At 39.9% G+C, this 110,353-nt stretch overlaps 5 protein-coding genes across 28 annotated transcripts; 3 read left to right on the top strand and 2 right to left on the bottom strand.

Annotated features, from left to right (window-relative positions):
- Positions 1-1,012: 1,012 nt before the first annotated feature.
- AGFG1 (ArfGAP with FG repeats 1) lies at positions 1,013-36,379 on the top strand. 12 transcript variants are annotated; one of them, XM_064666458.1, is made up of 15 exons: positions 1,014-1,489; positions 10,376-10,469; positions 20,871-20,986; positions 21,430-21,592; positions 22,599-22,755; positions 28,005-28,124; positions 28,741-28,812; positions 29,763-29,972; positions 30,793-30,976; positions 31,658-31,737; positions 32,025-32,117; positions 33,481-33,528; positions 34,901-35,059; positions 35,667-35,752; positions 36,127-36,379. In XM_064666458.1, the coding sequence occupies exons 1-15, from the start codon at positions 1,323-1,325 to the stop codon at positions 36,184-36,186; spliced, it is 1,809 nt and encodes a 602-aa protein (XP_064522528.1). In that variant the 5' UTR covers positions 1,014-1,322; the 3' UTR covers positions 36,187-36,379. The 12 variants fall into 12 exon arrangements, with proteins under 12 accessions (XP_064522529.1, XP_064522528.1, XP_064522527.1 ...); XM_064666457.1 differs by having other exon boundaries at positions 35,661-35,752; XM_064666468.1 differs by lacking the exon at positions 1,014-1,489 and adding an exon at positions 6,534-6,638 and having other exon boundaries at positions 35,661-35,752.
- On the bottom strand, positions 36,126-51,856 carry LOC135419725 (thiamine transporter 2-like). Of its 9 annotated transcripts, none has more exons than XR_010433126.1 (9): positions 49,628-51,856; positions 48,915-49,215; positions 47,713-47,986; positions 46,981-47,137; positions 44,361-45,177; positions 41,749-41,941; positions 41,117-41,258; positions 38,237-40,349; positions 36,126-37,775 (listed from the first exon to the last, which is right to left on the bottom strand). XR_010433126.1 is itself a non-coding variant. In XM_064666471.1 (9 exons), the coding sequence occupies exons 5-9, from the start codon at positions 47,128-47,130 to the stop codon at positions 40,227-40,229; spliced, it is 1,425 nt and encodes a 474-aa protein (XP_064522541.1). In that variant the 5' UTR covers positions 47,131-47,137; positions 47,713-47,986; positions 48,915-49,009; positions 49,110-49,215; positions 49,628-51,856; the 3' UTR covers positions 36,126-40,226. The 9 variants fall into 9 exon arrangements, 8 of the variants coding, with proteins under 8 accessions (XP_064522541.1, XP_064522546.1, XP_064522544.1 ...); XM_064666471.1 differs by having other exon boundaries at positions 36,126-40,349; positions 48,915-49,009; positions 49,110-49,215; XM_064666476.1 differs by having other exon boundaries at positions 36,126-40,349; positions 48,924-49,009; positions 49,110-49,215.
- Positions 51,857-51,864: 8 nt separating this feature from the next.
- On the bottom strand, positions 51,865-61,415 carry LOC135419724 (thiamine transporter 2-like). The gene is made up of 6 exons (XM_064666470.1): positions 61,285-61,415; positions 58,537-58,691; positions 57,387-58,203; positions 55,750-55,942; positions 54,041-54,182; positions 51,865-52,819 (listed from the first exon to the last, which is right to left on the bottom strand). The coding sequence occupies exons 2-6, from the start codon at positions 58,684-58,686 to the stop codon at positions 52,640-52,642; spliced, it is 1,482 nt and encodes a 493-aa protein (XP_064522540.1). The 5' UTR covers positions 58,687-58,691; positions 61,285-61,415; the 3' UTR covers positions 51,865-52,639.
- Positions 61,416-71,492: 10,077 nt separating this feature from the next.
- Positions 71,493-77,596, top strand: CCL20 (C-C motif chemokine ligand 20). Its single transcript, XM_064666486.1, has 5 exons — positions 71,493-74,010; positions 74,527-75,653; positions 75,879-75,993; positions 76,745-76,822; positions 77,090-77,596. The coding sequence occupies exons 2-5, from the start codon at positions 75,572-75,574 to the stop codon at positions 77,115-77,117; spliced, it is 303 nt and encodes a 100-aa protein (XP_064522556.1). The 5' UTR covers positions 71,493-74,010; positions 74,527-75,571; the 3' UTR covers positions 77,118-77,596.
- A 10,024-nt stretch (positions 77,597-87,620) lies between these two features.
- Positions 87,621-107,151, top strand: DAW1 (dynein assembly factor with WD repeats 1). Of its 5 annotated transcripts, none has more exons than XM_064666480.1 (13): positions 87,624-87,710; positions 89,193-89,265; positions 90,487-90,631; positions 93,815-93,873; positions 94,537-94,659; positions 96,256-96,355; positions 98,822-98,929; positions 99,616-99,722; positions 102,039-102,141; positions 102,493-102,607; positions 103,664-103,740; positions 105,693-105,855; positions 106,505-107,151. In XM_064666480.1, exons 1-13 carry the CDS (start codon positions 87,671-87,673, stop codon positions 106,537-106,539), a joined length of 1,248 nt encoding a protein of 415 aa, XP_064522550.1. In that variant the 5' UTR covers positions 87,624-87,670; the 3' UTR covers positions 106,540-107,151. The 5 variants fall into 5 exon arrangements, with proteins under 5 accessions (XP_064522554.1, XP_064522550.1, XP_064522553.1 ...); XM_064666483.1 differs by lacking the exon at positions 87,624-87,710 and adding an exon at positions 88,018-88,768; XM_064666481.1 differs by lacking the exon at positions 87,624-87,710 and adding an exon at positions 88,018-88,768 and having other exon boundaries at positions 88,858-89,265.
- The last annotated feature ends 3,202 nt before the right edge of the window (positions 107,152-110,353 follow it).

The following is a 110,353-nucleotide window of genomic DNA, read 5'->3' as shown; positions in this document are numbered from 1 at the left end:
TTAAAACTTAGAACTGGTTGATCAGCTCATGTAAATCAGCATATCCAGAGGAATCAGAAGAGAAATGCCAAATTACTGATGCTGAACCTAGATTTTTTAACTTAAACTATGAGGAAAATACAGTGGATCAGATCTTGCTCCTATGTGTACTGACGTCAGAGGCACAAAACCTGACCCTAAATACATTGAATGGGGAATCATTAAACCTTAAAAGACTTTAAACACACATAGCATTGCCAAGCAGTTTTGAAAATTGAATCACCAAATTATAAAGTCCATTAACTTTTTTTTTTACATTAATTTTGTGTACTGTTGAAAAAACAGACAGACGTGACTGCTGGCCCTGCTCTCCCTGAGGAAGGAGCGGCTAGCCGGGCACCCACAGCCAAATTCCCAGGAGGGAACTGTGCACTTCTCATCCCCGTCACAAAAATCAGAGACAGACCCGTGAGAGTGGCGTTCTCACAAATCCTGATGGTGCAAACCGCACCGGAGACTCTCACGGAACCAGGGTCACCCCCCCGCCGGGACCCCCGGGCAGCCCTCCCTGGGGAGTCCCCGGCAGGGGGGCTCCGTGGCTGAATTTCCAGACTTTTGGGAGACAGGGGGACACCCAGAAGGTTGGGGCGGTGGTCGCTCTCTCATGGAGCAGCCCCCGCTGACCGCGCGGGGCTGAGGGGCGGCGGGGCCCGCCCGGCGCTCACCCCGTGGTGTGAGGGGGGCGCGCCTGGAGCAACCCCGCTGGGCAGCGGGGCGATCCCCTCCTCCTCGAGAAAAGGCGAACAGCACAGTTTATTGTTATTTTATTGATATTTCTCCACATCCCTCTCTCCCCTCGCCCCGCCGGGTCACACCGGGTGACTCGGCCCCGCCGGAGGCACCGCCCCGGGCGGGGGTCGCGGCGGGAGGGCGGGGCTGCAGCGCGTCCTCCCGCGCGGGCGGGGGCGCTGCGGGCGGCGGGCGCGCCGGGCTCCGCCGCCGCCGCCATCTCCGCCGCTGAGCTCATAAAGGTGTCGCGCAGGTTCCGCCCGGGCTCGTCATTCCGCCGCCCCGGGCCCGGTGCCGGCGCCGCCGCTTCCCCCGCGTCGCAGCCCCCGCCCGCTCGCTCCCTTCCTTCCTCACGGGGCCTCCGCGTCAGCGACCACCGCGCTCCCGCCCCGGCCCGTCGGCGGGCGCCGGTTGTGCCCTCCCCGCCCCTTCCTCCCCTGTCCGCCCCCCCCCGCCCGGCCCCTCTCCCGCCGGCCGGGCCCCGGAGTGCCGCCGCCGCCGGGCTGTGAGCGGGGCCCGGCGCCGTGCCGGGCCGTCCCCTCGCCGGCGGGGCCATGGCCGCGAGCGCCAAGCGGAAGCAGGAGGAGAAGCACCTGAAGCTGCTGCGGGAGATGAGCAGCCTCCCGCCCAACCGCAAGTGCTTCGACTGCGACCAGCGCGGCCCCACCTACACCGACATGACCGTGGGCAGCTTCGTGTGCACCTCCTGCTCCGGCATCCTGTGAGTGAGTGAGCGCGCGGGCGCCGCCGGCTCCGTCCCCCCGGCAGGGTCGCGGCCGCGGGCGGAGGCGGCGGGCGGGCGGTGCAGCCCCGCCGGGTCCCGGCGCTGCCCTTCCTGCCGCCGGCCCGGCCACGTCGGAGCGCGGCGGGCGGCGGGTCTCCCGGGGAAGGGGGGAGGCCGTCGGGAGGCTTTCCCGGGCGCTTTCGCTGGAAATGCCCGTCGGAGCCCCCGGTGCGGGGGTGGCGGTGGCTGGCGGGGTGTGCGGGGCTGGGGCGCACGGCCCGGAGCTCATCGCGAAGCTCGTCCGGGGATGTTTCTCCGGCACGTAGCAACCACCTCCCCCCCCGGACGTGTCGGAGGGGTGGTTAATTAAACAAGTGTGCGGAGAATACTTGTGGGAAGGGAAGAGGCACGTGGCTGAGCAGTTCACTGTCATGACAGTCTTGAAGACACCAACCCTGTCTGAATACGGAGTTCCGCGTTTACAGTTTTTACTTTAAGTTAAACCACCAGCCTACCTTTTTGCGTATTAAGTTATTGTACTTGGTAGTAGTTTCTAAGACAACTTTTTAAGCTCCTGCTTAGTGGATAAATACTAGCCTTAATGGTTTAAGAGACTTGATCAGAAAAGTAGTAGAAGGTTGGTGGTTTTTTTCCCCAAACATCGATAACTTCCTACAAACTCCATATCTAAACCTTGGAAAGGGATTGGCTCTGATAAACTAATTGCATTTTTCCTGTTCCTCATTCCTGCATGGGCCTCCCCACTACTCCTCCCTTTTCCACCCATCCTCCTCTGAGATAGTGTATATGAAACTAAGAGTTGAAATCAGTCAGTTCTGAATTTCAGTCACACAGACATAGCTTAGGGGAAAACCCTTCTGTCCTCAGTGCTACTAGCTTTAGCTAGATATATTTGCATTTTTTATGATTCTGTACCATTGTGCTTATGGGATGGAGCAGAATCAAAGAGTAGCCAAAGAAGTAATAAATGGTATGTCAAAGGATAGATTGGTGTTTGTAGGGGTTTTGAGTTCATAAAAGGCACTCAGGAGCCTGAACTAATTCCTGCCCCCTTAATAACCCAAACAGGCCTTCCGAGTAAGGTCTGGTGTTTTAGAAGTCAGTTGGTAGTTACACTGAGCTTCAAAACAAAGCAAACATGTTAGTTCTGTGCTGAATTTACATGGAAAGAACTGCCTTTTATACTACTAGACAGGTCATTAGACTTGGGGTGTTTTAACTTCTACTTTGTGTAGACTTTTGAACAGTCTTGACACAAATACAGAAAATACATTTAGCTTGTGAAACTGAAAAGAGACTTTGGTTTTTCACACATACATGCTACTCAATCAGCCAGCTCTGGCTATTGTTTGCTCTCTTAGCAAACTGTTATTTGTGCTGGCATGTGAAACTATTTTAAGCTACTGCACTGAGCTTATTTAATGGTTGCACATGTTCTTACTGGTTAGACTGACAGCGTGATAAAGCTGCACCATGAGAGTATTTGTCTTTATTTTTCAGGCTTCTCGACCTTAATAGACAGCTATATTGTGAATGCTGCTGAGATGCTTAGCGTGGGTTCAGAAGGATCTGTTCCCTTTATTTGTTGTCTGGGAGGTATGGACTAGTAAAGTGTGTTGTCCAATTTACAGAAACCAAAAGGATGCATAGGCAGTGAAACAGCTTGCAAGCAAGGGACAGCTGCCACTTGATGTTAAGTTGACCATCATTTGGATGTTACCATGATTAAAGGAGGAAGTCTTTCTGCAAAAAAGTGGTTAATGTATTGGCATTCAAATAAAATGCAGATAGTTCTTTCATTTTAAATATGCAGTGTTTTTGTGTTGCTATAAAAAAGCAACCACGAACAACATGTTTGGTTCTTACAGCTAGTAACACCTACTCTTAAAACTGGAGTAAAGGATTGTTAGGGGGACTTAAAGCTTTCTTCTGAAATACATTTGGGCTCCCTCTTTCATGTTGACTTGGAAAAGCTTTCACAAATTGTGTGTTCAGGATCATATACATTGGTTACCACCTTAGAACCTAGGCAGTGGGATATTTTTGGTAGTGATGAGACTCAGTATAGGTCATGTCTGTTATGTAGCTCGGAACTGTTATTTTCAACACTTCTGTCAGAACAATCCTTCATACAACTTATTTCCAAATGCTTTTCACTGTAGAATTCCACAGTGGAGGGAAATTACTTGAGAACAAACCACATAATGGCAAATAAGCACAAAAGTGCTGTTGCTTCTGTAGTTCTTAATGGCTGCTTGCATTCTGCCTCATAATACTGGTTATACTGTAAGGCTTTAATAATCTTAGTACTTTATCTGTTTGTATGCTATGTGAATGACTCGCATTGCTTCTTGTTTTAATTATTTTTTTCTAATCTGGTACAGGAAGTGTTCTTGGAGTCATGTAGACTAGTTTTTTCAAGTATGAAATGCCCAATGCAAGATTAAAATATTAGTGTATTAACAAGCCTCCTTCAGAAAGGTTTCTCGATTAACTAAAAGTGGTTGCTAACATCAGTATCATCTTAAACGGGCATGTTGTTCTAGATACAGTTAACTCTAAACTTTTTAAAACTGTAGTATAACTTTTTTACATGTTTTTTGAAGTATTCATTCCTTGTCCTGGTGAGGACTGTATTCAAATCCAAAACTGTAACTCTGGATCCATCCTAAATTTCCATTAAGTATTTTAAGTGTATAAAGACAGCAATGCTATTTATTACTCGTTTTAGTTTAAAAAACCTACTATTTCTTTAACTATTTCCAAAAATAGTATGTCTAGCTTGCTCAAGTACTTATAAAAATGATTAGAGAACTAGTGACTTTGCTAAAAAGATGTGTTTCTGACTTTAATGTTGAAGGTGAGTCACATCAAGTTAGAAGTATGAATGACACAGAGGAGGTTCTTTTTCGTAATATCTGGGTTTAAGTTGCCTTATCAGATCGGGTTTAGCAGAGCAGAAGTTTTGCTGTGCAAAATGGTGCATGCAGGAGAAAGTTCATGAATAGTGGCCTGAATGTGCTTCCTCTTAAAATACTTCCGCTTGTCCTCTGTGTTTAAATGTTTCATGTGGGGAAAAAAGGCACAATAACATCACACAAGGTAATTCAGCTTTTTGGTGTTGGACAAGAGTATAGGATATGTAGAGATATACACACCATCATTTCTTCCCTGAGAGCGGGAGGAGATGCCCTAGAGGAGCAGCCTGCTCAGGTCAAGGATTACAGTCCTACAACACAGGAAGATTTCTCTTTATTATGGCAAAACAACATCTCGGGAAGTGTTGGCAGACAGATTCTTTTGGTTTTACAGAAATCCTTTGATTCAAAGGATTTTGTTGGTAGCTGTGACTATTGTTTTTTGGGATGCTCCCATGTGACCAACAGTGACATCCTTCCCTTTGTCTTATCAAATACCTCTTTGCCTTGGATCTCAGCTGTCTGTGTGCAGCTCTGCTTTCAAGCACTTCTGTACAACTCCTAGTCAGCCCACTCTGAACTTTCATAAGAAGAATGTTTTTAAATTCACCAATGGAAAATATTCCTGTTTGATTAAGAGTACACTTGCACAAGTTTTGTATTATATAATTTTTTTTGTTTAGTCTTGACTCTTTTTTTATATCTGCCGATGTGATAGTTAAGGCACTCCTATCCTTTCTCTCACTGCTGCCCTCTTAACTCCCTCCCTCCCAACTTACTGAGGAAGTCTCTTGTTCAGATGTTTTCACTTCTGTCTTGTGTTAGGAAGGAGCAACAATGAATGTTTAGAACACAGAGGTACTGTGAGGAATCCTAAAGGCCTTTTATGCTATTTCTTACAGTTATCGGATCATGTGGCCTTCTGGCTGCTTCTAATATAGGAATAGGAAATTTTAAATTTAAAATTTTATGGGTAAGGGACATCTGTATCAGCCAGGTGAGGTATTTGATGGCAGATACGCTAGTAAAATACTTAAAATTTTTGTGCAATAGTGCTGATGATTGTCCCTTTCCCTAGAAGAAGTTTTGCAGAAATTAAAATGGTTTAAATAAACAGTGTTAGAGTGAAGGTGATTCAGATAGTGTGAGCATGACTTTTCAGTCCTTTTTTTTTTCCTTTGGAGCATGTTTGGAAAATGTGTTTGTATATTTAAGGATATTTCCTATATTACTATATTTCTTGTTTTCAGTTTCAGGGCTGGAGAGCAAAGGAAATGTCTGTGTACCGCAGTGAACACTGTGCAGTTCACAAAGAATGTTTGTTTGTTTGTTTGTTTAAGAAAAAAATTAACCTTGACTGTGCTTCAAAATGTGTGTGTGAGCCTTCTGCTGTTAAAAATAAATGAGCTTGTGAGATGGTGGAGGGTCTCCAGGGAGGTCTACAAGTATCAGGAATGGCCACTGCTGCTTATATTCTCTTCTGCTAATTACAATAGCATAGAAATAATAACAACTGCCGTGACATTGGGTTTTCTAAAGCTTGTTTTTTGGACATGTGGGGATGTAGGGTGTTTTATGATGGCTTGGCATTTGACTTGTCTCATTAACTTCCTGCTTTTTAGGGGATCAGATTTTGCTGGCTTAGATTCGAGATCTTAAATCTGATACAGGGGACACTGGCAGTGTTGAGTAGCATCTGCCCCCTGTTCCTCCCACGGAGGGGACCCTCTGTTTCTGCAGAGCCCACTCTTGAAATTTTTTTCTCTTCCCAGCCCTGGCCTTTGCAGACAACTTTGCTGACACTTGTTTGAGGTGAATTCAGGAATGGCTGCTCTGCCAAAAATCACAAGTCAACTATAATTTGCCACTAAATTATGTTAGTAACAAATATCCACTGCTTGTTGACAGTGTTTTTGAATGTTTAATGTTTCAATTGCTAGACTGTAGAATCCTGTGTCAGCAGCCTTAAAGCTTCCTTTGTTTGCGAGAGCCCCAGTTTAACAAAGCTCTCTGGAGAACAGAGGTCTCATGTTCTCTGTGGCTGCCCCTACAGTGGCTGGGACTCAGTGGAGGGTCAGTGGAGGAATCTCATGGTTGGATGCTCTGGTCACAGTGCTATTCCACAGAAATAACCGTTGCTGAGCGTGAAGAAGTTGGCAGTGATGAGTGGGATCTCTGTGTGGGATGTTCTAGCTGTGGTGTGCTGGGTAAGTGCAGATGGCAGAATTGTCTTACTCTGTCATCTTTCCTCAGGGCCTCTTAGGAGATCACTGCCTTCTGGATTAGTGCTGAGGTGGTGTTTGGTTGCTGCCTTCCTCAGGAGCTCTGTTGTAGAGAAAGGAGTAACTGGTACCACTGCACAAGTGCAGGTTGCAAATATTTGTTTAGGCTCAATTTAAATTTAGGCATGATTCATTTGGAGTAAGGGACTATAATCCATTCTGTCCCCTGTTAAATAGGGAATACTGTAAAGCATTAGAACTGGGCAAGGCACTTGTCAAATACATGGAAAGAATTTTTCCTATGAAAAAGAAGGTTTGTTAATTCCTCCTAAGGGATAATTGTACTTGGCTGTCTACCAGTAACCTTCCCCCGTATGTAGGTGAGCTGTTTGTGAATCATTTGGTTCAAGTATTCTTTGTAGGTAAGGAAGGGTTGGTCCTTGAATTCTGCTTCAAAAGTCCCACAACTGCTCTGTTTTAGGGAGATTTTAGGCAGTTCATGGGTGTTACGTTAGTTAGAAACCATAAAAAAATAGGGTGTTTCTTGTTCTATCGGTAGAATCAAAGTAATTTCTCTAAGGAAGATAACACATATGCTTGGGCTGTGTTTGTGTGCAGCTTCTTGTCTTGAATTCCTTGTTCCAGGCAGACTTCTTATGCTGCTTTAGCATAAGAGGAAGCTTTTCATAGGTTCTCCCCCCACCCCTTGCCATATTAAATAAATGTAAGTATGTGGATGTGTAAGTACTGCAGCTTGATATTTCTCAGCATTTATGGCTGTTGAAGTTCTGTTCAGGATTTCCAGTCCTCCTGGACCACTGATGTTCTCTTTCATCATGCCAGACATCTGACACTTCTGTGTTGTGAGCTGACCTTTAGAAGTGGGGTGTGTCTTCCTCCTTTAGCAGGATGGTGTAAAAGAAATGAGAATTCATCTTATCCCATGTAGATATGATGTATGTATCAGGGAACTTTATAACCTGAACCTCAAAACTGTAGAGCATTCTTCACTGGAGAAGGGAGGCAGGGAGGAAGTCTCTTGTTAGACTAAACAAAATCTTACCTGGACCTCAAGTACACTTAATATTGCTGCTTAATAGAGCTGAAGATACATATTTGCTGATTTAAATGCTATGAAGAGCCTTAGTAGATCAGTAAAGAGTAAGTACTGCTTAAATAACTTGTTCAGTGCCTTTAAATTGTAAACACAGATACAATAGAGCACTTAAGCTATACTTATTGCAAAAACCAATTTCCAGCAGGAGCTGGTGGGAAAGTTTATATTTACAGCCTGTGCTGAAAAACATGTGAATGTGCTCGTGAATGGCTCTGGCTTTTAAATAGTTATTAAATAGTTCACAACTATTTAACTGCATCTCTGTAATTAATAGGAGGAGGGTAAATTGAACAGACTAAGGTAGACAGAACTGCTTTTATTGTAAAAGCAAGGGACAGTGGTTGTCATATAATATTTGATGGAGCATATTTCTCTGAAATGCCAGGTGGATGCCAACTTCGTTTCTGTGCTGTCAGTCAGTATGTGATTCTGCAATGTTGCTTAGTGAAATGTAATTACTCACATGCACAGAACAGACCAAGGTGTGTTTTTAAAACCCAAAAATAAACAAACCCCAACCAACCAAACCTAGTACTAGCACCAGCTCTGAAACAATGAACTTGAACTGCATAAAACTCCTACAGATTTTTTTAAGTTGCATCATCTTAAAATGAGTACTTTGAAGAAAATCTTCGATCATGGTACAGTATTTTCATAAGTGTTGTGTATTTGTGATGTAGATGTGGATTTGATTTATGGCTAATTGAAAGATGTGACATTTTTAATTTTAATTTACCAGGGAATTTGAGAGAAGTGAATTTCCTGATAGTTGATTTAACTATCTTGAAACCTCTCTCACTAACCTTAGTAAAACTTCTACCTTCTTGTCAAGGTGCTGAATTGTGGAGTTTAATTCAGCTGCTCTGATTTCAAAAGTTTGCCTAAGCAAATAATGTTCTGTAAAATTAGTTCTCATTTGCCTGTAGGTTTCTATGACTTCTGCTTTTCAGGTACTCAAATTTATTGCATTTCTTAGCAAAACACAATTGTTTATCCAAGTGCTTCAAAGAATGATTCTCTCAAATTTGTTTTCTAATGCAACTTAGGCTAAAATGTTACTGCTTCGTGTTCTAACCAGTATTGAACTTTTAACTAAAAATGTGGAGATTCTTTTAACACAGTATCAGGATTGTTTTCTTACAGGTATATTGTGAATTTAGGTGTCAGGGTGAATTTGCAAGCTAAATGCACAACAATATTTTTCTCATTAGACTTACTGAGAGAACTTGAAGTGCTGTAAATTTTGTCTAAAAGTTGAGTATAATGTGATAATATTTGGAATATCAGATTTTTGTCATAGGGTGTTTTGATGGATAACAATTTAATTTCTAGTCAGTGTTCTTGGAATAATCACAGAGTTTAAAGAAAACCACTGGTCATCCTAAATTAGATGTCAGTGATTTTTTTTTTTTTGACCAAATTTAGAATTAAAGCGTAGGAGCAAATATAAGCAGTAAAGCTATCAGTGATTTTCTTAGCAATTTGCTAGCCCTGTATTACATCCCTGGAAAGTTTTTTGTGTGCTATCACATCTCACAGTTAATGTATATTAATTGGTTTTTAAGCTGGTATTTCAGAAATCCAGGCCTGATTAACTTGAGTGTTAAAATAGCCTCCTTGTATTGCCTGAGTGTCTCCACTGTTTGGCATATGTGGGAAGTAAATGTTCTCGCATCCATTGAGCAAAGCACGGCTTGCTTTTAATTGTAAGCGTTTGTGGGCAAAAGCAGTAGTTAGCATGTATTTAAAGAAAGAGCTTGAAAAGAAAGCAAGCTTTTCTTACCCTGGTGCTGTTGCTCAGCAGGTTTTCTCTCTGTGCTTGCAGGTTTTGACTGAACTGGGTTTGACAACGTCGGGCTGTGGCAGCACAAGAGCCTGGCATTTGTTGGCCCTGCTGCAGCAGCCTGGCATGGAGGGAGAGTGGTGCCAATCCTGGCTTAAGGCTGAAGTTTTGAGCTGTGGCATTAGTAATGGTATCTCTCATTTGAGAGCACACTAAAAACGTTGTCTTTTTGCTTTTGTTGTGCTCATTTGTGTAGTGCTCAGGAAGAGGAAGAAGCCCCTGTGGATGCGGGGGCAAAAAGTAACTAGAAAATGGTGCTGGGAGGAAATGGGAAATGTAGGTTAAAGCAAGAGAAATAAGACTGAGCTGGGGAGTTTAGTGTGAAGAAATCTAGTGATTGGGTAGAAGTTGTAGTAAGAAGAGATTGAAGTGAGGGAGAAATTGGAGGGAAAGAAGACTACAACAGGGGGGCCCAAGGTGGAGAGATGAATGACAGAGACAAAAGTCAAAAAGTTTGGGGAAGCAGATTAGTATTTTAAGAAAAGTCTAGCTATATTTTCATAAATTTGCATAGAAAGTGTCAGAGCTTGCATGTGCAGTTGTGAGTATTGGTCTCTCCTGAAGTTCAGTCATCTGACTTTGCATGCTTAATGTTACTTTGAGAAGAGCTTACACAGCCTTAAGTTGCACTGCAGTACCAAAAATGAGTGTTTTACAGGAATGGCTCCTGATTTTTAAGACTGACCAACCTGCAGCTGTTTAAAGTGATTGTGTGATGACAAACTTCCTGAATACTGAACGAACACTTCTTGCTTCTTTCAGGCGGGGCTTGAATCCACCCCATAGAGTGAAGTCGATTTCAATGACTACGTTCACACAACAGGAAATAGAATTTCTGCAGAAACATGGAAATGAAGTAAGTATTATTTGGAGAATAAAGTGGTTTTCTCACTTTGATATTAAAGTTTAAAACACTACTTAAAGAAAATTTGGTTTGGTTTTTTTTTTCTTAGCAAAAACTAGACACAAATCATCCTAATGTTGCATGTTATTACCCAACACAGACAATCCAGATTCACATGATTCGTGTTTCTGAACTGGGTTTTCTTTTGCTTTTGCATAAGGCAATAAGCAGCTGTCTTTTTTTTCTGCATCTCAGACCTTGAGACTGAGTGCAGCAGTGTTTCCTGAGTGTACCATGACAAAAATAAATACCAAAATACAGCTTGTAGTTGTATTTGTTCAGAGTAGATGTCAAAAAGTCTTCTAGAAGTTTTAATAGCCTCCTTACTTAATAAAAGTATATCCATGTTGAAGCATCTTGAAGAGAGAAAGGAAATTGAGAAAGAAGTTCTAGTGTACTGAATTTTTGTTCTTTTTAATAGAAGAAAAAAATTGGAGGTAAATGTTGGATCCAGCTAAACCCTGGATGTAGCTATTATGTCTTCAATTTGAGGATGAAGTTTGTGTTTCAATACCATACTGTAGTGTTGAGGATTCTAGAGGTAGACTGTGCCTCTGTTCAAACTAGATAAAGTTCTATTTCACACTGATTGCATCTGTATTCAATTTTAGTAGAACTATTGCTTGTAGGCCACAGAGTGTCTCACCAGCGTGTTCTTGTGAAGCTTTGTGAGGATATATCCCATCATTCGTTAAAATGCTGATACTTGACTTTCCTAACTTGGCCCCTTCTTAAGTGTCAGGTTGAAGAATGAAAATAGAAGTAGCAATTTCTTTTCCCGTCCTGGTAAATACACTTTAGTTGTTGAAATGACTCTTAGTGGATGATTCCTCTAGACAGAGCTGGATCAAGGTCTAAACTCTTCTGGACATTTTAAAATACTCCTGATGGCTTAGGCTGGTTGGGTTTTTTAAAGCTGTAGAGCGTTGCATATATATATATTTGTATATAAGTATATTATATTGCTGACTTTCTGCATAGGGAAAATAATAAAGAATTCTTTGTGTTCGTATAGACTATTTTGGATTCTCTTTCATTAGATTGTAAACTCCAGCTTTGTTTTAAGCTTCACAAGTGTGAAGGAAAATGTGTGTGTTTGTACTTCCCTCCCTGCATTGGTTTTAATTTCAGCTTTTCACTGAATCTGCTGTGTCTACAGAGTGGTACAAGTTTGTTTTCGCTGATCTGGAACCTTAAGTGATCCCTACTCAGCTGATTAGTGTAATTGTCCTTGTTATAGACCTGACTACTCTGCCAATCATAATGATGTAGTTGATACATAATTTATTATTGACATACAAAATGTTCACAGATCTCTGCAGTGCTGTGCTCTGTTTCAAAAGCAGGGGTCTTTGCACTTGTAGTACTCTTAATAGAAGTATTGAAATGACTTAAATGAGCTGCCTCATAAATGAAGATGTCCTCCTGAGTTTAGTTTTGGGTTGTTTGATTATTGCCTTAATTCTAAAGTAAAACTGAGTAGATACTTGTAACTGCAGATGGTAGATTGAACTGAACAGAACTGATTGTTGTCTTGAACATTATTAGAAATTTAAATCCTAATTAAACATGTTTTCACTTTGTTGTGCTTTGTATTGCAGTAGTTAAATACTTGTTTTGCTTTCTCTTGTTAGTATTGGACTTTGGAATACTTACCTGCAGATAAGATAAAAGTATTGGACAGATGAAATTCATCTGACCTCACAAAAATCTTTGCTTAGGTTCTGTTCAGCGTAGGAAGTTCTTGTGTCTGTATGAAGAAATGAAATTTCTTAGAATAAGACTTCAAACATGGAATTGTCCAACATATTGGAACACATACATGTGAAACAAAATAGTCATTGAACAGCTTAGATGTTGTAACATTGTTTCGTTCTGCATCTACATATATATAAAACTCAACTTTTTACAATCTATTATGTTTAACTTCAATTTTTCTGTAACTTTTAAAATACTTTCATTCCCACTTGTTTCTTCTGGTCTTTGTCCAACATGGCCAAGGCCTCTGTGGTAAACTTTCTTGCCTCCAGATGAGTAGATCATGGTTTACAATAGGGATCTTGTTCTGAATAGAAAGGAAAACAGCAAGCAAGCTTCCATGAGATAAAGTAATTAATAAGGTGGTGAGTTGTTCTTAGAGGAAGTAGTTTTCCACTCTCCTTCAAAGAGTTTAAGGTCAGTGTATTGAATGACGTTGAAGTTCTCTAAAAAAAAAAAAAAAGAAACACCCAAACCAAACAAATCAACAAAACCAAAACACTTCCTAATATCTGCAATCCGAACTTTTTGTGAGTTGTTATAAATTATCCTCTTTGTGGCACACATGGGTAAAACGTTCGCTTACTGAAAAGCTTCTACAAGGGAACTGCTTTGGTAAGAGATTATCAGAGCAGCTTCTCTTGAGGTGAGACACCATATTCCCTGTATATACACTTCTAAGGTAACTTGATCTTTATTTTGGATGAGTTGTTACTGCTTCAAATACAGTTTTAAATCCTTTTACTGGGTTAGAAAACTTCTGTATTTTGGTGTTGTTTACTCATCTGTAGGTATAAACAGATGTCCAGACTCTGGTTTTGCTAATGTTGGGGTTTATCTCACTTTTGCAGCAAGAATAGAGGCATCTTCCAGCTGATATTCCTCAAGTGCCTTCTGCAGTCCTTTTGAAGGATAAAGGCAATTGGGACTCACTGGGTAGGGTTTTTCCCCTCCTCCTTCTCTTCATGAAGAGCTGGGTGAGGTATTTCCACATTTTCATGTTAGGAATAATGAGGAGAGTGTGGTATGGACATGCTTGTGTGTGAGTACTCACACTCAAATGACACCATGGTGGATTAGGCCTCTGAATCAATTGTGCAATGGTGGTAGGAAGTGAACTTGCTGTTTGCAGAAAGTGGATGTGGTGCTAATCTCATGTTGCTATTACAGCTGTAAATATTTATTCAGAAACTTTTCCCTGAAGCTGAAAAATATTATTATGAGGAAGACCAGTTGCATAGTTAATTTTTCTCCTACCCTTTTGAAAAATGACAGATGTTTTATAGCCTTTCCAAGTGACCCATTCTAATATGCACATGCTCAAAGAAAAAAGATTTTGTTGGTCTAGTATTTAGAAAATCTGTGTTCCTCTGGGGGAAAGGACCATGTTTACCCGAGTTAATGAGTAGAATAAGATGCAGGTATGCTCAACTGCTTGGGGTTATCTTAATAGTGCTTAATTTTGTTTTGGGGCCAATCTTCCTGACTCTCAGTAGCACCTGAGATTGCAAGGTGCAAGTACCAGTTTGCTGCATTCTTGTAGCAGTAGTAGCAGCACGAGGCTGGTTCAGAGCTGGTGTTAGGCCTGACCAGAATTTTTTCCTAAAATCTCCTTACTATGGAATATGGCCTAAAAACCCAGGAGTGGAAAAAGCAGCATTAATCTGGAGCTGATGAGTCCTGACAGCATGAGCTGTGCAGTCAGGTGTCCCTGTAGTACGTTCCTGGTTCTGCTAATACGATATAGAGATACGTGAGCTGATTGTGTGTAGAACAATGTCTTTGTTAGCAGGATTTACTGGCTTGACTCTGCTTATGAAACAGCTATAACTTCTGTTCCTTTGAAATCAGTATGATGGCAGTATAAAATTCTTTTAACCTACAGAGATTAATGAATAATATTGGCATCAGAAGTGCAGAATTACTAAACAAAGCTATAACTTGCTTACATAAGGAAACTGTTTCCAAATCTTTCTTCCTGTGGGGTGAGTGTTATGTTTTGGAACATAGTTTTGTTGTGTGGTAATCTGCAGTTCTTTGCACTGTCAGCATTGCATTTGGTGCATAACTGAGAATATTTTATTGGCAGCAGGGGGAGAAGAAGAAATCTAATTTGGCATTTACCAGCCTCCTGAAAGGTAATATCTCATTAGAGCTTTTTAAACTAGACTGATGTGTAATCTTCCTGTGCAGTGGTGTGTCTGGGTCTCAAGAAGTGTTGTAGGTCAAGGAGTGTGCTTTTCCTAGTTGAAGTGCAGCTTCTACCAGCAGAAGTACGTGTCCTGTTGGAGCTTGCCTTGCAGCCTTCACTGCATACAAGAGAAGGAGGCTTCATGAGCAAGAACTTTCATTTTGCTGGCCTAACTGAATTTTTGTTATTCCTAACTAGCACAACTGTGCTAGCAGGAGTTTCTAAAGTGTGGTAGCTCCATGTGTTGTGTAAGCAGAAGGCCTTTGTCTCTCCCATATCCGCCTTCCCACACACGCTGGAGATCTGTATCAGTGAAATAGTTAGGACGTGGTGAAGTGTTGTTTGGTAGTTGAAATACATAGCACTGGAATAGAAGTAACTGGAATCTCAGATTCTGTGTTTCTGCAAAATTTGATGGATGTTGCTGGTTCTTTTCTTTATTAGCAGTTTTTGGTGTGCCTGTCCTTCCCCACTTGCACAACTCTGTAAAAATACACAGGAAAAAAACTCTAAAACATGTCAGTAAACCTTAAAGCAAAACAAAAGCTAAACTTTTATGGAAAACAAGTGCATGTATTTTTCTCTTAGACTCTGAGCCCTGTGTGGAACTCCTGAAAGCTTGAAATGTTACTGAAGGCTGGGTTTTAAACCAGAAGGCTTTCTGGTCAACTTTGTCTTGTGGTGTACCAGATGTGCACAGAATGGGATGTGTTCTTTGTTCCTTTCTGTCAAAGCCGAAAACAAGGGTAATTACTCAAACCATAGGACTACAAATGTAAATAATGCATGGAAAATAAGATGGGTAAATTGAGTTACTATAGGAAAAACAGTTTTTATGTCAAATGGAATAGCTGTGGAGTGCAGATTCAGGGAAACCAATAGCATGATGAGAAATATAGGTAAAGACTTTATTATAACAGACAGTGTGCACTTGGCCCAATTTCTCCTTTCAACAATATATTTAAGTTACAGTAACTCACAGTTTCTGCCTTGCTACCTCCTGGGTTTTTATCTAGGTCAGGGTGAGTAGGTTGAAGCTGGTTGTGATTCTCTTTCCCTCTTTACTTCATGCTGTACTTACTGATCTAATTCTGAACGTCCCAGTATCTGGTTGCCAAGTGTCTAATGACATCCCTTGCAGGACTGGAACTTGTTGGCAGAGGACAGGTGCTGTTCTTCCCAAAGCGGTTGTAAGGGGATTCTCATGAACTGTTGAATTTCCTGAAGACAACTGCTGAATCTTGTTATCTACTTATTATTACCTGACAAGATGAAACTTTGCTTTGTCTTGTTCCTTTGCAGCCCCCACAGTGTAGCAGGGACAAAAATTCAGAGTATTGCTTCTGTCAACAACAATAGACTCTCAAATGCTGCATATGCTTAATCATTCTGACTTCAGTGCTGTCCCTTTTTTCCCCTGCTGCATTGGTGAACCAGTGGGACATGGACTAATTATACTTTTCAGGGACAGTGGACAATGGTTATGGATTGTTGGATATGTTCCACTGTTTCTAGGGGCTTCCACATAACTTGAATGTTTACTCTTGGCTCCAGCTTCTCAGGCTCTTCTTCTCTAAGCAGAGCATTTCGTCTGATACAGCTTTGGTTATCAAAAGAAGGAGTATAGCAGAGCTTTTGGTGAATGAACAGAGCTTTTGAGGAGAGGCTTATTTGTGCTGCTGTTGCAGAAAGAACAATATTAATATTAAATGGCTGAACCAGAGTATCCCCAGGGAGATGGTGCAATGTGGAAGGACTTCAGAAAGCCAGAGAATTTTTAGGCCCAATACCTTAATAGTAGTGTTGTGTAACTGTGTGGTGAGTTGGCATGATTCTTTGTGTATTATCTGTAAAAGCAAAGGAATGAGTAATTCTGTTAAAATGAACCTTAAGATGTATCATGGAACTTGGGCAGTAGAATTTTCTGAATGAGCTCTGAAAGTTTGATTTGGAAAACATGCTCTTTGGGATATCAAATTCAAATTTCTCAAGGCAAAATTTTCAGAATAAGCAAAAATTGAGAACAATTACTTCAGTGTTTTTTTTTTCTCAAATAGTGAGTTTGTATTAAAAAACTAAGAAGAAAACTGTGTTTAGTAGATCAACTGGCTGCTTAAAGCTTGGGTTTGTACAGATTTACATTTCCTTTACTGCCTTTTTGCACTTCCTGCTCTCATGTCCTGCAGGTAAAATCCTGCAAGAGTCAGCACATGCTGTGTATAACTGTGCTGATTTGTTTGGGTGTCCTCCCTGGGCAGCTCCTGGGCCAGAGAGAACATAGAACTGAAGTTCAACTAAAGTTGCCAATCTGATTTTTCTGTATTTCCACTAAATTTTTTTGGTCATAATTAATCTCTTGGTATCTGTCAAAGTCAGATGGTGAATTAGTGGGGAGTAATCAGGGTACCAAATATATAAATGCTGAGTGATCATTCCGCACCATAAACAGCGAGTTTTATGGCATAAATTTCCTTGATCTTTATCATAACAGTTACATTTAAATAGCTTTGAAATAAAAAAAAATGTGATGACCTGATCAACAAAAATACTCAGCAAAAATAAAAAGTTCTCACAGCAAACTTTTTTCTTCGCACAAGATTCAGGACTGTTAGTGACTTATTTTAAAATGACTATGGAAAGATAAGCATTTAAAACCCCCACAATTACATGATGATATGAGTTCTCTAACAACAGTTTTTTAAATTCTATTTTTCAGTTTTGATTTCATCCTGTGGCGTTGCACAGCACTGCCACTTGTGTTTTTGTAGATAGCTGAAAACTGTGTTTTGTGGTTCCCTTGAAGCATAATCAATGCAGTGTTGTGGATCCCTGTCAAGTCAGATGATAGTAACAGAAGTATAGCTAGAAAGAGCATACAGGTCACCAGCAAACAGGGGAGGACAACGGGCCTTTCATTGTGCTCTGAATGCTGGCTTGGAACGGCTGCTGATGTTCAGAGCATTGTGTGGTACTTCATACAGAAAGAGACAAAACCATGCCTTTTAATGGTTTCTTGTGTGATATTAAGGCTTTATAAAATTTGGCTTTTTAAGGACTTAAGTCAGAATTGTGTAAGTTGGAATAGACCTTTAAGGTCATCAGAGATGAAGTAGGGAGACAAAACCACTGCTTTTTGGCAGAAGCATTGTACAAAATGCCCTTATGAGCATGTGATTTACCCTTTGTATTCTACTTGTGATGTATACCCTCTCACAGTTTTATGGTTCATTTTCATCATTCCCACTATCCAAATCCAAACTACTCTAATCCGTTGTGGTGTTCTGGTTTTGGCTTCTAAGACTTGTCCATATTTAATACTTTTAAGCAATTTTACTTTCTCTGATAACTGTTTAGGTAAATAAACTTGCATGAAATGTGATTTGAATCTCTGGTGTGATGAAGTAAATCTTTTATGCTGTGTTTGTATGGCTCCTGCTGTCAGACTGTGTTACACTGAGAACTTCTTGCTGAAGCGTGTATGACTGAGTAGGTTCTTTTGCTTGGTGGTTGTGTGTTGCCCATTAGTAAAATTGTTTTCTCTGCTACCAGTAATAGAGAAACAATGAGGAGAGCCTGGCAGTTTGTTTAAATTACAGTAGTGACTTAAAGCATATTTCAGTTGTTACTTCTTTTTGTGGTTAGGTATTTAGAAGGAATTAGTTGCTTCAGGAAACACTTTTGGAAGCCTGCTTTTTCTGAAGGTTTGCAGAATTGCAGTGCAAGAGCAGATGCCTTTAAGAAGCTTGCATCATTTTAAGCTAACAGGTGTTCAGCACAGTCCTCCTCCATCCCTGTTTGCATATTCATAGAGCTGTTATCTACTATGGCTCCATAGCTGGGAATGAGCTAAAGTCACACAGGGCCTTGTTTTCTGATTTCTCCTATAATTCTGCTGTAATGGTCAGGATGGCTTGAGACTGACATGTGGTGGGTTTTCCTTGTTGTTTGTACTCTTTTCTCCTCCAGCTACTCAGGCACTGCGGGGTGAAGATGAAGCAGAAAAGTGGGAGGAAGGTCAATGACTGGGTTGTGGTTTGACTGTTGCTGTGAGTTGATCTCCGACAGGTTTCAGTGTTATTACTGACATGGTAATTGTGATGAGTTTCTTTGATCTGACTTTATTTTGGGTGGGAGTAGAAGGAGTGATTGAATGGCCTGATATGGGTGGGGGTGAGGACCTCCTCTTTCATTTGCCAGCACATCTCAGGCTGGATGCAAATGGATTATCATGGTACATCCCCAGGTGTTACTGTGCTGAGTGTGAGATCAGGGGCTGTTGTGACACTTGTCCAAAATTAAGCACTTTCTTTTCTTTGTTTCCTGATGTTCCTTCCAGTACTGAAAAGGAGGTTGGGAGGGGACTCTGTGGATTCGGACACCACCAACTCCTGCTGCTAGAGATTCTGTAAATAGCCACAAACAAGGCTTCTCTTCCTCCCAGCAGTCATATGACACTGCTACTTGTATAGTTATACTCACAAATCTAAGTATGGAAATACTATTGCTGGCCCACCTCAGGCAATCCCCTGCAAGTTTAAAGCTGTACACTGAAATATCCTGACTTTATACATTTTGTCAGCAAAAAGTCATGCTCATGTGTAAGATTGGTACTATTAAAACAGTGATTCATGCTATTAGCTTTTATTTTAGAACAGACTTGTGACTTTTTTGACTGAGTTTATATCTTTTAAGTTTGCATGAAGAAGTATTAAACAGATAAATTCAGTTTCATTTTATCTGTTACCATACTGCAAATGACTGTTCAAATTTGAGAATTCAAATCAGTGCATTGAACTTAACCCTTTTGTGGAGTACAGTTGCTGAATGAATGTGGAATAGCTGAGTATTTAAGAGTGGAACTACTGATCTTAGTTTTAGATGAGTATTTTAAGTGGCTAATTTAGAGCTATCTTTTGATCATTAGGTCTGTTTCCTGTTGTTTGTCTCTATCCAGTAGATGATAATAAGGACCGTGGAGTGTTGGACATGCAGTCAGGCTATATAAAACTGAGACATCAAGTATGCAATACATAGTTATGATGTCTGTCTAATCTCTCTAATCCTGAGAAATCTTTGAAATGACCTGTAAGATTTATGACTTGACAACTAGAGCTCCCTGGCCAGGTAAAGAAGAAAACCTGTTTGGGGAAGATGACGAAGTGGAAGTGTCACAGCTTCTACATGGATTTGCCAACTCTCAGAGCAATCTGTTTATGCAGCTCTTGTTTGGTAGAGCATGTGCTTCTCCTGAAGGTCACTGGGGACAATGCTGAAAACATGACACTTGCAGGGATAAGAGGGCACGTTTGTGGGAGGTATGTAAGAAGGATGGTCAGGACTGTTTCAGAAAGGGTGTGGGTAGAAAGCATATGCATCATAAAAAACAAAGTGTTTTTGACTCTATTTCTCTAGAAGAAACCTGTTCTGAAATGGCAGTCTGATTTTTTTTTTTTTGAGGGTAGCTAATGTTTGGTGTTATCATTTGGGTGCATGTTCAAGTTACTTGCAGAATGCTCTGAAGTGCTTACATTTCAAGTTAAAAGTCCTACATCTTGTTTAGTTTTGAGAACACCTTTCCTTTTGTTTTTGTCAGGAATTGAAGCTTGAATGTCCTGAGAATTTTGCGAGTGGTTCAACTTTTGCTCACTCACAACCACAGTTAGAAAGTGGAAGCAGAGCAATAGTACTTTTACCCCTGCTCTCGTAAACATATATGATATTCTAGAAACTGCATCACAGTAACACAGGCTGCTTAAAAAAAGTTCCTGTACTCAAATAGTAATGATAAGTATACATACTAAACCTCAGATCCCTTAAAATCTACCATCTGGGGCTTAGAGCATATGGAATCTGTTGAAACAGTTTAAACCCTGAGGTACAGGTAAGGGAACGTGTAGAATTAGGTGAAGGGAGAAGAGTCTTAAAGATCACAAGTAGAAATCAGGTGCCTTGCATTTCCTGAGTACATTCTACAAATACTTTGTAAAAGCAGTATTGGATGGTGAAATTGGATGCTAGGATGTGCTTGCCCTGCAGTGACAGATGGTCTTTCAACTTTAGGTATTTAGACAAGTACATGGTGCACCAGTCAGTTGTTAAACCAGCTCTGTCTGGAATATAACAGCACCAACCCTGCCAGAGTTCAAGAAGCATTTGGATGATACTCTCAGGCACGTGGTGTGACTCTTGAGGATGGTCCTTTGCAGGGCTAAGGGTTGAACTCAGTGATCCTTGTGGGTCCCTTCCAACTCAGCATATACTGTGGTTCTGTGATAAATTGTGCAGCCACACAGGTTTTAGTGGTTTAATGTATTAACAATAGTCATCTTAAATAAGTTTTTAATTAAGGTGTTTTCTCTGATCAATCTGTGGTGTTGTGTGTTTTGTTTTTTTTTTTTATTAAGGTGTGCAAACAGATTTGGCTAGGCCTATTTGATGATAGGTCATCAGCAATTCCAGACTTCAGGGATCCACAGAAAGTAAAGGAATTTCTACAGGAAAAATATGAAAAGAAAAGATGGTAAGATACCATTTTAATAAAGTTTGCCTCTATGATGAGGGAAGATGGATTGTTTCCTCTCATTTTCGAGTGTGCTTTTCTTGTGTGCTCTTCAGACTGGGTTGCACAGCTCTGTGAAGTAAAAGGATTTCTGAACTTCATGCAGAGCTCCTACAGGAAGCAGAGAAGACAAGCTAAAAAGTTTCTCAATGTTCATATTGATGGAACAGAAATGGCTTAAGGGGATGTCAACAACAGTGTAAAGTAACAGTTTTGCAGGCTTTTATTAGGATGAGAAAGACATGTGTGGTTTATATTTAATAAGTGCTAAAAATATTGACTTTAAATTCGAGTCCAGTTTTGAAGAGCTATCTGGCATATTTAAATAGTAGTTATTTTGCAAACTGTTGATAGAATCTACAGCAGGATCAGGGGTTAAAAGCTGTTGCTCTCCTCCAATGTAGGTATGTTCCTCCAGAGCAAGCCAAGGTGGTGGCGTCAGTCCACGCGTCCATCTCGGGGTCTTCTGCCAGTAGTACAAGCAGCACACCTGAGGTGAAGCCACTCAAATCTCTCTTGGGAGAAGCTGCACCCGCACTGCACTTAAACAAGGGCACACCCAGCCAGGTGAGCAATGACAGAGCTGTTCTGTACTGCTTTTTCCTCTTTTAGTGGCACAAAAATTCTTGGAATAGCAACTGTTATTATCCATATGAATGAAATGCGATCACTACAGACAACTTAATATATTTTGTTGAAGTATACAGGTGTTTGCAGGTCAAGTACTAAATTAAGTTTGTTTCTGTTGAGCAAATTGATTTTTTTTTAATGGTTATTTTCAGTAAGCATAGGCTTCTAGTGTGATAAGTTTAATTATGATTGTCTTTTGCTTAAATATCTCTAAACTGTGAACCTAATGTGGTATATTTTCATGTTTGCTTTTTATTTGAAAACAGTAAAATGACTGATACTGTTAACCAAGAGATTAGTAATGAATATATGGATGAAAGCATACCATACTTCTTATTACTTCCTGTGCATTTGAAACTGTCTTGTCAAGTGCCTTTCAGGGATGCTTTCAGTATGCTTTTATGTAAAGCCAAACAACACTAGGTACTTTGATTTTTGGAGGGAAGACAAGTTTTTTTTGAAAACTGCCTTCAGGATACAAGCAACTTCTGAATGGGCTTTTTGAGACTCAAACAGTATAAATTTGTGACTTGAAGCCTTGCTATGAAATTTGTCAGTTTTTCTCTCCTTGTACTGAATTGTAAAGATTTTTTCAGAATGAAGTGAATAATTATTTTTCATCCTATAAAATTAAGTGTTACTGTTTGTATTTGTATGGTATTTGCAGTTTAAAATACATAATTCTGAAGTTGCCAGTATATTGCTACTTTATTCTTCTAGGCCCTATTAAACCATGGAAATCTGCTGCAGAGTTCCTTTAAAAGCCACAGCAGTAGCACAAATAGTCCTCAGAGAAGGGTCTGTGCTGTATACAGCATCCTAAACTTGAGGAGTAAATGTCTTGTTAAAGAAATATGCTTAGCCTATTCTTCTAATATTTTGCAAATGTCAGTTTGGTAAAATACCAGCTTTTTGTATGAGCTAATTGAGGTGTTGTTTGTAGTCTCCTGTTGTAGTTCGATCTCAAGGACAGCAGCAACAAGAAAAGAAACAATTTGACCTCCTCAGTGACCTTGGCTCAGATATCTTTGCTGCTGCTCCTCCTCAGTCAACTGCTACAGCAAATTTTGCTAATTTTGCACACTTCAACAGTCACACAGGTAGGTGTTGGGACCAGTGTATCCCTTTTAAATGTATAAAATGTAGTTTTAATTTTGATGACTTTAGTCTAAACTTTATGAGGTGTATGTAATCGCTGTGCCTTAATGTTGTGTTGCTCAAGATTTAGTCTTTATAAAGAAAGGTTGAAGAGACAAAGAATGACAATTCTGCTTTTTGAAGTGGGAGTTGCTATAGCTATTTTCTAGGATATGTATGATTAGACTGTTTCTGCCTACTCTACTAAGCTTCAGATTCTTTGAGGGAGAGAGTGAGAGGATGAGTAACGAAATGTCAGGAGAAGCTGATATTAGACCTTCAATTTTCTTTCTGAAAATTATTAGGAAGAGCATTTGTGGAAAGCAAGCAGATATAGAGACTTTAAAGGAGTTCAAATACATTGATAATATCTGCCAATTTGTCAGAAGACAAACAAAAGCTTCCTCAATTTAGTGACCTCCTCTTTTGTGCGTGTGTCTGTTTGAAAACGGAGTACTACCCATGTGGACAGTGTTCTGTAGTTTCAGGAAGAATAAACAAGCCTTGAGCATATGTATTGACTGAGGAGGCCTTGAATTCTTAGAGAATGACTTCAGTAAAATATATTGAGCCCTCAGGGTTTTTTTCAGCCACAGATCTCGAACCATAGAAGTCTGTCCTAAAGAAAAAGTTGGTTCTGTGGTCCTTGAAGTTTGTTGTTGCTAACTTGCATTGTAATTGTGGGAAAGTACCTTTGCCTGCCTGGTCTGAAAGGGCTTTTCATCTAGTTTTTCTGAGAAAGACTGTGATGCTGCTAAGCCACCAAGAAAAAAAGATATTTATTGTAAATCAGTCCTGAAACTGAGACAAATGGAGAGAAAGTGGGATGGAAGGGACCTGAGATTCACACCTGAGGAACTGAGCAAAATACCAAGGATTTATTAGTTAACTTCCAAAACCAAACATTGTGGAATAATTGGTTGAATTCAGTAACACTGCAACAGCAGTTTTTATTCTGTGTATTTTGTAAAGTCCTTAAAATAGATTTCATGTTAATCACCTTTCTGGAAGTATATTTAACTGGGAGAACTTGTGCTGACTGGCCAGTGTTGTACAGTGTTAGTGAATCTGCTGCAGATAGTTAATTCTTTCTAATATCTTCTTCTTTCCAAACTTGTTGCTGAATGATTATTTATATACACTTACTTATTCTTTGTAGGTTTTTAGGATATGAAAATTCCATTAAAGCAGTATTTCAATACTGTCTTCCAAATCTAGGTAAATTCTCTGCTGGGTAATTTTTAAAAGGATAAAAAGCTATATGAATGCTCCAGAATACATATAATCTTAGGAGTCTGTTAATTTCTGGTTGAAAGAAGTGCTGAAAATCAAAATTGAGAGGAATATTCAGCTGTACTGACTAGTTTTCTGTTTCAATAACTAACCATTGTGATCTTTGCTGTGACTTCTTTCCATAAGTTGTAGAATCCAAAACAGTTTCCGGGCTAGTAAATCAGTTTCTTGAAGACAGAAACCTGATTCTGAGCATGCAATAGCTGATTGTGTATTGCAGACCTGTTGCCTGAAGGTGTTTCCTGACTTGCCTGGGTAAACTGATCATAAGGCTTGTTCTGTGTGCAATAACTACAGGGTGGTGTTAATGAAATAAATAACAAAGTGTTACAGACTCTTCCCTTTGGATCACAAGGAGGGTTGATCAGTCTGCCAGCTTTGGCAAAAATGAGTTTGAAATGCTCATTAAGGAGTTGTATAAACATGTATTTTTTGTTAGTAATTTGCACACTGCAGCAGAGGATGGAAGAACTTGCACTTAGTCTAGCACTACTTTCTCAGAATTTATGGTCTGGTGTTCTTGTTTTAGGCTTGGTTTTAGCTATGCCTACAGTGGATGGACTTTTCTTTTTCCCTTTATGTACACTATGGTTAACTAAGGAAATCACTGAAGAGCACCAGCAAACTTAAGATCTTTCAGTATAAGTTACTATTTCTGCTATTAAAGCAGAATTGAGTGCAGCAGCTGATAGGAAAATATGAACAAACTTGTGCTGTAATCTGTAAAGTGTAGGTGTAAATACTGAAAATTATGCAGGAACTGCAACTTTCGATATGTTTGTTCTCAAAGTTTTTTAGTATACTGAGCTGGCTCAGGACACTGTTTCTTGAAGGGCAGACATGCTGACCTTACGTTTACTGTCTGTATTTAATTTACAAAGTTCCACATTTTCTGCAAAATGATGAGATTTTGAAGATGGTACAGAACTGTTTGTACTTTACAGACGGGTAATAGGAACAAGGATCAAATTCTGTAGATTTTCTATAAACTAATCGAAGACTTGCATAAAAGATTTTAGAAAGGCAGAGTGACACAGCACAACTCTGCCACAGGTAACATGGGAGAAGAGACTTTATCTAGAAGAAACAAAATAGTAAAACATAGTTATTTTCTAGAGAATTATTTTCAACTTTGGATATGTGTGGACTTTATTTTAGGTTTTTTGTTTGTTTGTTTTGCAGTGTTTCATGCCGTTATTGTACACTAGGTAGTGCAAACTTCACAGAAGAAACTGTGCAAAGATTGTAGGGGCAGCTGGCATTGCCATGACTAGTGCTGTCATACTTGAGCTGGCTTTGGTAGTGCCTTGTTGATTTGCAGTCTCAACAGCAGTTGTAAATCCACACCAATCTGCAGTCCCCTGCAGTTCCTTAACTTAGTTAGAACTGTTCTTAGGTTTTTGCATGGAGAACTGAACTTTGGAATGCCAGTGTACATATTGTCCAGGTACAGGAAAGTAGGAGTCTTACTGGATCTTTACCTTTGTGCCACATTTACATAGGTTTAAACTTTACTGCATAAAAGAAAGCAAGATTAACATCTGAATACACTGCTGAAGTCTTTACAGCTCTACTGCTTGAATATGGGCCCATTTGCAGTCATACTTTGTGTCAGCTGATGCAGTAAAATTTAGTATCCTGTAATATACTCCAGTTTTTAATCTAGACATAGATATATCTAAAATGATATAAAAAAGATATCTAAAATGATATCGAAAAGATATTTCATTTAAGGTTCTTGACATAGTATTCTGTTTGTGTGAGTGATTAAAAGCAATACTTTGGCCATAATTCTGAGTGACAATTATTTGCTTAATCCTATTTGGTCAACTAAACATCAGTCTCTCAGTATCTACCCAATTCATGATGAAAGCATCACTTTCATTTTAAAGCAAGTTGCAGTTGAATTCTTAATTCCTCTTAAAAAGCTACTGGTTTGAAAACCAAAACAACTCAAACTATGGAATTAGGAGTTAGAGTCTGCAAAATGCTGTTTGAACCAATACAGATAATATAATAATAGAAGTAATTTTGCATCTGTTTGTGCCAACTTTTTCTCCTTGCACACTTGAAAGTGAAAATAACTTTTCCAGGATCTTGCTTTCTCTTTGATACTTTTTTTGTTTTCCTTGTCCACTCTCATGCAGTGGTGGTTTGACCTTGCCTGGCTGTTCACTCCTCCCCCTCAGGAGGGTGGGGGGGATAAAATATGAAAAAGCTGATAAGTCAAGAGAAAGTTACTGTCATGGGCAAAACAGACTTGACTTTGGGAAGATTAACTTGGTTTATTGACAACTAATAATAAAGTAGGATAGTAAAAAATAACAAAGCCAAAACCACCTTTGCCCATTCTTTTTAGGCTTATTTCCACTTCTTACTGTTTTAGCTCCTTCTCCTGAGCGGGATGGGGAGTGGGACTTGCAGTTAGTTCTTAATATTTCATCTCTGTCACTGCTTCTTCCTCTTGCTGTTCCTCTGCTCCATTATGGGGTCCCTCCCCTGCAGTGAGATATGGTCTTTCTCAAACCTCTTTCAACGTTTTGATTAGCAGCAGGGCAGTTCTGGAGCCAGCTGAAGCTCAGAAATGAGGGCAGCTTCTGGTCCCTTCTCGCAGGGACCACTCCTGCCACTCCCTGCTACCAAAACTGTGCCCTGTAAACCTAATGCACATGCACAGTTTTTATTAAAAGTGGCATCAAGTCCAGTCAAACCTCACCCTCTCTCCTGTGAAGGGAAATGCTTATGTTTTATGTATATTAGCAGCATTGTGGAATGCAGCAGTTTTTATTAGAATGTCCTTTTAGTTTATAAATCTGTAGTACAGATTCTTTTTTAATAGAAATTTTTTATTAGCACTATCTGAGTACTAGGTAATGGTACTTAAGCAATAGTTCTTTTTGTATATACTTAATCTGCAAAATCCCTTCAGAATAAACAAATTCTGATCTAAAAATATAATGTATTGCCATCTGTTATTCCAGAAGGTGTTTTGTGGGCTTTCTTTAGATAGTAACTCAAGTTACCTCTATAAAGAGGTTTAGTTTGCATTTCATGAAAAAGATTTTTTTCCCTTCTTGCTTGTAATAGAGTTTAAGGGTTTCTGTGGAGCTGATCAGTTAGACATACAATTCCTGTTGACTCTGTAGATGCTTGAATGTCCAGCTATTTGAAATTAGATTAGTGTTAACTTTTATTTTCTCCTATAGTATGGCACGAAAGGAAGGCGAAAACTGAAATTCTGTTTGAAATTTCCTTGGATTTTATTTTGTGGATACACACTATGAATGCTATCTTCTTGACATTGGTATTGATTTTCCATATTTCTGTACTCTGATTTAGTTTTTCTTAAAGACTGAATTTTTCAGTTAGATGAATTTATAAACCTAGACAAAACTTTTCAAGTGGTGCCAAAATTAATTCAGCTAATGAAGCAGCACTATGTATATGAAGAATTTGAATTGTCAGTAGGTTACAAGAATAATTTTTGTCTATTTAGCCCACAGATTCTAGTTTTGGAAACTAGCATTTAGAATGATACCTGTTTGGGGTCCACAGGTATATATATATCTGGTATTCTGTACTTTATGGCTGTTTTTCCCTGAGCAGCCACCACTGCAGACACCCTAGAGTTAAGCTGAAGTGGACTTCCTCAGGTCATGCAGTTGTGAGTAGCAGGATGTGTGAGGAGGACAGAAGTAGCATTAACTGGTACAGCTCTGTGAAGGCCATTTGGGAAAGCTTGTTCAGAGACAAATTTGAATTGTAGAATAACATGTATAATTTTTTTTCACGTAAAAAGCAAGTGCATGGTAGGACATAACCCTTGGAGGCTGTCATGACCATGAGTTCAGTTAATACATCTGTTTTTGTGTTGATTTCCCATATCCATTAACATGTTTTGTTCCTTTGCGATTTACAGCGCAGAACTCTGCAAATGCAGGTTTTGCAAACTTTGATGCATTTGGACAGTCTAGTGGCTCGAGTAATTTTGGAGGTTTCCCCACAGCAAGTCAGTCTCCTTTTCAGCCCCAAAATACAGGTAGAACTCCTAGCACTTTTGATTAATACTTAATTGAATTAATCCTTACCTTTATGTTGGAAGGTATTGAAGTTGAGTTTTTCTTGCATCTGCCTGCTTTAATGCGATCAAGCCATCTGAAGCTCTGGGGAAACTCAAAATGAATTCCTTCTGTTTGGTGTTGATTTTTTTTTTCCCCCTAATGCTACTCATAAGTCTGATTTATGGCACTGTGTGTTTGTTAGCTCTACACCTGAAATAACTGTGAAAAGAGTAAACCATACTGCTTTTGATGAGTATTGAATTGACTCTTCTGTTTCAGTAGACACAAAAGCACATCACAGTACCAAAAAAAGTGTGTGACTGCGTATGTATAGCATATGCACACACTTCAGTATCTTTGACTTCATGTGTAGAGCCTATTGCTAAGATTTATTTTGCTTTCCTTTAATTTGATCATGCTTTAGGACTTCTGCTTGAGCTTACACTTGCTGTTTGTCTAGATCTTTGGCTGACTGACTTTCTTTTCCTTTTTTTTTTTTTTTTTGAGTGTGGTGTTGTTTTAAACTTTTTTTTCAAATTTTCTTTCTCCCTTCTTATGTTAACTTTAACCCACACACAATTTCTGGCTGTCCAGCGTTCAGAACGCTTTCATCTAGCTGCAGTTTTGGTGAATTTACTTCAGCTTTTCCTCTCCAGGCTGTACACAGTAAGTTCCACGCAGTGGAAAACTCAGCTTGCTTCATTTTATGCCATTGTAGTATAGCACTTCCATTCCTGCTGTTGCATATGTTGTAACTTGTTGATTATGCTATTAGAAAGTCATGTTCTGTAGTATGAGTGCAATCATCAACCAACTGTTATAAAACATGACACACTTAATGGAACAGCTCAATATAAATTTAAGTACGTGACCTGCCTAGATTAAATATTCTGGACATTGAAGAGATGGGAGCTCATGGTTTCATAGTAACCCTGAAGTTCAGTTGTGTGGATCCATATCAGATTTCTAAAATTGATTTATGTATCTCTGACGTCAGTGGAGACTTGGTATAAAAGAGCTTTGTGTGTCTTCCCCTTCTCCTCTTTCCTGATTGGATGTGGTCTAAAACTGGAGAACAGAGAACCAAACTATCTAAACCTTGGCATGAAACCATACTACTTACACTTCTAGGCACTGTTTTTTGCTTAGGATAATGACTGACATATGAAATGGCTAAGCATTGAACCATTAAGTAAATGCAAATGGTAGCTATTCCTTAGCCACATATGGCAGGAAAATGAAGCTTCTGGATTTTGAATATTAAATATTGAGAAAAATACTTGCTTTTCTAGTAAAACATTGTTGAAATTACTTTTTAGCAGCTAAGAAACAGCATATAGTTTTCAAGATCAAATTATGACTCTGATTTTAGCTGTTGAAGTTTGGGGGTTTTGTCCCTGATCTGCAGACCAAAAAATATATTAGAAAATATTTTTTCTGATGACCCAGTAAACTTTGAAGGAAATGGGAAAGAGAGTCTTCAGTGTGTGGGATGGGGTGGGGAAACATGTTGCCTCACGAAACCACAAAGGGAGGGTTAATGTGCCATCAGTTACAGGTGGAGAAACTTTCTCTAATTTTGGAGTATTGATCGTGTTTAACTTAATTTGTTACAGGTGGAAGTGCTGGATCAGTGAATGCTAACTTTGCTCACTTTGATAACTTCCCCAAATCCTCCAGTGCCGATTTTGGAGCCTTCAATGCTTCTCAGAGCAACGCCACAGCAACTGCAGCCAGTAAAGCTGCAGTGAATAAGCTGAACCTCCAGTCAGCTGACAAATACGCAGCTCTTGCTAATTTAGATAATATCTTCAGTGCAGGGCAAGGTATTAAGCTTCATTCTTTGACATGCTTATTCTATAGGTGTATAGTTACTATGTGCTTGTCAAAATAGTAACTGTATTTCAAAATGCCCTTTCTCTAAGTGATCGGTAGAATTTCTTGTGAGTTTACCCTTTAAGTGTAAGATGTGAGTTTTAAGACTGACATCTTTCCAAAAGGATGTTATCATGACTGCTTTTTGGAAATCTATTTCCCATCAAGATGAAGAATTCTAAATTGAAATATCTAAATAATCATTACTGCAATAATGAAAACAAAACAAAAAAAATATATATTTTATATTTGTACTAAAACCTGTAGTGAAGGCTCTTGAATGGAGAGCTGCAGTTGTTGCAGAGAGCTGCCAGAGGACCTTTCCTTGCTCTCTGCCACAAAAAGATTGGGCTTTAGTTTTTTATAAAATAATAGCAGTGATACTTGAATTTAGTTGATTTTAAGTTAAAGAGAAGAAGCTAGTTATTCTACTACTCAAATGTAGTTCTTCTCAAATGGTGGAATTTGTGCTGTAGAGCTTTGTTCTGAAATGGATTATTTGAGGGTACGTGTTTGGTTAAATTTTCTAGTTCAAGATGATGGATTAATTTTTTAGGGAAACCAGAGGTTCTTTGGAGCTGCAGAATATCTATAGAAGCATGACATGTTGCAAACAGCTGCTAATGGCTTGTTAAACACTTTTTGCTGTGTGCCCTAGTGCACATTTAATTTTTAAGTCTGAAAGTGTCTATAGACTTTCATTTAGTTCTGTCAGCAGGACAGAAAGTGAAGCCATCTTCATTCCTTTGAATCTGCTTGGTTTCTTTCTAGGTGGGAGTGAGCAAGGAAGTGGTTTCAGCACAGTGGTGTCGGCGTCAGCAGGTCCCACATTGTCAGCCCCAAATCAGTCAAGTGCATCTTCAGACAAGTACGCGGCCCTGGCAGAGCTGGACAGTGTGTTCAGCTCCACAGCCACCTCCAGTAACGCCTACACTTCCACCAGTAACGTCAGCAGGTACTCGGGGGGAGCTGCTCCACTTCCACCTTGACTTCAGCAATGTGCAGAAAAGTAGCCTGAAGTTGTTTCACAGATCTGTTTGTTTCTTACCTGAGTGGGGAAGTGTTGAATGGGTTTAGAGGTACTACTGGAACCGAATCCTTTGTTTTAAATAATAGCAGTACTGATTGGTAGGATATTATAAAACAAAATTGAGAATACTGTCAGCAGGATGTTCTTTGCACTTTTCTAGTCATTACATGCTAAACTTCTTAGATGGTAGCACTTTTCTGTACAGAATACTTGCATGCATACTCAAAATCATCTCTGGAAACAAAATCAGATATTTTTAATGTAAGTGGTGCCACCCACTTCCTTTTGAGATCATTGAAGTAAGAAATACGAAACCCCTGTTAGCTGTTTGGTATTGTAAATGCTTCTGCTTTGCAACCTTTATGCTCAGTATTTCTTCTGCTGCCGTTGATGGAGATGACTTTTCACTGCTCAGCAGTAGTGAGAGTCTTTGGCCTTGACATTGGGGGCTCAGTTCCTGGCATCAGTGAGGTGTATTGCAGTCTGCAGACTGCACAGAAGCATTCATCCCCTTTCTTCTACATGCCAGCAATAATTGTAAATTGTATTTAATTGTTAAACAAGCAATTCTGCCTTTACTGAAGGAATTGTATAAATTCTTTCCAGCAATGCTTTTGGAACAGTACCTGTGGCTGCTACTGCACAGACACAGCCTGCATCTTCGAGTGTGCCTGCTCCATTTGGAGGTATTTAAGTGTTACTGACACCCTTTGTGGACTGTAAGCAACTAACCTGCTAATTTTTAGTTGATAGTGGTGTACTTTGACACTACTAATACTGAAGTTACTAAAGGATGCCAGAAAAGCACTACTGTTAATACAATTTGAAATGCATTTCATTATAAATGCCCAATATTTCATATAGTTTTAGATATTTATGTATCTTTGTATAAAAGCTGTATAAGCTTGATGTGATTCAGATTGGCTGATGGTCTTTAAAAGACTTATTTAATAAAATGTTTTTAATCTTTCAGCAACACCTTCCACAAATCCATTTGTAGCTGCCCCTGTTGCCCCAGTGGCACCTTCAACAAATCCATTCCAGACCAATAGCCGAGGAGCAACAGGTTAGAAAAAAAACTATTAGGTGTTTGAGAAACTTGCTTTCAAGAATTGCCATGATCTTTTTTTTCCTGTAACTGTGTAATTTGTTTCTTAATTATTTTCTGTATTTCTGTCTCTAGTATATTTGACATGTTGTGTGTTTATTCAGTGTCGAGGCTCAATTCTAGGATTTCAAATGATGGCCATGAAAAATGTCAAAGTGATGTGTTTGAGCTCTGCCTATTTGTAGTTTGTGTATTACCAGTTGGGTACCTTCCAAGACTATAACCTTGGCTTGGAAGCATGCTTTATAGCAGGTTGCCCTGAAATTAGGGATCTTGAAAGCCCTGCAGCTAGCATGGTAAACTCCTTTGTAAAATTAATTTATTTATTTCAAAGTGCTGAAAGTTCTCAAAACCAAAGAGCTGGAGCTGGAACCAGGAAAGACAAGGCTCTTGGACTGGTAACTTCTCACCAGTCCACTTACTCAGTACATTGGTGTTCTCTTTTATAAAGTGCATGTTTAATCTTTACACTCATATATTATATTAATTTTCTGTGGGAGAATTTTGTAGAATTCTAATTCCATAGGCAAAACTAAGTCACTTTTTAAAAAAGCAAACTTGTACTTCTTTAAGAAATTGAACTTGGATTTAGATGGCTACTAGGTTATTCTACTTTTCTTCTCCAGGGTCAGTGCTAAATTTTGACACTTTTATCTATTAGCTGGACTTCCAGAGATTAAATCTGCTGATGTGTGCATTTTGACATTGAGTTTTGGCTTACTTGGTGATTTAGGTAGGCTGAATTAAACTGATCAGGCTGAGTTAAAACTGAATTGTCATGTTCTCTGCTAAAATTAATTCTGGTTTTAGTGCCTTTTGAGATATTATGCAGCTAAACTTGTTCAGATATCTTTCAAAAATCTTTCCCCTTACTTTAATCTCATTCCAAACTGTGCTATTTTGGATCATCGTTAAAAGTTTGTAGCCTCCTTAGATAAATTTCTTTGAAAATGGCAACTCTATCCTTCCATCTTCTAAACTGCTGTCCTGTCCTTGGCTTGCTGAGGTTCCAACCCTTTGGCAGCTGTCCTGATGTTATGAACTAGGTGACAAAGATAATGGCTATAAGGAGGTGTGAAGTGTTAACTTGTAGCTTGTCTTTTATGTTTTCTTGCTGCATGAACTTTGCTATTTATTACATGGGAGATCTGTTTTGTAGTGTTTATTCCTAATGTTTTTTTTTAGCTTAATCTATTGCTGGTATGGATGAATTGTTTGGTACATATACATGTATTTATCTAGATATTTATAACTAAGAAATGACTGTTCAAGAGTGTATAAATGATTTGACATTGTCTGGTCTCTTTGTGGCTTCCATAAGGCCTCTCGGGAGCAATGCACTCTCACATATTTCCTCAGGCTCATTTTGGTAGGTGGCCACATTTGGTATCAAGTTTCTTGTGGCTAATTGTTCTTGCCTGTAAAAGCTTATTGATACCTATCTGGTTCTCTGCACAAAGAATTTTGGAAGACTTTGTATTTTAAAAGGGAGCGGGTGTGGGTATTTGGCAACCGGGCAAAGGGAGAGAAGAGCATACATGAGACAACCTGTTGAGAAACCAAAACAAAACCATTATTGATATCCTCCATGATCACAATATAATGCTCAAGAGTGACTCTTGAAGTTTCTACCAACAACAGTTTGATGCCTTTTGGGATATCCCAAGTCACTGCTCCTTTTGTTGTGCTTTTGTTTGCTGTTTTTAGCAAGTTTGCCTGTTGAGTAGCTCCTCTGCTCACTGTAACTCCAGAACAGTGTTAGTACATCAGTTTTGTGTGCACTTTGTCAACAGTTTATGTATGTAAGATGTCTTGCCCTTGAATATTTTTGGGGTAATTTTTTCAACTGATAATTAAGCTATATTCATTAAATTATTTTTATTAACTTTTTTAAACAGTTGAGCTTGCATAAAATCTAACTTGTAACATTTCAAAAGAGAAGTCCTGTCTAACTAGCATAGAATACCTGGTGTCTGTGTTCGTACCAAAAATCCTTCTATACCACTTCTCCTTTCAAGAATAACTCCCAAAAGACTGAATAATGGTTTTGTTATTACACTTTTACACCTATTGTGCTCCTGTTTATTTGCTGAAGGCACATGGAAATGCCTCTGAGCTGCATGTTATTTACTTGAAATGTTCAGCAGAGAATCAGATGAAAAGTTTTGGGTTTATTTGTTGTTTTAAGTCCTACCTCAACAGTAAGAGGGTTTGCAGTAGGAACTTTGTGTGCAAATAATGTGCATGGTGAGAATTTCCTTTAACGTGCCATTAAGGATGGGATGAAGAAAGGGGATGCATGTATCCCTTTGCTTTGTTTTTGTTATTGATTTGTAACCTACTGTAGTGCAACTTGAAGTAGGAAGATGCTTTCATGCTCTCCTCAGAAGGAGAAAAAGAGTGGCTTAGGCTGCCTGAACGTGCTTGATTCTGGTGTGTACAGACTTCTACCAGAAAAACTCTGGGGGAAGTATATAATAACATAGAGAACAAAAAATAATTTCCTTTTCAGAAAGTATATCTGAATGTGCTGGATCTAGTAAATTTTAAATGACTCCATTAATTTTTAAAGTGTAAAAGTAAATTATGCACCTAGTTGGTGGTGATCCAAGTGAGAAAATCAGTTCAGTGGCTGTAGAAGTTGAACCGACCTTTGTTTGGTTAGGAGACCATTATAGTAATTTGTTGCATGGAAAAAGTGGTTTCTTACAAATAATTGAATGTTATCTTTTACCTATCAGCAGCAACATTTGGTACTGCATCCATGAGCATGCCTGCAGGATTTGGAACTCCTGCTTCCTACAGTCTTCCTACTAGTTATAGTGGCAACTTCCAGCAGCCCACGTTCCCAACCCAGGCAGCTTTCCCTCAACAGACTACTTTTGCTCAGCAGCCAAATGGTAGGTCTGCATGTTTTAGATAATCTTGTCTAAATCGGAAACATAAAGAAAATGATCTGTCTATAAGTTGGCAATAATGGGTGCATATTTATTTCTTCATGAACTTGGTAGTAATGTTGATGAGGGGTTCTCACACTTTTTTGGCTCTGTAGTTGAGCTTTCTAACTTGGCTGTGTGCACTTGTGCAATGACAACTGAAATTTTAGTAAATTTTACTAGAATTGTAAGTATTCCCAGGCTTAAAGGGTTTTTAGACAAGAAGGGCTTTTTTAGAGTGTCTGCAACACATTGTTACTTTCTCTAACTTCATAGAACACAGGCAAGAGAAAATTGGAAAGTATTTTCTCCCTAAATTTATGTGATACAACAACATTGAAAAAAGTGTATATGCAGAAATTGGAAATGGATTAGTTACGAACAGCTGAAAACAACCAAAGCTCAGTCACTGTTTTTTAGGCTTATGTTTGTGATAATGTTTAAGTAGGATCAGTCCTGCTGATTCTGCAGTTCAAGCTTCCACTTACATTTCAGTGGGAGCTGCACCAAAGAACTCTTGAAAGATTGTTTACTAGTATTAATATTTTTCACTTATCTTTCCAAGGAGCAGGTTTTGCTGCATTTGGGCAAGCAAAGCCTGTAGTAACTCCTTTTGGACAAGTTGCAGCTGTTGGAGTATCTAGTAACCCTTTTATGGTAAGTGAGTTGTTGCATGGTATTAATAACTTCTGTATGTCCAAAGAAGCATAATCTGTAACACTTAATTTAGAGATACACAAAGATATTGGGGTTTTCTTCCTTCAAGTAAAGAGAAGCAGCGTGTGACTGCTAACTGCAATTCTGCAATTATGATGACATGGCATCTGTTCAAATCAAAACAGAGGTACTTGGATACTATGTTCTTACAGTAGTGTAATTTCAGAGAAGCACCAAAAAATAGACTGCAATATAAACCAGAAATATTTTCCTGTAGGTTATTTTCTTTTTTATATATTCTGCATTTATGATTTACAATATAGAAAAAAAGTCTTGAATACTTGCCTTATTTTTGCTCTGTCCTTTTCCCCCAGGCTGGTGCACCAACAGGACAATTTCCAACAGGAAGCTCATCAACCAATCCTTTCTTATAGCCTTATAGACACTTTACCCAAAAGAACTCTTATGTGGTCACATAACATCTCTGCGCCTCTTGCACTGTTGTCTTGTTTCACTGATATTAGCTTTAAACACAAAAGAAGTCTTTAAGAAGTAAAAATAAAAGCCTGCATTGTGTACCTTTAAAAAATTTTAAAAAGGAAAAAAAAAACCCCAACACAAACAAAATGAGAAAACCAACCCCCCCACCAGGTAATAACGTGCAAAACAGAGGGCTGTGGTAACATCCTTGAACCTGTGAACTGGCAGGTAAAAAGTAGCGGTATCATGTATATTAAAATTGGCTAATAAGTTATTGCAGATACCACATTCATTATGCTGCAGTACTGTACATATTTTTCTTAGAAAATAGCTATTTGTGCATATCAGTATTTGTAACTTTAACACATTGTTATGTGAAAAATGTTACTGGGGAATAGATCAGCCACTTTAAGGTGCTGTTGTATCTCTTGGAATGAATGAGCTGCATCATTTTAACCGTTGGTATTGGAAGTCATGAAGTTAAATTGAAGGTTTGTTCATTTCTCAAAACGTTTTCCTTTCCTAAGAGCTATTCTATTTATACATGCCTAAATCTCTAATGTTAGAGGGATACCTGTCTGCATAATAAAGCTGATCATGTTTTGCTACAGTTTGCAGGTGAAAAAATAAATATTAGAAAAAACAACTGTGTAGCATTATTTCTGTGCAGTAACATTTATTGGATGAAAATGTGCATCCTCCAAGTCTTGTACACAGATGAGGTATCCAGAGAATGAGTTAAGCTTAAAATTTTTACATGCCTCACTTGGAAATGTTTCTTTGTATCCTGCAATGGAGTTTGCTGTTCTAGCTCAAGTGAAGTGACCTATCAAACAGGAGAGTGTTAGATGAGCTTGGGTTATTTGGATAGAATCTGTAGTGAAGGACACTGAAGCAATGCAGAGGGTAGTCACTCAAGAAAGGGTTTGCTGCAAAAGACACCTGATTATGGGTAACTAGTTGTGATGAGAACAGAATGTGTGACAGCAGGACAAGGTACCACAGATGTAATAGCACTTTTTATTAAAAACTGATATATATTAGTAAAAGCTCCTGTGGAATATTAAATTCGTCATTTTTAAATTTACAGGAATGTTTCCTGCCTTACTAGAGTGGAATTCGTAGAGGGGGTAAAAATATCTGACTTGTCTAGTCTGTAATAGTAATAAGGTTCGAGAAAATGTAATTGTATTAGAGTAGTTGGTGATGGTGTTTTAAACACAGAAATAATTTGACTTAACTTCAAGTGTAATACTGGAACTAACCAAATAATATAAATATATCATGAATACATAAACTGCAAGCTTAAAGGTTTTGGAGAAAAAATTTTACAGCTTTCAGGATAACAGGAATAAATAAGGTGAGGTTGATTTTTTTTTTTTAAGAAGGGTATATAAGCCCATTTGAGATAACCATGACAATTCTTGAAGGTAAGACACTCCACTTTTAATTTACTGCCTGAATGTTAGATCTGTTTATTTCTAGGACATCTGAAAGGCTTGACCTCTGATTGTAAAATTATTTAAGGTAATGCTTTTGACTTCTGTTGCCTGCCTACCTGGGCAGGAATTTCTGTTTTCTTTTTTTTTTTTTTTTAAACTTTGGAGATCCCAAACAAGGACAGGCAGCTCACACAACAAGCTGCCTGTAGTAGCTTTCCTTAACTTAGTGTCTGGATTTGTCCTGTTGTCATATTTAAAGTTAAAATAGACTTGAGGTTGGTTTTTTCCTTCTGATGAAGACTGTTGGGCAGAGTATGGTGTACAGTTTAATTCCCAAGATTCTCTGGGAAATTCACTAAACAAATCCCCCAAAATTGAGGGTTTCCAGGGTGTTAGTGATGCCCTTGCTCTCAGCACTGTATTTTATCACAGTATAAATAGCTGTAGTTCTTTCCTGTTGTCAGCCTTAGCTGTTTTGGGATAGTAACAGGTAAGTGCAGTAGAGTGGGGAACTGCAAGGGCTTGTGATACACTTAAATGTGCCCAGTGCAGGGAACTGGACCAAATCAACCAAATGTCCTGAAAATGAGGCAAACGGTGTTGTTAAAGGGGAACAATCCTGTGCCTGCTTCACCTCGATTGGTATAAATGAGGCTTTGGGCAAGGGCTGATGAGATCAGCATCTACTGAAATTGTCCTTATCCAAATGAAGCTGATTCTTGCTGATACCAAAATTGATTGAAGTATGCAAGGCATGTAGTTCTAGAATGTGCTGCAGAAGTAGTGGAATACCTTAGTTTTCATAACTAGGTTAAATGCAGATAAAAGGTTGGCAACCTCCACTATACACAATCACATCTGTTTAGTCTGTGTTCACTAATTTTTCATTTTCCAAACTCCAGACAAGCAGCTGAAGATCATGTGTTGTTTTGAGTCTTCTGTATGTTGAGCAGAAACTGCCACTGTAGCTGTTTTGTTGATTAGGTTTTAAAAATAGCCATATTTACTAAATGAATTCTTCACCTGTGATCTTTGAAGTCTCTGCAGTTGTTCACACCATTGCTCATGCATAGTTGCCAAAAAGCTGTATTCATGCTTTAGCATCAAAGAACTTCACTTGGTAACTTCAGCCCTCTTATACAGAAATTAATATGGAGACCTCCTAGATTAGTACTTCAGTCCTAAAATGTCAGCTGTTACGTGTGTAAGAAGAGGGTACAGTTGTAGGAGTGGATACATCTTGTTCTGAAAGGCAGATGCGATGTCCAGGTACTGCAGTTGAAAGGTATTTAATGGCTGCAAACATCCAAATACCATGTTGAAACAAATGCTGAAGCAAAAAATTAATTTGGAAGGCACCAAATTTAGTTGGAATTCCTGAAAGAAAGCTATATGATGCAAGTATTCTGCCCTCTTGAAGGGAAAACTTACTGGGACGTGAAAATGAGCTCAAGTAGCTTTTCAAAACTGTTCTGAAAGGAATTGATGATTTTTACTTATTTTTGTGAGATGAAGTGGGTCGGTTAATTCTGAGTCTTGACGAATCTCTAAGTTGTGGTAAAGGAATACAGTGGAATTTACTGCTGTCTGGTACAGCTGACTAGAAAGTGGACAGTTGGAAGAACATTCCCTAATTAGCTTTAGTTATATTTAAACTTTAAGTCATGTTATTTAAGACTGTTCTGTATAGCAACTGAAGTGTCTCCCTGTGGTTTAAAAATAAGTTAGTTTAGGAGGCTCTTTGCTTCCAAAGATAAGTGTGTGTGTGTCATGGCAGTTGTTGGATATAATTATTGCAAATGCTTATCAAGGCAGACACTCTAATGGAAGGTCAGGGTGTTGTGTTCATGCTCCTTCAACAAACTCACGGTAAAGCTGTCATTGCATCAGTAGCAGTTGATCTGTATATAATGACATGTTTTTCCTTACAGTGCTGTCACTTCACATTTCTGAGGAGTGCATTGTCTGTGTGGAATCTGAAATGCCTGCATTTGACCATTGGGAAAGTGACAGTATTGCTATACTAAATCACATGGTAGTAATCCAACATTTGAGTAGCATCTTTTGGGAAAAAAATTGTTTATTGCTATTTGTTAACTTGTTTCAAAAATCTATGTCACAACTTACAGTTGAAAAAGTGTTACATTTCCTTTGTGGCAATCTTTCCAACAGATATCTTGCCGCCAGGGGCAACTGTTGCTTTATATTCCCTAGGAATGTCCAAAGGTCTAAATTGCCTTTAATTGAAATACTCAGTAGAAGTGAAATTTCAGAGTTTCTGTAAGTTCTTCTGGTGTGAAGTTCAGGCACCTGCCTGTACTTGTTCTTGCGGAGCATTAATCAAAGTTCGGGTGTCAATCACTTACTTTGAGTTAAACTACTGATGAAGAAAACAGGCAAAATGCATTGCTGCTGACAAAGCTGTCTGTGCTGTAGGCTCGTTAACAGCCTGCTTCAGCCTGCACCAGTTTTGCTTGATGGAACATTATATATTGTTGTTCAGGTGATGGAGCCTTCTGCACTGTTGCTTGTAACCGTTCTTTTCTCTGTTGTTAATGACCAGTGCTCTCCCCAGCCGCGCTGGTATTGCTGCGTTTGATGGAGATAATGGTGTATGTGCTTCTGATGAGGAAAATTCCAGCTATGACTGCAAAGTAGCTGCCATAAATGAGAAACTGGGAAATGGAGGTGGGAAAGAAGGAGGAGAAAGAGTCAAAAACTGCTTTTGCCGTTAGATAATAAGAGGTGTCCCTCCACTGCTGCCCTCCCCTGTCACCCGTGCCCAAAATGATCCCATTTGAAAGGACTCGAAGTCTGACTGCTTGATTACATACTGTAGGAAGTTTGAGGTTGTAAAAGGGAGAGAGAATATTCTGTAATGGGCTTGCCTTCCCTACCTCAGTAAGGGAGGATAACAGTCCTGCACTTGTGTCTCTTCTCTGCAAAGATGAAAGCTAGAGACTCGGACCTCATTTGGGACATAAGTATCAACTTTAAGTTTAGAAACTTAGTGGGCAATTAAGTTAATTTTCAGAATTAGAGTAAATTTTATGGTGCATCCACTGGAACTGTCTTACTTAGAATTACCTTAATAAAGGACCCATTGATTGCTTTTTGGTTTGGTTCCTGCTTCTAGTTAGGGTATTTTGACAATAAATTTGTGAATAGTAAGCCTTTAATTGCAAAAATACTCTGAGTAATAGGTGGTGGTTTTTCCTCTCTGTTCTATGAAAATATTCTCAAAATTATAGCAGAAAAGCAAAACTGAGAGGACTGGAGAACGAGTCGTAGTAGCTTATAGGAGTTCACTTTAAATGAACTTTTTTTTCCGACTAACTGACCTAAGCTCGCACATTACTTGGTACTCTCACAAAGGCTAGTCTTGGAGCAGAACCCACTTTCTGAGAAGAGTAGGGGGACTGAGAGCAGTCATGTAGCTTACCTGAGTGCTGATATCCAGTCCCAGACCTCTTGAATCTACTACAATAACAGTTAAAATTGTTTGAATCACCAGTGCAACAAAGTTGTTGAAGCCAAACATCAAAGCATAACGCTCCATGCTCAGGTTGACAGCAATCTGAAACCTGCCAATGAATGCACAGGTTGGCCAAACTATGGAGAGCAAGGACGTGTGCACTTTAATGTGCACAGTGGACTCTTCAAAGGACAGTCACTTCAGTCTTGGCTATTAAGCTTTAACAGCTTCAATTTGGCAGAAATTCCTTGGGTTTTCTGGCTTTGTGACTTTTGTGCATCCTACTTACCTTTTACTTGACTGGATATTTTTGTCAAATACTGGTATATATTTATTTGATCATGTATAGAACACTTGTACATAGATCATTGAACAGCCAAATGCAGAAGCTACCTTGTTCTGACAGGAACTGTATTATTGTAGTGATTAGGTCATATAATTTTAAGCATAGTTTTACACAGGCTAGAAATAATGTATGCTGCTGTCATAACCTAGTTAAAATTTATTTCTAGGGAAACTTCCAGTAAAATTTTTATAAATTTAAAAATTTGACACAGATTTAAATCATTTTAATTAGAACAACTGTGTATTGTACTTACGTTGCTATTGTTATAAGGAGCATATAGCAAGCCTTAAATGCAAGGTAACCAGCATAACATGCCCAGATGTTCCCAGTGAAGTACATGAGAAACAGAGAGCCAGCATCCATTGCAGAGAAAATTCCCAAGGCCAATTCTCCAGAGAGATCCCAGTTCACTTTGACATATCCAACTGCCATGGATGTTACTGAACCTAAAAATTGAAAAGTACTGATTAAAACTCTGAAACATTATTATCCTTGAGAGCCATTATATAACTGTGTAGATGGATCATGCCAGGAGCTCTTCAGTCTTACAGTCACAGTGGGCTCCGATAATGGTGTGGTTTATATTTCCTATTAGTGGCGTGGGAGTCTTCCATTTGTTTGGATGTTTTTCTCCTTGCTTACAGACCCTTCACTGACTGAAGTGCTCTGGGAAAGTGCCTCATGTCCAAGGCTGGAGGCAGCAGCACACAATCTATTGTTGTTTCTTGCGGTTTTTGACAACTGAGCAAAGAGAAGAACAATCTCACCAAGCATTTTCTACCAAAATAGGTATAATGAGTTCTCTTACTTCATGTAAAGATCTTTATGAAATGAAAATCTGTTGTACTTCATGTTTGCTTTTTCTGAAAGTGTCTTTTCAGTTTCTGGTGGAAAATCTTGTGAACTGCATTTGCCTTATTGACCATCACGTAACAAAACCCTGACTTGAGTGCATCACAGTGTAGCAAACTCCATGTTTTCAGACAGGTTAGCAGATTGGACTTTGTTTGCTGGTTGTATGTGCTCTTCATCAGAATTCCTTAAGTTAGAGCAAACCAACTGCTGCAAGCAGAGATTTCCAGTACTGTGAGTGCCTTCTGTAGTCTGAAATAGTGTCAAGTGCCAGAGAGTGTAAAAGCAAGAAAGTCCTTGGGAACACTACTCAGAACAGTAGTAGTTCTGGAGTAGCTTCAGTGAAACAGATTTTCATGCTGATTGCAGGGGGGAAAAGTAAACTGATAGTTCCTTGTGGAAATGTGGGATAAGGCTCTTGGAATGAAGGGGGAGACAGATGTGTAAATGAGACCTCAAAAAGGAAGCTCCGTTGGTGCTGCACAGTCATGTAAAAGAAGTTTCACTTTGGCCATAGCCTTCTGTTCTGTGGCCAAAGAGAAATGTCATTGGGATGGACCAAGGAACTGAGAGATGGATGGAGATGACCTGGCCCTGCTAAAAGCTGAGTCAGCTAAAGCAAGCTGCTCAGGATGGTGTCTAGGTTTTCAGTATGTCCGAGGATGGAGACTCCACACCTCTGGTCAACCTGTTGCTGTTTTAAATCACCCTTACAATAAAAACGTTCTTATATGTTTTAGTGGAACTTTGAATCACAGAATATGTTGAGTTGGAAGGAAGCCACAAGGATCATCGAGTCCAAGCCCTGACCCTCCACAAGAGCATCCCCAAGAGTCACACCATGTGCTTGAGAGTATCATCCAGATGCTTCCTGAACTCTTGTCAGGCTTGATGCTGTGAACCACTGCCCTGGGGAGCCTGTTCAGTGCCCAACCACCCTCTGGGTGAAGAACCTCTTTCTAATATCCAACTTAAACCTCTCTTGACACAACTCCTGTCACTGGTCACCACAGAGATCAGTGCCTGCCCCTCCTCTTCCCCTCAGGAGGAAGTTGTAACTGCAATGAGGTCTCCCCTCAGTCTCCTCCAAGCTGAACAGACCAAGTGCCCTCAGCTGCTCCTCACACGGCTTCCCCTCAAAGCCCTTCACCATCTCCGTTGCTCTCCTTTGGACACTCTCTAAGAACTTAATGTCTTTCTGATATTGTGGCACCCAAAACTGCCACAATATTTAAGGTGAGGCCACGACAGAGCAGAGCAGGACAATCCCCTCCCTCAGCTGGCTGGTGCTGCTTTGCCTGATGCCCCCCCTGGACACAATTGGCCCTCCTGTGCTGGATTTTGTGCCTCTTGCTTTTTGTCCTGTCACTGGGCACCACTGGGAAGAGCCTGGCTCTGTTCTCTTTGCTGTTCCCCTTCAAGTCTTTATGCACATTAATGAAATCCCTTGTTTTCTCAAGGCTAAATAATTACAGTGCTCTCAGTCTCTCCTCGTATATCATATCCAGAGGCAAACTTGCTGATAAGGATATAGATGCAGCACAGAATATTTGCTGAGGAGCACTTAGCCTGAAATGATCTTTAATCTACTGTCTAAATAGACCATTTAGAACAGTGTATCTGTTAGTGTGTTATTTTAATTCCTAAACCTGCCAGCTTAAGGTGTATTTGAGGGAGGTATATGCAAGGTTAGTTGCGCAGACTTTCAAAGTGCTTGGGGTTAAATTCATGGTCTAAACAGAGCTGTGAACTTAAACTCTTAAAGCACTTAGGTGGAATAAGGTTCCTCTAGAAAGAAAAAGCTTTTTTTTATATGTATATGTATAATTTTTGAGAAGCCCACTGATAATAAGTTAATAGAAAAAAACATGCTTTGCACACTATTTGGGTGTTATATGTCAGGCTGTTGCTGTTGACCCTGGTCCTCATATGAGATGGAAAGGCACCAAAGGCATGCTGAAGAATGCCTCAGTGCAGAGTGGGTTACTTATTTACTAATTATCTTTTACTTACCTAAAAAAGTTGCTAGTGCTTCGACAGCTCCATTGTACACTGCAGAGCTGTGAGAGGGGGCTTGGAAGTCCCACAGCACTTGGATATAATTCAGGACCTGATAAAAGCCGGCTGTAGCCAGAGCCCACCACAAGGACCAGTAGAGAAGTTTCCTGGAGCTGTAGCAATCCCTCAGGTCCTTGCTCAGCTGCACCAGCACTCTGAGCATGTGATTCCAGGGCTTGGCATTCCCAGCCTGCTGTTGGGGTGTTGGGCTCCTGCCAGCGCAGTCGGAGCTCGTGTCCTCTTGGCAGCTCGAGGGACGGTCAGAACCGGCCGGAGCCGCAACTTTGTCAGGCCCTGGGAGAGACTGGGAGGTATCTTTCCTGTGGAAGAACATGCTCTTCTGGGGCATGGGGAGGAAAAAGGCACACAGGAAGGCCAGGGCCACGGAAGCCAAAGAAATGGCGTTGAGGTAGAAGTAGGACACATCTGCCAAGGACACCAGCAGCTGTCCCAGCACGGCGGCAACAGTGGCTGCCACCAGAGTGCTGCTCCTGCAGTAGCTCGTCACCCTCTGGTAGCGCTCGGTGCTGACCACGCTGTAGATGTAGGCGTAATAGGCCACCTCAGTGGCCGTCACCATCCCGTAGAAGAATTCCACCAGCTGCATGGCCAGCACTCCGTGTGCAAAGAGGAGCAGGAGCCAGGTGACGATGAGGCTGATGCCCTGGAGGAGGAGGACGGGCTTGTAGCGCAGGTAGTCTGTGAGCAGGAAGACTGGGAACAGGAGGGCGAGGTAGGAGTATGTCCAAACAGGCAAAATCTGGTTGGTAACCTAGAACAGAAGAGGAAATATTTTAAAAAAATCCCCAAGCACATAAAATACTGATTTTTTTTAGATTTACAGTTATGTTATTGAGGAAACAACATAGTTGTGGTCACAGGAAACACTGAATTATGTAAACTGTGCAGACTTAAACTGCTTTCAGTTACATTACTGTAAATGTGCTACATAAGGGGCAAAGATAGTGATGCTACACTCTGCTACAGAAATGGGTGGATTGGCTTAAAAATTCCAGTAAAAGCCTATAAAGAAGGCAGATTTTGATATCTGGCTCTTTAAAGCAGTTGTAACTGTGTGCCAGAGGAAAGGCTGTCTAGCTTCAAATCCTATTCCCCACAGTAGCTGGAAATGAACGCCTATTTAGTTTTAACTTTTTACATGAGTCATTGTATACCTTTGGTTACCTCTTTCCCTTGTTAAAATTGGACTGAAAAAAGCAGCACGTGCCTCGTACAATGTAACTGGAACTGCACATAGTGAATGTGTAGCTGCTACCAGGTTATCTGCACCGTCTATGTTTTCTTACAGTTTAATGTGTAAGAAGTAAGCAAGTCTTTGAGGAAGCAGTATTTCAGTAAGTTTCAGCTGGACTCGAGTATATAGATGCTCTGAAAAGAAGTTCTTTCTCTTTTTTCTAAAACTGTTCTGCATTTGGGTTGGAAGGTGCTGTTTGCAGCCGCCACTAAAGCTCAATGCTTGCCCAGGCAGTTTGGGTACACCTAGGTCAGGTGTCTGCTTTTAGATGCACATCATAAAATGAGCTTTTTCTGTAAGTTGGCTGTTTTGGGGAGGTCTCACCCAGTAATTATGGGCTCTGCTGGGGGTGTCCATTCCTGATCACTTGTTCTCTGCTTAAACAGAGACTAGAAAGGAACTGTATGAAATGCTGGAGGACAATCTTTTTACTTCTGAACAGGTACTGGAGTGAGTTGCATGGTGAACAGCTGGTTCACTGTATCTTTCTGTGTGACTTTTTTTGTTTCTCTGAACTTTAATTAGAATTTCTAAGTGTTTGACTTAAAATTACATTATAGAATTAGCTCACTGGAGGTGAGTTTGGCTGAAAGAACTATTATCTGTAGTACGCTTATTTTTGAGTTAAGGATTCTTGTTGAAATCAGAATTAAGGCATTCTGTGATCCTCATTGTGTATTTTATATAAAACTTCCCTTTGTGATTAAAAAAGAATAATAATAAAAAAGGGGGAGAAAATAAACCCTAATGACTTAAACCACAAATACCTTTTCTCAGAAGAAACCTTGGGTGTGCTGGTAGATTCTGCCTTAACATTTGTTACTGCGCAGCAGGAATGACTGTTCTTCATATTAGCTGTATGTGGGTGTACCAAGCTTGTGTTTTCTAATTATACTGTTAGCTCCATGACTCAGCCACGTGTCAGCTATGGCACCTTTTCCTGGGAAATGTACTCCTGAAGCAGCCAGTGCTGAACAGAGGAGCAGAGCAAGAAAACTTGCAGTGCATGCTTTTTTCAAAAAAAAACCCACTTTTCTGAATGTGAACCTGACCTTCACAGGTTAATGCATAAAACAAAAATACCAATCTCTTAAACAACTACCAGAGTAGTTGTTTCAAAGTCCTAAGAATGTGGGGTGTTTAATGTTTTGACCTTCTGCCAAAGAGGTGACTCCTTACTCTTTCCCAGAAGCATCTTAAAGGTGAGACTCTAGATAAAATATATCTGTATTACTGAACACTTCATCTTCTCTTCAGTTATTGCTGTAAGGCTTAATGCTTTAAGCATTTTAATTATTACTTAAGAGGATAGTTACATACCTCTTCAATCGTTAGGTTTTTGTCTGGCCCCGTTAGATAAGGGGTGAGAAAAGACTCTGATGGCCTCATTGTGGCGAAAAATCCATTTGCACAGATGATCACCGTGGGATAAATCCAGCTGCGGCTTATGGCTTCCTTCCAGGAATCCATAGCCTACCTAAAAGAAAAAAAGATGGCAAAGAAATGAACAGATGCCCTTCACAACTGGTAAAAATTTATCTGCAAGTTTACTTTTTAACTAAACCTACACTGCCGGACCCTTAAGCGGGGGCTGTGATGGTGGCATCCAGTTTAATTGGACACTGGGGGACAGATGGCAATGTGATAGCCAAGGGCTGCCTGGAATGGTGACACAGAGGTTTTGCTGATGTGCAGATGTAACTGTACAGCAATGATCTTGAGCTCTCCTGCACAGCAGTGGAGCTGTACACCTGGATCTCCCTGTGGGCAGGGACACCTCTCGCAGTTACTCCTTGAGATCCAGAAATTTCTTGCCACAACAGATCCTTGGGAAGTGACTAATAGTGTGCTCAGCTTTGAAATCTTGGCTGAGGACTGACTGCACATGTACAATCCTTTAGACATAGGCAGTTGACCAAATCTGGGATTAGCAGTGGGTCTAACTGCACCTTGACTCCTCTCTGCGAGGAGTTTAGAATCCTGTGACTTAACAAGAGGGTCTCCCCGCCAGTTCTGTCTTACCTTGTCCTCTGTGCACTAAGTCAAGCCTACCTTGCTGTCGAGTCTTGTTAAACCACTGTCGCATTTACCGTTGAACTTTGATAGATCAGTTGTGGATATTGTTGTGTCTGTCTCAGGAGTGGAGTGACTCCAGCTGTGACGCAGCCTGAGCCAATGTTTCTGTCACTGACCCTGCCTGTGATCACAGATGCAGCTTGTAAATGAATAACTCAGATCAAGGTGCGTTGGCCGTGGTAAACTCCGGTCTCTGTTATTGTCTCTCAAAGGTTGTTCTCTGTGAGGTACTTAGGGCTGGGTGCACGTGCTGCAGGGGAAGAATGAAGTTCCATTACAGTCTCATTTCCAAATAAATGAGTGGGCAGACTGTGAGATTAAAGCTCATTCTCAGGGTGCTGTTGATATGCAGCCTGAGTGCCAAGTGGCACAATGACAGTGGGAGTGTTCTCACAGACATAAGAAGCCACCAGCCAGCTCAGCCCATTGCGAGCTCAGTTTCTTCAAAGTGCTTTAACATTCATTTCTTGCACTCCAGTCATTTGAGAGGGTAGAGAAAGACGCAGAAACCATCTGCTCATGGTACCTGCTCAGACTTTGAAAAGAGAAAACTTGACTTCACTTTTAGAAATGATGATCAAAAGGAAAAGGAGACTTCTTTCTTCACCGTAGTCGGCAGCAAAAAAAGTCTAAAGAGATTTGGTTTTTTAAGCTTATATTACTTGTTTTGCATTAAAAAGTCAATTTCACTGATCCTGAAAACAAGTGAAATAAGAATGTTCTGAATCATAAGGGAATGAAAGCAAAGCACTAACTGATGTTTAATCATGCAGTTACAAGCTATTTCTTTTAAATTGTTGAATTCCACTTTTTAGCAGGCACTTTTTCAAAAGTGCTTCTACTTGCACTGTAAGATTGTATTTATTAAAACTTAGCATAAATAGTATGTTATAAAGACAGTACTTCTGTGACCTCAGAGGAACGTTACAAAAACCAGCCCTAATCCATGAAACCTGATTTTAAATGATTGCCTTTGTTATCATCTTTCTCTTACAAATCATTATATATAAAGTACAGCCTTTAACTCAAGTGTTTTGATATGTTACCTTTTCGAAATAAAAATATATTAAATCCTGGGCTGATCAGTAACATCCGCATAAATGTTTTATCACCTCAAAATGCACTGAGCAAGTGAGTAGCCACCACACTCCCAAATAACTCCAAAGGTAATGAATTACCTGACAAACCTGTGGCTGTGGTGCATTTCTCGTGGATTCATGTGCAGTTCCTCCTAGGATGACTTTGTCTTGCAGAGGAGAAGTCAGAAACCACCCTTTAGGTAGTAAGAAATTTCTGTGTCTTTTTTTTTTTCTGAAATGTTCTTTCTAAACTTGATGAAATGTTACCAGAATTTAAATAATAATAATACTAACTCATCACAGCTCTTCTTGCTTGCAGAACTTCTCCATGAAGATTGTAGGGGAAGCATTCTCCTTTACAGGTTTTATCAGCAAACTGAGTTGTATTTTTATGATAAAGCTATAATACAGCAGCTAATGATTAATAAAACCTTCCATGGCAAGAAAGCAATCAATGATCGCATTCTTTATGTTAATAAATACCTTTAAAAGCTCTGGTCTCTGATTCATGGATAAGACAGAGCACCAGTTCAGCACAGCTTGGGCTAACACTGGCCCTCCCCTGTGCATAGTGTAGTGGCCTCTGGGCTCATGGGGTCTCTTCTGACCATCCTGGCCTTGCTAGGGGTTGGGAGGTAGGATATGGAATGTCTCATACTATTAGTTGGCCAGTAATTACTTGTGTATAAGGACTGATCTGTCATTTAAGGGCAAATAGACAATAAGATGACCTACTAAATCTGGCTTCTAAGCTAAAAAAAAATCAAAACGGACCTGCTTTAGAGAAATGCTGTTGCTTTGCTTTCCTGTACCTGTTTTTTCAGACTGGACTCCCTCTGTCTTCCGAGGTTCACCAGAGGATGGAGTGAACCCTGAGGCCGGTGGTAGGATGTGTGTTGGCACTGGCAGTGGGTGCTGTGGCCCTGGCACAGGAGGGGCCCCTTTGTGAGCTCGGCAGGGCCTGCTCCGGTTCTGCAGGTTTGGAAGGTTCTCTCAGTGCTCAAGTGTGTGGTGCAACCAGGCAGGCAAGTGCTCAGGGGGGCCAGGTTTGTCTTTGCACTTCCTTCTCTTTCCTTACCGAGGGTTTCTGAGGAGGGGAAGGAGCCCTGGGGAAGGTGCTGCTGGGTGGGTGTGCTGCCTGCTGGAAGGGGCTGCTGGCTGCCGTTTCTCTGGTAGCCCTGGCTAGTGGTTGCATGCTTTGAATCCAAAGTACTCTGTTCCTTCCTTGTTTGCCCAAACTGGCCTTACCAGCTTGCTGGACTGTGTCTTCACGTAAGACTTAGGCCCAAACCCACTAATGCTTCAAAGGCAGTTAGTGTTGTATTTCGAGGGGTTGTAGTTATGGGGAGCAACGAGCCCAGCTCTGGAGTTTCATGTTTACATGGAATCCTTTAACATGCTGGAAGAAAGATCAGCACTTAATACTAAAAGTTGCAAGGAGAGGTGGATGTGTTGAGTTTCCTTTTCCTGCAGAGTTAGACAGCCTGTGGTTCCAGCCTTGCTTATAACCTGCCAAGCCTCAAGTATCTTCTCTCCAAAGAGTGTGTAGGTACACAAACACACAGGTGGATGTGTGCATCTTACTCTTTTAGATTAAATCTCTCATTGCTGGGTTAATTCCGATTACTTTGTGTTATCAGAATTAATTTACCCTGTGAAAGTCCAGGGTAAGACAAGGCCTTGCCTTTCTCTTCCTAACAGTCCTAAGAACTGCCCTCTTCCTCCTTTGTTTCCCTCGTAATGCTTCCCCCAACTTCCAAACTCAAAATCGTTCTTTTGGAAATTGGAGAGAATAGGATTAAATTTTTTTTCTTTAAGGTCTTATCTGTTTTCTGAAGATGGAGCTCTCTACAACTGTAAGCCAAATACACTGTGTCTGCTTGGTTTCTTTGCTCCTCAGTGACATCCCACAAACAGAGAAAGCAGTGAGCTCTAATCAGAACATAAGAATTTTCATGGTTATTTCTACCAGTTTTTCTAGCTCCTTTCCTGCAGCCAACTGCTGGAATTATTTTTTTAAGTAATAACAAAAAAGTTTCACATGTTGTTGATTCCTTTTGTCAGATGCTACATGGAAATATTTGTTAACTTTCTGTACCAAAGGCAGTTTGAGACCATGGCCATGGAGCTGAAAACATTAAGTTCTTCCTTTTTCATTTTAATACAAAGTCTCTTTAACTTCTAGTCAAGGACTGGCACCTACTTCTAAACTAAATGCCTCAAAAGGAGATTCCTACTCACAAGGAAGAATAGAATAAATTAGTCATTGCTCTTCTGGACTCTGTCCCTCATCCTTCACGCAGGAGTATCGTGCTCTCAGTTCTGCAGTAATAAAAGATACTCACTGCTCAATGCAAACTAAATACATCTGATTTTATGAGTGTATTGATTAAACTGTTCTGCTTACAGCCAGTTTACAATAGAGAATGTCCACACAATGCACAACAGTAAACAAAAAGCCTAAAAAAACTAGCCAGGTTCATTTGGTCAGATCCTACTGATTCTTCTTGTGACTTGTAACAAATTGCTTCTCTCCTGCCTGCCCTCACCTCTGGGCACTTTGTCTAGTTGCAATGTGTGACTGGTATAAAAAGCAGATATGTCTGTACAAATGATAGCTTGTGTCTCTGCAGGAAAAATATTATTCTGTAAATGCTATATGTTTTCTATTTTTATTACTTAGGTGTAGGTATTGGAAGCTAGAAGCAAACAGCAGTACAGAAATAACTTTAGTATATGGATATCAATCATATTAAATTAGGTATTCACCATGAAAACTCATTTATAGTCTCTTGTTTCTTCTCCTGGACTAACTGTCCTTTGTGTTAGACTAAATTAGCTGTAGGACTTGAAGTTTCTTGATAAGTTCTGAGATGCTGACCCTGCCAAATTCTTGGCCAAGATCAGTGGACCTCCCTCACTTGGCATTCAAAAGCACACATGATGTTTGTTTCAGTTATAAATCTTCTTGGATATTCCTGTTAATCTGGAATTTTCCTGTGTGGAATCAGCCATCTTTCTCCACAATGTACTTCTGTAGTTTTAGCTTTTTTCTTTTCTTGTTGAAATAGAAAGACAGTCAGTCCTGAATTTAATTTTACTGGGAGCACGAGGAAAGGAGAGGGGCTCTTTCGTTTGGTTTGGACTTGGAAGTTTCTCGCTTCTCAGCAGAGATTTCTATGAAGTCAGTGAAGTGGTTGCAGCTTTCAAATGTGGGTCAAGCAACAACTGTGGCTTAGCAGTGTTGGAGTGAAACCCCTGGGATGGGATGTGCAAACCCTGCATGAGGCCTCCTCTGACGTGGGCTGTTCAATTAGGCAGGAGGAGCCTGTCAACTCATCTGCCTGCACTTGGGTAGGAAAGAATATAATGATGCAGACACAATCCTTTCTTCCTTGATTCAGAAGAGGGGATGTGCAAAGGGAGGACAGACCCTTCACCCACGTGCAGGAGCAAATGTGGTTGGAAGCAGCTTTGCCAGCACCGCACACAGGAGCCAGAACAACAAGGCAGGGTGAACTCTGATCTTTGCTATCGTGCACAGGGAGGAGATGAAAAAGTGGTGGTTGTGCTTCTGGGTATAAATTACTGCTGTTAAGCTCTTTATAGGCAAGTAAATAAGAATCTAAAGCAATTTAGCTTTTATTCTTGGCACAGGGCCGTTATGTGAGCTCTGAGCTGGCATATGTTGTGCTGAAGTGCTGCAATGATTCAGCGCAGCTTTCCAGGGCTGTGTTGAACGTTCTTCTTGCACTGCTGTTCCCTGCATGCTGCAGCCTGAGCTCTTCTCCCAGGAGGGCCTGGCCAAGGAGCCTGCCTGCCTCCTACAGCCGTGTCAAATAGCCTGTAACAATCTGCTCTCTGGATTCGTGCTCAGCATGGTTCAGCTGCTCTTTGCAACATCTTGCTATTTTCTTTTTGCATTTGCTTGAGACAAGCACACAAATGCTTCTGATCATGAAAATCCCGTGTATGACTGCAAAGTAGCTGCCATAAATTAAAAACTGGGAGAGGGAGAGAAAAAGGCAGAAGAATTAATGAAAAATGCTTTAGGGAAATGCTGCTGCTTCTGGAGACGACAGACACTGATTTTCTTTACCTGTGTTCTGGCACAATTTCTCTATGTTCAAGTTTTTGCTTTGTGATTTGCTTTTCCAGCAAACAGCAGATATTTGTGGAATGAAGGACTGCCCTTTGCTTCCATTCCTTATGCCTCTTAATAAACATCAGAGGGGGAGCAGAATAGGAACAGATATTTTTTTCTATTAGTGCAAAATATAGAATTAGCTTCATTACCCACGTAGTCATGAATAATGCAAGTGAAGAATCTGAGTTCATCCTTGTTTTGCTCTTACTTGCACATTTCAGTGCTGTCACCACAGTGGTTTCTGTAAATACACTGTGACTTTGTATCACTGTTTCCAACAACAGCGGCAAGGCTATTTATGAGGTCCTACATATTCCTGCCTTTCATTTTAAAGATTTAATTTTTGATGTTTGATTCAATCCTTATTCTTTTACAGTAACTTTTGCTTTCTCTGTGCAGAATAGCTGGATAGCTTTAGTCTTCAAATCCAAGGGAGTAGGAAGCTGCCCAAGCTGAGAGCCCATCTGAGAAAATGCAGAAGTCAGTACATCTCAGGTGACTTCAACATGGGTGGCATTGGGCTGGCTGAAGTCTCAGCCACTGTTGTGAGATAGGATAACCCATCCAAAATGAAGTGCCCAGGCTATGGGCAGAAGACTATTACACATGTTGAGATACAGACCAGGTTTGATCCTGAGCTGGAATTAGAAGTCAGATGTCCCTTTCACTTGAGCTGAAATAACTCCAATAATCCAGGCTGTGTCTCATGGTTTGAACAGCACTGATAACATGTGGTTATGCTGATTCTGCATCTGACAAAACCACTCTGAGTTTTTAGGGAGAGAGGATGTTATTCTGTGTCCTATCAATGACCAAAACTGGTCAGATAACAGGGCCTGAATAATTATGTTCTGATGTATCTCCTTTTAAAAAGTCAAAGACCAGCATCTGTAATCCTAAATGCATTAAAAGGCAAAAGGAAGAATTATGACTGACATGTGAGAAGAACAAGATGTGCAGATTTCTATAGAAGAAAGAGGGAATTAAGTTGTCCTTTGGCATAGGAGTACCTTTCTTGGTAAACTTTTGAAGACAGATTGGCAAAGCAGTAAATAGAATATAAGGTAATAGCACTTACCTGAGTCACTATGTCCAGCCCCAGGCCTCTCGAATCCACAACAACAACTGTAAGAATGGTCTGAATCACCAGGGCAATGAAGTTGTTGAATCCAAACATCAAAGCATAGCGTTCCATGCTCAGATTGATGGCAATCTGGAACCTAATGTGAGACTGGCAGGTCAGTGACTTTCCAGTTATTGCCCTCCAGTCAGTCAGTGAAGAGAAATGATTCATGGAGATGATACCTCAAGGACACAGTAAACAGTTCTTCATTTGTCTGTTTGCTTCCTTGCTTACTCTAAAATAGAAAGCCTTTAGTACCATAGTGTATTTTGATGGTTTTTTTTACTTGTCTGTGCTGCTTTTCCAAACCATACTATCAGGTGGTCGGTACAGTATCAGTTCTGTTTAACCCTTTGCTCCTTCTCAACCCCCACAGACTGTGCCAGACAGGCTGTAAAGTCTCCATGGTTGGGGTCTTTCAGAGACCTGGCCAGGCAAAGCCATGACCTGATCTGGCTGTGGCAGCAGTTCTGCCCTGGCTGGGATGTCAGACCAGAAGGTCACTGTGGGTATCTTCCAACCAAATTTTCTGTGATGATGTGAGTCACTTTTTGCTTTGGGGCTTGACAGTGGAGGTAGCATGCTGTTTATTTCTGTCAAGAGCCTGTAGATTTTACTTGCAATATCTGTTTGACAATAGTTAGAAATCTTTCCCTGCAATATCTACCTGCAGAGTTTATATCTGAACAAAAGGGTATTATTCCTTCAGGACTCACTTTAATTGATTTTAGCATGTTTTTTATGTGCAAGCTTGGACTCTTTTTGTTGTTGTTGGTTTTGGTTGGTTGGTTTTTGGTTTGTTTTGGTAGAATATTTTGAAATAGTTCAGGTGTGATTTACTATAATGTGGTAGCAATAAACCAAAATGAAAACAAAGAGTTCACTTGGCTTCATTTGAGATAGGCATAATCTTGCCATGCATTATAATTTTAGCAGGTTTTTTAAAATGGTTTCTGACTAATTTTGGGTTTTGACATAAAATGCATCTGGTATTTCTGTTAATGAACTAGTGTGGTATGTCTAAAGACATTCCAAGCAATTAAATAACTGGAGTAATAACATATTTATTGCACAGATTAGATATAATATTTGCTATTAATATTATTATTATAGCTTGGTCTCCTAAGAGATCTTGTCCAGTGTTCTCTTTTACTCCTTCTTTACATCCTAATATCTTTAAGAATTATGTGTATAAAATTACATTGGGGAATGCTCTATGTCAAATCTTCTTGAATTCATGCAGTTCATGGCATGCTAAAAGGTTTATCAGCAGGTGGTCTAGACATTATAGGATGGCTGTCAAGGTATGCTTGTCCCTGTTGTTCACTTTGCATCTTTCCTTCAAGAAAGAAGGAAAACAGCTTCTGCATTTTGCTGTTACCATTCCCCTTAGTACTAAAGTTACCTTGTACTTTGTTTAACTTCTGCCTAGTTAAACATTCAATTTTATGAATATTCAAAAATTTTGATAATTTTTCTTTTGTGGTTGTTTAGAAGAATGAAAACAACATAATCAGGCATTTAAGTGTCCTTGTATTTACCCACACAGTTATGTCTAGCATTAGGTCCTCTTTCTCTGAGGAAAAGGAGGGATGCCCAAAGCAAACTCGAGGTAGGGTCAGCATCCTGTGCATAAAGGCAGCACTGTCAGGTTTTATACTTACGTTGCTATTGTCAGGAGGAGCATATAGCAGGCCTTGAAAATGAGATAGCCAGCATAACATGCCCAGATGTTGGTAGAGAAGTGCATGAGAAACAGAGAACCGGCATCTACCGCAGAGAAGATCCCTAAAGCCAGTTCTCCAAACAGGTCCCAGTTAATTTTCATATATTGTACTAGGAAAGACGTTACTGAGCCTAGAAAAAGAGAAAAATGTGTAAATGTTGTATGTGTTCCATAGCCTGTCACCAAATCTTGCCACCCTCACGTGCCAAAAGGCAATGCCAAATAACGAAGCAGAGTAGTTCTGAAATTTGAAAGCATTTCTGATGACTTCTGCAGCCATGCAGATGACTGGTCACTTTTAGACAACTGCATAAATCAAGTCTCTGCCATTCTGTTCTTAGTGCTTTATTCTACTTGACAGGATAAACTATAATGTAGAAGGATTGATTATTTGGCTGTCTGTACCCAGCACGTATCTCTAGGGAGAGAACTGGGAACACAGTTTGGAACTCAAAAAGTTTCTTCCAGCTTCTCCTAGCTTACTGCACAGCTAGGCTAGTAAACCTGCTAATGTAGCAATTTAGCTCTGTGCACCTCATAAAGGAGGTAAACTGCCAAAAATTGAATTTTGTGAGGTATCAGGAGAGTGTATCCAAGGAAAAGAGAAAGGATAAGCACTGTTTGCTCTTGATGGGCCTCTTAGAAGGTGCATCTGTTGCAAAGATAAGCCACCTGATTTAATATCTTCTGTACTTCTATACGGAGAAACAGGCAATTCTATGACAAAGAGGAATTAATCAAGGAGAAAAATATTCTAATTCACGATTCACTTGGTCTATTTAATTGCCTGCCTCAAGACAAGAGTAGTATCTATTTCTCCTTAATGACTGTAAGGATAACCTGAATGACTAGGTGTGATGTAGACATGTTTATTTTCTGTGGTGGATCACACCCCAAGTCCTGTGCAAGTTCTCTACAGCAGCACAATGTGATTATGTGAAACCCTGCCAAGGTAGGGTGGTGTTCTCTGATATTACCTTTTGATAACCTCACTTTGTTTGTATGGTGTGAGCCTCTGCTCCTGGTGCAAAAGTGGAATACTTAACATCAGTAGCATAAGGAATTCAATGGGGTCTTTTTCTGCAAATCTCTGCATCTTGCAATGACTAAAATTCTTCTTTTTGTCCAGCTGCACAAGAGTATTTCACTAGAAAAAGATCTTAATTAGAGGATTATGTTCTTTTGGCGAAAAGTGTTTAGGAATAATTTCTCCCATCTGTGTAAGCTGATAGCATTGTTATGGGAACAGTGCCACACTGTTTTGGGAAAAAAAACCCACCCGATAGCCTCATCCAAAGACACACAAGTGCCTCTGAATGGATTTACCAACTGGATATTAAGTCTGTGTAACTTGCACAATTTCTGCATACTGGTAAGACAGAGTTGGTTATCTGGTCCTAAAGAAAAAGCAGCATAGCTCATATTTGAACTGTTGTAGATCAAAGAATGAGGTCTGGAAGGCACAGTGTGTGCAGTGGCTCCCTGGAGTGCCTGCAATAGAATGGCACTTTAAAAGCTTTCGCAAGTAAAACTTTATAGACCGCCTTTGTGATCAATGTTTAGACATTAACTTACTCAGAAAAGTTGCTAGTGCTTCGACAGCTCCATTGTACACTGCAGAGCTGTGAGAGGGGGCTCGGAAATCCCACAGCACTTGGATATAATTCAGCACTTGGTTAAAGCCGGCTGTAGCCAGAGCCCACCACAGGGACCAGTAGAGAAGTTTCCTGGAGCTGTAGCAATCCCTCAGGTCCTTGCTCAGCTGCACCAGCACTCTGAGCATGTGATTCCAGGGCTTGGCATTCCCAGCCTGCTGTTGGGGTGTTGGGCTCCTGCCAGCGCAGTCGGAGCTCGTGTCCTCTTGGCAGCTCGAGGGACGGTCAGAACCGGCCGGAGCCGCAACTTTGTCAGGCCCTGGGAGAGACTGGGAGGCATCTTTCCTGTGGAAGAACATGCTCTTCTGGGGCATGGGGAGGAAAAAGGCACACAGGAAGGCCAGGGCCACGGAAGCCAAAGAAATGGCGTTGAGGTAGAAGTAGGACACGTCTGCCAAGGACACCAGCAGCTGTCCCAGCACGGCGGCAACAGTGGCTGCCACCAGAGTGCTGCTCCTGCAGTAGCTCGTCACCCTCTGGTAGCGCTCGGTGCTGACCACGCTGTAGATGTAGGCGTAATAGGCCACCTCAGTGGCCGTCACCATCCCGTAGAAGAATTCCACCAGCTGCATGGCCAGCACTCCGTGGGCAAAGAGGAGCAGGAGCCAGGTGACGATGAGGCTGATGCCCTGGAGGAGGAGGACGGGCTTGTAGCGCAGGTAGTCTGTGAGCAGGAAGACTGGGAACAGGAGGGCGAGGTAGGAGTATGTCCAAACAGGCAAAATCTGGTTGGTAACCTAGAACAGAAGAGGAAATGTCTGTGTCTTTATTCTCAGGAAAAGGAAGTTCATGCATTTTTTATAGCTTTGTAGAGGGAAGTTTTTGCTCTGAAGGAATTCATAAAATATATAACCACACTGAAGCAGCATGGGACTGTTGGGCAGGCAAATGGATGTTAGATCCATTAGATGGATCTTTTATTTATGCTGTCTGCTGCAAACTGTAACCTGCCAAAGCTGATTACAGTTATGCTTTTTTTTCTTTTGATCTTTGTTTAAATACTTTAAACAAAGTTTTCCTTTTCTATTTTTGCTGCTCCAAGTAAAAGAAACATCAGAGTAAAACCATACCTCATCTGTGGTCAGGTTTTTATCTGGTCCTGTTAGATAGGGTGTTAGGAAAGGTTCTGATGGTTTCATCATGTAGAAGAATCCATAGAGGCAGAGAATCAGGGTGGGGAAAGTCCAGGTGTTGCTTTTCTCTTGCTTCCAGCAGCCCATAGCCTCTGCAGCAAAGCCAAAGAGAAGGTTTGTTAAAGGGATGATGCTGCCTATGCAAGTGCAAAGAGGTCTTGTAATTAATTTCTATTTTGTGGTTTCTAATGCTAAGGAGTGCTCTTTAGAGGTTGACAGTTGGAAAACATTTTTCTTTATAAAGTGAACAGCTTTTCCTTAAATTTGTCTGCTGCCTCTCTGTCTTTGTAGAAAGTGCATAAAGAATGAATTGGAAGATCTTTAACTGGGAGACAAACTACACTGTCATTCAATGTGCACTGACCAAGATAAACACAGGAAAAGCCTTTCTAGACAGAAGTGGCTGAAGACAGCTGAGCTTGGAGATTTCCCTTGACACCACGACTGATCACAGCCAAGCACCTTGTTGAGTGACAAGTAACTAGTTCACAGTTGCTGTTTTTTCTCCCTCGGCTCCTAGATGTGCGTGTCTTTCCTTTTATGGAGAGCTGGTAACTCTGAAGCCCAGCAGATGGGAGTTGCTAATAAATACACAAAGGATATCAAGCCAGACGGTCATTAATTGACAATCTGGAATTAACTGCGTCAGAAATCAAGTTTGGATAAAGACATCGTATCTTCCATCTATAAAACTGGTCACGGAAGATAATAGTCTGTACTAAAATGAAATGAAGCAGATATTTTTCATGTTGTCTCTAGGTGAGATGATGGAATAGATTAAATTTTGCTACTCTGCTGGAGAGAGCCCAAAGAGAAGTCAAAATGGGTGTAATGGGGGCATGCAAAGGAAACAGACAGTAAGTTATAGTCCATATTCATGTTGGTATAGGCAATGTCAGGAATCTAAATGCATCCAGTTTATCTTTTGAAGCCCTTTGGAGGTTGTTAATAAGCAGATGGGATTTCCACCATTCTGCTTTTGGTTTTTATCTGCTTCCCTCCTGAGAACTTCTCCCTCAGGCAAAAGTTTTAATCTTAAAAATGAAGTAGTGTTTTTCCTCAATTTTTTTTGTAAAAGCTGAAGAAAGAGCTATTCAGCCAAAAATATTCGTGTCCTGATGAGTACATTTCTCCAGACTGGATGGACAGAGGATGCTCTTTCTCAGGATGTGATATATATAATATATAAGGCAGTAGGCATTATGCATTTTCTTTTCTAACTTCGCAGATGGCAGCACATTTTACTAATGGCCTGATGCACTAAGAGATGGGTGCAGATCAGGGGGAATTGGAATTATTTCTTTTGCTGCATAACGGCTGAAAACATCAACATTAGAGGACTTGCGGCAGAAACGAACTCAGCTCTGTAGTGTGAACCACTAGAGGGCAAGGCAACCCCAGCAAAGGGAAAACGAGTACGGGAGGATTGTGAGACACTCCAAGCATTTAAGGAAGGAAGCCTTTCTACTCCTCCTCCCTTTCCCAGTTGTTGTAATATCGGTCTGGCTTTGGCAGGACTAGTTTCGGCCCTGCCCAGAATAACACTCATTTAGTCACCATAACATCCCTTTGCTCTTATTTCACATGATAATCATTAAAGCTTTACGGCACCCTGATGCCATGTGAACGCTTCATGTGGTATCCTGAGATTCTGAGAAAGGCATCAAAAAGAGTGGGGTGAAGAGCATCTCTTGCGCTGTAATGAAGGACATTTGTACAAGTTAGCTCTGTGACTTAGCCAGTCCATACTTTTCCCTTCCCATCCTAGATTCTTTGCTCCAGTCTGTTTTGGGACTTGCCATGTTTGCTCTTCCCACAGCAGGCTGTGTGACACAAGGGCAGAAGGTCTCATGGATCCTTTCAAAACGTCCCCCACCTTGGAGGTGAGTGGGGCAAGCTGCTGTCTGCCCAGGGCTTGCAGGGTGCTGTGTGCTGCCCCTCTGATGCTGCCCATTGGTGGCAGGGCTGCACCTAATTAGTAATTTATGGTTTGACTGTATACAGAAGAACTTCAGGTGTGCCCTGGTCTCTGCATCCCTCCAGCCCCAGCACATGCACTGTTTGGGGGTTTTGGCTAGACATGTACCTCTGGTCAGTAGTTTTTGAGGTGCCTGTGTTAGGCTGGCAGGGAAGTCAGATGAGAAGTTTCCCACTTGAATGAAGCAGCTGTGCAGAAAAAACCTGCCACTGGTGCTGAGCTGGGAAAGCCAGTGGGCTGAGGGCTCTGAGGGCAGCCCACTCTGCCCTTGGGGAGTGGGAGGTGTGTTCTCCTCACACCCCAGCCCTTGGCCATCAGTGCAGCCCCGGCTCAGCTCTGCAGCTGCTCGTATAACCACTCCTTTCTGCATTCATAACCACAAACCTCTGACAGCGAGAGCTGTACCTTGGTGCATTAGGGGAAAGGATCCAACTTGTTCCCATTCAGTCACCCCATATGGTCACTTCATATTTTATAAATCTAGGCTTTTCTTAACTTTTCAAGATATGGTAGGATGCCTTGGGGTTATTCTGCAGCAAAACAATTCTCTGTTTCCTCCTGCAATTCTTGGTGCCCGAGCTGTCAGCTCTTCTCCCACACAGTCTGACCCAGCCTGCCAGTTCCCCACCAGACTGCTCTCTTCTTTTCTCCCAGTTTCCCTTGTCACTGGAGGATTTCTGATTTCCAGTGTTCATATATAATCGTACCTTGTCTGCTGGAGCTCTTCCTTTCTTACTTCCAGGGGAAAAGTCTCCTTTAAGTGTTTCCAGTCTTTCTTCTGGCCGTCCTGTGTGTATTGCAGCTACTGGACTCTGTTTGGGTTTTATGCTTTTCCTGTTTTTCTGGTACTTCAGCTTGCTCTGACACCTCCTTTGAAATTGCCTCCAGTTGGCTTTCTTTCAGCATCCACGTTCCCTTAAAGGAACAGCCAGATAATCCTGGCCTGTCTTTGCCCAAAGGCAGCAGTAAATCAAGATTGAAACTACAGTTCGGTGCGGACTGGCACATAGTCAATAGAGATAATTCTGTTCCCAAAGAATTTTGGATCTATTTGACAGGATAGGTGGCTTTAGACCCACCTGTCCTTCAAACTGGTCTGTATTAAGGATGGAGCAGTAGCTATGTGTAGGTAATGACAGAGGAGACAGAGAGCAGATACCAGTGTTGTAAGATTTGAATGTTTCCCCACTACATACTTGGGGTTTCATACTATTCTGGGAAGTTTAAAAAGTAAAACACCCTTGACTTGTTGGTTGGCAAATTTCTCAGGTTTTCTGCTTAGGCAGGTTCTCACAGTTCTACTGAGGATGGAGATGGCCCACAGTCAGCTTCAGAAGGTTCTGTGGGACTCACAGCAGTGGAGTACACTCTCTGAAATGTACAGGTTTTCACAAAAAGGATGTGCCTACAAATCTAGGTCCACTCCCACCCTGGTCCTATAATAATTACTTAGGAATGTGAGCAGTACAGTAGGAAAATGTAATTTGTAAATATTTTTAAATAACAGTAAATTATCCAATCAGAGGAAGGCAGCATCTTGGTTCATACACAGTAAAATGGAACAGTAACTTTAGGGACATAAACTTGAATATGAAAAACATATGAAATTCTCTGGGTCTGAGGAGTTGCCCAGCTCAGCCAGTCCTTTGCCTTCAGCCTTGGCCACATTTTGTAGCCTTTTTGCCTCCTACTCCTCAACAGTCAAAGTTATTAGATTAGTGATGTGAGACTGGCCATCCCTGCCTATTTCCTTTGTAATTTGTTTGTTGACCTTTGTCCATGAAATCACCTATTCCTGCCTGAGATAGTGCTGTTCACTTATCAAGTCATAGAATATCTCGAGCTGGAAGGGAACCACAAGGATCATTGAGTCCAACCCTCTGCTCCTCACAGGACTATCTAAAACTAAACCATGTGTCACCCACATGCTCCTTGAATGCCGACAGATTCTGTAATATATATTAAACTAATACATAAAGGGAATGTAATAATTTCTTTTGGCACTTTCCCAGCTATCAGTCACTGTCTGACACTGATTCCAGAGCTATTTTGGTTCTGCATGTTTAATTGAACCTGTGGCTATAGCAGGTGACAGCTCATCTGAGAGGACACTGTGTCTGCCTGCATTTGGTTGTATTCTCAAGGACTCTTGCTAAAATGCAGAGAACTGTTGAAGTGAACAGTGTTACTCGGGATTTACACTGACTTACTGAGGCAAGAATCCAACTCAAATTTCTCAGCACTGAGCAAACCCCCAAAATTCTCTTTTTCCTGTAATCTAACAATGAGAAAGAATGATTTAAGTAACTTCCAGGCATTGATATTTGTTTTTTCTACTTTCAGATCCTTTTTTATCCTTTATTATTTGTTCTTTCCATAGTCTTTAGTCCATCTTGTTTGTACTTAAACTTTCATCCTTTTTCACTGATTAGATCTGAATGCCAAATGGAAGACTCTAAAAATGTGATGAGCTTATGCAAGTTTTCGGTCAACTTGAGCCCTATGCCATAAACTGCCTGCAGCAGAGCTTCATTGCTGGGTTTGAATAGGACCATACCCTTTATGCTGGTCCTGCTTAGAGATTGTTCTGCTTGGACAGTGGGCTGGGCATCTGTTACTAGCTGGCATCCCAATTCTGTTCAGCTGGGAAAGGGAAGATTCTGTAAGAACTAGAGAAAAGGTGAATTTTATGGTATCTATATATATTTGTTAGCGTATCCTAATGAGTTAATGTAATATGGTCTCTAATGTATCAAGGAGACAGGAAAATTCTGAGAAGGCGCAGAAAAGGCAGTAAGAGAAAAGACTGCAAACCTCTGTCATCCTGGTACTTTCTCCTGCCTCTGCTGCCCCTCGGGCTCGATCCTGGTGTTATCTCTGGTGCTTTGCAGGATGGCACCCGAGGCTGAGAGACTCCCCTTGGCTGTGTGAGGTGCGTGTCTCCCTCTCTGTCTGTGCTGATTTAGGCACTGACTTTCAGTTTACAAACCACATCTGTTTCTTGACACCTGGCTGACTGAGGCGAGGAGACTTTGCAAATCAAACTGAAGGCATATTCTTTTTGAAGAATGTGTACTATATTCTCAAAAGAAAGCAGTAGCAAAGAAAATTTTCTGTGGCTAACGCTGGAGATTTTTCTCAGTTGATGGTCAAATACAACCCACACACAGAAAGGCTGCAATGGCAGCTATGAAGATTAAACTGAATTTTCATTCGATTTCTCAGACCCAGGAGTATTCACAGGGCAAGTTCACTTTCTCATTCATGGATGAGCTGATCTTTATCTTTTCTTATATAAACTACATGCTCGCTTTGGGAACAAGCTGCTCTTCGCAGTCTGGCCCTGAATCCCACAGTGTGTGGGTGAGGGTTTCCACAACTCCCCTCTCAGCTGAATCTCACTCAGGGTTCCTAAGGTGGTGAGACACTCATATGGTGGGCCCAGGTGCTTTTCATCTGAGACACTAAAATGCTTGTATGCAAAGTTTAGTTTGGAATATTTAGCTAAAAGGTACTAAGGGCATTACTCCAAGGAGCAAGTTAGAGAATACATTCAACCACACTAATGTTTCAGGTATTTAGTTTAAATGTAGACTTACAACTGCTTCCTTACTAAGAAGTAATGATGTAAGGTTATTTTTCACTACACTGTACCTTACATAAGGATTGTGCCTTTACTTCTTAGTCACTCTTTGTTTTCCTCTTTATTTTACTCTTCTTACTCATGTCACTGGAGTGTGCATCACCACTTGCACTGTGCAGGCTGGGGGCTTCTGGTAGCAGTGCAGGATCTCCATTTAACCACTGGGCCATTAATTATCACCCTGAGACATTTTGGGGGGTTAATTAATTTTTCTTACAGGCAACATTTTAGAGGTGCCACACTTGGATGTTTGCACAAACAAGGCCTGGATCTCTTGGTATAATGTGCTACCAACATGGTATGGAGCACATAGAAGTTCTGTGATGGGTTTATAAAGGCTGGTTGAACCTTCTTTGCCTGCAGAGCCATGCTTTATGTCCCCTTTTGTACACTAAGAACTCTGGGTAAGGGCTGGGTTGAAAGGAGTGCTTTGCCCTCTTAATCTTTTGGTTTTGACCACGGAAAGTAAAGTTCCATTAGCTTCTGGCAATGTGAGTCACTGGTTGGATTGTCCCTTCTTTCGGTTAGTGTTTCATTGCTAAATTCAATGTAGGTGGCAGGTCACCACTATAGTTGCGAGAGACCAGGGAAGCAGCATCCAAATTATGCTGGGTGTCCTCTTGGAAGCACTGCCAAAGCTTTACAGGCATCCTTATTTGTACCACAGTGACCTGATTTGTTCCGTGTCTCTTGCGAAAACCCGTCAGAGGCTTTCGTAGGTTTCCAAATAAAGGTGGTTCCCACTGGCTGAGGACTGGGTTTGTTGGTTGAGCAAGATCCTCCTTTCACTTTCTCACTCATACTGGCACAAAGCACACTTTGGTCTCCCAGTTGGGGGGTGCAAAGCAGTGTGGTTCAGAGGACTCATGGAGCTGAGCCAAAAAACAGTCCAGCATGTGAAAGCATCTGTTGATACTCTTCTGCTACAAAATTTGTTTTTCAAAATGAAGCTGTTTGTGAGTTTTGTGGTATCTTCCTCTTTGCTTTATAGGTCTGAGAATGGTGGAAAATTTTTATCTTTTTTGTTTGGTTGGGTTTTTTTATGTTTCAAAACTACTTTTGAACAACAGCAACAAAATCAAGCAACTTAAATAGACGATAAAATTTCCAGGATTGAGCCAGACAGATGATATCTTATGTATGGCCTCCCTCTGGGCATCAAGGTCTATTTTGGCCTTAAATGCCAAATTTATTTCTGTTGTAATTGTACCAATAGCAAATTACTGTCATGAAACTTCTAAACTGCAGAACCAAAATTCCAAAAATATTGTGATCTGAAGTTTACTGGAAGGTGGAGAAAATCTTCCTGTTGCACTGAATGAATGTTACAGCAGGGCAGAAGGGCTTACAGAAGAAGGTTATACCTTAAGTAGTTCCTTTAGTTTTACATTTTTTTTCCAGATCATCAGTGGAGAACAGGAACTACTTCTTTGTCAGTGGGATTCTCTGGGGACTTTCTTTTTAAATAAAATTTTACGAGGACATTGCTGTAGGTTTGCAGCTGACTTTTATGCAAGTGCTGACTGTGGGTAGGTATACTGGGCTCTGGGCTCCTTTTGCCCCCTACACTGTCTGTCAGCTCTTCTAATGGCATAGAAATGTCACTGTTTAAAGGAAGAACCGCAGTTTGGTGTCTCTGGATGCAGTGGGGAAAGATGATCCTGGCAAGGAAAAAGTGGTTGAACTTTTGCTGTGACTGCAAATCTATCTTTTACCATCACTTTGATGTCGAGATTGTCAGTGTAGTTCACAAGCTGGTTTTGAGCTCTTCACTTCTGCAAATTGTGGTTGAGACTGTAGCTAATAAGAACATTTTGCTTAATACTTCCTTGATACGAGCTATATGTTACATGTAAGAATTAAACAACAGCTTTCACAAAATACCAAATGCTCTAAAAGTTGAGGCCTGTTTTCTCATCAGTTCCAACCCCAGATCAGCCCCGTGACACCTATGCTCCCCATGATGAATGAGCCAGCCAAGTTCCAGGAATCTACTTTTGCTGACTTTTTTTTTTTCAGTAGAAATGAAAAAACCTCATCTTTTAAATTCAGTGCCACCGCTGTTCCACACAGTAACAAAAAATGAGCAAAAACCATGCTTTTAGGAGATGAGAAAGAGAATAAAATATTCTATTAAGTTTCATCTTTAGAATTTGGAGGGCACTGTAGTTAGAAATGGATGTGTGGGATATGATTATCCCAGCACCAAAAAAACCTCTCATATCTCCAAGTTTTCTACTTGATTCAATCTGGTGACTTTGACATCCTATTTGTAGTTCTTGTAATGAAGCCATACAATCTAATTCAATGCACACTCTTTGCTTGTGCTCTAGTCTTTATTTGCATACTGTTAAAACCTCCAGTTATGTAACAAAAAGGAAATGAGACATAGGTCAAAGGAATCTCATTTGAATAGGTTAATACTTGTAGTGACTAGTGGTCACTTACTCTGGATTGCCAAAGAGAAATGAGAGGAAAAACCTGAAAGGATTTCTAAGTAACTTTCCGTGTTGAAAGATCACTTTCCGTGTTGAAATATCACTTTCCAAGGCGTGTTCCCTTGTACACTGATCCTTCAAACCTCCCCCTGCTGGCAGATTTTGCCCTGTCGTCACAGACTGACGCCTCATTTCGGAGATGCAAATTTGTGTTTGCCCAACTAGTAGTGTGTGTAGGAAGTTTCAGCTCAGCAGCTCCACTTTACCTTTTTTTTTTTTTTACCCTCAAGGTGCATCTCGTTACAGACATCATGGGAGACTTTGAATCATTGCAACAGCCCAAGTAGTGTAAAGTCCTGCTGGAAGAGCATTTGTCATATTTTGACAAGTGCTCATAATTAGCTGGCTGCTTCATTTATTGCTAAATTGCTAATGACGTTTGAGAAAGACTTAAAAGAAATGCATCACACTGCTAGTGTTTGCTTGAAATTAAGGATTCTTGTACTCAAAATGTCCTGAGTTCTTCTAATACCTTGATTTCTTGCCAGTTCAGAAGAGTTTGGATCATAGAGTCATCAAAGTCTTTGGGGTTTGTTTGTTTGTTCACTTGTAACAAACGTGGATAGAGCCTTCCTAAATCTTCGTTCGCGAAGCCTAGCCATGATGATGTTTGTTCATCAACAGCATGAGGTTTTATCCCTTTCATGAAGAATAATTTTATTTTATGTGGTCCAAGCTTTCCTCCATGTGCCTTCATCTTCCTGTGAGTCCTCTCAAAGGCAGAGCAGTTAGAGTGTATGTGTCATATCCTGAAGCTCTGCCCCAGTTCCCATGTCCCTTGATGTGCTATGTTCTGCACAAACATGAATAGAAAAAAGGACCAGTCTGATCTCAGGGAGGCTGAGCCTACTTACTCGAGGAGAAGATATTCTTGTAAAACACAGTTCATTTTGGAATAGCAGATTTCTGCCAAGACCAGATTGCTTGACTTAAAACATCTTTTCTGGCTCTTGCCTTGTGAGCAGACTTGCATGGTTGGGAACAGCACCTTCCTCAAAGCCCCAGCCAAGGGCCCAACCAACAGAGGACTGCTGGGGCTGACTGGAGTTGTCCAGGCTAGCAATAAGTAAGAAAGACTTTGAAAATGGGGACAAGCAAGATCATGCTTGAAGCAGCCAAGGGGAACCTTGTAGGAAAAGAAGAAAAATTACCCCGACAGATGTTTCCTTAACAAGACCTAGGGAAAGGCTGACCTTGTTAGGGCCCACAAATGTCTCTTGCAAGAAACAAAGAAGTGAGGACTAAGGTCCAGAAAAGGGGTGTAGAAGGATAAGAAAGTCAGTTATCTCAGTTTTACTGTGCAAAAGAACCTGTAAGAGTCAAGACAGAAGGACTCGATGTGGTAGTGTGTTTTCCTTGGGAAAAGGGCAGGACTCGGGGACAGAAGGAAGTCTTAGCCAGCTGCTTTGGGAAACTGTGGTTTAAATCTCCTCACAGGAAAGTCCCTATAATGTAACTGTGTAGTGCTGAAAAGCTGCAGTGATTGCAGCACTTGTTTTGAGAAGGCCTGTGACCACAGCTACTCTGCCAGGCTTCATAACACAGCTACTCAATAGTGTAAACTAACAGCTATTAAAAACAATCTTGTTTGGCTGCTTGTTTGGCAATCCAAAAAAAGCAGGTGTCACTGGGTATTTTTAAGCTGGTCTTCCAGTAATGAATGACAAAACACTGTCTGTGTCAGTCATGTGCTAAGTAGTCCAGAGTAAGCACATGTTCTATATGTCAAGTGCGTCTTAGTAAAACCTTCAGTCAATGAGTCCTCTTGGTAAACCTAAAACTTTACCACTTCATGTTACTTAGTTCTTCTTTCTCCTCTTTTCTTTGTAAGGTTTGTTTTACTTGCTTTAGGTCTACTTGAGAAAGCAAACACAGAACACAAGAAAAAAGGCAGCTTCACATTTTCTAAATCATTCTCTTCTAATTTTATACAAAACCATGTTTCCATTGAATTCACAAATAGTTTCAGACCATCTAAAGCTGCATTTTAACAAAAATTATAAATCTCAGATTTTTTTTTCCCTACCTCTATTCTTTTCTGTTAATTTTCAAGATCTGGAAAATGTCATGTATTTCTCTTTCATAATTTCCAAGGAATAGCATCTTTTTCTCCTCTTTCTGAATTAAATATTTTTAAAATGCAAACCCTTATTTATTATTACTGGAAGACGTTTTGATGTTCAGGCTGTGGATTTTGAATCCAGCCATTCTCCTATTCCAAATCTTCTTTGGGGTCTATACATCTCAGGGAAACTTTTAGCCAAACCGCAGCAGTGGAGAAGCACTGACTGACTTGTGCAGAGGTGGTGATGTGAGGGCTACAGTGAACTAGGAGCTTCAGGCTCAGTTTCAGTGTGGTTGCATGACGACCTTAGTGCTGAAAAGTTGCTGATAGCTTTTTTTGGTGAAGATTTCAGAATGTTAGACACATTACTACTTAATTACATTAAGTAGCAATGTGTTTAACATCCTTACATTACAGTAATTATTTACATTAATTCCTTACTTACTCGCATTACTACTTTTTGTAAGCGGGTTTCTTTTTGTCTGCAAATGACTCTTGGTGGTCTCAGTCCCTTGCAGGAGATAGTGTATGATCTCAAGTGATTCCTTTCCTTCTTCCTCAGGTTTGTGGAAGTTATGCAGAAAATCAGCACTTCTCGACTTCTTTAATAATCAGAAACGTATTAGTCAAAATGTTTCTATGTTTGTGTTTATTATGCCTAAAGGCAAATACAAATTTGAATTGGAAGAGAAATGGAGCCATAATAAAACAAATATAATGTAACCTAGAGCTCAGCTTGGCAAGCAGCTTTTCATTGTTTCTTCTTTTAACTATATGATGGGTTGACACTGGCTGGATGCCAGGTGTCCACCCACACAGCTCTATCACTCCTCCCCTCAGCTGGACAGAGGAGAGATAATATAAGGAAAGGCTCAAGGGTCAAAATAAGGGCAGAGACAGATCACTCACCAATTGCCAATATGAGCAAAACAGACTCAACCTGGGGAAATTAGTTTAATTTATCAAACCAGAGCAGGATAATGACAAATAAGACCAAATCTTAAAGCACCTTCCCTCCACATTCCCTTCTTCCTGGGCTTAACTTTACTCCTGATTTTCTCTACCCCCTCCCCCCAGCAGCACAGGGGTATGGGAATGGGGGTTTTGGTTCGTTCATCACCCATTACCTCTGCTGCTTCTTGCTCCTCTGGAGGACTCCTCATACTCTTTCCCTGCTCCATCATGAGCTTCTCTCTCCTTTGGGCCACAGGTCCTGCCAGGAGCCTGCTGCAGCGTGGGCTTCCCAAGAGGTCACAGCCTCCTTTGGGCATCTCCCTGCTCCATTGTGGGATCCTCCATGGGCTGCAGGTGGATTTCTGCTCCACTGTGGACCTCCATGGGCTGTAGAGGCACAGCTACCTCACCATGGACTACAGGGGAATCTCAGCTCCAGCACCTGGAGCACCTCCTTCCCCTCCTTCTGCACTACCTTGGGATCTGCAGAGTGCTTTCTCTCACATATCCTCCCTCTTCTATCCATCTGCATTTGCACAGGTTTTTATCCCCCTCCTAAATACATTATCCCAGAGGTGCTGCCACTGTTGATGATGGGCTCAGCCTTGTCAATTGACAAGTCCCTCTTGGAGCCAGATAGCATTGGCTCTGTCAGACACGGGGGAAGATTCCAGCAGCTTCTCAGAGAAGCCTCCCCTGTTGCCCACCCACTACCAAAACCCTGCCATGCAAATCCAATAAAGACTACTTTTTTCATCCTTCTTTCCAGTTATAGGCTTTGTCTTCAGCTTTGATAGGTTCATTTCTGTGAAAAGGTGGTTGGCTACCCCAAGGACTGTAGACAAAACAGAGTTAGCTTAGAGAGAAATCTGCTCTCAGAACACTGGATACTCAGCTTCTATATGTATTTAGCAGCAAGCAATCAGCAGTGCTAGGATGGATTGCCAAAGAGAAATGAGATGAAAAACGTGAAAGGATTTCTAAATAACTTTCCTTGCTGAAAGATCACTTTCTGTGTTGAAAGATCACTTTCTAAGGTGTGTTCCCTTGGTGCTGGGATGTTCACAGGAGGTGCACCAGTCTCCTCATAACCTGCACTTTCGATAGGTGAGAGGTTAATTTCTCCCAACAGGCATATGATATGTCCATAATTGCATCAAAGCAATGTCATTCTATAGTATTTCTGGATCTGTAACTTAGGAAGTGCAACCTATAATTAGTAAAAATTGCCTTCTTCCTTCAGACGACAATTTTGTCAGTCATGCAAGCATTGAAGTGCATGAAATCACTGGATTGCATCACAGCCTCTAAAGCTCCAGAGATATTGAGCAAGTTACCTGTGGAACTTTTGTGCTTGGCACTTATTATGTGTGTATACATCAGGGATTGTGTAATGATTAAATCCCTGCATTTGGCCATGATCCTTTCAGCTAGTGCCTTCTCATGCCCTTTGCTCTGTCAAAGGAGTCCTAAACCACTGGAAATTACAGAAGGGAATTTCCCCCATTCAGTTCTGTTTTTCCTGTATTGCTGTAATGCTTTATTTTCATCAGTTCAGACAAGGCAGTAATATGCATTAAAACAACATCTCTTTGTGAGGGTGAATAAACATGGAAATTTTGGATAACTGCCAGTCAATTAACAAGTGTCAATGTTTCTCATTTTAGGGTATAGGTAAAGATATAGACAATGTCTAACATCCAAGTAGGTAAGAGATGTTTTGGGGTTTCTTATTTTACTCTTTCATGTTTAATATTAGACCTAAACTCATAAAGTGACTATAAGATATAGTCTATCAATCAAATAGTTAATGATCATAAAATTCCTTCTCTATCTTTCTCTTCAGAAGTTAATGGTGTGTTTTAAGCCTTGCATCTGTAGGGTTTTTTTAGGAGCTGCATGGTCAAATAGGTTACCGTTGTGGGGCTACAGTTTCAAAGCTGATCCCCTCCAAAATAATGGCCATTTTTCCACTGGAACAGGGGTATTTATCAAGGCTGAACTATTAAGTCCCTTCAGCACTTCAGACTTTCAGCAAGTTCTTTGGGATAAAAGAGAGGAGCATATTACCAGGATGCAGCAGCCTGGTGACCTGGAAAAGTGCAGATAGAGGAGCTCTAGCTTTGCAGGTGGTGTCTGACAGCAGTTTGACTCCCCAGCTCTCCTCTCTAACAACCCCAAACTGCTCAAAACTGTCAGTTTCCATATATATATATATATAAAACACACACATACACACACACATATATATATATCTATATATATATTACTATTATATGGAAAAGGCTCAGTTTTCCCTGATGCGTTTCCTCTCCTTCCATAGCTCTAACTGAATGGCCCTGCAGCACTGGCACCTAGGCTGTCTTTGCCTCACCATTTGTAATACTGTTGCCTAAAAAGAGCACTTGAATTAAACCTCCAAGACCCAATTTGTGAGCTTTAAAAGTCAGGCATCCTTTAATTGGCGCTGGGTGCACTGGGTATCATCATTACATGAGTATTCATTTTTCGTTCCCCTCACTGCTGTTCCATATTCACGACATTTCCCAAAACTTCTTAGCATATATGCATGTCCTTATAAGGTCTCTGAGAGTCTTCATCTCAGGTCTTCAGTGGTCTCCCTAAGTAACTGCCTTGTGAACTTCTTCAAGACAGTGCACCTGATTAAAAAGTGATTGGGTGTTGCCTTGCTGGCTGTCTCACTTCCTCTCCTCATTGTTTCTTTAAATCACTTGGCTCAGCTATCTGTAGTTTCTGTGTTGTAAATACTGTCAGTTCTTGTTACATCTCTAAACCCCAACATCAATGCATCCGGGAGGGTTTGAGCCTGTTCCTTCTGGCCCCTGGAACAACAGGAGGGGAAGCCTAGGAGAGGCTGAACGCTTTGTCAGTCTGTGTTTTGGTGCTTTGTCTTATTGTGAGTGCAGCATCAGGGAGGGAGAGCAAGGTCTGTTGCCCCCCCTGAGCAGGGGCAACAGGAGGGAGGGAAACTGAGAAGCTTACAGCAAAGTCAAGTCAGGAAGACAAATAAGCTGGGAAACTAAAATAAGAAAAGGTGAGTTAAACGTGACAAACCCAGAAAAAATAATGTGGGCTTGATCATGGCTTGGGAAGGAACCCAAGTTTAAGATCATGCTCAGGAAAGGGCCACATTCAGCTGAAGTTTGAGTATCTGCAGGTGTATTCAAACTGGGCTTTCACATCCTCTCCAGGTCAGCCTGTCCCTGTTGGCCAGGGAAAGGGGGTTTCCATGTGGCTGATGGGAATTTCCCTTTTCACAACTTGGGTCTGATGGCCCTTGTGCTTTGGCTGTGCCCCTCTGAGGAGACTCTGGGACCAGCCCTCCCCACGTAGCCTTGCAGGCCCCAGGGCAGGGCAATGACAGCTTCCCTCGACCTGGCAGCCCCCTCGCTGACCCTCTCCATGTGCAGCCTTTGAATTGCAGCAGTATTAAGACACTAAACACAGGGAAACCAGGCTGGAAGGCTGGTTGGATCAGGGTGGACAATAGTCACCATCCACTTGTTCCCAAGGAAAAATGAATAATCACCTCCCTTGAACACATAAGCACCTCTCTGTTTCTATATTTTTTTTGCCCCCTGTTTGCATTATGGGATTGTAAAGGTAAAGACTGATAAGATACAGTGATGTGTCATATCAGGACTAGCAGAGCTTTCTTCAGGTGTTTGCATTAAAACCCTTTGGCTATATTTTTTTTTTTTTAAATTACTTTGTGCAAATAAACTGAAGGCACTTTGTACACAAGAAGTACAAACAAAATGACAGTGGTCCTGAAGTTGGGGCCCCCCTCCTGGCTTTTGTTCTAAATCTAAATCTTAACCTTATCCTAATTTCCTAAATCAAACAAACCATGAGATAAAAGGAGCACTATAAGCACAAGTCCAGCTGCCACAGGAGGAGGCAGGATGCCAGCCTTGGTCACTGGTGGAGTGATGAAAACTGCCTGGGGGCAGGAGTACAGGATGAGCACTGCCTTCGTGATGTCATTGCTGAGGTATCCAAACTTCTGGTGCTTAGGTAGCAGTGTCAAAGTTCAGATGAGATGATTCTCTCCAAAAAGCACTGAATGGAGAGGAAATAGAGCTGAAGAGTCACAGAGGAGACTTGAGATGCAAGGCCACCTCCATCTAAATAACAGCATGGCCTAGGAAATGGCATAAGAAACAAGCTGGGTATAGGTGTAACAGATTTGGGATCCTTGAAATCTGTGTGTTAACGAAAAAACTATCAAGCCAAACTGTCCTAATTTCAGGTATTACCATTCTAGTTAAGGTAGTTTGAGGCATTGCCTACTGTGGACAGATAGTCCTCAAAACAGCACAGAAATAGCTGCATACTGAGAGCACTGATCTTTATGTATTTTTATGGCATTTCACTATGATCCATAAAACAGTTACATCAGGGCATGGGTTCTTTGTTGCCTCTTCCCTTGTCCCTTGGCCAGGGGCTGTGGCTCTGCAGAGAAGCATCTCCAGCATGTCTGGTGCCATGCACACTGCAAGGCTGCTAATGTATACCCAGCCATATGAGCTTCCCTAAATTGTGGCTATTGTATAGAGAAATTATTTTCTCTCAATAACAATCTATTCTGGAGTTCAAGCTGTTTACATTTCTAGAAAGAGGTACTGGCAGTCTGTGAAGGATGACCGTGCTCCTGAGCTCTACCTTAAGAGAAGCCACTTACAGCTCAGGTTACTCTATAAGCAGCTGGAGTCAGTAGCAGCTCCTGTGTACACTGGCCTGCAGCCAATCCATTATTTTCACACAGATCCCTAAACAGCACGGGAAAGTACCGTCCTTCAGTGGCAGCTCAAACAGGGTGCTTGCAGTGATGACAGAGCCTCTCCCCGGTGGTTTCTCCAGAGCCATGTGAGGCAATTGTAAGATTCCGTGTTTTTGTTGAATGTTCAGGAGTCGCAATACTCAGGTACGGTTTGGGATGGGAAAGCAACAAGCTACAGCTCTTGTTTATGAAGCAGCATTAATGCATTCTGGACAGCACAGATTCGGTGGAAAATACAGACCCTATTTCAGGTTGCTTTTAAGCTCGCTCTGTTTTAGATGAAATAGTTCAGATGTGTAATAAATGGGCTGAAAGTGATGACAGGGAATACATGGTATAGGAAGCTGAAGAAACCTATTTCCATGAATACTCAATATTGCTCACATGTCCTTGCCAATACTACAATCTAGATTTCAGAAAGCAGTAATCTGCAAAGCATGATGTTACTGTGTCAGCCAACCAGTTAATATTGATGTAGTGCTTTTGTATCACCACAGCTAGTGACCCAGCTCCTGTGAGCACACCATACTGAAATGAATGGCTGGGTCAGCCCATCTCCACCAGCCCCCAGGCTGGGTTTATTAAACTAGAACACAGCAGACACACAGTTTCTGTAGGTAACATTGAGAGTTACCTACGTTTGACTTTCCTCATTTCACAACCCACACTCCAACCCCTAAAGCTACACGTCCTTCACCCACAGAACCATTACCTCACAGACTTTTATTTCCTTTTCTTTTAGGCAGAATCTATTAAGCTACTTAAAAAAAATAAAAAAAATATTTCCCAAACACACTGTTACACTCTTATCTCCGGTTATAGTACCAGGAAGGTGTGCTGGTGCCAAATCAGGCACGATGGAATTTGCCATGGGGAAACCCAGCACTGATGACAGTGGAACCCGCCCGCGTGTGAATTCCCGTGGCTCCTGCCACCCCTTTATAAGCAGGTGGAGGTGAGGCAGGGCTGGCAGAACAGGCAGGCAGCAGCCAAGCACTCACTGGAGCACAGCTGTGAGTGTGGACTGGGAATGGCTGGCTTTAGCAGCAAGAGCATGGTCCTGGTCTCCCTGATGGGGCTCCTGGCACTGCTCCTGTGTGGCACCTCCAAAGGTGAGTGAACTCTGGTGTTCTGCCCCAGGAAGCGGCTCTTGGTGCTGCTCGCAGCTGGCAGCAGGAGGAGGGTGAGGTGGGGGGAATGCTTTCAGCAAAGTATGCTGCCTCATCCTCCTCTTCTGTCAGGAGGGAGCTGGATAGTTGGGTACAGCGAGTACTTAGACATCACAGCAGCACGAGCCAAATGGGTTTTATTTACTTTGCTGTCTTCCTTGATTCCAGCACACAGCAATCATGATTGCTGCCTGTCTTACACCAAAGTGCGTCTGCCTCGGTGGGCCCTGAAGGGCTACACTGAACAGCTCGCCAGCGAAGTCTGTGATATCCCTGCAATCATGTAAGTTACTTTTCAGAAGATCCTCCAGTTTTTCTGATACGTATTAACCTTAGGATGTCTGTTTGGGCAGAAATAATTATTTGAATGATTTCTCTTGCTTTTTCAAAAACCTAAATTAACTGAATAAATTGTATATAATACCTGTAAACAAAACACACAACCTGTAGTTGATAGGGACTACTAACTCATGGGACAGCCATACAATGTAAATAATAAATTCCTGACTGTTTAGGAATCAGCTGTGCAAACAAAGACGTGCTTCGTTTCCAGCTGAGGGCCACTCTAGCCAACACAAGGTGTTCCCTTGCCAAGACCTGTTAGCAGACACATAAGTGACAAGAGTTCTCTTAATTCACAGGGATTGGATTTCCTTTTCCACAAGGTTTTGTCCCTCCTAGATGTTGATCTGTCACCTTAGTTTGACAGCAACTAATCTCCTTAATCTTAGAAATGATTTCTAGTATCCAGCAAAGGTCTTTGTCTCAATGGATCAAGTAAATTGAACACAATTTTATGGTGCAAACAATAAGCAGCTATTACATTTAAATTTCATTGGATGTTTCTTTATGTTCATATAATATTGGAGGAGTTTGGATTATCCTATATCTAAATGGCATTTACAAAAGCAGTTGTTATTGTTCATTATATAGAGTAACTATGGCACTTTTTTTGACAAAATGGATCTTCACAGTATTTACTAGCAGAGATTTCTAATTATTTACTGATTTCTTTATCATTATCTCTTTTCCAGTTTCCACACCAACAGTGGGCTGAAGGCCTGTGTAAATCCTAACGAAGGCTGGGTGAAGAAGCATCTTCTTTTCCTCAGGTAGGAATCTAAACATCTAAATAATGTCAGGCTGATGAAAACAGGGCATATATGAAAGCTTGTTTCTCACATCTCCTGATGGCGTTGGTGAACACATTTGTCTTTCTATCTCCTGTCAGAATTGGCTACTCCTTTTTAGAGCCTTCTCAGGGACAGTCGTGTCCACATGTCCCTTTCCCTACCTGAACTATTCTCTCAGAGAAGAAATCTATAACTGACCTGTGGCTGAGGTCTTTATTTATGTGTGTTCTCTCTTTTTTTCAACAGCCATAAGCTCAAGAGGATGTCAGCCTGATATGGTTTCCAGCAAGGAAATAAACATAGACATGGCTGAAGAATCACCAGGTTCAACCTCTTGGTTGGGATTGTCTTGTACACTGTTGTGTGCTCACTGACCTCCAACTCAGGCTTCTTTGGAACTGTTGAACTTCTCTAGTTGATTCATATTGCATCTCTGGTTTGCTTGAATTAAGCATTTTGTTACAGTTTCTATTTTTACTAATATGTGTACTGATATGGCATGATATTATTTAGTAAAGACTACCTTAAGCTGTTGTACAGAGTATTAAGTTTATTGCATGTTGTTTTTGTTTTGTTCCACATGTGTAAAGTGGCTTATTTATTCTATTTATTTTATTACTGTCTTGTGCCAAAATGTTTCCTTTTAGCTGTGGTTAGCATTATAATACTTCTTGAGCTATTGCTAAAGAAAATCTGCCTGTGGAAAAAAAATGGAAATTGGAGTTTAAAAAAAAATAAATGTTAAAATCGGCACCCTCTGTGTGATACGTTTATTTTTTAATTAAAACACGTGACTTCCCCTTGAAATGAATCCCTTTGCTTATGAGCCTCCAGCTGAAACAATTACACAAGTGGGTTGACACCTGTTAAAGGCACTTTCCACCTCCCTCACTTTGTTTGCCCTAGGGGTAGCTATGACCTCCACAGGATGTAATTGCTTCCTCACCCCCAGACAACTGCTATAAATCAAGCTTTTGCTTAACATGAAGACCTGTTCTTAGCTCAGTTTGATCTTAACTAGACTTGAGAGACTTTCTTTTACATGTTTCTCTATTTATTCAGGAGGGACCTTACACATACTGTCACTGGGCAAGCTTCTAGCCTGAGGAGGACTGATTATGGTAACACAGTCTGCTCTCAACTCAAAAGATGATATATCTCTAGAGGAGAAATTTGCACTACTTTTCTGCCCTTTTTGTGTTTCCTATGGTATCCTATGGCTTCTGCCATAATGAGGTTTTCTTGGTGCAGGATCTCTTGATGGAGGTTAATGATGCCTGACAAAAGTAATGAGACTTCATGGAAGGTAGGAGATGGGTGCAGGTTGAATGGGGAAGGCTGCTCAGCTCTTTACATACTATTACATGGCACACATGAAGTTCAGGGATGTGACCATGTAGGTCTGTAGTTCTCTCACTCTCAGCACTGGAGTATTATGGATAAATTTACACCTTGGCTTGGTACCTTTTAGTCATAGAGATACAAGCATTAATTTTAATTTAAACTTAGAGAGAATATATTTTTGGTGCCCTTGAGAGAGGAGCTGAGGTGAACTGGGTTTTTAAAATGATGGTCATGAGTGGAAGGCTGTTATGTTCTGGTTTCAAAACTTGCTAGGACTTAAACAATCCGCTTGTCACTCTGCCAATCTGGGAACTGTCAGTTCTCTGTGAGTGAAGCTCTGAAGGAGCGAGATAATTTAGCTTTAATTTTCAGCAGGTGGATTTCATGTCCTTGATATAGAGGATATCAGGTGAGAAGCTATCAGCTTTCCAGGGAGGAGCTATTACCCAGCATGTTCCCCAATCCTTCCCCCATATCTTCTAGAACTGGTGCAGGCTCCTGTTTGGGATCAGAGAGTTTTTAGGCTAAATCAGCTACCAACAAAATGGTACAGACAAGACTAATGGATCTGTGTTAAAAGTGTCCGAAGCCGAAGTTCCCCAAGCCTACCCTGGGAACAGGTGAGCATTGGTGGAGATGTCAGGAACCAGAGCTGTAATGAACTTGGTGCAGAAAAGCCTAGAGACCAAGCTAGTGAATTCAAAGCAGGGGAGCAAAATAAGAAAGTGAAGACAAATGTGTGAAATTCTGTGGGTGGTTCTTTACTCCCTAGTTGGGCCTGTTAAAAGTTTTGTATTGTTTCTATAACTCGTCCTTCCTCTGGTCATCCACGGTTGCATTGCTACAAAACCCCACATGCTTCATCCACAGAGCTATGACTTGTGAGATTTCTTTTTAGTTCCTCTTATTCTGGTTGAACTTTTTTTATATCCAACCTCTTCTGAAGAAAAAAAAATAAATATTTGTTTCTATGCCCAGTATCAGAAATAGATAAGGTTGTTATGTTACTGGTACAAAAGTCTGTGTAAAAATAACATGTCCCTCCATTAATTCCTGAGGATAAAAACAAGTATTATAAGCAAGTGATGCATCTCCAAAATCATCAGATCAGAGGCACATTTTTGTAAGTAACCTTAAGTGCTCAGTTAAAAGTTCTGACAGCTCTGTAAATCATGACCATTTCTAGGAAAACTTGAATCCTGATTACTTTGGTGGGACTGTTTTGCATCTCTGTAGGTGAGTTTCTTTTTCCTCTCTATCTTTGGCCTTCAGCTTCTAATTCAGCATGTGCAATTTTGTTGAATAATTTGAGATGCAGTATTAGATGATGATGGTAATTTGGGGACTTTTCCCCTTCCATTTACATAATTTTTCAAATCAAAATTATTTTTTCTTGTGAAGTGCTGAGACTTTTTATTACAGCTTGGATATCACTTGGGAATTGGGTGTAAGAGCTTTTCCTTCAAAGTCTCAGCACAACTTCATACTTCACTTTCAAAATCTCCTTCTTGTGCTGTACTGAGACCAGTCCTCAGTGATTCTTGTGCCAGCTGGAGTATTACTATTGAATCCTATTTGTGCATATTCTTTCTGTGTTCTTTTTGTTTGGTTGGTTGGTTTTGGTGCATTTTTTAAAAAAATATGTTTTTGCTTCCTTTTTAATTTCTTTTTTTCCTTCCACAAAGCAATCTCACTCCAGTTCCAGTCAAGACACTGCAGCATTTTGTTTTGTTAGGATCCTTGACAGAATACTTTCTGTTCACATAAGAATCATAATTAGATTTACTAATTTCTTATTTTTTTTTTAATCCCACCCCTGCACAAAGCAACAAAATAACTGTGCATGGAAACTGATTTTTGTAAGGAATAGCAAATCTTCTGCTGATTTAATTTTGCTGGAAAAATATAAAACCTGATGCATTTCACCTGCTAGGCAAGTACTAAGAAGTTATTTGTTGCATTACTCTTCAGTTGATAGTAGCTTTTGGCTATCAGTTGAAGACTGGTTTTTTGTTCCTCATCTATTTTTTCCACCTTCCACACAAAGGGGGGTTATAAAGCACCTGCAAATCCAAGAGACAAATGGGTGAAGACCCTTATCCTGCAGTGTGCATGTTTTCAAGTATATCTGAAATCCAAGCACTACTGGGTGTGCTTAGCACTTTTAGCTCCTAGGGATGTTGATAACTGGTCAGTTATTTTCAATTGCCAATACCAATGAGCCCACGTGTAGCCTGACTTCACTCCTGATGAACTGGAATGCATCATTCTGTAATTTTGTTGAGAATTGAATCAGGAAACTCATGAACCAAGAAGGGCTTTAAGCTTGTGATACTATCACTCGATTCTAATGGCATCCATCCAGCTGGATAAACATCAAACCAATACAGATGGATCAATTGTAACAAGCCTTCTGTATTCTGAGTTAAGCTGTGTTACACCCTGGCAGTCTTGTTCCAAATACCAGGCTACAGGCAACATCCTTTGCCAAAATATGAATCATAAAAGAAGCTTTTATCACCAGACTAAATCCAGTGCATTGTTCATGCTAAGTTTACTATGCAATTATAGTTGTATGACCGTACATAAATGAAAACTATGATCTGTGTTCCCATGATGTCGTGGTTTCTGTGTTCTGGGAGGTGTCGGCCTTAACTGTGCAGTGTTGCAGTCCTAAAACTCTGTAAAGGCTTTTAAATTGCTGTGTTTCTTCCTTCTGAACTTCCAACTGCAGATAGCTTCCAGCCAAAGCTCTCCTAGGGTTGCTGGTGCTAGAACATTTAAACACAGTATACAATAGGTGCAGTCCTGTGGCTGCTATTATACATTGACCATAGTAGCTCATGTAAATGAATCCAGGCACTTGTTTAATAGTCTTTTATCTTCCTTGAATTTATAGCATTATTCAAAGATTATGCAATCAAAAATGCATATTAAATGTAAAAGCAGCAGATGAAATTTAGAATACTGTATGGTTAAAACAGAAATATAGTACAGGAAAAGTAGAGACTAAAATACTATTGTTAATTCTTCTTATTAATATACAACAGCAATTCTGTAGTTTTGCTTCTATGACTTCAGCTATACCCCCAAAATAAAGTAACAATTTTATTTGTAAGCACCTGCATCTATGTTTCCATGTTCCTGAAGTTTTGCTGCACTCTAACTTTACTGCTGGAGATGGATGTAGTGGTTCACAGCCTTTAGAGAAGATTTAGAGTGGTCAGGCCAGCATTAGCTCTTTCCTGTGCCACAGTGAATGAGAAGACACACAGGGGTAGCTGTAATAAGCTATCAGATATGCTCTTCTGTTAGTTGACACTTGGTAAGACATGCTCATGGTAAGAATGAGAGAGAGAAACCAACTTCTGAAAATGGGAATAGTGTGGCCCAGCACTTGGGATTCCTGGTGAGAAAGCCTGAATGATAGGATCCATGTGATAGACAGCTACAGGATAAAGCAGCTTAGGAAACATGAAACACTGAAATAGTTCAGTTGGGGTACCATGATTAGTGAAGCCATGTACCAAAGTATACAAAACAGTGCACAAAGCATTTCTAATTTCTTAGCCAAAATTTAGGTACACTTGTTATTCAAGCTGTAACTGTCTTCTCTCGTGGCAACGTGCCCATAAGCAAAGAAAAGCAGAACATTTATGTGTAGGCAAAAATGTGATGTGTAGGATGGCCTAGTACAACAAGTACTTGACTCTTCCTATAGCTTTTGGATGACAAAATTTAGTCAAAACATATATCGTTCTGAGCGTGGCTTGCAAGGGAATAAACCCTGTACCAAGAATTCATATACACAACTATTGAGGTGACAGCAGATGGCATCCTAAGGTACCAAGGGCAGAGAAACATTACAATCTGTTAGGAGCTACAGACTCACACCTGGAGGGAACAGCAGGTGCTGTGTATGCACTGACTGATCAAGCCATCTGATTAGAGTCGTGCCAGTGAGATGGGTTCAAGTGAGTGGTCCAATTTGCAGTGAAACTGTCAATTACACTGTCAAGATTAAACTAGTAATTGAATATCCTTGCAGCATCAGTGGTCAGGCACAAAGCTACTGATAACACTATAAACTTACAAGGTAGAAAACCGGGAATTTGATAGATTTAACGTGGCAGATAAATCAAGCTGTAGAGCGGCTTCCAAATGTGGCAGTATCTCATGTATGAATAAGCTGTGTTATAGAGCTGTATTTAGGGAATACAAATCAAAATGTCCATGTAAAAGTTTGCCATGCATATTTGAAAAATAATATTTTAGCTATATGTCCTACTACAGTGATTTGTTTTTTTCAAATGTACATTTAATAGAGCTGGTTCAAAGAGATGATTGTGTTCCCATGAGCATCTGAATGTTTCATGTTGTTATGACTCAGAGTAAATGGTGAAAATGTCTTTCAGAGATGATGCAAATCTCAGAGATATATCAGACATTGCAAATCCCAGAGTTGCTCACTCTGTAGCATCCTCCAATTTGGTATGAGAGTAGGCAAAAAGGTTTCATTAATTTGAAAGTGGGTAGTGCTGTGTTATTGCTTATTACGATTAATGGATGATATACACTCATCTTGTTTCACACATCCATATGAAGTACATTGAAATGATGGTAAAGAAACTTAGAAAACAAGACAGTGTAATAGGATTACCACACTTAGTGAAGGCATACAGAATCATAGAATGGTTTGGGTTGGGAGGGACTTTAAGGTCATCCAGTTTCAACCCCCCTGCCATGGGCAGAGACATCTTCCATTAGAATGGATTGCTCAAAGCCCTATCCCACCCCATCCAATCTGGTCATGAAACTGATATATAGAAAACATAATGGTTTATGTGAAATGTTTAATAAATTTTTGCATTATAAAAATTAAACATAAAATCACAAAAGAGTTACTTTGGCTTTTTTTTTCTTTTTTTTTTTTAATTAAAAACAATGGTGAGATGAACATACTACTACTTTAGTGGAGCTGTGTTTTCTTAAAACAAAGTGGCTTTCCCTACTTATCTTTTTCAATGCTACTCTACACTCACTAGAAATCCTGTTATTTGTCAGGAGTTTTTGCTTCTCCCAGCTCATAGTTTGACCCAATTGTGTATTATGTAGATGTAGAAGAGCTTTTCTATTTTTCTCACTGGGTGCATCTAGAAAATTCCCTGGCTTTTATCTTGCAGCTCAGACAATGTGACCGCAGAATACTCATGTAATTACCCCATATCATCAGCTTTGCCTTGTCTTGACTGGATGATGCAGACCTCTACTAAACCAAAAGGTCTTCAGCCCCCCACAGTCTGGGCCATGGAAAGAAAGATTAAAGGCTTTCTGAGGTCTTCTCTGAAATGCTAAAATAAGTATCTCTTACTGGGTTTTTTTTTTGCATTGAGTTTTTTTTGTTGTCAGGTAAACTCATCAGCTTTGCAAGGTTAAAGAGAAGAGCTCCCCCTTAAAAAGTGGACAGCAAGGAAAAACTTGTTTCAGCTAAGTGAAAATTTGACTGAAACAAGTAAGTATGTATGGAACTGCCTGACTGCATGGGATAAGCAAACAATTTGTCAGCGATGGAAGTCAGAAGAAAAAAGCAAAGAAGAGACTGTTCCTTTTTGATACTCATTATTATCTCACTGTGGGTGAACAGCACATCCAACTATTTCTGTGAAAAGAAACTGGTAGGTGACACACTTTCTTGGTAAATTGCAACTAGTAATTTTTTTTTTTAATTTGAGATTTTTAAATTGATGAAAACAGCCATACAAAGATTAAAAACAATCTTTGGGAAAGAGAACACTTTGTCTGTTCTATAACACACTGTCATTTCTTTCTCCTAGAATAGCTCTTACCTAGCAAACAGCAAACTCCCAGAAGATCGCATTCCTTATACAAGTAATAGAGTTTTAAAATTTTTCATGGCTGTGGCATAATGATTAGTACTGGAAATAACAGAGCAGAAGTGAGAAGGAGCTCTAGCAATGCATGGAGAAGTGTATGCATGTAGCCAAGTCTGTTTGGGCAAGAAGAAGCAAGTTATCTATGCCAGAATGAAACAACCTTGAGAAAACATTATGTAAACCCATTTAATTCAGCAAGCAGGAACAAGGAACTATCAGAGCACAGTCCTTCTGCATTTGACAGACATGACAATTATGAGAAAGGACAGCACACAAAAACTCCCCTTAGTAAAAATTCACTGCACCCAATACTGACATAACAGAAATAGGAAGTGGCTTTCTACATCTTTCCCTTAGCTCAGACTACTCTTGGGCTGACCTTTCTGATTGAGTTCAGCACACCACAGACTGACCTACTTCAGAGCAAGTGGGTCATGATACAACTTTAAATCAGGAAGCTTAAACCCCACTCTTCTCTGCGAGCATGTTTGAGTCAGAAACACTTGCTTCTTGTTATCCTTAGGATGGTACATTGGCTCAAGAAAAGATTGGCAGAACAGGAAGAACTCAGGGTTCTCAAAAGGAAGCTCTTCACTGTAACTGCATTGATTTTGCTTCACATTGTCTGACATAGTTGTCTCCAGCATTGTAGATAAGGGTATATTGCAGTCTTTCAAAGGCTCTTGAATATAGACTGATCAGGTTTATAGTATCTTAACTTTCTGCCACTCCTGGAGGCAGCTGACGTAAGCAAAAATGCACAGGGAGCAACTGATATATAAGTTATCTTTCCAGGCTGATATGACCAATGCTTTTCATCTCTGTACATAAAAGCTGATTATTTCATCCTGGATGTATGTCTCAGCACCTAATTTTTCTTTCCAGTTTAGATATCTTTTAACTCCCTACAGTGTGCATTCTTTAAAGCTGGCCTTTCACAACTCAGATACTTGTGTGCAGTCCTGAGATAGTAAAACAATATTAGGGCAACAGTTTTGCATCTAAATTTTCCATCTAAAAGCATACACTAGTCGCTCATTTCCATGAACTTGAAAAAGAGCTGTATTTCTGCTTAACAATCAAGGTTTAATGGTATGGACATCTGCTCAGTCTGCTGTATCATCAGAATTCCTCCTTGACTAGGCTTCGAATAGTAAGTCCCGCTCTTCACTCCTTCACCACAGTTTTACCTTTTCTGCCTGAAGCCTCCTCAGGTAATCCAACCTGTGCTACAGCTCTGGTTCTGATTTGTCATAAAGACACACCGTTAGTCACTATATGTGTATTTTGCATCCAGGCCTGCCCTGGGTAGCACTCTGGGAAAAGCTTTGTCTCAGCACAGTGTTAGCCCCTCGTCCCCCACCCAGGTGGTCAGCAATTTGTTCTAGTTACTGCACAGGAATGGAGCAAACAAGGCCATTATGTCAGTGCCTCTTTGGGTCACCCTGCACAGCAGGTACAGAGCTTAGAGCGCTTGGCTTCTGTCGTGACTCCACTGCTCCGTAATCTCCTGCTTACAGAAGCAAGGAAAGGAGGTGAAAGCTGAGGCCTGATTTGACTTATTATCTTCGAGTGCCATTATTGCATCTTAATCCCAGCTGATGACAAGCTGTGAGGTGTCCGTGTTCAGATGGAGATTTACTTCAAGAAAGTGAGGGGAGAAGGTGCTGAATCAACAGGTACTGACATCATGGAGCTTTGGAGTCTTTCTACTACCCTCTCCCCTGTTTTGACTGGAGCTGCATTTCCTTTTGTGTCTCATGAATAACCAAAAAAAAAAAAAAGCTTGTTGGTATAAAATATTGAAAACCTTGAAAAAATGATTGCTCAAGAATAGCACAATAATTGATTCAATGATGCAAACTCAACCTTGGAGTACAGAATTGATGTTTAATATGTGAGTTACAGTGGAACTGCAGACACTCTTCATTTATGTTCCAGAAATGTATTAAACCTTTAAATTTGACCAAAAAAAATTAAATGTAGCACTTCCGGTAGGTGTCAAGTAATGCTGAAACTACCAGAAAGGCTGCATGAATCTGTGTTTACGATGAACAGACTAAGTTAACGTAGGAAGCAGTGTCCATGCCATGTTTGTTTTTACATCATTTAAGTTAAAACGACAGAAAAACATTTATATTCTGAAGTTATAGTCTCTGTGGATACATATCATGGTAAACAAATACAAAATACTGTTAAGAAACTGGAGACCTTCAAGACTTGGGGTTGTTTAAAGAGTTATTTTTGAATAAGTTTGGTCCAAGTAAGTTAATTCAGTTGGAAAGTTGTTTGGATTATTTTCAATAAAAATATTTCTTATCTGCCTCAAGACTTTCCACATACAAACAAGATAAAAGATTTAAACAAACAAACAGGAATGAAAAGCTTGGAGACCACTTTGTCCCCCCGTTGTGTCCTGAAGTCAGTCTGGAATTGGCCATTGTATTTTACTTCCTGGCTTTCAAAAACCAAAGGACTGTCTTCAGAGTGAAGCTGTAGGGAGCCATAAGGGTGTTTTTGGAAAAGTCACGTATTTTTAAACACTGAGTGGGACTCTCTTCTATTGATCCATTGTCAACAATGCAGGCTGTGAGACTGGTTAAATGAAAACGTATTTACTGCTTCCCCCTATTGATGCTCTATCATCATTTCAGCATATAGTTTGACTCAAATTTTTAGCTCTACCATTATCTTTTAATGATTCTCTGTTGGCTATTTCTTTTAAATTACATTTTTTCTTCTGTCTTTGATGAAATGCTTGTCCAGAGAAGGGCGATGGAGCTGGGGAAGCATCTGTAGCACAAGTGTGATGAGGAGCAGCTGAGGGAGCTGGAGGGGTTGAGTCTGGAGAAAAAAGGAGGCTCAGGGGAGACCACACTGCTCTCCACAGTTACCCGAAAGGAGGTTGTACCCAGGTGAGGGTCAGGCTCTTCTCCCAAGTAACAAGGGACAGGACAAGGAAATGGCCTCAAGTTGTGCCAGGGGAAGTTTACATTGGATATTAAGAAAAATTTCTTCGCAGAAAGTGCAGTGAGGCATTGGAACAGATAGCCCAGGGAATCAGTGGAATCGCCATCCCTGGAAGCGTTCAAAAGGTGCGTGGATGTGGCACTTGGGGACACGGCTCGGTGGTGAACACGGTGGTGTGAGTTCATGGCTGGACTCAGTGCTCCTAAGGCCTTTTCCAGCCTTAACGATTCTAAACCACATTCTCACACTCGTGCTTCAGCCTTGAGTCTATCTTCTAAGAAATTAAGCTGATTTTTTTTTCTTTTTATTTGTTATTAGTAGTAGTCTTTGTCTGCTTTCCTTAGCTATGTCTTGACTATTTACTTTTCCAATAGCTTTCGCTTGATTGCTACACCGTCATTCCTGGCTCTTTAGCCCTCCGCACTTTATATATATATATACTAAAAATACCTATATATATATATACACACATATATATATATATTTTTAGTGCACTGTGCTTCTTTCCTTCCTCCGGCATAAACGAGCAGCGCAGACGAGCCCCCGAGCGGGGCCCGCGCATGCGCGGCGGGGCCGTTGCCATGGCAGCGGGCGGACGCGCGGGCCGGGCCGGCGGACGATGGGGCTGCGGCGGCTCCTGCTGCGCTACTTCCCGCCGGGTGCGGAGCTGCCGGGCCCGGCCGCGGCTGTGCCGCCTCGCCGGGGCTGGGCCCGCGCCTGGGGAGGCCGTTGGGTGTCGTGCGTGAGGCCGGGGCGGCGCGGGGTGTGCGGGTTCCTCCCCCTGCCGGGGCTGGGCGCGGAGGGCGTTGAGGTGCGGGTGTTCTGGCGCGGTGAGGGGCTGCCGCCTGGAAGCGGCTCATCGCGGCTGGAGTTAATGATTTACTGCAAAATCATGGCGCTCTTATTAGCATCGCAGTGAGGTGCTTAAACAGTCAACGGTGATGACAGTAGCTGGCACAAAAAAATGTATACGTGTTATTATTAAAAGGCCTGTTTAGCAAAAAAGAGTTGCCACTCTCTACAACTCCCTGAAAGGAGGTTGTAGGCAGGTGGGGGTCAATCTCTTCTCCCAGGTAACTAATGACAGGATGGCACAGTCCTAAGCCATGACAGAGGAGGTGTAGCTTGGACATTGGGAGGAATTTCTTCAGAGAAAGGATGATTAGACATTAGAATGGGCTGCTCAGGGAGCTAGTGGAGTCACTGTCCCTGGATGTGTTTAAGGAAAGACTGGACATGATCTGGTTGACCATGGCACTGGTGTTCTTTCACAGGTCCATAGTTTGTTCGTGGTGGTGTTGGGCCATGGGTTGGACTTAACGATTTCAGAGGTCTTTTCCAACCTAGTCGATTCTGTGATTCTTATTTTTTTTAGTTTATGAATTTCCTAAGCAGAATCACGCTTTGAAAAGCGGTACTGCCACTGTCTTCATCATTTATCCTCAACTTGGGCAGGGGACTCAATGAAATTTCAGAAGGGAAACATGATGGATATGGCCAGCTCAGGAAGTGTACTGGAATAAGAGATCTTTCTTTCAAATGAAATACTTTTCTTACAAACTTCCTAAAATGCAGAGTGACACAGAAATTCTTCTAAATTGTCCTTTCCCACAGAAAACCAAGGAGCAGTAGAGCCCCATAATAATCTGTTTCAAAACAGGAATACTTCAGCTCAGTGAAAGTTGCAGAGGTGCCAGAGTGACCCTAGAAATGGAAAGTGCGTTGTGATTTTTCATACATTACTGCACACAGGCCTTTGCAAATGCTGGAATAAATATAACAGGTTTTGTAAAACATGTTTTCCAGGCTTCTTGGAACACCAAACTACAGCAAGTATCTTCAGGACAGCTTCCTTAAAAATATACCTGATGAAATGATGCAAAAAGTTGTTGGAAAAAAGGTTCATTTCCAGAATAGAAAATGGCTCATAAATAATATTGTTTAGTATCTTTTATCATATAAGCACATCAAAGTTGTTCATCACTCTGCTTACTCTCAGTAAGAACAGCCAACCTCCCTCCAGTTCCAAAACTGTGAATATGTCTCCTGAAGTCAGTGGAGCAGTAAAAGTGTTGCTGTCTACAGCACATTATGAAATTCCAGAAGTCTAATTATGACCTGTTTATCACTTTTTTTAAAAGGAATTATCCTGGAATATGTAGAAGGTGGTGAGTCAAAGACCAGACCTATAGATCTTCTTGATCTTAAACCTGAGTAAGTATGATTTTATTTCAGATAACAGTACTCTCTACTGTTTTATAGCATGTTCATATACCACTCTATTTGACTGTTTTAAACATAATTGAGGTCAGCTATTACACGGAGCCTACATGCTCTACTCAGCCAGCTCTGGTAGGAAGAGCTTTAGAAAGATAACAAAAAATGCCACCATTAACTAAAGTGCCAAAATCTCTGGAGTTTATCAGGCAGAAAGGCATGAAGTAATATGATTGTCTTAATACCAACAGTGACATGGAAGAGTCCTTGCATGCAAGCCAAAGCCAGTAGACAATGTAGGCTGCATATGCAAGATGAAAAATCGAAATTTAAAAATTACTACTTTTTGTCTACCTGGAACTGTCCAGAGTAGTACTGTGGATAAAACCTAAGGAGTCACTTTGTGAATGAAATAAGTTGTCTGGTGAACAGGAGTATAAACACTGAGAGGATACTAACTTCTGGAGATGTTAGAGGCCTCCATTTAGAGGACTGATACAGAAAATCCCCTTTAGACTGCAATAATTTACATACAACCAGAAATGCTTGGCTTTCTTGCGAGGACTAGTTTTAAGAGCATGTTGGTGCTTTGACTGCTGGGTATTGTCAGCTCTTAGTTTCTCATTCTGCTGGTGGTCAGGAATCAGCAGTTTATCTGATGAGATGATCCAATTCCACAGGCTAGCTGTGAACCACTTCCTGGGGCTCCATGGGCATCAATAGGCTGTGGACCACATCATGATAGTTATCGTAACTAAGAGTTACAGAAACAGGCAGAGATTTGTGAAGCCGCAGGCAGAGATAATTTTAACACTTTCTATATATAGTTTATTTTGTTACTATTTCATAGGCAATTAATTTGGTATTTATTCTAAAAGTGACAGATTGGGACACACGTTTCCCATGTCGGACCCTCTATGGAAATCCTTTGGAAAAGTTAATTTCCTGCCAAGCTACAATTTTTAGAAATTAAATTTTTCTGTATGACTTTAGTAAGAGAGGGAAGGAAGCATAAAAACCAAGAAAGATTTGTCCATGTTTCTTTAAGGCATTACAGAATGAGATAAACACATAACATTTAATTGCTTACTTCAGTTTCTCTGCAAGTAAATAATATTCTTGGGTTTATATTCATAATTATTGCCAGGGGATAAAATCTGGTGGGTTTGTGCTTAGTTTTTTGGGAGGGATTTGTTTTAATTCTTTTCTTATAATTAGCACAGATGTCACAGCCTTAGTAGAAGAAATTCAAAAAGGAGAACCTCTCATCACAGCTGCCTGCGTGGAACACGTCATACTTTTAGTACGAAGATTGCAGCAGAAGCTGGTGGAAAAAGAGAATCACAAATTCTCTCTTTTTAAGGTCAGAGGCATGTTTAAAACAACTTGGAGCATTTTGGGGGGTTTAAGTTGTGGTGCTGTGAGTATGTTTTTCCTGCTGCATATTATGCTGGAGAGCAAAATTTGGACTTTATGACTGATTTCTTGACTGTTTTCAATCCCCTCTGCGCTGTTCAGAGCAACAGAGTCTGGCCTGGTTTTATGTGCTGGGAATTCCCCCAAAAGGCTGAGAGGTATAACTGTTCCCAGACTGTTTACACAGGGTTATGCACAAGGGTGTGTTTTGAATGGAGAGAAATAAATCTTTTATTTATCAAGTAAAAATTTATGGACCAGCAACACCCCTAATTTGTTTAAACAAAACCTGTAAATAGACCCCAAGTAAAATAGCTGTTGGGAAAGGAACATAGTATTTTCGTACCCTTCTCTACTTGTTCTTCATTTTGTGAAAATTGTGGGGTTTGTGCTATTATTTTGTGAAAGTTTTGGGGGTTTTATGCAGTTGTCATTACTAATCCTCATTTTCATTACTTTCTGTCATTACTATTTTGTTTTAATATTGATAGTTTGATCTTCAGCTTACAGACAGCACTTCAGAAATTATTTCAAACAAGTAAGCTTTTTAAGAAAGCTTACTGAATGATTGATTAGAGAGACCTTTCAGAGCTTCAAATCCAGCATCCAGTCTGTCCCCTCACAGCACACAATTTCTTCCTAATATCTAACCTAAATTGCATGTTCCAATCTGAAATAATTAAATGTTGTATTTTTATTGTGTCAGCAGATGGCAGTGTGTAGCTGTTAAAAATTGCTGGTCAGTGCTATATTGTGTATTGTTACTTAAACTGAGAGAGAAAAGGGAGAAGTTTTGTCCAACTAAAAAACCCTTACATGTTCCTAGATGTAACTTCGGTTCTTTTGACCACCGGTACACATCTGGTTGAATTCTGCAAAGATATGTGTATTTAACCTTGAAAACAGAGCTATGTAATAGGGCATCTTAACTTAAAAGTTTCTGTTCTCTTTTAAGGGATGCTCTCAACTGAGATAATAATGCCTTGCTTTTCAAAAGCTTTTAAAATTGTTTGTTCATCGTAGAGACTGATAAATTCTCAAATGCTTGTTCAAATTTGAGTGTAAATAATTTATTTGTTCATTGTTGGGTATTTGAGCTTCTGTATTTGGAAATAATAGAGGCAGGCAAATCCAATCAGTGCTGGCCTATTTCCTTCACTGCAGTAGTTGGAAGTGTGTGAAAAGAACTTCTGTGATGTTTCACTTTCATTTAAGGCTTGTAAGTGAAACATGAGTATCAGGTGCTTCTGAGGTGGGTGGGAGTGAGATTTTTTTTTCTTTTCTCCCCCAAAAATGTTCCATGTCTTTGCATTGTTTGGAAATGAATGTTTTGTTCCTGTTGCACTGGAGTATAATCTAAAAAAAGTGTCTAAACTCATCTTTTTGTTATTTCCAGAAATTGTGGTGATGGTAGTGTCTTGGGTACCCCACAGAGAAACCAGCTTTTGTAACAATTCTCAGGTTTTAAACTATTACATGGCATGGGATGCTGTAATAGCATGTGCTGTTACACATGTAATAGCATGTGCTGTACACATTTTTATTTTAGGTCCTGCTGTAGCAGATTTTGCAGAACTGAGGTATATTTTTTTAATATTGTCATTACTGCACCATTTGCACAAGCAGTTCTCCCTGACTCAGAGTTATGTGGATGAAGCAATTGCAACACTGAAGAACAGAATTAGTCCCATGATCTGAAATTAAATATAAACCTATCTTGTTTTCCTCCCTTTTTTTCATAATTTTTGAATATCTTTGTTCAGAGCTGCCTGCATGGAGTCCTAAAAATGTCATGGATCAAATTTCCCTAAATTTCCCTAATTATCCATCCTCATCTGCAGATATTTGTATATTGTGGCTGTTTTTAAAAATCAAAATATTTTTGACATTTCCACATCTTGACTGCTCATTCCCACTGCTGTAGCTGAAAGTACAACTTATGTTACTTTCTCTAGAGAACAGAAATTGTTTCTGTGACATAAAATATATTTTCTGTTTCTCTCTCAGTCCTTCACTTGACCATTTTTATTTCCATTTTGATGAGTCCTTTCTCTTCTGAGTAGAAGATCAATGAGCCTCTTTCATTTTCCTTTTGGAGACAGGCAGCTTGGAAAACTTGAGATAAGGACAATAAGTTGAAGTTCTGGTGACATGTCAGTGATTAAATGGCATTGCTCATAAATCAATTCTTCTTCATTCTCACACTACAGAAAAAACCTAGTGAGGCACTGAGGTATTTGTAACATCCCTTTACTTTCCTGTCAGCAATTACTGTGATTTCCCAGTTTATAGTTTTATTATGCTTTAGTCTTGAGTAGAGGGCAGGGAATTGTTCAAATGCAAACTGTGTTGTGCAGTAGCCAGTTTATTCACTGGTCTATTGGCAGTGTCTGAAACTATTTTCACCTATGTTTAATAAACCTCAATATGTATTATTATGGCTATAGGATCATGAAACATATATACACTCTATTTAAAGGACTTTATAAGCAATTTTAGACAACAGTGACCTCCATAACCCACACAGCACAGGTAGACATTAATCTTGAAATGCTCTCTTGAGTTTTGTCTTGCCAAGTACCTTTGTTATGGTTTTTCATGCCTTGTCATAATCTCATAGGACATAGATGCAGCTTATATCTGTTCTTTATGGTTTTTATAGTAAAATCACATGCTAGCTAGAAATTGCTCATATCCTGAAAGACTCAAATACTCAATTCAGTTGGATTTCTTGATTCACTTTATAAGACTTAATATTAGTTGGGATTTCTTTCATCAGTGGTCCCAGCAGGCATGGTCTCCTCACTCATTTGTTTTGCCCTTTCAGCTCTGATCTAGGGTTACTTTGCTGGTCTCAGAGAAGATGAATTAAAATCAAGCATGGGGGAAAAGGCAGTTAATTTAAATAAAATATAAATTTGAAATAATTTAAAATAAATAGTGTATAATATCTTCACTGATAACCTGATAACACATGGGGAATTTTTTAGTTAGGGATTAATGTATAACAGCTTTAACTGGTAGTTTGACAGGAGGAGGAGAAAAAATTAACCTGTCGAATATTTTGAGCAATGTTTTTGTTTTATTTGCATCGAATGTTTTTCCTTTCCCTGCCCCACTTCTATTTCAGGTGCTTAGAACACATCTATTGCCTCTGACTAATGTAGCATTCAACAAATCCGGTTCCCGGTAAGTTGTTTTCAAAGTCAAAATACATAATCACTAATTGAAGTTTGGTATTTGTAAATTAAATGGGAAGGGAACTTCAGTGCTCTTATCTTGCTGCAAAAAGAGTTCAGCTGTGCTGCTTATAAGCAGCTTCAGGCACAACTGGGGATTATGTTTTGGGCCTCTGTGGGAGAAATAATAGGAGATGCAAAAAACTAGCAGGAGAGATTCAATTTGTGCAGTTTTTTTCTTCCAAGGTGATAGTTTGTTGATAATTACCATGTTACAGACAGAAACACCTTTATGACAATAAACTGCATATTGCTAGAAGCTAAGTGAGTCTTTAACATAAACTCAATTGGGACTTTCACTATAGTGGAAGTGTAACTTTCATGTTAATTGATTTCCATGTGGACATGTGTCTTATCATTTTTTCCTTCATGCCTTGAAAGCAGCAGCTTGCTTTCTAGGTGAAATACATTCAAGATTAGAAGAAAGGTGTTTTTAGGAATAATATGTTTTAAAGAAAAGAAAAAGAACCTCTATGGTCATTAATCTGTATTTTTGAAAGGGAGATTTAGGGTCTGAGACAGTGCTAATTGAAATCTGTGGAAATAACTCATTTGACTGTGCATCAGGACCAGCTATTTACTGTATTCAGAATTTAATTTCTCTTTGCTTTAGCTTTATCACTGGAAGCTATGACAGAACCTGCAAACTATGGGATACAGCATCAGGAGAAGAGCTGCATACACTGGAGGGACACAAAAACGTTGTCTATGCAATAGCTTTCAATAACCCCTATGGGTAAATATATATCCTCTGAGATACCTCATAATTGCTAATCATGTTATTTTGCAAATACTCTAATATAAAATAGACTACTTCAAACTGAAAGAGTTCAACTTCTGAATTTGTAGAGTTCAACTATAGCTAATCACTGCGGGAGGATACTATTTTATTTGTACATTCAAACATGTTTTCTGCTATAATTTTTTGAAATAAAATTTAGAAATTCTAACCACAAATTTAATTATGTATTCAGTCTTGAAATATATATATATAAGTCAGTTTAATATATTGAAGTACAGATTTATTTCAGTAATGCCTACAGGATCAGATTGTGTTCTGAATGTTAATCAGAACATGTAATTGTATGTGATGTGAGATATAAGTACTTATGACAACCTGTGTTGCTTCAGTTAAGGAGAAAGAAAAGTTCTGTCACAACAGAACTGGATTTCTCCATTTGGTATTACACATTCATTATTAGTTAGGACATGATTTAGAAGTTCAGAGCTGTTGAGTAATTTTTATAAAATCCACGGGGGGCCGCTGTGTGAATGTCAAATATGAATCTGTGCACCTTTGTTTTCTCCAATAACTTTGCCCTAGGCTGGGATTGCCACCTGTTAGGTGAAGGGAATTACATGTTAGCTGCTTAAGTTTCATTGTCATTTGCTTCCTGAGAAAGCTATCATGTGTGAGAAAACCATTTTGTTTCTCTGCAAAGATAAATTAATTCCTATTTTTCTATTGAATCATGTTACTTCTTTTGCTGTCAGATGTCCCATTTATCAGTTAAGCAATCCATAGTTAACATCAGGAAATAAATGTTAAAGACTTGTTCTTTAACACTATTTGAGGCTTCATCTCCTTCTTTGATATGAAAAGGAAAACCTAGAACCTGCTTTGTCAATGTTTTATATTCTGATTGTTATTCTTCACTTTAAAAAAAAACAGTTAATGAAAATCTTTTGTATACTTTGTAGAAACTAATGACAAAAATCTGTGCAAAGACAAATAATTAGACTGTAAAAGTGGAGAAACAAGATACACACAAGAGAATCTGATCAGAACCGTGAACTACTTTTACATTAAAATTTCATTAAAAAAAGAATGTTTTTTCCTGCTAATCTTTAGGTGTTGATTCAGTGTCCCTTGCTACATTTTCTGGATACCTCAGTTCAGTCTTGCTCTAACTGCAGTTGGTCACACCACTTCCACTGACTTCAGTGAGAGTGGAGTTCGACCTCTGAAAATTGGGTAAACTGCTTATAAAAGGAGTCTATAATGGTTGATAAACAGATGTTATCTGATGAAATGGCACAACTTTTTAATGCACCTGGAAGTGCAGCAGATAACATCATCCCTAAAGTAGTGTAGTCAGCAGTTATGAACACTTCTGTGCTCACAGATAAGCGCAGTGACTCTCTCAGAAACTAATTGTGTCTGCTAATTTTTTCCCTTAATGTAACTTGTGTCTGTGACATCCTGCTCCAGGATCTTGTAGTGTGGCAGTGCGTGCAAGCTTCCATGGCTGGGTATGTTTCTGTGAGTTCTGCTGTCTTTGGAGTCAGAGGTTTTTTCTGACTAGAAACGATAGGATTTTTTTCCATTTAGTGACAAGATTGCCACTGGATCTTTTGATAAAACCTGCAAACTGTGGAGCACGGAAACAGGAAAATGTTATCATACTTTCAGAGGACACAGTGCAGAAATAGTGAGTAGTGCTGGATATTTCTTATTCCTTTGTTTCCTCACACCATCATTGGTGACTGTGGGTTCCAACTCCCCATGAGCTCCCATTGAAAAGCACAGCTATTCTGCTCCCCCTATTCACAGATTCAGATGTTGTTAACACTTCTGCACTGCAAGAGAAGATAATCTGACAGTTCTTGAGAGAGAGTGAACCATCATATACATATAAAAATATAAATATTTTTATTTTTACTTTGTTCCAATTTCCCCCGATTGCTAAATGTTAAAACATTGAAAAATACCATAGCATTTGGATTTTTCAGTTTATTGTACATATTTATTGCTTGATTACGTATCACATTTTTTTCTAGCTATCTTGCATTGCCTCTCACATTTGCAGAACTAAATACATAAGAACATCATTGCTTGTCTTCTTGTCTTTCACACGGAGATCTGAACTTCATGTACCGAACCAACTGGAGTCATAAAGAATGAATTTCTGAAATTGAAATTGTGTTAATTGGGAATATGTGGGATGCTGAAATATCAAAGATCTATGAAATTAAAACAGTTTAAGCTCAATAATTCTTGGTTTCCTTTCCAATGCACTAGGACCCCTATCAGCAACAGCAATAGCTATATAATCACTATTCAATAAAATATTGCTGGACATTGTTTCTGGGAAAAAAAAAAAGAATTTAATGTAGATTGTGAGGCCTTAACCAGTGCAAGAAAATGGTGTTTTACCATGGTGGAAGGTGAGGTTTGTTTCAGTGTGCTTTTGATTCTCTGGATAGTGTGAAACAGTTATCCCTTACAATGGAGAACATGTTTGCTTATTGAGAAAGGCTGCAGTGATTTTGCTTCCCCAGATCAGTTAGGTAAATGTTTAAAGGCCTCTCAATTTTTTCTGACTTCTGTAGAGGTTAGATTAGACCCAGAGTGTTATGAGTTGTGGCAGCAAGTAATTAGTAGAAGATAATAGCCAGCAAAAAATGATGTGTTTCTCTGAATGAGGCCTGTTTCTGAAAGGCTATTATTGCAGCTGATACAGCGCTGGCAAGGGCATGTCTATAGTTATTCAGTATTCAAAAACTGAGCTACTGTTTTCCTTTTTTTCATGGCACCTCCTATTCTTTATTTGCAGAACAATCATATTGAATAATTACAGAGAATGGGAGGATGACTGCATGATTTTTTAATGTGAAAAATGAATTAAGCAAGTTGTTGAGCTTTTGTTCTTGCTTTTTCAAAGATAAATATGATGTTGTGGGGACGCCCTTGGCAAATGACATAGATAATAACACCTGAGAGGATAAGAGTGTGAGTGTACAGAGTGTGTTTGTGGGTACACAGAACTGTTTGGAGGGTCTTTGCCCCAAACTAACTAAGTTAAAGAGGAAGCCTACCAAATGATGGTGTTAGGGAGGACTGTCAGTAGAATTGAACTGTAACTGGAGAATTTCAAAGAGAATTTTGAAATAAAGAAGTTGAATTTTGAAATAAAAAGAAAGAAGTAGAAGAAGATAAAAGAATCAAGACAAATTATAACGGGGTGGGGGAGACATTGGTCTGGAACCAATTGTTGTCAGTTGTCAAAACCTACTCTAGGTTTTGACAACTCACCCTGAGTTGTCACCCTGCTCAACTCACCCTGAGCATCCCAATCTCTGCATAGACCACAGGGAGAATAGCTTGTTTTTTGGAGACACCATTAGGAGTCTGCATCCAGCTAGTGGATTGTCAGTATGAGGTTCAATGAGAAGGCCCTGTTACCACCCTGTAATATGTACATATATGAATTTGGATGCCTCTTTCCTGGAATGTGGATAAGGAGATAGTGGGAAGTGGCATGAATTCAGCTAAAGCTGGAGCACTTGTGTCCCTTGGGGCAGGTGTGTGGGGTATTTGGGGAACACATACTCCTAGGAAAGGATGTGCTTGCAACCCACACATCCTGTGAGAGAGGATGAGTGTGCGTGCAAAAGTGTGTGTGTGATTAAAACCTCTTTGGAGTTAGAGGAGGAGGTTTAAAAATTTGCAATTGTTTATTAAGATTGCATAAGCTTATCTATTTCATTATACTGATACTGAAGACATAGTTCTCTGCCAGTTAATTATGTGCTGTTAATAAATTAGCAGACTCCTTCAGTCCTGTTTTTCATTAAAACTTTGTGAATTAAATAGTTTTTCCTTGTGACAAAAATGAAACAGGGTCAGAAAACGATACAGGAAAACTTCCAGTAAGTCTTTAGTGTATTGCTGTTGCAAAGCAGCCAAGTAGTCCACTTGATTTGGGTAGCCATCGAGAGTTATGTGATAGGGACTTGTTGCCCCTCTAGTGAGCTGCTGGAAGAACTCTGTAATTTTTCTGTATGCCATAAAATATTGTCAGACTTTTTTAAAACTATTAATCTTGACCCCTTGTTTTTGGCAAAATATATATAAATAGACTCCCACTTTTTCTATCCAATGTTTTTTGCTACAGGTATGTTTATCTTTTAATCTTCAAAGCACATTGGTGGCAACTGGAAGTATGGATACCACTGCCAAATTATGGGACATAGAGAAAGGAGAAGAAGTAGCCACTTTAAGAGTATGTTTGCCATATGTTTTTAAAGGTGTTCCTTGCTTTCTTAGTTTTCCAGCTGAGGTGAATAACATTACAGCAGTTTCAAAACTTGCTTAATTTCTTTTACCACGTGGTCCCACAGTGACTGCAGTTACAAAACAGAGTAAGAAAACTTGAATGGAATGAGAAAGCTGTGGTATTTTATAAAAAGCCCTATTTATCAAAAGACAGATTTTTTAATTTCAGTGACGTTCCTGCTATGGATTAGAATGCCCTCATTAAAACATGTTGCTGTCCTGTAAATTGTGATCTCCTCTGTGTGGATCTTCCTGTGAACATCAGCAGAGGACAGGCATCCAGTTACCTCTAGATTGTCATCTCTCTTTGCTCTACATGGCTTGCTGGGATTCCACAGGTTTAGATTGGCCTCTGCTGTTTCAATGCATTTCTCTTGTGTAAATTCTAAATAATATAGTGAGTAAGCTTCCTGCTAAAGGGGTGTGCCTGCTTTTTTACAGTTGTTGGGATATTGGCTATTCCAAGTTGGGTAGGTATTTCTGTCAAAATTGTGATATACTGGCCCAGACAGTAAATAAAACATTGATGGGTTATAGAAGGATTATGCTACTGAAAAAATCCTACATATTAAACTATATTAATGGTAAAGTCATAATTTGTATTCTTATACTCCTTTTTAAAAATCCTCTCAGGGGCACTCAGCAGAAATTATTGCACTCTCTTTCAACACCATTGGAGATAAGATTATCACTGGCTCCTTTGACCATACAGTAGCAGTATGGGATGTTGGCACTGGCAGGTACTAAAGCACTATTAAATATAGTTTTACTTTGCATGCTTTCTGGACAAATGAAACAATGTTGAGCTACAAATTACAGACCACATATTTCATTTAGAGTATATGTTCCTTCATCTTGTCATTTGTTACTCCTTTGTGCTTCTGAAAAGGAATGCTGCTCATGAAATGCTTTAGTATGTGTTTTTTGTTTTAAATTTCCATCTTATGAGCGTTAAGGAGGCAGAAGGAATGGACAGATCCTGCGCTTGTTCCTCGTGAATTCTCCAAATGGGAAAATATTTTATCCACATGGAAACTCATGGTTTGGAAGGTGTCGAGAATTTCTAGATGGAACAGACTGTTTAAGTAGAAAGAAAGTATATTTTATGTCGTAGAAAATTCATCTGGTTACATTGTCTTAAAAAACTATAGAAGTTGCAGTCAGAAAGATTATGAGCAAATCATACTTTGCTGTATAGAGGTTCAGGTAGAGTTGCAGAAATCTTCTATGTGAGGTTGTGTGTGCATGTTTTTCACCATATGAAATATATCAGAAACACTGCTTTCCAAAGCTGAGCTTGAACTTGGAGTTTCTTCTAAATTTGCTGGCTGACTCCAATAAGCACATGTGTTCCTCAGTTTTATTCTGGGTGGGTATCCCAATTTGTCCTGAGGGAACTTGATGTAGGGACAAGAAATCTGAATGAGATTCAATATTTTCTTCATAAAATATTAAAGTTAAAAAGACAAAAACAAGGAGGAAGGGGGAACCTGCTTTTTTAATACAGGTCTATATTTAATCAGTAATTTCTCCCTGGCAGATTCAGTTGGCTAGTTCAGTTGAAGGTGTCTGCAAAGCTTCATTTGACAAATCAACAGCTTGTACCAGGGGTCAGGGTGCTGAGACATAAACAGTTTCTTATTTGTAGTTATGGTCAAATACAAGAGCATCTATATACTAAATTTCACTGGAAACTGAAAACTAAAGAAGTATTATCATGGCTGAAGCTGATTTTTTTTAATAAGTAAATGGAATTTTTTTATGGCACTTTACAAGTCTCTTTTTGTGTTCTTTCTAATTATGTATCTCATAGATAGTGGTTTCTGTGAGATGTTCCACACCTTGCTTTTTATTCTGTTTATTGATTGGATCTTTATGTTGAAGATTGAAGCCCATCCTGACTTCTTTTAAATTGGAAATTAAACCTTTTAAATTTTAATTTAAAACTTTTTTCTTTATTAGGTATTTTGGGCATTAGGTATTACAATAACAGTAGTTAAATAGCAGAGCAAGTAATTTGTTTATAAAAGTAAGAAGTTTCCCTCTCTTGTTATCTGCTTGTTGTTTTTTGGTTTTACTGTAAGAAGTTCTACATGAATGCAAGTGTGGGCCTCACAGTGTTAGAAAGTAAAATCTATAAAATAATCTGAGTTTAATCAAGTTTTTGTTATCATAAACAGATAGAAAATTCAGTTGCTCAGGAGATTTGCTTTAATTTAGCTACCCTTATATATCTTATGCAATGAATAAAAACATTTCAGTCACTTAAACTAATTTAGTTGTTTTCCTTGTCATTAGTTTATCCATTATTTAAAGCGTGTTTCTATTAATGATACAGTGATATTAGCACTGTGATAATAACCCAATTTACTAATCCTTTAATACATATATATCTCAATCTTTTTTAGGCTTCCTTGCCTTATAGGCCATTAATTCTTAGGAAGCAATAGCAGCTAATTGTAACCTCTCTGTTCTGATAAAGCTGAAGAATTTAATGTAGCCAGTCTTGTGCAGCAAGAAGTTTAGGATTAATGAGGATTAGAAATCATATTTCAGTTTGGCCGTCATTTGCCTGTTATTTGGGAACATGCTCACATTAAGTACCTGATTAAGTTCTATTTGATCTTCAGTGGATTTTATAAAAGGTTTAGATTACACAGAGTTTTTTAAAGATGTACTGTTTACAGTTCATTGAGGTAGGATAATGGGCTAGTAACGTGGAAAAACTTGCTGTATATGTTGAAGAATACAAGGAATTTGTCTCTGATACTGGAAAGTCATTGCATTTCATTGGAAATACATTCACTAAAATAGTTTTGAAAGAGAAGGGAGGACTTTTCCATTTTATTCCTTACTGCCTCTTTTTATCAAAGATAGAAAATGGAATTGATGTAGTGGAAGAATCCTAAATGAACTGTACCACTCCATTTAATTGCTTTAATGGATAAAATGGTGAAGATGTTCACCTTAACTGTAGCATTTTATAAACTTACTGATAATTTCTATGTATATATCAAAATGCACACTATAAATGTAAATTACCTTTTTTTCTGTAGGAGGTTACATACTTTAATAGGTCACCGAGGAGAGATTAGCAGTGCCCAGTTCAACTGGGACTGTTCTCTCATTGTCACTGGATCACTGGACAAAACATGCATGGTAAGAATGTTGAGTATATACTGAATGCAGCTACTTGACATATAAATATATATATATATTTTAAATAAAAGAGCATTATTTTAAACTAGTACATGTAATTAAAAATTTACAGCTAAATGTATGCTTATGCATTTCAGTGAAGTCCTGTTTAATCAATACACTGAAATAAAAAGATATATAGGACTTTATTAAACTAACTAGCCAGTGACTCTTTATTGATTTGTATCCAGTTTTTGTGTTAATACATGTCAGATATCAGAAAGGGCCTCTATGTATTGCTTTATCAAACAACTAGGTATCTATCAAGATTAGTCAAAGTAAGCAAAAAATTACCCCTATTTATCTGTGCAGCTGTGGAATGCTGTGACTGGGACACATCTGGCAACTCTGGCGGGTCACAAGGATGAGATCCTGGATGTGTGCTTTGATTACACCGGCCAGCGCATTGCCACTGCCTCTGCCGATGGTGAGTGCAGTGACTGGGCTGCTGCAGGAATTCAGCTGTGGCATTGGTTTTGCTCTGAGTGTAGCTTGATGGAAGAGGAGTATTTGATTCAGAACTATAGGTCAAGCAATGTTTGTTGTATTATAGAAAGTTTGGCATTAAACTTAAGCAGTTTTCTCCAGTGAAGATGTTCTTATTTTCACACTTTGATCAACTCAGGGTGTGTTTCCCCTTTAACTTCAAACTTGGAAGGAAATATTTCACTTGTGGCTGGAAATATGTTTTAAATATGTAGGTAAATAACTTTTGAGGGGGTGATTTTTATGACTCAAATTTAGGCTTAAATGAAAATAGTTGGAATTTTATTGGCGGCTTTACTATCAGGCTTTCCACATGCACAGGAAGAGAATACTCAATACAGAGGTAGTGAAAGAAGCAATTTTGGTTTGTTATTGGTATGCAGAAGTTTTACATCCTCATTATTTTTTTAGGAATTGCAGTAAATAGTTTTTTGTATTTACCTGCTCAGTTATTTATATTACAGTGCATAATGACAATACCATATTATTTTTACATATATAAGGGCTTTGATTTGCACTTCCAGAAATAGGATACCAGACTGAATGGGGGGGGGGCATTATTTTGGATGTGTTTTGCTGTAGTTGCTATATTCAGACAAAAGACAATGTAAAAAGTTTCCTGAAATTTAATCAATAGCTTATTAAGTATAACGAATAGCTTATTTAATAAAATGAGTGTCTGAAATATAATGAAAGCTTTCTAGATAGAGTGTACATGCTTTCTGAAATTATAGACTTCAGTAGTCTGGACATTTGTATTTGCATTTTAGAAGTTTTCCAGGAGAATCCATTTCTGGTCAGGAAAGGAAGTCAGGCTTTTCCAAACAGAGCACAGATCCTTTTTAATAGACTTTACCCTTGGAGGAAGCTCTATGAAGATTGCCTTCTATTTCTTTTGAAATGAAGCCTGAGGATGAGTTCCTTCTGACCTCATTGAAATGTTCTTATTGAAATGCATGCTTAAGCATAACATATGGCTCCCCATCTACTGCAACAGGATCAGCAAGAGTCTATGATGCACAAACACAAAAGTGCATTGCAAAGCTAGAAGGTCATGGAAGTGAAATTTCCAAGGTAAGTTGTCTGTGGTTTGCACCTTTTTTTATTTCACTATGTGTGACTATCCAATCCACCAGTCACTCCATGACACAGAAATACTGTTAAAGCATGTGGGAATATAGTAATTATTATTTAAAATTCTGGGTAAGAAGTTATCTTAACTAATAGAACATTCCTTTTGGCTAAAAGCTATCAGTCAGTGACTGTTTACCAAATCCCCACTTCTGAGCTAAGATAGCCCTGGGGTTGCTACTCCTATAGGCTCCAAGAGCCACCTCTCTACACTGTCATGTTATTTACTATTTTATTCCTTACAATTCTGGCAGCTACTTAAGAAGTCCATCCCTCCCAGGGACAGATATCTGACTTTTTTAACATTGAAATGACTTGTTTTCCTTAGCTATTTCCTTTTGCTGAAACAGTTTACAGGTTGGGTCACCACAATCACTTGGCAGGGAATGGGGGAGCAGAGAGGGAGATGCTGTCCAAGTGTTCTCTCAATATGATCAGAGTTAATAGAGCTTCTGTCTGACCTGTCCTAAATTGTACCTGTGTTATTACACCCTTGGAGTCCCAGATTCTCTGACAGAATAAGCACCATATTTTTACTCTTTTGTTCACATCTCAAGGCTATTGTCTTTGAGGCTCTTACCATCACCCTTCTTCCTTACATCTACCAGATATGTTCCTGCTTACTCTTTTTCATTTCTCTGCACACTCGATTTATGGAATGGCAAAAAATATTTCCGTGGATAAATACATGGAGAGTCTTATTTTCAAAAGTGCTTAAGGGACTTGGGAGTATAAAGCCTTTTTCAAAAATCACTTGGTCATGAGGAGTGTGCTCATGTGCTTTGCTGGAAGTCTTATCTGGCTCAATTTTGAACACCAAAGTTCTGTTCCAAATACATTTAGTTGCTTCCAACATTGTACATATTTTTCAAACTTTGTTATTTATTACTTGCAACTTTTTGTTATTCTTTCAAATTGATAGTTCTCACTAGCTTCAAAGCTAGAAAGCTAAGTCTGTGCTGCTTTCTTTGGATGTATTTTGAAATTGAAACATTAGTATTTTGAAACTAGGATGGTTCTTAGTGAACGGAACCCACCTTCTTTCATTTTATTGTTTTGTCTATTATAATCACTCTGCTGAGAGAATATTCAGTTCAGAAAGGCTGGTATTTCCTCATTTACTATAGTCACTGCAGTATTTCACACTCAGATCCACTGGGTACAGTTGGGATACCTGCTGACATGTGAGTGGGTTAGACAGCTTCCATCATAGTCCTTCGTGCTGACAGGATTGCTTTGCTGGAAGTGAGAATCTGCTCATCTGGGAGCATGTTGAAAAGTCCATGTATTTCTGCAGACATTCTGGGTAGCTGTGACCACTTGGGAAGGTTATTACTTGGAAATTGGATTTCTAGGGAACAGATATGCCCTCAGTGATTAAGCAATTTTGCAATATATAATAAGCTGGTATTGTCTGGTTAGTGCTAGAAAAATATACCTGATTATCTGGAAATGCATGCAGTTTTGGCAATGAATGTTTAACAAATATGAAGACATACTATAAAATGAATTGCTTTCAGTGCAAATTCGGATACTACAGAGATGCATGTTATTTATGTAGAACTCTATAAAATATGTATAAATTTTACATTGGAATAATGATAACATTTAAATAAAGTTGCTACAGTTGTGGATCAGTTGTCATTGTGGGGCTTGGTATTCTGAAGTTTTGATCCTATGGTAAGGTCATTGTTTATAGACTTTTGTAAATCCACAGTTTTCAGCCAGAGAAGTTTGCCAATGTCACTCTAGTGAAATACTATCCTTAATTTCAGCTGAAAAGCTGAATGCAAGAGTTTTTCATTTCTATTTTCATCTTTTAATCACTAGATACACTTCTTTCTCTAGGCATATTGACTTGCTAAGTAACAAAACTCATTTCTGTATTTTTAAAGGTATGTTTCAACCCTAAAGGCAACTTTATACTGACAGCCAGTTCTGACAAAACAGCTCGACTCTGGGATGCTGCTACTGGACACTGCCTTCAGATATTAGAGGGTCATACTGAGGAGATATTCTCCTGTGCTTTCAACTATGAAGGGGATACAATTATTACAGGTAGCTAATATATTCCATTTTTTAATTTCTTTTCGAGAGACATTTGAAATCTTTTTATGGGAAAAAAAATACTTTGAAAACTTTACTAGGGCCGTGTGCCAAATGCAGATACCAGCAGTGACTTACAATATAGTCAAGAAAATCTAGAAACTCACTTTAGAACTGAGGTTTAAGTGAAAATGGCCATGAACAAATTTGTGTAAAGGCATGGGCATATTCTCCCATCTCTCCTATGGCCTATACTAGCATCAGAGCAGGGACTATGCCATTTTCTCACAGTGCATTGCTGTGAAGGAGGTGTGGATAAACAAAAGGCAAAGGTTTATAAATGGGAGCACACCTTTTGTGAATTTGGCACTGAACTCTGGTCAGGTGTTCTTCATTTCAGGAAAAAGTCATGGGAGCAGGAAAAGACATGAACAGTCAGGTTGCTTCAGTCATTTGACTGAACAACCAAAATATGGGATGCAGGATGACCTCAGCTAAAAATATTGCCCTAGACCTTGCTGCCTGTTGCCAGTCATGGACAGGAAAATATTTATGTGGTTCCTCAGCATTCTGGGTACATTGTTGATGTAGGTGATAACAAAAATGGATAGACTGTGTGATACAGATACATGATTCCTTCACAATGTGTGTCTATTACTAGGGAGCAAGGATAACTCCTGTTGCATATGGCACTGACTGAAGAGAAGGAAGGATACAGTTCAGTACCTGACTGCTCTGTAGTTCCAGAGACAATAAACTCAGCCTTGGAGATCTGTTTTCTTTTACTCTCTTTGTTCACCTTCTGCTGCAGTAGAACAGTTACCAAGATTTGATAGGTTTGACTTAGAAGTCTGTTAGATATGGAATCGTGGAATCACAGAAGTTGGAAGGGACTGCTGGAGATCTTCTAGTACAACACCCCTGCCCTACTCAGTGCCCTATCAACCAAGCAGGCTGCCCAGGACTGACAAGGTGTTGAAATCTCCAAGGATGGAGACTCCAAAGTTTCTCTAGACAACAGTGGAATAGTTTCTTGTATTTTAGTTTGTGCATGTTGCCTCTTCACTGAGCACTGGAAGAGTCTGGTCTGTTATCTCAGTCACCTGAGAGAAATCATGATTAGTGTGAATGAATGCAGTAGGATGGCTCTGTTTCTTTAGGTGTCATTTTTAACTTGTAACCTTTTTAATAAAAAAATGCAGCATTACAATACTCACAGGTGTGAAAGGAGTGTTGGTGTACACTTGCTTAGAGTACTTTTGTATTATTCTTTTTGTGTGTGTAATAAAATACTGAGTTAAAATACCAGTTTGCTACTTGCAATACAATGTCTCATTAATATTTCTGGAGAAAAGCAGCAACCATTTGGGAACTGCATTGCTCTCAACTTATTGCATGCATGCTGTAGTTAAACTCCCCACTCATACTTGCCCACACCTTTCCATTCCTTCCATTCCTTTCTGCTCAGCCCTTGTTCTCCCATTTTGACCTGAGATAAAAGAAAACTATTATCAGTGGTGACTCCAGCTTTGAATTGTGGCCCAGATATTAAGTTCAGCCTCAAGAAACTCTCCGTACCAAAGATTTGAAGCCAAGGGTTATGATATAAACTGAGAAGTGGATGAGAAACTCCTGCAAGTTATTTACCACCAAGTTATTTACAATGAGCTCTTATCCAGGCTTACCTCATTTCAGCAATTGGCAATAGGCTTCACCTGTGCAGAGCTCTTCCCATTATAGGCTTCACCTGTGCAGAGCTCTTCCCACTATAGGCTTCACCTGTGCAGAGCTCTTCCCACTTTATAACAGAGCACCTGGAACTGCAGATGCTCTTTGTAGGGAAGTGGTGAAGGAGCAGAACTGAGTGGTCTCTTCCAGCAGACTTGGAAGAGGAGGCAAAGAGGTAGGATCGTGCAAGTGGTGTGTTTTGGCTGCAGGAAAAGAGGAAGAAAGGAAGCATACAGCAGAGAATGGACTTGGAGGTATGTTGTTTATATTCTATGTCTCTGGGTGGTTATAGACTTGACTTCAAAATGTTGTTAAATTTAATAGGATGTTTTTAGAGCTGATGTGTTGTGACTCTCTGAGTGCTTGCCAACATCTTTGTGTGTAAATGAAGACACAGAAGTGCCTGTCATTACTTGGCAGATATCCTGGTTATTTCAAGTACTATCGTGTTGTGGGAGAACCAAGCAGTGTGCTGCAGATAATTTAAAATTGAACCTTTCCCAGTAGGAAAAGTGGCTGATATAGATGTTACTGTAATGCTTGTGGTGTTTCCTGTTGTCTTACAAAATGTTATGGTATCAAAAGTGTATCTCAGTAATTTGGAACTGAAAGGGGTAGGAAGGGCAGTGCCATTCTGTGTTGCTTTGAAATTGTCCAGTGTCCCTAGGTCAGTTTGTACTTGTGATATGGGGGATTTCCAGCTGACAAAAGTGGAGGAAAATTAGTGTAATGTATACAAATACTGCTACATAGTTAAAAACTGAAATTTGATGCGCTATGAAAATATTGCAAAGTAAAAAAAATTCTTTGGGCTGTGTCTGGGAAGCATGGGGGTTTTTTCTTAATCTTTCAGGTTGGCTTACTTTCTGTTGCATTTTCCTTTATGATTTTTCTCTTATGCTAGTGAATCAAATATTAGTAGTAGCTCTTGGTTTTGAACTCTTGTCCTATTTTTATGAGAAATTGGAGTTGAGGTTTCATACACTAAGCATTGAACTGGGAGGCCATCTGCGCTCTGTTTGTGATTCTCCCTAGATTCCTGTGTGTGTAGAACTGCTTTTCAGGTTAAAATACCCAGGTTTCCTGCTCAATTGTGAAATATTTTCACATCTGGTGTGATTCACAACACTGCTGAAAGGAGTGCTGGCTTGGTGCCTTGTAAGAGCTTCTCTAGTACTCTAGGTACCATCATATGAGTGCTTTGATGTTAGGTTCTCTGCACCTTGGTTTACCCCGTGTAGATTTAATAACATTAGAGTGCATTGCATAAATGCATCTTCCTGAAACCATTATGTGTATCTGGCAGCAGCTTGATCCCTTCCTCCAATTCTACTTTAGTTCCTGCAACCAAAATAGTGGATGTGTATACTCTAACTCTGTGACCTGGTACTTTTTTAGTCTTGCAAGAACATTTGGCTTCTATATACCTTGTATTCTTTAAGCTGCTACTTTAATCACTGTGTGGTTGGAGTGAGATGTGGCTTTCAACATTATCCTGAAATGCTGACAAACCTGTGACCGTATTGAAAAGGATTACCTCAGGAGGCCTCTGAAGGGTGCTTTAGTAAGGCTTGTCACTGGAAATTGTGTTTTCTGTATTGTTTCTGTCCTTTAGACCTTTGAAATCCTTTCAGTTTATACCTCTCTGGATATACAATTTTTTTTTCTGGGAAAGAAGCTTGTATCAGTTAACTGTTCTAGGACAGAACATACACTTTACAAGGATGAGGATTTTGTGTGAGCATATGATGTGTACTTGGACTCGTGATGTGTACTTTTTGTATCTCTTGAGATTCTCTTTCTGAAAAGGTGAGGATAATAATCGTCATTCCCACTCATGTTTTAAAAATGGCATTTTGTGAGAATTTCCTTTTTTGTCTCCTGTGGGAACACTTGCATTTCCTGGGTAGTTAGTGAAAGGATCTGAAATATATCCTGCTTGCTTCTATTTTCTAGTTTGCTGCAGTTTACTATTTAATCCTCAGCTGAAGCTGGGAGGAGGATGCAGTATTCATCAGCCAGACCTGACTTCACTGCAAATTCTTTTAGTTAGTTTGATAGTCTGGCTGTCTAGTTTAACTGTCTGTCCTGCTAAATGCTGTATAGCTGCAAGTTGCCTTCTGAGGGCCTGTTCCTAGCAGTGACTGGATTTAGAGTTTGAACAACTGAAATAGAGGCATTATGGGTTTGCTCACACTTGGCAAAGGCTTAGGCATGGTTCTGCCGTGAATTAAAATTCTTAAGTTGGCTACTATGCATGTGTTTTCCTTCTCAGCTGGAATTTGTTTTATTTAAGTAGGTCACATGGGCTCTTTATTTCAATGGAGTGGTATTCTTTCCCCCCCGGCATTTTGAAGTTTAGGCTTCAGGATTCTCAGTGACATTCCCATACTTGTCTGTCATAACAACTCTGCCTGAAACAGGATAAGAGAAACAGTAAAACTGGCCTCTTCAGAAAATTTATAAGTTGAATTTAACAGGTGACTATATTTATTATAGATCACAAAAAAATGGTTAATTTACTTGAAGACACTATGAAAATCTTTAGAGGTATGACAAAACTAAGGTATTCTACTAATTTCAATATTAAAAAACCCTAAACAAAACTGAAAATGAAGTTTTTAAATACTTAATTCAAATACAGTAGAATTACCTTGTGAAAAATAACCAGATCTGCCAGCCAAATTCTTCTCTTCGTTATGTGGGTGGTGAAGTCAAACCTAGGGAGGAAGGCACCTTTCCCTGAAGCCACCCTTGGGAAGGGGAGCACTGCAGCCACATC

This window comes from Pseudopipra pipra, chromosome 10 (genome assembly GCF_036250125.1).
Source record: "Pseudopipra pipra isolate bDixPip1 chromosome 10, bDixPip1.hap1, whole genome shotgun sequence".
Classification (NCBI taxonomy): Eukaryota; Metazoa; Chordata; class Aves; order Passeriformes; family Pipridae; genus Pseudopipra; species Pseudopipra pipra.
This window is presented reverse-complemented; position numbering and strand designations above follow the sequence as displayed.

Bases quoted from the DNA above. Each gene is read 5' to 3' on its own strand.
- AGFG1 (XM_064666457.1), top strand. From the start codon at position 1,323: ATGGCCGCGAGCGCCAAGCGGAAGCAGGAGGAGAAGCACCTGAAGCTG. The intron at 20,987-21,429 runs GTAAGATACCAT...CCTCCAATGTAG, and splicing joins AAATATGAAAAGAAAAGATG to GTATGTTCCTCCAGAGCAAG. The intron at 28,813-29,762 runs GTAAGTTCCACG...AATTTGTTACAG, and splicing joins TCCTCTCCAGGCTGTACACA to GTGGAAGTGCTGGATCAGTG.
- LOC135419725 (XM_064666478.1), bottom strand. From the start codon at position 47,130: ATGGATTCCTGGAAGGAAGCCATAAGCCGCAGCTGGATTTATCCCACG. The intron at 41,942-44,360 runs GTAAGTAAAAGA...TTCAATTTTTAG, and splicing joins AGCACTAGCAACTTTTTTAG to GTTCAGTAACATCCATGGCA. The intron at 41,259-41,748 runs GTAAGTACAATA...ATTCATTGGCAG, and splicing joins CTCCTTATAACAATAGCAAC to GTTTCAGATTGCTGTCAACC.
- LOC135419724 (XM_064666470.1), bottom strand. From the start codon at position 58,686: ATGGGCTGCTGGAAGCAAGAGAAAAGCAACACCTGGACTTTCCCCACC. The intron at 58,204-58,536 runs GTATGGTTTTAC...CTTCTGTTCTAG, and splicing joins AAAACCTGACCACAGATGAG to GTTACCAACCAGATTTTGCC. The intron at 55,943-57,386 runs GTAAGTTAATGT...CTCTTTTTCTAG, and splicing joins AGCACTAGCAACTTTTCTGA to GCTCAGTAACGTCTTTCCTA.
- CCL20 (XM_064666486.1), top strand. From the start codon at position 75,572: ATGGCTGGCTTTAGCAGCAAGAGCATGGTCCTGGTCTCCCTGATGGGG. The intron at 75,994-76,744 runs GTAAGTTACTTT...TCTCTTTTCCAG, and splicing joins TGTGATATCCCTGCAATCAT to TTTCCACACCAACAGTGGGC. The intron at 76,823-77,089 runs GTAGGAATCTAA...TTTTTTCAACAG, and splicing joins AAGCATCTTCTTTTCCTCAG to CCATAAGCTCAAGAGGATGT.
- DAW1 (XM_064666480.1), top strand. From the start codon at position 87,671: ATGGGGCTGCGGCGGCTCCTGCTGCGCTACTTCCCGCCGG. The intron at 102,608-103,663 runs GTGAGTGCAGTG...CTACTGCAACAG, and splicing joins TGCCACTGCCTCTGCCGATG to GATCAGCAAGAGTCTATGAT. The intron at 103,741-105,692 runs GTAAGTTGTCTG...GTATTTTTAAAG, and splicing joins ATGGAAGTGAAATTTCCAAG to GTATGTTTCAACCCTAAAGG.